This window comes from Bos indicus x Bos taurus, chromosome 10 (genome assembly GCF_003369695.1).
Source record: "Bos indicus x Bos taurus breed Angus x Brahman F1 hybrid chromosome 10, Bos_hybrid_MaternalHap_v2.0, whole genome shotgun sequence".
Lineage (NCBI taxonomy): Eukaryota > Metazoa > Chordata > Mammalia > Artiodactyla > Bovidae > Bos > Bos indicus x Bos taurus.
Window position 1 is genome coordinate 12,976,559 of NC_040085.1, and position 118,754 is coordinate 13,095,312.

The 118,754-nt window shown below is 37.6% G+C and overlaps 1 protein-coding gene across 3 annotated transcripts; it reads left to right on the plus strand.

The window, feature by feature from the left end:
- The first annotated feature begins 566 nt into the window (after nt 1–566).
- On the plus strand, nt 567–107,783 carry ARIH1 (ariadne RBR E3 ubiquitin protein ligase 1). Of its 3 annotated transcripts, XM_027553150.1 has the most exons (15): nt 581–1,267; nt 30,149–30,216; nt 48,270–48,337; nt 66,537–66,681; nt 73,934–74,026; nt 74,532–74,587; nt 82,878–82,944; nt 84,235–84,341; nt 87,060–87,102; nt 87,628–87,699; nt 90,429–90,559; nt 93,979–94,036; nt 99,383–99,643; nt 100,696–100,808; nt 101,772–105,110. In XM_027553150.1, exons 1-15 carry the CDS (start codon nt 1,237–1,239, stop codon nt 101,854–101,856), a joined length of 1,398 nt encoding a protein of 465 aa, XP_027408951.1. In that variant the 5' UTR covers nt 581–1,236; the 3' UTR covers nt 101,857–105,110. The 3 variants fall into 3 exon arrangements, with proteins under 3 accessions (XP_027408950.1, XP_027408949.1, XP_027408951.1); XM_027553149.1 differs by lacking the exons at nt 30,149–30,216; nt 101,772–105,110 and adding an exon at nt 105,939–107,783 and having other exon boundaries at nt 567–1,267; XM_027553148.1 differs by lacking the exon at nt 30,149–30,216 and having other exon boundaries at nt 570–1,267.
- The last annotated feature ends 10,971 nt before the right edge of the window (nt 107,784–118,754 follow it).

Here is a 118,754-nt window from a genome sequence, read left to right on the forward strand (position 1 = left end):
AATAGTGCTTGATAACCTGAGTTCAGGAAACGCTTCTTTTAAATGACGTCACTGTAGGCGACTTAAAAATCACAGCATGTCCGGAGAGTACACAATCTAATTACTTAAAACGGGGTTCACCAGCAACACAGCTTAGAGGTTCTGCATAAAACAGACTCCACTGAGTAGCCCAGGCTACAGGAACAGTAGCTCAACAGCCGAGGTATTCCTGGAATCACTCCCGGGCCGGCGGGAAGGGTCTCTCTGGCCCTGGGGGAAGGCCGCCTTCCCCAAAGGATTGCGCGAGGGGCTGGATCATCATGGCCTGCGGAAAAATCCACCACCTGGGCGGACCAGGCCCCCTCTCGCTCTCGGCGACCAACGGCCATAGGCTCCTCCAGTACTCTGTTCGCTGCTGAGGGCCCCAACAGCGACCACAGCCGGAACCCAGCATGCGATTCCCGGGGCGCCGCGCTCCCCGGGCAAACCTAGGCCGTGGGGTCTCCCCGCACTCCACGCAGGGGCGGCGGGGCGGGGCGCGATGACGTCAAGAGCAGTGACGCGACGACGCAGCGCGACGCGGTGACGCACGCCCCTTTGTTGGCTCAGTAGCGGTAGCAGCGGCCGTGGAGGTGGCGCTGGGGACTGTTTTCTCTCGGAGGCCTGAGCGGAGCCGCGTCTGACTGAGGCGGGCGGCAAGCGGCCCCCTCGCTCCCTCCCTCCCTCCTCCGCGCCCTCCCCGCCGCCGCTAGCCGCCAACCGCCAACCGCCGCGCCCGGGGAGGAGCCGCGGCCCGCGGGGCCGGAGCCAGGCCTGCGTCCGGACATCAGCCGGAGCCGGAGCGAGAGCCGGGGCCTCGGCGTCCCCGCCCTCTCCCCGCCTCAGGGCCAGCGTCCGCCGGGCCTCCGCGCGTCGCGCCATGGACTCGGACGAGGGCTACAACTACGAGTTCGACGAGGACGAAGAGTGCAGCGAGGAGGACAGCGGCGCCGAGGAGGAGGAGGACGAGGACGACGATGAGCCGGACGATGATAACCTGGATCTGGGCGAGGTGGAGCTGGTGGAGCCGGGGCTGGGCGTTGGCGGGGAGCGGGACGGACTGCTGTGCGGGGAGACGGGCGGCGGCGGCGGCAGCGCTCTGGGGCCCGGAGGTGGCGGCGGCGGTGGCGGCGGCGGCGGCGGGCCGGGGCATGAGCAGGAGGAGGATTACCGCTACGAGGTGCTCACGGCCGAGCAGATTCTGCAACACATGGTGGAATGTATCCGGGAGGTCAACGAGGTCATCCAGGTGAGTGTGGCCCCCGCGCCAGCTTGACCGAGCCGGACCCGGGAGCGGATTCGGGCGGTCGGCGCGGCCCCGAGGGGCAGGCCAGGGCCTGGTGCGCAGCCTAGCCTGATGCCTCCCGGTCCTGTCTTCTCTTCTGCTGGGGATAGAGCAGACATTCGCCGGGTGTGGGGAGGTGCGCTAGGGGCGGTGCTTTCCAGGTCCTGCTATGGCGGAGGCCTCCGGCCGCCTCAGACTTCTCTTGCGGGCAATTGCTGCGGGTCCCTGGGCCCGGTGTCCTTCTTCTGGTCTCAGGAGAGCTTACAGGGGCGGGGCGGAATGGGCGGTGGAGAAGATCTGGGCCCCTAAGACGGCTTCCCCGGCTTTCAGTCGCACTTGAGCACTTTTGGAAGGGGTTAGAGTAGGCCTGAGGGCTTGCTTGGTGTACAGTTGCCCCAAGTGGGCACCAGTTAATAAAGAAGTGGATCTGCTTGGCAGTCTTAAGTGCCTACTTAAAAGTGGGGGAAGGGAACTGTTTCTTGGGGGAGGTGCTGATGGATCTTCTTTTCTAATGTTGAGGCTTCTGCTTGTATCTTTTTAAAATGTTTGCTGTTCGTTTGGGTTCTAACTGCTACTCTTCTTAGTTGTAGCATACTTGAAGCTGTTGGCATAGTTGCTGCAACTTGCATACCCAGCCTTTGCAGCTCAAACAACAGCAAAGCGCAGTGTTATTGTGTAATATTGAACAAGACTCTTATTGTGAGTTAGCAAGTTAGAGACTTTCTGCTTCTGGAGTCCTTTCTCTGATAATTTGTATTTCATTGTCGGTAAGTAGGACTCGGTTTAAACTGATAACCGCATCTCATCTAATCTTCTTGTGGGTCATATTTTGCGATTTGATTTAGAAAATCAAAAGTTTCAGTTTATTTGGAGAAAAATGAGGGGGTCAGGGGTACGACTGCAGAATAAAAATGGAGTCTTGATTCAATATAACCCTTAGAAAACACTAGTTTCATGGAAGAAAACTGTATAGGTGAGCAGCAGGTTACGATTGCCTTCTGGTATGTGCTTTTTTTTTCCCCCTCTTAAAATTGGTTGACTAATATTCACTGGTAAATAAGCAGTATGTCACTGCGTGCATGATTAATAGATTTTTTTTATTAATAAATTTTTTACAGTATTTAGTAAAAACTTTCTTTTGAAAATGAAACCATATATTTAGGCCTGTTTGAAGACAGTGTTTTAAATAATAGTTTAAAAAAAAATGTGATACTTAGTGCTATTGCTAAACAGTGGAAATCTCAAACTTTTTCGTATAGATAATGTAGTCTGAAGAGGAAATTGAAGGGCTGTGAAAGGAAGATAAGTTTTGTAGCTCTTTCTGATCTACAGATACAATATTTAAGTTCTTAGGTCACTAAATGGAGAATTTTTTTTTTTTTTTGAGGAAAGTTGAGTTTACAGTGAAACCTTGAAGTCCCTTTTCGTTTATTTATTATATAAAGTATATAGTAAATCTGTATTGAATCTGATGCTTTCAGACCCATCACCTGGCTTATTTGCATGTTTAGTTACCTTTTAAAATTCATGGATGTTTATTATTTAGCTTCTTGTAGTGTGTTTTCATGTAAATCTCATACAGCCTTTTCAGCTCTTAGGTGTGTCCTCAATCACTGAGGCCAGACCCTACAGATTCTTTATGTCACTTCTGGAACAGAGATGTAGCTAATGCATGTGACATCATTTTTTCTTTGTTAGTTTAGAGGAAGAGGAATAAACATGGATAAACTAAACTAAGAACTACAAAATACTAGAGAATTTTTTTAAGTGTCCTACTTTAACCATGTTTTCATGCTGGATTTTGGAAACAACTCTTTTTTCCCTAGTTTACTACTTGTTAAGGGTGCTCTGAAGTAGGACTGCTGAAATGAGTATCTTTTCCTTTGTTGAAAGTTCATATTTAGAAAGATCAGTAGATCAAAGGATAGGATTTACCCCAGATCTTCTTTCTCGAAATGGTATACACTGGGCAAATGATGCACTAAACTAGGGTTTGGTTATGTTATAGATTATTTATGTTAATAGATTTAGACTCAAGTTATACAGGTAACACATTACATTGTAAGAAGAAAACTGATGAGGTGAGGGGAAAAAAAAAGATAATTATTTTGCCTGCTACTGAGAGAGATATACCACAATCTGAACTGTAATAATCGTTCCAGATGTGTGGATGAGCTGTACATGTTTTTAAAAAATGATAATTACAGAATAAAACTAAGTTCTTTTTATGTTTTCAGTAGGAAAAAAGCAGGTTGCAAAAACAGAGGGAAGGTCAACAACTTTCTCCTGTCAATAAGTAACTATTTTTCAAGTGCTTACACAATTACAGATCTAAACTAATTTAGTCAATCTGTTATTATGGGTCTTCCTTTTTATTGTCTAGTTTTCATCTTTTATAAACCTGACTAGGAATATTCTTACAGATAAATGTCTGGATGTTTTATTTTGTTAGGATAAATTGCTAAGCCAAACATTTGCTTATTTTTAACCATTTAATAAATATTAGCACACTGCTTTCAGCAAGGTTATACTAGTTTTCCCTCCATGGTACTTGATTGGTCATCATTTTTTAAACTTGTTTTATTTTTTTTTTAAACTACTGAGGTTGAATTTTTAAAGAGTTTTTTGGGCAGTGGTATTTCTTTCGTAAATTGCCCTTTGCTTTTGCTCATTTTACACCCTTTAGGGATGTTTATCTTTTTATTGATTTATGAGACCAGTTTATATTCATAAAACCTTGAAACATCAGTCGTACAGGTTTTTCAATTAAATCTAATGTTGGTTTAATATATAGTTAGTTTTAAGTAAATTAAAAACCGTTGTTTTATTAACCTAGTTCACATTGGGGAGCTTGCTGTTAATTCTAAAAAATTTAAATTCCCTTCTTTCTGGTATTACTTTTCAATATGAATCACGTATGTTAGTGAATTTGAAAATAAATGTGCAGGATAAAAAGATTGAATGTAAAAAAGTTTGCCAAGTTAATTGAGTCTTCCCTGGGGGAATTTGATTACTTTTTCTGGGCGACAACAGATTAATACTGTTATTTGTAGATATCTGCTGGTTAGTTCTAGTCTTCAATCAAGTTAACACTTTTTCTTTTAGAAAGCTCTTGGTTTTCTGGCTCTCTGTAACTTTTGTTTGTTTAATTTGATTTTCTTTTATTTAAATTCTTTGTGGCTACTTACCTTTTGAACTTTAAGATCAGGGGTTTTCGGTAACATATCTTAAGGGTAGAGTAGTGCTTAAAGTCCTTTATTTACCCAGCTATATTTAACTCACATTGTTAATATTAAGATGGTTAATAATATTACAATGGTTATCTAATATAGTTGTCTAAATATCTAAGTAATTTATTAAACTAACACTACATAACTGTGGAATTCAAAGATGTTTAAATTTGCTGTTTTTTGTTTCCACAGCATTCTTTAGCAAATGTTGATTGTGCCTTGTGTGTGTGCTGGTCACTATAGAGGACATGGTTCTTGCCTAAGAAGCATATAGAGGTGGGGAACATAGAGATTCTTGGGCTCAATTCCCAGAGATTGTTATCCCTTAGTCAAGTCTAAATTGGAGCCTAAGCATCTTATATTTTTAGCCAGTCCAGTGATAGTTCTGAATGGCTGGTATGTTCATAGTTCACCCAGTGTCATGATTTTGACTCACTCAGGGAGAATGAGTAAGAAGGGCAAGTAACCCTTAGGAATACCACATTTAAAGGATATGCTGAGGAAGAGGCACATGGAACTGTTGGATGTGAGTGATCGGAGAGGAAGCAAAAGAGAAGTGGGTGGGCTTCTTGCTGTTAGAAGATTTATTATTCTCAATAACCTGTTTTAAAAGACAACAAGTTTCCTGTTGGCTGTTGATATGAAATCTTTAATATTTTGCCCATTTTTTATTTAAAATATTTGAGGTACTTCTAAACTGAGGTTTCATGCATAAATTAGAGGCAGTATCAATGGCACCCCACTCCAGTACTCTTGCTTGGAAAATCCCATGGACGGAGGAGCCTGGTAGGCTGCAGTCCACGGGGTCTCGAAGAGTCGGACACGACTGAGCGACTTCACTTTAACTTTTCACTTTCATGCACTGGAGAAGGAAATGGCAACCCACTCCAGTGTTCTTGCCTGGAGAATCCCAGGGACGGGGGAGCCTGGTGGGCTGCCGTCTATGGGGTCGCACAGAGTCAGACACGACTGAAGCGACTTAGCAGTAGCATAGTCCAGTGTATTGTGTAATTTGTTCAGGAATCAGTTCTAGCCACTGCTTTTCCTACCTGGCAAGTTAATTTTTATGTCATAGAACCTTCAGTTTTTGTCTGTTTCTCCCCCTCCCTTTTTTTTTTAATCTGGGAACTTAGGACTGTTGAACTACTAGATTGGTCTTTTTTACATTAATGCTTAATTTTTCTAATAGCCTTTTTAAAAAACCTCAGTGAATTCAAGGTCCTCCTTGTTTCAATGAAATTGAACTCAAGTGGGCATATCAAGATAAATTTAGACTGGTTAACTGGGTTGGGTGGGGGGAGTGTGTGTGTGTGTGTGTGTGTGCGTGCGTGCGTGCGTGCGTGCGTGTGTGTGTGTGTGTGTGTGTGCGTGCGTGTGTGCGTGTGTGTGTGCGTGTGTGCGTGCGTGCGCGTGCGTGCGTGCGTGCGTGCGTGCGTGCGTGCGTGCGCTTTTTGAATCACTTATGGCATTAGTCATGAATCAGGAACTGTGGGGGTGGGATCCAGCAGTCTGTTTTAACAAGCATTCCAGGTGATGCTGATGCTAGCTAAAGTTTGAGAGCTACTGGTCTAGTTGAGATTTAACAGCAGTGTTTCTCCATGTGTAATGACTAGTGATGAATTATTATAGAGTGGGTTAATAATGGAAGGCAAATTGTTTAAGAAACTAATAAAAGGAAAATTTCGAGAGCCTGAACAATTACTAGGAGAGAGAGCTAGCTAGAGAGAGAGAGCCTACAAATAACAATTACTAGGCTACTCATGGAGGGGATTTGTTATCATTACTGTTATTCTTCAGATTAGAGTGGTCTATACTCAGTTATTTCAAACACGCAAGCCAAACCAGTGACACTCTCATATTTTAGGTTGGAACAGTTGGGTTTTCTTCACCCCTTCTCACCCCCTGGCTTTTTTATTTTTATTTTTTAAAAATAAAAATATTTGAGAGTGTTTCTTTATTTGATACACGGAAAGGGATATAAGGAATTGAATATTGTAAATGCAGTTGCTCAGTACTGTACAGAATGTTGAAGAAAATGTGAGACTTACTCTTAAGGAGCTTATGGTCTCTGAATTTCTACTCTTAAAGCTGTTAGATCAGTGCTAAATGGATTGTAATAGGTATTCATGGAAGAGATCCTGTGCGTTTTATCTGGAAGATGTCTAGGATTTAGGTGCATAGAAGAGATGGATAGGAAGCCATTCTAAGAAATTGAAATAAGAATGAGGAAGCTGTGTCCCCAGTGATGGTGAGGTCACCTCAGGTAAAACAGTTTGTTAATTATAAGTGATAATATTGTAAAAGCTGGGAGGTTTGATACTCTGAACAAAGATAGGCAGAAGTCATCAGATCAGATTACTTTCTTGTGGGTTTGTCCTGTGGCAGCTATATGTATTATTTTTAGCCCTGTATTTTCCTCAAAACGTTGTGGCTTAAAAACAGCAAACATTTTATTATCTCACACTTTCTGTGGGTCACGATTCTGACTTCAGCTTAGTTGTGTGCCTCTGTTTCAGGGTCTCTTATAAGGCTGCAACTCAACATACTGGCTAGATTGCAGTTATCAAGGTTTGACTAGAGGAGGATCCCCCTGTGAGCTCACTCATGTAACTCTTGCCAAGCCTCAGGAGTTTTCACTGGCTGTTCTTTGGCCAGTTGCCTGCCATGTGGGCTTCACTGAAAGGTGGCTTATAACACAGTAGCTTCTTTCCTTTGGGGTAGGGGGTTTCTGATAGAGAACCCCCCAGATGGAAGCCATGCTCTTTTGTAACATCATCTCAGAAGTGACATCCTATCACTTTGCCATACTCTACCTGTGTTAAGTGAGGAGCTAAAGAGGAAGGGATTACATAAAAGTGTGAAGATGAGGAGGTAGATCCTGGGGGCCATTTGAGAGCCTGCTTACCATGATACATAGAATCTGGCTCAGTTAAGAGGCGAATGAGAACTGTAGTATAATGCTTATCTCTCCAGTCCAACTGTACAATGGCAGTGTATAGTAATTTGGATTTTTTATTTTAGAATAACCATAAATTATTTGTGTTTGGCTTTGCAAAATATTATATCTTTAAATGATAAGTATTCCTAATTACCTTCAGTGGCTGAGATTCAAAGAATAGTTTGCAGCTTCTTGGAATTATTAATAACTGGCAGGAATCTGAGATTCTCCAGTCTGTTGGGTTTTTGTTTTTTTTTTTTAAACTCTTAACGACATTGTGGAATCACCTGGGAATTTTTTCATCACATTTTAAATTTTGAGATACTTGTAGAGTCAAATGCTGTAGCAAGAAACAATGCAGAGAGATCCCCTATACCCTTTACTGATTTTTCTATGATGATGACATCTTGCAGAACTAGTATATAGTATCATAATCAGTATATTGATACTGATGCAGTTTACTCATTCAGACTTCTTTACTTGAGGATTTAAAAAAATATATTGGAACTCATAACCCAAGGCTAAGCAAATGAATTTCTAGGAGTTTGGACCAGGCATTATCATTAACAGAAGTTTTCCCTGGTTTATTTTAATGTACAGCCAGGGTTGAAAGCAAAATTATTGTTGTTGTCCAGTATCTTTAATAATCCTCTCTTTGTAACATTCCAGTCTGCTTGCTGCTGCCAAGTCACTTCAGTCGTGTCCAACTCTGTGCGACCCCACAGACTGCAGCCTACCAGGCTTCTCCGTCCATGGGATTCTCCATGCAAGAACACTGGAGTGGGTTGCCATTTCCTTCTCCAATGCATGAAAGTGGAAAGTGAAAGTGAAGTCAGTCAGTCGTGTCTGACTCTTAGGGACCCCATGGACTGCAGCCTACCAGGCTCCTCCGTCCATGGGATTTTCCAGGCAAGAGTACTGGAGTGGGGTGCCATTGCCTTCTCCTCCAGTCTGCTTAATTATGAGTAAATGACAATAAACTAGTTTGTGATATAGCTCATTCTAACTCTTGATTTTTTGGGGGAAAAAAATGGAATTAAACTGTTTACACTTTAACTTTGGTCCATTGTTCCTAGGGTGGCCCTTTGATATTTTTAGTTTTTCTTTTTTTTTTTAATTTATTTATTGGCTGCACTGGGTCTTCATTGCTGCTCTCAGACTTTCTCTAGTTGCAGTACAGGAGCTTCTCATTGCAGTTGCATCTCTTGCTGCAGAGCTCAGACTCTAGGGTACAAGCACTTAGTTGCCAGGTGGCATATGGAATCTGCCCTGCATTGGCAAGCAGATTCTTAAACCACTGGACCACCAGGGAAGTCCTGTTGTTTTCTTAACAGTTTTTGTTTGGAAGCATGAAGGAAAAACTTTTTCTTGACGTTAATCAATCCTCTTTTCTTTGTCTCCTCTATGATAGTGAACCGGTATCTTTGATTATGCATGTTGCCTACTTCTCTAATTTTCAATTATACATTGTCTTTATTAGGTATAATATCACAGGCCCATAACCCTGTTAAGATCTTGGCTATTTATACAGTTCATCTTTTAATATTGATACTATATCAATATTAGGTTGAAACTGATATCAGTAACCTTTGGTTACTATGTAACCTTACAAATAGATTAATTATTCCCTTTAACTGATGGGATAAATAGAAGAATGAGTGGTTAGACTGACATTTGATGGTCACTTACTAGGTGAGAGAATAATCTGTAATCTGAGGCTGCTTCTAACCTGGGATCACTGAATCTTTTGGGACCCATGAGATGGTAGTGGCAGCCCTTGCCTTATTTTATTTTCAGTGTTTAAAAAAGCCTACTGTGTTTAAAACAAAGTAAATCAAAACTGCCCAAGCTAATTAAAATGTGGGTCAGTTTTGGATCTTCAGTTCCAAAAGAGTGGGCATGTTTTATAGCATCAGTAGATTTCTACAATCATGTATTTTAAGTTTCTGAAATGGAGCTGGACCCTACTGTGGTCCTTCCCCACCCACATTGTTTTGTCTGGAAAAACTTGAGCCGAAGAATAGGTTTAATCAGATAAGTGAGAAGATACAAAAACAAAGGAAAACAGTCCAACGAAACTGTTGTTCAGTTACTCAGATTCTTTGCAAGCCCATGGACTGCAGCACGGCACGCTTCCCTGTCCTTCACCATCTCCTGGAGCTTGCTCAGACTCGTGTTCATTGACTCAGAGATGGCATCCAACCATCTTGAATAATACTTCATTTCTTAATCTTGCTCTGTGGTAGATGTCAGTTGGAGTTCGAATTAAATTAGTGGGTAGTTTGGTATCTTAGAAGGCAGTTTTAAAGGGTCTTATTGAGCTAGCATCTGCTCTGGCAGATTAACTTTTCAGAGGCCCTACTTTTTCTCATTTTTAAAAATGAGAATACTAGTATTAAGGTCAAATACTGTATTGGGAGCTTTTTCATGTAATTTTTTTTCCTTAATGTAAACTTGCTGAATAGCATTTTTCCTTTTTTCTTATGTTCCATTTAAAAGAAGTGTCACAAGTGACCTTATACACTTAATACATTTTGGCAAAAAGTACAGAAGATAATGATGTATTAGGTAACATTTCCTTATTACTAAGACATTTGGTTAGACAATGCTAAGAATAGCTATAATCCCAGACACTTCTTCCCAGACTTGCTTTGCTATCTGCTTTGAAACTGTCATACTTCTAATTCACATATTAACTGATTACAATTATATATTATATCCTTTCTCAGTCACAATTGTATAGTTTTTTAGGGATTAAGTATATGCTAGAGATTGAGAAGTATTTTCTGATTTTCTTAGCAAGTATAAGTAAAAACCTCTTATGTGGACTCATTGAAATTTGTGACATTTTGGACAGGTCTCTGAAACCCATTTAAAAACAAATTTATTGCCTTTTCTCCCTAAGGCTGTTCTTCCTTTGATTGATTTACTAATCAGCCATTCTTGGAATTTGAAAGTCAGTGATTCTCTTTTGCCCCAGCATTTCCTGTATCCAATTAGCCCTGATCAAGTTACTCTGAAATTTGTTATTCCTCTCCTTTTAACTAAATAGGAAACACATTTTCTATTATATGTCTAGCCTAGATGCTTTAATATAGCGTTCGTGGCTTCCTCACCTTGATTTCTGGTAATTTTTTCATTCTTATTTGCTGTTGTTTCTAATTTTCCCATCATTCCCAACTGCACTACTTGTAATTTCTTACTATATAAATGCACATTTGTGTTTTCCTGTTTTTGTTCATGCTGATCCCTCTTTTTGTGGTTGCTCTTTCTCTTTTTTTTTAAAATTATGTTTTATTTTTGGTTGCGCTGGGTTTGGTTGCTCTGGGTCTTCGTTGCTCTCAGTAGTCGCGATGAGTAGGGGCTCCTGTTCGTTGCCATGCATGGGCTTGTCATTGCAGTGGCTTCTCTTGTTTCACAGGCTCTAGGTGCAGGGGCTTCAGTAGTTGCAGCTTGAGGGCTCTAGAGCGATGACTCGGTAGTTTTGGCACAGGGGCTTAGTTGCTCCAAGGCATGAGAGATCTTCCCGGACTGTATGTAGAACCCACGTCCCCTGTATTGGCTGCTGTTGCTGTTCAGTTGCTCAGTCGTGTCCAGCTCTTTGTGACCCTGTGGACTGTAGCCCACCAGGCTCTTTGTCCACAGGATTCTTCAGGCAAGAATACTGGGGTGGGTTGCCATTCCCTCCTTCAGGGGATTTTCCCAACCCCGGGGATTGAACCTGGATCTCCTATATTGCATTGGCAGGCAGATTCTTATCCACTATACCACCAGGGAAGTCTTTGTTCTCTTTTTGACTGCCTGATATCCTTCTACTTATACCCTGCTCAGATATTACATATCTCTTACCAGGTCCCTCTTCCCTACCATCACTGCTCTTTTACCTGTGTTTGCATAGCCCTTTATATGGATAATACAGGAGCCTGTAATATGGCCATCCCAATACCTAAGTCACTAGCTGGCTATGAGGGTTTTGAAGGTAAGAGGCCGAGTCTTCATCCATAGTGTATGTCACACTAATAGTCTGACATAGTAGAAACTCAGTGAATACATGTTCTTTGAAGTTGGTCCCTTGTTTCCTTGGTTTCCTTACCTGTAAACCAAAGAGAGCCGGACACAATTTTCTTCTGGCACTAATAAATTATTTTATAATTTCCAGATAATACCTCAGTAGTAGTGTAAGGTGACAAGAAAAAAGTGTTTGAATTCCAAGAATGCAAGCTTTTTAAAATCTCCGAATATACAGCGACTCTTTTAGATTTAACTTTATTTGCATGTAGTTCTCTGGCACTTTATATGAACTGAGAGTTACGTTAAAAATAACTGAGTCACTCTTGATGAAAGTGAAAGTGGAGAGTGAAAAAGTTGGCTTAAAGCTCAACATTCAGAAAACGAAGATCATGGCATCTGGTCCCATCACTTCGTGGGAAATAGATGGGGAAACCGTGGAAACAGTGTCAGACTTTATTTTTTTGGGCTCCAAAATCACTGCAGATGGTGACTGCAGCCATGAAATTAAAAGACGCTTACTCCTTGAAAGGAAAGTTCTGACCAACCTAGATAGCATATTCAAAAGCAGAGACGTTACTTTGCCAACAAAGGTCCGTCTAGTCAAGGCTATGGTTTTTCCTGTGGTCATGTATGGATGTGAGAGTTGGACTGTGAAGAAGGCTGAGCGCTGAAAAATTGATGCTTTTGAACTGTGGTGTTGGAGAAGACTCTTGAGAGTCCCTTGGACTGCAAGGAGATCCAACCAGTCCATTCTGAAGATCAGCCCTGGGATTTGTTTGGAAGGAATGATGCTAAAGCTGAAATTCCAGTACTTTGGCCACCTCACGCGAAGAGTTGACTCATTGGAAAAGACTCTGATGCTGGGAGGGATTGGGGGCAGGAGGAGAAGGGGACGACAGAGGATGAGATGGCTGGATGGCATCACCGACTCGACGGATGTGAGTTTGAGTGAACTCCGGGAGTTTGTGATGGACAGGGAGGCCTGGTGTGCTGCGATTCATGGGGTCGCAAAGAGTCGGACACGACTGAGCGACTGAACTGAACTGAACTGAATGCAGTAGCTCTCAAAGTATGGTCCATGAGAGGAAAGCTTTTTAGGACGTTATTTGTCTGTTAACATGCTGGGATTTGTACTGATAGTGCAGAAGCAATGGATTTGGTTACGTAAAACCGTGGGAACCTTAGCACAGATCAAGTCAGAGGCACTAATTACACTAGTGCTAGTCATTTTATTTTTCACTGCCACACATTCATTAAAAATGTTGATTTCACTTATTGTCCTGGGTGAAGCAGTAAAAATTATTAGTATTACTATATCGTATCCCTTAAGTACACAATTTCTTGAGTACACATGTCTTATATGGCACTTCTGCATACTCAAGTACAGAGGTTGTCTCAAAGAAAAACATTTGTGCGTTTGATTGGTTTCCGAGCTGAACAAGCTGCTTGATGGAACACCAATTTTACTTGGAAAAAATGGCAAACTGATTATTCAGACAAATAGCAAATAAACATATGGTAATTATTGCTCCAAATACACCTGTTATTTTAAAAAAAAACTGCTTATGGTATTTGTTGCCAGTGATAAATATTTAAAGTTTTTCAGTGCAAATTAGAATTTTGGAAAACATATCTACCACTGTGAGACTGAGACTGACAATATCCTGGTGATGATATCCTGTTTAATATATCAGCATTTGGAAGATCTGCTTTTAATATAATGAACCAGTATTTTTCAAATGACTAATTTTCCAGTGAGCAGTTGTGATATATCACAATCATACATTGGTAAATGATCCATTCAAAGTACAAGATAGACCATTGGATTTTAATATGACAAGAGTAAGAAAAGTTTTTTGATATGATTTCAGATTCTATTTTTCAGCTAGCCTTTAAGAAACTACCACCTTTTGAGTATTGGTGTAATATAAAAAGATATCCACAGTTATCTGAAAAGGCTATAAAAGTTCTCCTGCTTTTTCCAACTCTATATATCTTTGTGAGACTTTTTTTTTTTTTTTAAACAAAACAACATATTTGAGGATTGAATACAGAAGCAGATATGAAAATCCAACTGTTCTCTATTTACCCAGATGTTAAGGAGACTTAAGCAGTGCAGTTTTTCTGTCTGTTGTTTTAGAACATACAATTTATTTTAATAAAAATGGGCTTTATATTAACATAATGGGTTTTATTACTGTTATTTTTAATGAATTAATAGTTATTTAAAAAATTCTGTTTTGATATCTAATATAAATGCTGATAGTTATGATTCACATGAACAAAACTCTTTGGCGCCTTCAGTAATGTTAAAGTTTAAAAAGGGTTCTGAGGCCAAACAGATTGAGAGTTGCTGCTTTGATATTGTGAAATATTTCTGAATCACTAAGGAAACATAGTATTGGCTTGCAAACAGGAGATACGACTAACCAATATATGACTAACCCCGCTATGTGTTTACTTTAAATTAGTAATGGGTATATATGACAGGTTAGGAATTACTGCTGATTAGTCAGAAACATACATAAGCTATGTTAGATGCTGTGCTAATATGTAACAAATATTAGAAACGTGAATCATAAAATATGACTAGTTCCGTAAAGATTTTTGGAAATGGAATGGGATGCTCAATTTTTTCAAGGAATAGCTAGTAGAGATATCACCTGACATATTCCATTAATTTGTTTACGTTCTGACTTCTTACACTGAAATGAAAGCTCTGTGCGAGCAGTGGCTTTGTTTTATTCGTTGCTGTAGTCCCGGCGCCCAGAACAGTACCTGACACACCGAGTGCTAAGTTACTTCAGTCGTGTCCGACTCTGCGACCCAGTGGATTGTAGCTTGCCAGGCTCCTCTGTTCATGGGATTTTCCAGGGAAGAATCCTGGGAGTGGATTGGCATGCCTTTCTCCAGGGGATCCTCCCAACCCAGAGATCGAACTTGCGTTGCTTATATCTCTTGCATTGGCAGGCGGGTTCTTTACCCCTCTGCCACCTGAGAAGCCCACCTGACACATAGTAATCACTTAGTAAACATTTTTTGTGTAAACATTTTTATTTTACCCCTTGAATATTTTGCTATGTATATAATTGTAGGTTGGTAGTTTTCTTTCAGCACTTTAAAGATTCCATTGTTTTCTGGCTTCAATGGTTTGTGGTGGTAGGAGGAAGCGAAAATGAAAGTGAAGTTGCTCAGTCTTCTCCGACTCTTTGAGACCCCATGGACTGTAGCCTACCAGGCTTCTCCGTCCATGGGATTCTCCAGGCAAGAATACTGGAGTGGGTTACCATTTCCTTTTCCAGGGCATCTTCCCGATCCAGGGATCGAACCCAGGTCTCCCGCGTTGGAGGAAGACGCTTTAACCTCTGAGCCACCAGGGAAGCCCAGGAGGAAGCTAGTTCAGTTAAGTTCAGTCGCTCAGTCGTGTCCGACTCTTTGCGACCCCATGAATCGCAGCACGCCAGGCCTCCCTGTCCATCACCAACTCCTGGAGTTCACTCAGACTCACATCCGTCGAGTCAGTGATGCCATCCAGCCATCTCATCCTCTGTCGTCCCCTTCTCCTCCTGCCCCCAATCCCTCCCAGCATCAGAGTCTTTTCCAATGAGTCAACTCTTCGCGTGAGGTGGCCAAAGTACTGGAATTTCAGCTTTAGCATCATTCCTTCCAAACAAATCCCAGGGCTGATCTTCAGAATGGACTGGTTGGATCTCCTTGCAGTCCAAGGGACTCTCAAGAGTCTTCTCCAACACCACAGTTCAAAAGCATCAATTTTTCGGCGCTCAGCCTTCTTCACAGTCCAACTCTCACATCCATACATGACCACAGGAAAAACTATAGCCTTGACTAGACGGACCTTTGTTGGCAAAGTAACGTCTCTGCTTTTGAATATGCTATCTAGGTTGGTCAGAACTTTCCTTTCAAGGAGTAAGCGTCTTTTAATTTCATGGCTGCAGTCACCATCTGCAGTGATTTTGGAGCCCCCAAAAATAAAGTCTGACACTGTTTTCCCATCTATTTCCCATGAAGTGAGGGGACCGGATGCCATGATCTTCGTTTTCTGCATGTTGAGCTTTAAGCCAACTCTTTCACTCTCCTCTTTCACCTTCATCAAGAGGCTTTTTAGTTCCTCTTCACTTTCTGTCATAAGGGTGGTGTCATCTGCATATCTGAGGTTATTGATATTTCTCCCAGCAATCTTGATTCCAGCTTGTGCTTCTTCCAGCCCAGCGTTTCTCATGACGTACTCTGCATATAAGTTAAATAAGCAGGGTGACAATATACAGCCTTGACATACTCCATTTCCTATTTGGAACCAGTCTGTTGTTCCATGTCCCGTTCTAACTGTTGCTTCCTGACCTGCGTATAGGTTTCTCAAGAGGCAGATCATGTAGTCTGGTATTCCCATCTCTTTCAGAATTTTCCATCGTTTATTGTGATGCACACAGTCAAAGGCTTTGGCATAGTCAATAAAGCAGAAATAGATGTTTTTCTGGAACTCTCTTGCTTTTTCCATGATCCAGTGGATGTTGGCAATTTGATCTCTGGTTCCTCTGCCTTTTCTAAAACCAGCTTGAACATCTGGACATTCATGGTTCACATATTGCTGAAGCTTGGCTTGGAGAATTTTGAGCATTACTTTACTAGTGTGTGAGGTGAGTGCAATTGTGCGGTAGTTTGAGCATTCTTTGGCATTGCCTTTCTTCGAGATTGGAATGAAAACTGACCTTTTCCAGTCCTGTGGCCACTGCTGAGTTTTCCAAATGTGCTGGCATATTGAGTGCAGCACTTTCACAGCATCATCTTTCAGGATTTGAAACAGCTCAACTGGAATTCCATCACCTCCGCTAGCTTTGTTCGTAGTGATGCTTTCTAAGGCCCACTTGACTTCACATTCCAGGATGTCTGGCTCTAGGTGAGTGATCACACCATCGTGATTATCTGGGTCATGAAGATCTTTTTTGTACGGTTCTTCTGTGTATTCTTGCCACCTCTTCTTAATATCTTCTGCTTCTGTTAGGTCCATACCATTTCTGTCCTTTATCGAGCCCATCTTGGCATGAAATGTTCCCTTGGTATCTGATTTTCTTGAAGAGATCTCTAGTCTTCCCTATTCTGTTGTTTTCCTCTATTTCTTTGCATTGATCGCTGAGGAAGGCTTTCTTATCTCTTCTTGCTATTCTTTGGAACTCTGCATTCAGATGCTTATATCTTTCCTTTTCTCCTTTGCTTTTCACTTCTCTTCTTCTCACAGCTATTTGTAAGGCCTCCCTAGACAGCCATTTTGCTTTTTTGCATTTCTTTTCCATGGGGATGGTCTTGATCCCTGTTTCCTGTACAATGTCACCAACCTCCGCCCACAGTTCATCAGGCACTCTATCAGATCTAGTCCCTTTAATCTATTTCTCACTTCCACTGTATAATCATAAGGGATTTGATTTGGGTCATACCTGAATGGTCTAGTGGTTTTCTCCACTTTCTTCAATTTAAGTCTGAATTTGGCAATAAGGAGTTCATGATCTGAGCCACAGTGAGCTCCCAGTCTTGTTTTTGCTGACTGTATAGAGCTTCTCCATCTTTGGCTGCAAAGAATATAATCAACCTGATTTCGGTGTTGACCATCTGGTGATGTCCATATGTAGAGTCTTCTCGTGTGTTCTTGGAAGAGGGTGTTTGCTATGACCAGTGCTTTCTCTTGGCAAAACTCTTATTAGCCTTTGCCTTGCTTCATTCCGTATTCCAAGGCCAAATTTGCCTGTTACTCCAGGTGTTTCTTGACTTCCTGCTTTTGCATTCCAGTCCCCTATAATGAAAAGGACATCTTTTTTGGGTGTTAGTTCTAAAAGGTCTTGTCGGTCTTCATAGAACCGTTCAACTTCAGCTTCTTCAGCGTTACTGTTTGGGGCATAGACTTGGATTACTGTGATATTGAATGGTTTGCCTTGGAAATGAAGAGAGATCATTCTGTTGTTTTTGAGATTGCATCCAAGTACTGCATTTCAGATGGCTACTCCATTTCTTCTAAGGGATTCCTGCCCACAGTAGTAGATACAATGGTCATCTGAGTTAAATTCACCCATTCCAGTCCATTTTAGTTTGCTGATTGCTAGAATGTCGACATTCACTCTTGCCATCTCCTGTTTGACCACTTCCAATTTGCCGTGATTCATGAACCTGACATTCCAGGTTCCTATGTAATATTGCTCTTTATAGCATCGGACCTTTCTTCTATCACCAGTCACATCCACAACTGGGTATTGTTTTTGCTTTGGCTCCATCCCTTCATTCTTTCTGGAGTTATTTCTCCACTCATCTCCAGTAGCATATTGGGTACCTACTGACCTGGGGAGTTCCTCTCAGTATCCTCTCATTTTGCCTTTTCATACTGTTCATGGGGTTCTTAAGGCAAGAATATTGAAGTGGCTTGCCATTCCCTTCTCCAGTGGACCACATTCTGTCAGACCTCTCCCCCATGACCCACCCATCTTGGGTGGTCCCACAGAGCATGGCTTAGTTTCATTGAGTTAGACAAGGCTGTGGTCCTAGTGTGATTAGATTGGCTAGTTTTCTGTGATTATGGTTTCAGCGTGTCTGCCTTCTGATGCCCTCTTGCAACACCTACCGTCTTCCTTGGGTTTCTCTTACCTTGGACGTGGGGTATCTCTTCACGGCTGCTCCAGCAAAGCACAGCCCCTGCTCCTTACCTTGGATGAGGGGTATCTCCTCACCACTGCCCTTCCTGACTTTGAACGTGGAGTAGCTCCTCTAGGCCCTCCTGCGCCCGAGCAGCTACCTCTCCTTGGACTTGGGGTGCTCCTCCCGGCCGCCGCCCCTGCCCTCGGGTGGAGGGTAGCTCCTTCCGGCTGCTGCCCCTGACCTTGCGTGCGGCTTGGGTTGGGGGTAGCTCCTCCCGGTCACCGCCCCTGACCTCGGACGTGGGGTAGCTCCTCTTGGCCGCTGCCCCTTGGGCATGGGGTCCTCCTGGCTTCTGCCCCTGATCTTGGACATGGGGTAGTTCCTCTCGGCTGCGCTTGTGTGCCATCGCAGCCGCCTGCACTTAATCTGGGTGTTTGTAATATTTGTAATATTTCTGACTTTGTGTCTAGTTGTGGTTTTCTCTATGTTTTGGAGAAGGAAATGGCAACCCACTCCAGTATTCTTGTCTGGAAGACCCCATGGACGGAGAAGCTTGGTAGGCTACAGTCCATGGGGTCGCAAAGAGTTGGACACGACTGAGCGACTTCACTTTCTTTCACTTTGTTTATTTTGCTTTGTGTTTTCAGAACCTTTTGAATCTTTGGGGGTGATGTCCTAGGGGTTTTGGAAATTCTGTTTTGCCTTTATCCTGTTTCCTCAAGTTGCACATATATTAGAGCTTTTTATTATGTTCCATATGTGTTCGATGCTCTTTTGTGTATCTTATATCCTTTTTTCTCTGTGCTTCAGTGTGATTGATTTCTATTGATCTGTTGTCTGAGTCTCTACATCTGTCTTCTCCTTTGTCTGATTTGCTATTAAACACCCCTCAATTATTTCAGGTACTATATTCTGGAGTTGCCATTTAATTCTTTTTTACTGATGCTGATTTTCTAGTGATATTTTTCTTTTTCATTTGTGTTACATCTTCTGCATTATATTCTCCAGCATATTAAGAATTTATTACTAAAGGTTTTGTCAGCTAACTCCCAACATCTGAATTATCTGTTAGTCTCTACCATACTATTTTGTTTTCAGTCACGTGTTCTTGTCATTTGACATATTTTGATTACATGCCAGTACCTCTATATAAAGTATTTAGAGATTCTGAATGATGATGGATTCCTCCAGAGAGGATTTTTATTTTTCCTTCTGCTTGACAGTGAGAGTAGTGAGTGGTTGTCTTAATCCAGTAAGGTTGAGTTCTAGCCCTGTTCAGTTCTAGTCTCTCTTAGGTGCCATTGGCTTTTTTTTTTCTTCAACTAAGAATTGATGTTTTTCATCAGTCCCTCTCCTAAGGGCTCCCAAACTTTATTTCCTTCCCAGACTGCTGGAAGCACCAATCTATGTTTCAGAGGCTCTAGATTTTTAGTCTTGGCCCTGTGTGATCCCAGGATTCAGTAAATGTTCTGGGTGGAAGACCAGCCATTCCTCTACTCATTGAGATACCCCTTCAAGTCTCAGTATTAGTTTCATTTAGTTCTAATAAGTTAACGCAAAGTTAGTGACTCTGAACAACAAAAATTCATTATTTTACAGTTGAGAAAGTCAAAAGTTCAAAGTGAATCTCACTGGGCTAAAATCAAGGAGTTGGCAGGCTGTGTTCCTTCTGGAGGTCCTAGGGGAGAATCTATTCCCTTGACTGTTTCACTATTAGAGGCTGCTTACATTCCTTGACTTACGGCTTCCTAACTCTAACCTTCAAAGTCAGAAAAGCATAGCATCTTCGGTTCTTTTCTCCACTTTTGCCTCCTCCTTCTTTTAAAAAGACCCTTTGATTACATTGGGTTGACCTGAAAAATCTCTAAGGCAGCTAATTGGCAGCTTTAGTTACCTCTGCAACAGTAATTCCTCTCTGCCACGTATTATAAATTCATGGGTTCCAAATATTAGGATATGAACATCTCAGGGTGGGGGAACCACTTTTCTGCCTGTCAGTAGCACCCCTCTGTGGTAGATTATCAGTATTCTGCTTTGCTCCCAGAATTCTCAAGTGCCTCCAGGGAAACCACTGAAGTTGTAAAATTATCACCTTCTCTAGTTTTTGTTGCCTTCACAGCTCTCTGCTGTTTTCAGACATGATTTTGGGACATTATCCAGCTTTTCTGGTTCTGGATGGGGATGGTTGTATACATCTTAACTATATTCTACCTGAAAATGGAATACTAAATACTTTTAAAAATCAGTCAATATCCTTAGTCTATCAGATCTGTCTTGGAGATTTTTGAAGCATGCTTTCCATGGGTGCATACAGCCACATTGTGGGCTTTTGAACTTCAATTCCAGCTAGCAAGTATGACAATTTAAAGATTGGAGTAAAGGAATGTCTGAGATTTGGGAAAATAACAGGATAGAGGGGAAAAAAGATCTAATTTACTCATTTTTATGTAAGGAAAGATTTGTAAACATAGAAGTGGTAATAATCACTGATATTTATGAACTATGCTAGGTGTTTTCATTCATGTTTATTAGTTTATTACAAAGTCCCAAGAAAGTAGCATTATCTCTATTATATAGATGAGTAAATTGAAGGTAGAGAAGCTGAGAAATTATTTTCTCAGGGAATCTCAGAGTTTCTCTATTACAGACTGGTGGAGGACTGGTGGGTCTTTTTGACTTAAGATAAAAATTCTTTCTGCTATACCAAACTTTTTCAGACCTTAGTTGGACTTTATGACTGAGTCAAATCCTCATACCTTTTTTTTTTTTTTTTTTTTTTGCTATGCTGAAAAGTTTATAGTACTAAAAGAATCTTTCATTTTAGCTAATTGACTAATTTTAAATGTCTCTTGTATTAGTTATCTATTGCTGCATAACACATTACCTAGCACTAGGGGTTTAAAACAGCAAACATTTATTATAGTTTTAGGTTGCTTAGCCGGAGAAGGCAATGGCACCCCACTCCAGTACTCTTGCCTGGAAAATCCCATGGATGGAGGAGCCTGGTGGGCTGCAGTCCATGGGGTCGTGAAGAGTCAGACACGACTGAAGCGACTTAGCAGCAGCAGCAGGTTGCTTAGCAGGGTGATTCTGGGTCAGGGTCTCTGATTAGGTTGTAGTCGTCCTGTCAGCCTAGGATGCCTTTATCTTAAAGCTTGGTTTGTGTTGAAGAACTGCTTTCAAGAGGACTCACGTAGTTGTTTGGTAGAAGACTAGTTCTTTATCACATGGGCCTCTTCACTGGGCTACTTTAGTGTCCTCGCTACAAGTTAGTTGACTTCCAACTAGACCAAGTGGTCCAAGGAACCTAGACAGATACAGTAAATGTTTTCATGGTTTAGCCTTATTTTGTGATTTCTGCATTGTCCTATTGGTTATACAGGGCTTCCCTGGTGACTCAGTAGTAAAGAATCTGCCTACCAAGCAAGAGACCTGGGTTCAATCCCTGGGTCCAAAAGATCTCCCAGAGAAAGAAATGGCAGCTCACTCCAATGTTTCTGCCTTGGAAATCCCATGGACATAGGAGCCTGGTGGGCTGCAGTCCATGGGGTCACAGAAGTGTTATGACATGCTGCTGCTGCTAAGCCGCTTCAGTCGTGTCCGACTCTGTGCGACCCCAGAAACGGCAGCCCACCAGGCTCCCCTGTCCCTGGGATTCTCCAGGCAAGAACACTGGAGTGGGTTGCCATTTCCTTCTCCAGTCACGACATGACTTAGTGAGTAAACAACAGCAGTTGGTTACACAGTCAAACCTGTTCACTGTGGGAGGGAACTGCACATATCCCAGAGGGCAAAGATCACTGGGGGCCATCTTGGAGGCTGGCCTACCACACAGACTATGTGAAAAAGAAGGGAAAGATACAGAACTGTGGTTATGACACTTTATTAGTTTCAGGATCATGAGATTAAAAAAATTTTTTTTACATTATGCTTAATAAATAACAAAAAGGGAACTCGAAAGCTCCCCAAACTGGGTGTATATATAAAGCTCTTAAGTACATAATAATTACTTTGTCTATTTAATTCATATTTCTTATCTTATAAAACTCATACCTTATCTAAGACTAGAGTCTGACCCATCTACATTACTGTGTAACCTTAGACTAACTTGGTTTATAGTTTGAACCTGCCCTTGCAGAAGGAAAGGTTTGGACATAATTTCTAAAGCTCCTTTCTAGGTATAAAATTCAGGTGACAAAAGGTAATTAGTGTGAATGCTTTCAAGATAGGGAGCTGAAAGACCAAAGCCTCCTTTCCATCTGATCTAATGGCCCTGTCTATCTTGAAATTGGTCCTCTTGGATTTTATAACACTGTTCCTAAAAACATTATACATCTTCCTGTCATCATGTTCTGCCAAATCTGTGCTAAACTTTTACGTTCATGTGCTTCCCCTTGGTGTGCTTTGGCAGTGGGTGTACAAAGATGATTGGAGAACACTTTCCTTTCCAGGGCTCCTAGTCTAGGAAGGGCAAACACATAAATCAATCCTTGACTGTAAAGGCAGTAACTAGGACCTATAATGCCTGCTTTTATCCACATGTAGCTTAATCTCAGTTATATCCTGTTTCTTGATTTGTTCTGGTCTGGTTTTTCATAGTTGAGTATCTTGGTTTATTGCCATTACCCAGAAATCCCACCCCTACCAGTTTGTCTTTTGAGATGTTATTTTTACACCAGGTCAACCCTGATGTGTTTTCACTTTTGTTGTAGTTAGACCACTCTTTGCTGTTTGGTTAAGGAAAGCCTTGCCTTCCGAAGACACTATCTGGTTTTTAGGAAAGAAGGAAAGTAGTCCTTTGGATAAGTCTTGCTAGAAGATATTAGAAGTTATTAGAAGGTTCTCATTGGCAACATCAGAAAAATTAAAAGAATGAAAAGAGTGATATTGATGGAAAATGGGGCCTTATCAGTGTGGTGTGATTACCACAGATTTTTTTAGGAAATGCTGAATGTCTCCTTTTTTTTCTGAGTGGTCATCCTGTTCAATTTTATGACAGTGTCAAAAATGTTCATACTTGGTCTGTTTATGGCCTGAGAAAGTACACCGTATCTTTACCAATCTTGATAGGCAGTAGGAATGGGACAGGAAATGGTGCTTATGAGGAACCTACTAAGCCTAGGGCTTCTTGAGCCTAGAGGGTTCCATTAACTAGGTTACCAGAGGATGCAGATTAGGATAAAAGATTCTTAGCCTGATAGATCAGACTTCTCATAATTTGACCTTTATCTACTTTATCCATCATTTCTTCACACTCATCTTGACACAACAAAATAATAGTCCCTGTGAAATGATAGTCCCTGTGAAATTCTCCTTTGTGACTTTGTCTTTTTTCCTTTCAGATGATTTTCCCCTAATAAACTCATTAATACTTCAAGACTCACCTTAAACATCATTTCATCTTTGAATCTTTCTCTTTGAGTGGGTCTCAGAATTTTGTATATATAATACTATTATTTAAAAAATAATTTGTTATTCTCTTGCTAATGGATTTTGAAAATCCTGATCAGTGTTACCTTTGGTATTCTCAATGACTCCCACATTTCCTGCAACATGGCTAATAAACATGGATTTGAAGAGTCAAAATTAAATGTGAATGAGTTTTATTATTGATAAAAAAATAAGTCTTGGTACTACTCCTGTGTTTTTCCTTTATGAATGGTTCACATTCCTCTTCTGTTGACTTCGTCAAATTAAATCTTCTCTCATTCTCTAATATATTTTCCATTTTTTTTGTTTTGAACCAGTTGTTAAGGGAATATTAGTCATCACAACAGTTCTCTGAAGTAGATGGTATTTTTACTATTTTATGGATAAGGAAACTGAGACTTAGAGGAATTAAGTAGCTTGCCCAGGCTTTCATGGGGTCAAAACTCAGTATTTTAGATCATTAAATAGAAATAAAACATATATGACTGCTCTTGTCTTATGTGTTGGGTATTTTCTGTTTGTCTCTCCAGATCTGCTCTTTGTCTTTCCAACTCTGTATGCCCCAGGAGACTAACTTGTATAGTCAGTGGACTGTTTTATGACTTTAGTGCTGTTGCTTATGAATCCAAATAAATAATAAACCAGTGTGCGGATAGAGGCAGAAGTCTACTATGTACCCCATTTAAACTTTGCATCTTACATATGTACCATCTTCAAGAAAATTTCAAGCCAAAATTGGTATTTACTACTTTCCATTCCAATTTAAGCATTTAAGCATTAAAAACAAAGTTTTTTTAATGCTTAATGTTAAAACAAAGTTTTAACATTAAAAATTGATGTATGTTGTAGAATGCACACATGTATAATGTAAAATTTGTGATTTATATATGGAATGACAAACTGAGGCCAGTAGTCCTCAAAGTCTGCGTTCCCCTGACAGACACATTAAAGAGGTTCTAGGTGAATAGCATGGTGAAATTGTTATCAATGCACTAGATAACAAATGCTTCATATATTTAAAGGGATATTAGCTGATTTGACTTATTTTGTTCAAAAATGAGAAAATGTTTCTTTTGTGAAGTTCTTAGAGGACCGTATTACTGATAACACACCATTTAAAGTTAAATCTATATCTTTCAACCTTCTGTTCTTATAAAACAAAAACTTAGAGTGAGCCTCATTGTTATTTGCTGCTGCTGCTGCTGCTGCTAAGTCGCTTCACTCGTGCCCGACTCTGTGCGACCCCATAGACGGCAGTCCACCAGTCTCCCCGGTCCCTGGGATTCTCCAGACAAGAACACTGGAGTGGGTTGCTATTTCCTTCCCCAATGCATGAAAGTGAAAAGTGAAAGTGAAGTTGCTCAGTTGTATCTGACTCTTAGCGACCCAATGGACTGCAGCCTACCAGGCTCCTCCGTCCATGGGATTTTCCAGGCAAGAGGACTGGAGTGGGGTGCCATTGCCTTCTCCGCATTGTTATTTAATATGAAAGTAATGCTCCTTTGAAAAGAAAATATGTATGTGTATGTATATATAATTTTACTTACCAGTCTGACTTTTTAAATATTATCATTACATTTCATTGGCCCTAAACATTTTCTTTGTTTTGTATTAATATAATCATCTCAACTCACATTGCATTAATATAGTTATCCTGGGTCCTCAGAATATATGAGTATCTGTAGCTTGATTTATAATGTGTATTCCACTCAACTATAAAGCCAAAAGGGTGAGAATAGCACTTTAAAATTTATAAAAATCCTGTAGTCATCCTTAGGAATGAAAGTGTAATAAATAAACAGTAGTTAAAGAATGAAGGATGATAATAAACTTGTCAACTATTTGATATCAAAGTCAACACAATTTTTGATTCATGTAGAGTAAGGTTAATAGGAATGAAAAAGATCTTAAAGATCTTATGCTGGCCAGCAACTTACCAAGTGTACTGTCTCCCTGTTAAGTGGTCCCTGAGCCTGTTCTTAAATGTCTACCATGACTTAAACCCCCACAGCTGTTCTAGAAGTAAGCGCATTTCATATTTGAACAGCTCTGATTTTGAATTTTTCCATATGTTAATATCTGTTTATTTGTAGCTTTTTTCTTGAACCTACCTGATTCTAACCCTTCCTCATGATAGCCTTTCTGTAATTTTTAAAGAGTTATTTAACATATTGGAAATTACCAATGCATTAAACTATATCTAGGCTAATATTTGTGTGTGTGTGCAGAATCTAGAATAAAGCTTCTACTTCACTTTTTAAAAAAATTTTATTTATGTTTTAATTGAAGGATAAATGCTTTACAGAATTTTGTTGTTTTCTGTCAAACCTCAGCATGAATCAGCCGTAGGTATACATGTATCCCCTCCCTTTTGAACCCCCTCCCATCTCTCTCCCCATCCCACTTCTCTAGGTTGATACAGAGCCCCTGCTTGAGTTTCCTGAGCCATACAGCAAATTCCTATTGGGTATCTATTTTACAGATGGTAATGTAAGTTTCCATATTACTCTTTGCATATATCTCACCCTCTCCTCTCCTCTCTCCATGTCTGTAAGTCTGTTCTCTATGTCTGTTTCCCGTTTGCTACCCTGTAAACAGATTGTTCAGTACCATTTTTCTAGATTCCATATATATGCCTTAGAGTATGATATTTATCTTTCTCTTGCTGACTTCACTCTGTATAATAGATTCTAGGTTCATCCACCTCATTAGAACTGATTCAGCTGTGTTCCTTTTTATGACTGAGTAATATTCCATTGCGTATATGTACCACAACTTCTTTATCCATTCATCTGTCAATGGACATCTAGGTTGCTTCCATGTTCTAGCTGTTGTAAAGAGTACTGCAGTGAACAGTGGGATGCATGGGTCTTTTTCAGTTTTGGTTTCCTCGGGGTATATGCCTAGGAGAGGGATTGCTGGGTCATATGGTGGTTTTATTCCTCGTTTTTTAAGGAATCTCCATATCATCTTCCATAGTGGCTGTATCAATTTACATTCCCACGAACAGTGCAAGAGCATTTCTTTTTCTCCACACCCTCTCCAGCATGTATTGTTTGTAGACTTTTTGATGAGGCCCTTCTGACCGGTGTGAGGTGATATCTCATTGTAGTTTTGATTTGCATTTCTCTGATAATGAGCGATGTTGAGCATCTTTTCATGTGTTTGTTAGCCATCTGTATGTCTTCTTTGGAGAAATGTCTGTTTAGATCTTTTCCCCACTTTTTAATTGGGTTGTTTGTTTTTCTGGTATTGAGTTGTATGAGCTGCTTATATATTTTGGGAATTAATCCTTTGTCAGTTGTTTCATTTGCTATTATTTTCTCCAATTCTGAGGATTGTCTTTTCACCTTGCTTATAGTTTGCTTTGCTGTGCCTCACTTTTTATGGATTGTTAAAGATTGTTATGAACTGGTATTTTGGATTCAGACTTGTCTGTGTCTGCTCAAAGTTACAGAAAGTAGGATACTGATGCAGCACTTACGCATCCTGTTCTGTTAAATAAATGCCAGGCAAAGCAGAAGCAGATGTTTCTTCATACCCTCATTGCAGACATTGGCAAGTTTTGCATAACAAGTGAATAGCTAAGTCATCCTGCTGTTACTCTTTTATTGATAGTCACTGTTGATGTTATATATTCTTTTTTTTTTATTCTTGCCTTTAAGGGAAAAGAAGCAAAATCTCATTCAGAAAAATGAAGCAGCCATACTTAGGTTTAGAACAGAGACATCAGTTTGCATTTTGACCTGTTCAGTGACTGTCTTCCAGCAAAGAATAGACAATTCTTCAAAATTATACACATTTTGCTAATTAGAAATCTCTTGGAGAATCTCACTGCCATTCATTTTCAGCTAGCATCAGTTATTTTGGGAAAGTGTGTCTGGATATTTCAACTCTTGTTTAAACAGAATGTGGCCTTCCCTCATGGCTCAGTGGTAAAGAATCCTCTTGCCAATGCAGGAGACGTGGATTTGATCCCTGAGTCAGGAAGATCTCCTGGAGAAGGAAATGGCAACCCACTCCAACATTCTTGCTTGGAAAATCCCATGGACAGAGGAGTCTGGTGGGCTGCAGTCCATGGGGTCACAAAAGAGTCAGACATAACTGAGCAACTAAATGACAACTACTATGGTTTTTCCTCTGACTCTGCATTTATATAAATAAAAGCAGTTGTTGGACAGTATTAACTGGTTGACTCTGATTAAAATGTTTTCTACTGCCTTTTTTTACGCTTCTGAATCAGTTTAAGTGAAGACTATTATGAAATTGTGATGGAAATTTCTTATCTTTGTTAATCAGGCTTTTCTTCATTCTGTGTAACCAAAGCAAAATACAGAAATAAGTTGCATACTGGGGCCAATATGACTGAACTGTATAGCCTCTGATAAAAAAAAATTTTTTTAAACAGCTTTAGTATTCTAAGACTGTCGATATATTTGTTAAGGATTAGACTGTCATCTTTTTGTTTGTGCATATATTTTCTTGGCTCAAAATTCAAAAAGTACAAAAGATAAAAAAGAAAATTTCCTGCCTTAATATCTTAACTACCTGATTCCCTCCCTCAGAGCTAATCACTACTCTTATTATCTTTATTCTTAGTACTTTTCTCTTAGAAATAGAACCCCCACAATTCTCCTAACCTGATTTTTATCCTCCTTTTAAGATCCTAAATATGATTATTTTATGGATTCCAAAAATAATGCTTCGGTTTAATTGAGAACAGTATATAAGTTGAGTACTTGATTGATTTTTACCTAATATTTTCTTAGCTACACTGTTCTGGGGGACTACAGATACTGGACAGTTGTTTAAGGTGGTTTGTATAAATAAATTATAATACAGTGACATGTCCAGCAGTAGAATTACAGGAATCAAAAAGGAATGTTTAGTGCTATTTTCTGGAAAGTACCGACAGGTAGAAGTGGGTCTGAAGCTGGGTTTTGAAAAATGAATAGTAACTTAGGCAAATGGGATTGGAGATGGAATTCCAGACAGAGGAGCAAGAGCAATAGAATGTACAAAAGGTAGAAGCTGTTAATGGTCTAAATTGTTGAATGAACAATTAGGATTGGGAAGTAGTGTGGTCAGAGCTGGACCTAGACAGGTTATGCATTTTGTGAAAGGTTTTAGCATAGTGCTAAATGAGATGGGGCCAGTTGAAACAACTGTAAACTCTTAATATAGGATTAGTGTTGAGAAGTACCACTTTGTTGGCAGTATAGGGAGTAAATGAGAACAGGGTGACATTAGGAAGCAGGGAGAGTAATGAGAAATGTATTATAATCTGGGCAAGAAATACACGATGAGGTTGTGAAAGCAGGAATGGAGAGGTAGGAGAGGTATTCAGGTATTAGGAGGTAGCATCAGTGAGAATTGAATTATTTTATTAGGAGACAAAATAGTTTAGTGGTTAAGACTTTGACATTGTATAGAACTTAGTTCCAGCTATTTTTTTTTTAACCTTTTATCAGCTGTGTGACTTTATATCAATTATATAATTTTAATCAGTTTCTTTTGCTCATCTATTATAATGTAGTTGAAGCTTTAAGCAGTCTGCATTTCACTTTCTGAATTAATAGTTCCTTTCCATTCTCCCAGTAAAGCAGGCTTATTTGATGTTCATGGCAAGCTCTCAGCTTGTTAATCTTCCTAGATAAGTAAAACTAAATGAGGAAATTAACCAGTTGCATAGGACTCATCATACTATATGATGCCATTTATATGAAGTGTCCAGAATAGGCAAGTCCTTGGAGACAAAAAACAGGCTGGATGGGGAAAGAGGAAAACAGGGAGTGACTGCTAGTGAGTATGGGGTTTGTTTTGGGGGTGATGAAATGTTCTAAAATTGATGGTTAACACATCTATGTGTCACAACTCTGAATGTAATCAAAACCACTGAATCACATACTTTGAATTTTATGGTGTATGGATTCGAGGTAACAGGAAAACTCCACATCGCTTTAAAAAATACTGTTGATAGTTTTGTTTGTAAGTGTTTTACTTTATCTTAGAAATTGGCCTAAATGGCACTAACACATTGTTTTAAGCCACCCAAGTAATCTAGATGTGGTGTGAGCAAACATTTTTACATAGTCACGAAAGTACACAATAATAAAATGCTGAAATATGACTTTCATTCAATGATTCCCACTAATAAACTCGAATCACACAGGCCTTGGCACTACATTAGAAATTGTTGTGTGTAATAATTGCCATTTTAATATTTCATAGAAAGTCTTTGGATGTGATAGCTTCTTGTGTGTTAAAGAGCAACCTCTATTTGAAGAAATTGTGTGGTGTGATTACAGAAATACCTGCTATATTGGTAACTGCTGATGGTATTAAAAATACTGATTATTTTGCCTTTGGCAATGGTACTATTTCTACTTGAAAGGGAATAATATGGAAGTCAAGAATAGTTTATTTAGTATGTGTATGGGAGAGTTGCAGATATGAAGTTTAGGTATTTTACTATAGAATGTAGGTATGTTTTCTGGTTCCTCCCTCTCCTGTATATACTTTGATTTTAATTTTTAATCAAGTCTGTCTATCTGGCCTTTGCCGCTGTGGCCCATTGATCTGTCCATCTGTCTGTTACAGTGCATATTGGGTACTTCCAGACGTATGAATTCAGTGATGCAAAGGACAGGAGGGCTGCAGCAGCAAAGGTAGGACAGAATCATTCCAAAGACAAGTTATTAAAGGATTATTAACATATGTATATGTGAGCACATATTGATAGCAGCATCTAGTTATTTAAGGGCATACAATTTATCCTATAAATCGATATGGAAAGCCTGTTCTGACATGACAAATTTGACATATCTGTTTATAAAGGGCACAGTTTTACTGTTTTTTAAGCCAGAAGTTTACTTGGTATTCAGGCAACAAAGTAAATTGATGTTTGCCACTATCTTTTTAAAAATGATGAATAATAGAAATGATTAAATGGAAGATATTTATGATGCTTGCTTGATTCATGAACCTGGTTGATTTTCAGAATCTATGACAACAGAAAATCCCATTTGTAAAACTGGGAGAAGAAGCAGGAAAAATAGATTGATCTGGCCATGCATATATATTTATGTATTAATGTTATATATCTGATCCTATTTTGATGAAAATAATTAAATCCTGGTGGTTCTTTTAACTTATGTAAGGAACCTTAAGGATTTTTACTTAAATATTGGTACCATTTACTCATATTTGTATCCGTTTACTTGCTAAATGATCACACTTGTAATAGCTCTTCCTGGCTTTTTTTGAGTAAATGTTGGATTAAAATGAGAGAGCAACAGCACTTTTATACTTAATCCTAAGAGGTAAATCACAGCCAAGTTATAAGAACTTAGGCAGTACAGTGCAAACATTTGAAGAAAAAGACGTGAAAGGCTTATATATTGTGTAATATGGTAAAGTGTTGGATTGCTTATTTATTACTCTAGTATTGGTTGTAAAGTGAGATTTTATAGGGATAACTGAATGATACAGATATTTGCATCATTTTCTTTGCTGTTGTGCTTCCAAAAGACAGGGGTGGTTTTTCTAGCAGGTAATTATAGTGTTTCTCAAGGCTTCCTGAGTGAAAAGGCAGATAAAAGTTGGCATTTGGATTTCAGTGAAGATTACGAGATGTTCAAAATGACTTTAAAATGAAGATCTTAGATATCGGTAGCGTAAATTCTGGCCCCAAAAGTTAATAGTTATAATAAACTCTCTATGCTATATTGAAGAGATCTAGTATACTGTCACTTGAATGTGAAAATGTATTTTGAAGTGCCGTTTCTTGGTGTACTGTAGTAGAGAGAGATCTTTAATCAGTAGTGTTGAGGTGTTTCGGTGTATTTTAAGATCTTCCCCACACACACCAGGATTTTTTGATCTTAGAAACCTTTTTGGTTAACTTTTTAAAATTTTCATACCTTCTTTCAAATGTTTTTTAGGTATTTCGTGGTGTAAAATAAATCACAAATTATTATCTTTTTGTGTGGCATGAATATTAGTCATGAATATATAGTTTCTTCAGAATTGTCAGACCTAGTAGTCCAACTCAGTATAAAGAAAAATAGTTATGAATTTCAGAGACCTAAGTATGTTCTAATGTTGACTGCCACTATTGCCATTTCAAAAGTAACTTCTGCTTTTTGGTTTTCACTTTTTTAAAAATGTATGTTGGTAGCACCTTTACAAAATCTAGGTAATCTATGTCTTTATGAAAAGGAATTCTTAGTAAGGGGGTGAAGAGGAAACTGTTGAACTGTATCTAAATCATTGCTAAGATTTGATTTTTTTAAAGTTGTGCTTGTTTATGCTTTTGTCAATAAACTTTAATCTATAACTGACAACTGTTAAGAATCCTAAAATTTCCATTAGTCTGATAAATTATTATTTGGTTGTTTTAACATTTTTTTTAAATTGCCATTTCATATCCTTTGTGCCTTTTCTTATTGAGTTCTTAATAGGATAGTTTTTGTAGTTCTTTTCTCCCATCTGTAATTTGTGGTTTAAAGTAATACATATGATGACAGATAAAAAACTAAGATAAAATTATATAAAAATGATTTCAGAGAGGGTGCCTGTAAGAGTGCTGAATCTTCAGCTTTCACAAGGAATGTGGTAATATCTAAAATGGAAAGATAGTAACTATATGAGCATAAGCATATTATTTAGGATAAATTTAAAAACAAGGAGAAACAGCTAAAAGAATTGTAAATGGTTGCCTCAAAGGATTGGAAATAAATAGCATCTGGGATATGGCCAAGATGGTTGTTAAGCTTTGAGGTTACCATTACCTTCTAAAACTGTGTACATACTCTAAAAAAAAAATCAAGTGATTCAATGCAGTCCCATCATTAAAGGTCCACATTTAGTGATACTTCATTCTTTAAAATCCTCTCTGCAGATATATGTAAAAATGTTCTTAGTCCAAGCCTTCATGAAGGAAGATTCCAGTTGTATGTATCACATGGTTCTTATTTAATTCTTAACCGTTGAGCTGTGTATTTTGAGGATAATTAGCAAGAGAATGTACTGGAGATGTACATGACCTGTTACAGCTTACTTGTAAAACTTCCTTTAAATGATACAAGAGTATATATTATATATTTTTGTCTATTTTAGGATCATTTGCATTTATGATCTTTAAAGACATTTACAATCTCTTTATTTTCAAGTAAAATTTTTCATAAAAAAGCATTTGTAAGATGCTTTAAAAATTTGCTTAAAACTTTCACAACTCAAAGTATAAGCCCTATGATTTTCAAATAATCGCACATCTAAAATATTCTACAAAATTTTGTGTACCATATATACATGTATAGGTTATGAATAAGAAGTAATCAGTCAGTTGCTAATCAAAATCCTGTCACTTACCAATAGCTGTTTTGAGTTGCTGTGTTGGGAACAGAAGGATATTGGTTAAAAGAAATCGCTTAAAGCACTAGGTCAGATACTATTTAAAAAAAACAAAACAGTAGTAGCCGGGAATGTGCATGTGTGTGTTTTTCTAAGTGCCTCCACATGGAGAAATAACTACATACAAGACTGCTTAATGAGAACCTACTGTGTAGCATGGAGAACTCCACCCAGTGCTGTGTAGTGATCTAAATGAGAAGAAAATCCAAGAGGACGGATATGTGTATATGTATGGCTGATTCACTTTGCTGTATAGCAGAAATTGACACAGCAGAGTAAAGCAACTATACAGCAATTTGAAAAACCAAGACTTAACAATATTCAGTTTGCGTTGTAGAACTAATTTTTGTGTGCCATCTTTAGATAGTTTGAAGATGGCTGTTAGTGTGAGAAGTGACAGTACATTGAAGTCACTCAGATGTTTTGTTTCTGTGTTTGCTGGAACACTTTTAGTATGTGCCACATAGGTATGTGGAATGCTAATACTTTGGGCTTGACCATTGGAATCCAGAGGAGAGAATATGAGTAGATGACTCAGGGTTGCTAAATAATCTTAATTATTTCTCACAGTTTCAGAGCTATGAAAAAAATATTAAAATAGGATAAGGTGGTTTATATATAATCTTCATTTGTGGTTTAGATTAGCTCCATTATGCCAAGATAGTTTGGAATTGGAGTTACCTGGTTCTTGGCCTTGCCTTTTAGATTTTTTCCCCCTTGTAATGAGAATTTTTAAGATCTGTTCTCCTAGCAGCTTTCAGATATACAATATGAAATTAACTGCAGTCATCATGTTGTACGTTATATCCCTGTGATTTATTTCATTTTTTGAAAACTTCATTCTTTTATTTTTGGTGTCGATGGGTCTTCGTAAGTGTGTGCAAGCTTCCTCTAGTTGGGGTGAGCAGGCTCAGAAGTTGTGGCTCCTGGGCTTAGTTGCTCTGCTGCATGTGGAATCTTCCTGGACCAGGGATTGAATTCATGTCCCCTGCACTGCCAGATGGATTCTTATCCACTGTACCACCAGGGAAATCCTAGTTTTTTCCCTGCTCCTAATGGCAGTTAGGAGACTGAGGTCCACCAAAATCTTGTTTGAATGGGGCCTCATGTAGTGGTGAAGATTTAAAAGAGTTAAAAGATCTAAAAAGTTTTAAAAGATTTAAAAGAGTTAAAAGATTTAAAAGATTGTTGTGTAACTTGGCTATTGTTCAGCTACATGTGAAACTAGATAGTGCTATTTAAAGTCATGAATTGGTTTTTCTGTTGTAAAAAAGAAGTTTTACATATTGTTTCTACTGTTCATGTAAATAATATCCCTTCCACCCAACCCGTTTGGTTTGCATTTGGATTTTTACAGAAAAATTTAAGTGATTATACACAGTTTAGTATCCTTCCATTTATAGAAACATTTGTCTTATTCTGACTAAACTCTTGACATTCTCTAGAGGTGAAATCTTTGACTCTTCAAATTTGAGATGACGTAGAAGTAATTCCCTTCATAAAATGCCTATACAAGGGCAAGTGAAGAAGAGCAAATTTCAAATTTGAAATGTTATTGATGGGTGGTTGGCTGGGTGCATTCAGTAACAACTTTTGGTACATCAAGATTAAGTTTATAGTTCAGAGGCTTACCTCAGAAAACTTTCAAGTAAAGTATCATGGATCTACAGAATTAAAATAGTTAGTCAAAACTTGTTAGTGTTAAATTTTTTAAAAATAATATCAAAGGGTAGTGAGTAGAGTATGAACTTCTTACTGAAATAATCTCCAGGAAGCACTTCAGTGGAAAAGTATCTCAAGAACATTACCCTCAACATTCCTGCACACCCCCCGCCTTTTTTTTTACCTTCCTTCTCCTGATAGTTGCTTAGAAGTAAATATTCAAAATTGGAAACTTTGAGGATTAGTGTTGTAAATTTTTTTCCTATTTATATAGTGTTTAAGCCATCTGAGAATTCTGTAATGGTCTTCCTCATCCTCCTAATCTCCGTAATTAGGAGGATGGAGTAGAAAGCCAAAAACTTTATTTCTAAGACTGTTTTGCATTTAGGGTTTTTTAGATGTGAAATAGTTGCTGCCAGTTATTTAATAGATACATATTTGAGAGGTGTGAAGGAAGTTCATCTTTCTTCCCTTTTCTGCCCCCCATTCCTCCCTGCTGCTTTTTTCTGGGTTGTGAAAATTTGATATTTTTCTGCAGTAGCAGAAATGCAGCATCGCATTATCCATTCTTCACCTTTCTATGTTATCAAGAGGCATTTGTAGCAGAGGCGGTAGGGAGGCTCTTGTGTGCATCCCCTTGTTTCATGGTTATCTGGAGGCAGTTGTTGTGGTGACTCTTTGATCCCTTGGATCACAGTTAGCTGCCATTCTTGAATTTAGTAGCTCTATTGGTAGCTCAGTCAATAAAGAATCTGCCTGCAATGCTGGAAACCCAGCTTCAATCCCTGGGTTTGGAAGATCCCTTGGAGAAGGACATGGCAAGCCATTCCAGTATCCTTGCTTGGAGAATCTTGTGGACTCAGGAGCCTGGTGGGCTACAGTCTGTAGGGTCCCAAAGAGTCAGACAGCAGTGAAGCAACTGAGCACACACATGCACGTTGCTGGCTTAAGGGCAGAGAGTCCCTTGTGCTTCAGTTGTCTCGTGTTCTGGTGTCATTCTTGGAGACGGTCATAGCCTTACAGCCCCATTCTTCCAGTCCTTGCAACTATTAAGTACCCAGTTGCTCTTATTAACTCTCCCTTTCCTCAAAATACCTAGTGCTTTCTCTTCTGGCACCTAACCCTGATTGATGAAAGTCAAGAGTGTCTTGGTGACAGGATCCTACTCTTTAATTTTGTATATCGTACAGTGTGAGCTTTTGATACCTAGAGAATTTATTGTATGTATTTATTGTATGTCATTAACTGTTAATTGTATTGCAGTCTTTTATTGACTCTTGGTATAAAGTTCTCAGCATTCTTACATACTTTTAAAGGGAAGATGTTTATACCTGAATTATACATGATAATTTCTTAGAAGGAAATCAGGTATTTAATTAAATCTGAGAATTTGGAAATGAAACTTTTTACAGTTAGTGTGACCAGCTCAGAATGTTGCTTCCTTACATAGTTTGTACCAGTGCTTCTCAAATTTTAATGTGCATACAATGTGGATTGGGATTTAGGATTCTGCATTCCTAACTAATTCTTGGGTGATTATGATTTTGTGGGACGCATTTTTGAAGTACTGGGTTGGCCAAAAAATTTGGATTGGTTCTGTAAATTAAGGGACATGTTATCACCCTATTCCTAAACCAGTCCCTGGGGATATAATTCTTAGGGATAGTTTTCTAAACTTTTAAAATTGCACATTCAGTATGTCATAGAAATTTACTTAAAAAAAAAAACAACCCCACAAAAATGGAATATTGTGCATTGCTCAGAAACTTGCTTTTTTCAGTCAGTGGTATCTCAGTAATATCCTTCCATTATAGTGTTCACAGGTCTATTTTGTTTTTTAAATTGCTGCATAATATTTTAAGTATGGATATAGCATAATTTATAGGCAGTCTTTTGGGAGAATGTAGGTTATCTTTGCTTTATTGCTGTTACAAATAACGTGCATGTCTACTTTCTTATTCTTACCCTTTTACACTTGAAGATTTCTTTTGGGTAGGTTCCTAAAAGTAAAATTTCTAGATGCATTTTAAGTTTTGATCAGTTCTGCTAAACTGTTGTTACAGAGGTTTTAAGAGAGTTGTCATCTCACTAACATGTTGTGGGCCGTTTCCCCACATCTTTGTTTCCAAATATTATAATTTTTTTTTTAAGATCTTGGCCATTGTGCTAAATTAAAAACAGCCTGTACCTATATTACGGAGAAGGCGATGGCACCCCACTCCACTACTCTTGCCTGGAAAATCCCATGGACGGAGGAGCCTGGTGGGCTGCAGTCTATGGGATCGCAGAGTTGGACACGACTGAGCGACTTCACTTTCACTTTCCACTTTCATGCATTGGAGAAGGAAATGGCAACCCACTCCAGTGTTCTTGCCTGGAGAATCCCAGGGACGGGGGAGCCTGGTGGGCTGCCATCTGTGGGGTCGCACAGAGTTGGACACGACTGAAGCGACTTAGCAGCAGCAGCAGCAGCAGCAGTACCTGTATTAAGGAGATCAAATATTTCCTTTTGGGCCAGTTATATTCTTTGAATTCATAAACTGCCTATTTTTGTTGGATTATTTGTCTTTTATGGACATACGTGTTTATTTACCTTTTATTGTAGGTGTTGCAAATATTTCTATAAAGAAGTTTTTGTACTTTATGGCTTTTGGGTTCCTATATTGCTTTAAAAGGCACATTAATAGCTTGTAAAAATTTAAATTGGCAGTAGCTGTCTTAAGGACATCTGACTCTTTGCTACCTCATGGACTGTAGCCTACCAGGCTCCTCAGTCCATGGGATTTTTCAGTCAAGAGTACTGGAATGGGTTGCCATTTCTTTCTCCAGGGGATCTTCCCGACCCAGGGATCGAACCCAGGTCTACTGCATCGCAGGCAGACACTTCACCGTTTGAGCCACCCGGGAAGCCCTCTTAAGGAGGTCAGATTAAGGTGAATAGAAACATAGAAGCATGAGCCCATTCTCGTGTAGGAAAATTGTCAGACTGAGTTTTGAAATGGAATCTACAACCTGTTCTATTTTAGATCAAATTTTGAGAGAAAGCTAGCCTTTGTGGGGTCTTTTCTGTGTATGATAATTGGGTTATTATTTTTTTTAATTTTTTTGTTGTTTCATCTTAGACTGCTGTTTTATATTATAAAACCCTTTCATCTAATATTTAGCTTTCCCCTAAAATAAGGATTATCTATTGAGACTTTTCAAAAATAGTTGCTTCTCCATAGTACTAATCCTAGGAATGGCATTCAATAGCTTGGTTGATCTGCCAGGAGATTCTGTCATACTCTAGAGTGTGGGCATGTCTGCATGTATGCATACATCTAGAACTGTGGTTCTCCACCTTGGCTGCATGTTGGAATGCCAGGAAGCTTTCAGTAAATGGTAATGCCAAGATTTTTCCCTTTTGCACCCAGTCCCCTCCTCCACCTCTCCTCCCTTACTTTGCTTCTGATGTATTTAGCCTTGGATGTGGCTTGCACATCAGTTTTTTAAAGTGCTTCATATTCTAATGGACTACCATAGTTGAGGACCATTTGATCAAAGAATAGAGGATGATAGTGCATAAAGTCAGCTGGGACAGTTGTCATATGAGACCCACTTTTTAAAGATCCAGAAATGGAACTTTGGACATACTTTTAAAGCAAGCGCTACTGCTATAACTGTAGAATGTAATTTTCTTCAAATTACTGAAACACTAAGCCACTGTGTTCATATGGGACACAGTGTTCATAAGTTCATACACTTCAGAGCCCTCATAGTGGGAAATTGTTCAGGGTATTAATCCCTAATTCTGGCTGCATACTACTCTTGTCTGGGGGAACTGCAGGTTATATTATAGTTGGATGAAAAGTACACGTGTCCATTTCCCATTCAAGACAGTTGAAACCACATTGCTGGTGCTCAAGTCATGTATTGATATTTTTACATTTCCAGAGGAGATCCTAATATGTAGCCAGAATGGGGAAACCATTGTTTTAGAGCTTGTAACTAGAGATCATGTGAAATTTTGGATTGCCTTATTGTCCTAAAGGTTAAGTATATTGCTGCAAGTATTAATTTTCTAATTATGGTGATTTTGCTCATTAACTGATTTTGTTTGGCTTGTTTGTATCTTCTTATTTTTTTTTTAAGAAACACCAATAAAAATTGGTGCTTTTGAACTGTGGTGTTGGAGAAGACTCTTGAGAGTCCCTTGGACAGCAAGGAGGTCCAACCAGTTCACCCTAAAAGAGATCAGTCCTGAGTATTCATTGGAAGGACTGATGTTGAAGCTGGAACTCTAATACTTTGGCCACCTGATGCGAAGAGCTGACTCATTTGAAAAGTCCCTGATGCTGAGAAAGATTGAAGGCAGGAGGAGAGGGGGACGACAGAGGATGAGATGGTTGGGTGGCATCATTGACTCAATGGACATGAGCTTGGGTAAACTCCGGGAGTTGGTGAGGGACAGGGAGGCCTGGTGTGCTGCAGTCCATGGGGTCGCAAAGAGTTGGACACGACTGAGGGAGTGAACTGAACTGAGTGACCACCAAGTCTATCCACGTTGCTGCAAGTGTCAAAAATTCATTCCTTTTGTGCCTGAGTAATATTCCATTGCATGTATATACACCACATCTGCATCCATTCTTCTGTTGATGGATGCTTAGGTTGCTTCCATATCTTGCCAGTTTCACACACTGCTACTGTGACCATTGCAGTGCATGTATGTTTTTGAATTAGTGGGTATAAAAATACCCAGGAGTGTGATTGATGGGTTGTAAGGTATCATTGCACTTTTAATAGAATTCCATTATGGGTACTCTAGTACAAGTTAATTACTTTTATAATTTATTTATATTTTAAATTTATATTTGAATTTGCATACACTAAATTTATACTTTTCAGTTCAGTCTCTCAGTCCTGTCCAACTCTTTGGGACCCCATGGATTGTAGCAGTCCTGGCTTCCCTGTCCATCACCATCAAGTTGGTGATGCCATCCAGCTGTCTCATCCTCTGTCATTCCCTTCTCCTGCCCTCAATCTTTCCCAGCATCAGGGTCTTTTCCAATGAGTCAGTTCTTCACAACAGGTGGCCAAAGTATTGGAGGTTTAGCTTCAGTCCTTCCAATGAATATTCAGGACTGATTTCCTTTAGGATTGACTGATTTGTTCTCCTTGAAGTCCAAAGGACTCTCAAGAGTCTTCTCCAACACCACAGTTCAAAAGCATCAATTCTTAGGCACTCAGCTTTCTTTATGGTCCAACTCTCACATCTGTACATGACTACCAGAAAAACCATAGCTTTGACTAGAGGGACATTTGTTGGTAAAGTAATGTCTCTGCTTTTTAATATGCTGTCCAGGTTGGTCATAACTTTTCCAAGGAGCAAGCTTCTTTTAATTTCATGGCTGCAGTCACCATCTGCAGTGATTTTGGAGCCCAAGAAAATAAAGTCTCACTGTTTGCATTGTTTCCCATCAATTTGCCAGAAAATGATGGGACCAGATGCCATGGTCTTAGTTTTTTTGAATGTTGAGTTTTAAGCCAGCTTTTTCACTCTCATCTTTCACTTTCAGCAAGAGGCTCTTAGTTTCTCTTAGCTTTCTGCCATAAGGGTGGTATCATCTGGATATCTGAGGTTATTGATATAAGACAATGTACATCCTTGACGTACTCCTTTCTCAGTTTGGAACCAGTCCATTGTCCCATGTCCGGTTCTAATTCTTGCTTCTTGAGCTGCATACAGATTTTTCAGGAGGCAAGTAGAGTGGTCTGGTATTCCCATCTCTTAAAGAAATTTCCAGTTTGTTGTAATCCACGCAGTTAAAGGCTTTGGCATAGTCACTTTTAGATATATAATTCCATGAGTTTTGACAAATGCCTAGAGAATATAAATTCCATCTCAGCCAGCTTATAGAACAGTTCCATTATTACCCTCTAAAAGGCTCCATTCTTATATCCTGTTTGTCCAAATCATACCACCCCCCAACCGCTGGCAACTAGAAGATTTGTATACCATCTCTGTATTTTGCCTTTTCTACCTTGTCATAAAAATGGAATCTTGCAATAATGTTTAGCCATTTGAGTATAGCTCCTTTCACTTAGAATTTGCATTTGAGATTCATCTGTACTGTTGTAACAATAGTTCTTTGTTGATGAGTAGTATTCCATCCAGTGGATGTACCACCATTTGTTTATACATTCCCTAGTTGTAAAACGTTTAGAGTGTTCTCAGTTTTTACCAGGTATGAATAAAGCTATTATATACGTGTGTGTGTGTGTGTGTGTGTGTTTGTATGTATATATATAAATCTGGAGAGGAAATGGCAACCCACTCCAATACTTGCCTGGAAAATCCTGTGGACAGAGGGGCCTCGCAGGCTGTAGACTGTGGGTCGCATAGGGTTGGACACGACTGAGCGACTGTCACACACACACACAGACATCTTCATACAGGATTTTGGGTGAACATACGTTTTTGTTTCACTTGGGTAAATTCCCAATAGTCAGATTTTGGGGTTAAATATTATGTTTAGCTTTATAAGAAACTGAAACTTTTCCTGGTGGGCTGTATTTTTGGCTGTGCTGGGTCTTAGTTGCAGCATGCAGGATTTTCTAGTTGCGGCATGTGAATGAACTCGTAGTTGTTGCATGTGGGATCTAGTTCCCTCATCAGGGATTGGACCTGGGTCCCCTGCATTAGGAGTGCAGAGTCTTAGCCACTGGACCAGCAGAGCAGTCCCTTGTTTAGCCCTTGCTTGCATTCCGTTCATGTTTACTACAGCTTTTGGTTTCATTTATTTTCTCTTGTTTTTCTGTCTTCAGTTTTATTGACTTCTTTTTATTAATTCTTCTGCTTGTGTGAGGTGTAGTTTGTGCTTTAAAAAAAAATTTTTATCTTTCTTCATTTCTAATGTAAGCATTTAACACAATGAATTTCTTCCTAAACAGCATTAGCTACATTTCACAAATTTTGATGTTTTGTATTTTCATAGTCCTCAGTTCAAGATGTTTTCTAATTTTCTTCAAGACTTCCTTGTTGACCCTTGGATTACTTAATAGAAGATGGTTTATTTTCTGAATCGTCTGTTCAGTGGATTACTGAGAGAGGAGTTTTGAAATCTCTAAGTATAATTGGGTGGATTTGTCTGTTTTGCTTTCATTTCTGTCAGTTTTTGCCTCATTTATTTTGGGACTTTATTGTTAGGTGCATGTTTTCTTGGTAACTTGACCTTTCCACTGAGATTTCTCTTTATCACTGGTAAACTTTCTTGTTTTGAAGTTTACTTTGTCTGAGAAAAACAGCTGCTGCAGCTTGTGCTTGATTTGTGTTTTGCATAATACATCTTTTTAAAAAATTTTTATTTTTAGTCTCTGTATATCATTATATTGGAAAATGGGTTGTTATATAAACAATATATAGTTTTGCCTTAAAAAAAATTAAACTTTCTGTCTCTTTTATTTTCATTTAGCAGCACAAAGATTTCTTTTTTTAATTAAAGCATAATTGACATACGACATCAGTTTCAGGTATATAACATAATAATTTGGTATTTGTGTAGTTATCTCTGTCTTTTGTGGATTGCTGGTAAAGTGTCTGCCTACAATGCAGGAGGCCTGGGTTCAATCCCTGGGTCAGGAAGATTCTCTGGAGAAGGAAATGGCAACCCACTCCAGAACTCTTGCCTGGAGAATCCCATGGACAGAGGAGCATAGTAGACTCCTACAGCCCATGGGGTTGCAAAGAGTTGGACACGACTGAGCGACTTCACTCTCTCTCTCTCTCTGTCTTTTAAGTGTTGTTTTTTTGTTTTTGTTTTTTCCCCATTTTTAACATTTAATGTAATTATTGATGTGGTTGAATTTGGTGGTTTAAATTATTTTTCTCTTTTGTCCTCCTTTTCTGCTTTCTTTTGGATTGAAATTTTAAAAATATTCGACTTTATATATGTATTGGTGCTTTTATCTCTCTCTTTTTAAGTTGTTCCTCTAGGCGTTATATACAAATATTTCACTTCACAGTCTACTTAGAGTTAATATTTTCCCACTTCAAGTGAAACATAGAAACCTTATAGCTATATAGATAATGTTTGTATTTGTCCTTTTGTATTGTAGTTGTCATACATGTTACATCGGTATACATTTAACCTTTCCCCTCACCATAACATGTTATAAATTTTGGTTTCAGCAGTACTGCATATTTTCAGAAACATAAGAGGAGAAAAATAGACTATGATATTTACTCATTTACCATTTCTGTTGCTCTTCCTTCTTTGCTGAAATTCTAGGTTACCCTCTGCTACCATTCCCTTTCTATTTGGAGAACTTCTTTAGCAGTTCCTTTAGAGCAGGTCTGCTGGCAGTGAGTTCTCTTGGTTTTCTTCTGTCTGAGAATATCCTTTGCTTCAATCCTGAACTATACTTTTCATTGAATATAGAATTTTAGGCTGGTAGCTTTTGATATTATCCCACAGGGCCCCAAGACTTCATACACACCCATACACACACTCACTCACTCACTCACTCTTGTTATTGACATATCTTTGAGTTCACTGACTGCTCTCTCATCTCCTCTGTGCTCTTGAGCCCATCCAGTGATCTTAGAGTTTTTTAGTCCTAAAATTTTCCATTTGGTTCTTCTTCTTTCTTTCTTTCTTTCTTTTTTTTTTTTTTTTAATAATTTGAGCTTCTGTCCTAAGAATTTCTTTCATTCACTTTAAGGTGTTCACCCTTACCTAATGCGTCATATTTTTAACAGCTGCTTCAAAAGTCTTTGATAATTCTAATATCTGGGTCATCTTGGGGTCAGACTCAAGTAATTGTCTTCTCCCTTGATAGTTGATCAGATTTTTGTTATTCTTAATTTGTTTCTGTAGTTCTGTATTCTCTCCTGCATGTGAGATTCTGTGTCTTCTTAAAATCGTTTCAAAAATGCTGCTGCTGCTGCTAAGTCGCTTCAGTTGTATCCAACTCTGTGCGACCCCGTAGACGGAAGCCCACCAGATTCCCCCATTCCTGGGATTCTCCAGGCAAGAACACTGGAGTGGGTTGCCATTTCCTTTTCCAATTCAAAAATGCTAAGGATCTTTTATTTGTTTTAGTAAACAAGTCAACCCAGTTAGGTTCTACCCAGAGTTCTTTCTCACCTTATGTACAGGTTGATTCCATTAGCTGTTCAGTTTTCTAAATCTTTGCTATGTTCACTTTGCCCCTCCCATTCCCACTAGGTTGATCTAGGATTTGGGCAGTGGTTTATATCATAGTTCTGTTCTGAAAACTTCCTATTCTTCTTTGGCTGTTCCACACATGTATTGCTTGCATTTGAGCCTAGGACTTGGTTCATCATAGAAGTTGGTTCATCATAGAATTAGGAATCTGCTTCTGCATCTCTCTCCTTACAGTGATTTCCTCTGTCTCCCAGGGGACCTTTTCTTTATTCCTCTAGCTGAATGTATGGAGTTCTCTCAGTTTCGGTTTTCTGCCTGTCATGCCTTGAGGTGAAGTGGCAAGAGATAAAAAGAAAATAATAAGGATTCTCGCACACTTTTCACAACAGTTCTTCCTTGTTCCTCTGTTCAGAGCAGTGGGTTTTCCCTGGTAGTTTTCTGTGGTCTGCAGTAATGTATTTTCATGGCTGGGACTGGTCTCAGGCCAAGGCTGGGAGAAATAAATAAAGGAAAATGAAAAGTATTCTCTCTGACTTCTTCAGGGGCATTTGCCCTAGTACTCTGACCAAGAAGGTGCGCTTGGCTCAGTTTTTACCGAGCATGCCTATTACACAGTTTTGCCTATTTGGCCCACCCTTGTGTCCAAGCAGGAAATAAAGGAGATAAAACAAACAGGATACTCATTACCATCTTATTTGTTGTTCTTCCCTGTTCTCCCCAATCTACCTGCTGTTATTTGTCAGAGGACTCTTGTTGGTTGTATTTTGTGCAGAGTTTTTAGTTGTAATTGGTGGGAGGGAGATGCCAGGACCAAAAGTCAGATTGCTCTGTTTTTAAATAAAAATAACCATGATTAATGTGTAACTTTTATTTGACTAAAGGTACCCATTTTTAAGTGTATAGTTTGAGTTTTGATAAAGATTTTCCCTCATCATTACCAACCATCACATTTTTCAGTCCCTCAAATGCCCTTGTGCCTTATAGCTTTCTGTCACCCCCTCCTCATCCTGCCTTGAATTACCCTGTTTTGGAGGATATAAAAGATATTTAAACATATGTAAGTAATATTTTTAATAGTCCTTTGCATTCTCCCACATAGAATAAATGAAGGAATATTAGATCCAGATTGTCCTAGGCTAGAATTTCCAACTATTGTACTTAATTAGAGGTATGATGGAGAAGGCGATGGCACCCCACTCCAGTACTCTTGCCTGGAAAATCCCATGGACGGAGGAGTCTGGTGGGCTGCAGTCCATGGGGTCGAAAAAAGTCGGGCACGACTGAGCGACTTCCCTTTCACTTTTCCCTTTCATGCATTGGAGAAGGAAATGGCAACCCACTCCAGTGTTCTTGCCTGGAGAATCCCAGGGACGAGGGAGCCTGGTGGGCTGCCGGCTGTGGGGTTGCACAGAGTCGGACATGACTGAAGCGACTTAGCAGCAGCAGAGGTATGATATTGGATAGTTTTTGTATACGCCTGGAGCCTAGTCTTAGTTCTCTCATATTTAAAATGGGAAGTAGGAATGTTTCCCTTACAGAGAGCTTTGAGGATTAAATGGGGCATATAAAGTACTGTGTTGTATATGTGTGCTCAGTCTCTTAAGTCATATCTGACTGTTTTTGACCCTGTGGACTGTAGCCCACCAGGCTTCTCTGTCCCTGAGATTTTCTAGGCAAGAATACTGGAATGGGTTGCCATTTCCTCTCCAGGGGTTCTTCCCTACCCAGGGATCGAACCCACATCTCTTATGTCTCCTGCATTGGCCGGCAGATTCTTTACCACTGGCACCAACTGGGAAGTTCTTACACAGGGTTTGGAATATAGTAGATGTACAATAAACGTTATTTTTCCATCACCTTTCCTTATATTCAATGCACATAAATGACTTGAGCCAGCTGCACTGAGATAGTGATCCAAATATATTTATTTAGTATTGTGAAATATTCTCTTCCCTGAAGTGTAGATCACTGGTAGAATATAGCTATTTTGGCATTATGATGTGGTTTAGCCAAATTTTCCAGTAGTATCCTTCTGGGGAAAATTTTCTGGCATGTACCTCAATAAAGTATTATTATTTTTTTAGGTCTTTATTGAATTTGTTACAGAATTGCTTCTGTTTTGTTTTTTGGCTTTTTGGCCAAGAGGCACGTGGAATCTTAGGATGGAACCTGCATCCACTGCATTGGAAAGCGAAGTCTTAACCATTGTACAGCCAGGGAACTCCGTGTAATTTGGTTTGTTGGCCCTGAGGCCTGTGGTATCTTAGCTCCCCAGCCAGGAATTGAACTTGCTTCCCCAGCACTGGAAGGTGAAGTCTTAACCACTGGACTGCCAGGGAGGTCCCTCTGTACACTACTAAACACACACTTAAACCTACACAGAAATTTTTGAACAGCCAAAACCAGAAAGATTGCCATGTTTTCTTCATCCTGGAGGACCACTGGTCTAATGTTCTGAATCCCTTTGTCAACAAGCACATTTGGGGGTGGAACCTAGGAATCTGTTTTTTAACAGAACATTCCATAGTTATTTTTGAAGAATCAATAAAACAGGTTTGGAAACTCTGGATGAGACCAGTTTATGATGTGGGATCTCAAACACAGAAAAGGCACTTAGCAACATTAGGTCAAAGAAGGCATTTCCCCACCTCTCCCATATTTCTGTTTGCAAGTTGAGACTTAACAGTTCCTGAAAAATTTTCCCCAGTGGCAGAGAATGTATAGTGTTTTGGATGTCCCAAAGTTATAGTTGCAAAATCCCAATGAGTACTACTAAATTTTCCCAATTGATGGGATTATTGCTCTTATTTTAAATATGACTGAATTACTATTTCAGTTACAGGCAAGTGAAAGTTGCTCAGTCCTTTCTAATGGAAATCAGAATTGTGGCTTCCATTAAGAAAAAATGAAAGTCACTCGGTTGTGTCCGACTCTTTGTGACGCCATGGACTATACGGTCCATGGAATTCTCCAGGCTAGAATACTGAAGTGAGTAGCTGTTCCCTTCTCCAAGGGATCTTTCCAACCCAGGGATTGAACCCAGATCCTCCCGCATTGCAGGTGGATTCTTTACCAGCTGAGTCACAAGGGAAGCCCACAATCCTATTGTAAAAGAGCTGGATATGTGATAATATCTGTATTCTGTACAAATATTATAATTTAGGGTGAGCTAATAGGTTTCTTTTCACCTATTCTTATAGACTGACAGTGTTTTTCTCAAATGGTGTGTTGAAGGAAGATTCTTAAGTCTGAGTCTAAGAAGTAAGGAATACCTAGATGAATTAGCAAAATGTGCTTGGAGCAGAGGGTTGGGACTTACCATATCTGCATCTTTGGCTTTTTTGCCAAAGGTGAGTCGGACACAGCTTAGCAACTAAACAACAGCAGCAATGTGGATGTCTATGAATTTTTGTGACAAATGATATTACTAAGAATAATTGATAGGGATTTCTTTCATGACATTTTTATACAGGATTGCTTTTAAACTAAATCAGTAGATGTGTGTTATTAATTGAGCCATCTCCAACTCTTTGCGACCCCATGGACTGCAGCTCGCCATGCTCCTCTGTTCATGGAATTCTCCAGGCAAGAATACTGAAGTGGGTTGCCATTCCCTTCTCCAGGGCATCTTGCAGATCCAGGGATCAAACCCAGGTCTCCTGCACTGCAGGTGGATTCTTTGCCGTCTGAGCCACCAGGGAAGCCCAAACACTTACTGTGCCCGGGACATTGCTGTCTAACCATGGTTTATATGCAGAGACCATTTTTGAAATGTTACTTGATATAATAAAATCATGCATTAAGTACAGATGAGCAGACTCAGGTTTGAGTTTCACTTTTGGCATTGTAACTAGCTTTAGTGTCTTTGAATAAGTTGGGCTTCTTTCATCTCCTGGGCCCCATCATCTTACTGAGGTAAAACTCTGTTCACTAGTTTCATGGCAAGCGGGAGGCTCTTTGACATCACTGCATGATGATGGGGCACTAAACTTTGGACTCTGTGGTTTCCTGTGAGAAATGAAATGGTGGTTACAGATGATGCTCTATAAATTATTTCATAGTACAGGTATTTTGTCTTTTTCATTAAGTATGGGACTTTTGAATTAAAAATGGTTTGGACTGATTAGAGCTATTCAGTACATAAGATATTAGAAACTTTATTGATTTACAATGTGTTGATCTGGCAGTCTGTTAAATCTAATTGCAAAAAAGTTCACTTTATTAGTGCCTGATTTAATACAGTAGTTTTTCATTTAATTTCTTCTTGGCTTATTGTGAATTCTGCTTTAGAATCTCATAGAAGCGTGACATTAGTGTGACAAACTATTTGTAAATAGTCTTGATCTTAAAATTTTGTATTTTCTTAGGGGAATAAAGAAATACCTTAGGAAAGGTAATTTGGGTGGGGTGTTATAGAAGAGTAAATTCAACCTAAAAAATTCACTAAATGTCAGTAAGTGCTATTACCTTAAAATGACTTTTTTCCCCCCCTTCTTTAGAATCCAGCAACTATCACAAGAATACTCCTTAGCCACTTCAATTGGGATAAAGAGAAGCTAATGGAAAGGTAAGGAACTATATTGTGAGCTTTATACTTAGAAGTAATTATGGAAAGCCTGTTGAACTGAATTTATGAGACACAAGTAAGGGATTGATTTATATACTTACCAAACTCGTGTATGAGTAGTATTTGCTTTGATATATTCCCATGTATGAGTAGTATTTGCTTTGATATATTCCCCATCTGTAAGTTTTGCAATAAACCTAGTGTTAAGGGAACTCAGGCTTGTTTCTTCTTTTACTTTGGAGGTGAGGTGTGGTGACTCTGCCTCAATATCTTCTATAATACATCCCCTTGAGTACTGAGAACTAAAAGTAGGTGTTTTTTTGTTTTTTAAGGACTTGATACAGCCTTAGAACACATGAATAAGATCTTCCTTTAATTACTTAAAACTTTCTTCCCCATAAACTTTTAAATCTACTGTAGGCACAATAATGACATTTCTTCAGTAAATATAAAGAAGTTGCTCAGGGTATCCTTACCAGCAAAACAGCTGTTTGGAGTGATTCTCTGGTTTCAGTGCAGGACTAAATCCCATTGGGCATTTTCTCGCTGGAAATGTTTCTGGTTCTAAAGGCAAGAAATTACAAGGACTGGAGAATGATAGTAATACTGCCGTCTTGATCTTTTTGTCTTTCTTAGATTAGAAATTTGAAGCACTTGGTAATAGGATGAGAGCCGTTATTTATTCTATCAGTCTAAAATTAGCAGTTCTAATTTTAAATGATTTTAAAATTGCATACAGTTTTTGTTACAACCTGAGAATCCAAGTATTATGAGAAATAAATGGAAAATATTTCCTGTGTGACTTTAAAATCAAAAACGCTTTGCAAAACAGATGTTAATTAATACCAAGAATATTATGAAGTTTCTCACATCTTGCACCCCGATACAATTTAATAGTAACAACAATAATTGTTAATTATTGAGCCCTCTGTGCCAGGCATTATTTCATTTTATCTTGGTGATAGCTTTATGGAGCTACAAATTATTATCCCCACTTAATAGTTGTAGAACCTAAGACTTAGAGCTTGATATATTTGTATGAGTTTTGTAACACAAGGAGTTAGCACTTAAACTCAGATTTGTTGGACTCCAAGGCTTATGTTCTTAGACACATACTGTAGAACTTTCCCAGGTGCTTGAAGAATAAAATGCTCCTTGACTAGTGTGGTGGTTTTTTTCCCCCCTATTTTTGTATGGATCTGACCTTTTTTGAAAAAAATCAGTGGTACTTTTAATTTTGGTCAAGTTTGTTTTCAAACTTACTTTATGACACCTCTGTTAGGAAAAAGGTAGGTTTCATTGTTTACATCTGATACTCCTCTGCTGAACTAGACTTATTTTATCAGTATATCCTAAAGGCATTCTCAAATTTGCCCTGCAGCATTGCTGACACTGTTGAAAGCATTCTTCAATTAAATACTATACTTAAGTGTGACGAGTATGAATTGAAATAGGTGACTTCTGAAAACTTCTAGTATGTGTGAACATTTCAGTTTCTCCTTGTAATTCCAGTTTTTGTTTTGTATATTCTGGAGATATATTACTGGGTGCTTGTAAATCTTTTGTGTTTTTAAATCAGTGTGCAATACCTTTTGTCTCACATAATGTTTCACATTATATCCTATGTTGTCTGATGGTAGCACTGCTATACTTTATTTTGTAATTACTAATAAGTTTAGATTTAGTTACTGATTTCCTTGATTTGTGCTTTATATTTATTATGTTTTCTGTTGGGTTATTTGGCTTGACCAAGTTTCCTTTCCCTTTGTTCCCCCCTAATAATTTCAGAGTTATATATTTTATTTCAGTTTTTTAAGTGATCACCTTTATAGTTTGTATATGTATACTTAACTATAAGTTTATAACAGTATACTATTTATATTCATGTCCTACATAAGACAAAAACTGTAGCATAATTTTCTTCTCTGTCCTCCTCTCTTCTCTCAGTTGGATAAGTTGATATATTTGAAGTTCTCATTTAATGTTAAGCATTTTTACTATTAGTATATTTAACTTTTTTTGTTTTTTGGCTAAATTTTTTTTTTTGGCATCCCACTGTTTACTCCATATTTACTTTTTTTTCCTCCCTCGAGAGTAATACATTCTTTAGTGCTCTATGAGAAATTTTTTTTTTTAAATTTTAATTGGAAGATAATTACTTTACAATATGGTGATGGCCTCTGCCATACATCAACATGAATAGGATGTACGCATACATGTGTCCCCTTCCTCAAGAAAAATTCTTAATAGTTTGAAATTGTGGAGTAAGTTTGGAAAATATAGCTAATTGCACACTTCAAGTCTGAGGACTCATGTTTTTAGTTTGGGAAATTCTTAGCTATTATTTGTTTAATATTACCTTTTCTCCATTCTCTTGTTGCTTTCTAGAATTCCTGTTGGTTATATGTTGAGACTTCTGGATCTCTTTTCCACCTTTTTAAAAAATGCTTCTTCTGTACTTGTCTCTTTACTTTGGTCTGTGAAAGTTCTTCAGGTTTACCTTTAATTCACTAACTTGCTTTTCTTATTGCATCAGCTGTTTAGCCATCTTGAATTGTTTAACAGTATCCAACTTACTCATTTTAATAACTTTATTCTTGTTTTGTGGGTGCTGTCTCTCTAGGCTGGTGTCAATAAATAAACTTAGAGTTTAAAATATGTATTGGTATTTTGTGTATCCTTCAGAGTATATTATTTTCAAATTGGTCACATTCTGGGCTATAATACATTCCAAGAAAAATTGATATGTTGCTTCCATTTTCACACTTGCAAAAAACTCAGAATCCAAAATTGAAATTATTAAAAGTTAGAACTAAATAATGGCAGGTCAGATGTGGAATGTGGCTGAAGAGGTACAGTGAAATTTATAGTCAGTATCTATTAAAAAAGATAAATAGGGAGAAAACAAACTGAACCTTTGAAACAGGAAGTTAGAAAAGTATATAAAATAAACTCAGAGAGTAGAATAGTTATTTAAGATAGAAACAGCATTAGTGAACTAGGGAACAGAAATAAACATCTTTGAAATGGGTAAAGGGAAATAAGAGAATGAGAAACAAGACCTAGATACCTGTTACCTGAAATACATAAAGAATTCTTGGAACTCAGTAGTAGGATAAAGACCCAATTTTAAAGTGGGCAAAAATCTTAATACTTAGCTTATCAGAGAAGATATACAGACGTCAAGTAAGCATATGAAGAGATATTTAACATCACATATCATCATTAGGGTACTGCTCATTAAAATGGGATTGTCAAAATTACCACCACACACCTTGGTTAGCGTGACCAAAATCCAGAAAACACCACCAAGTACTGATGAGGATGTGGAAAAGCAGGAATTCTCATTCATTGCTGTTGGGAATGCAAAATGGTCCAGCCACCTTGCCTCCAGTTTGGAAGTTTCTTATCATATAATCCAGTCACGCATCTTAATAGTTAGCCAAATGAGTTGAAAACTTGTGCCCACCAAAACCTGTACATGGGTATTCATAGCATCTGTATTCATAATTGCTAAAACTTGGAAGCAACCGAGATACTCTGCAGTCGGTGAATGGATGAACAAACTGTGGCACATCCAGGCAATGGAATATATCGTTGCTAAAACGAAGTGAGCTATCAAGCCATGAAAAGACATGAAGGAACCTTAAATGAGTATTGGTAAGTGAAAGAAACCAGTCTGAAAAAGTTGCATACTGTTTGATCCCAAGTGTATGACATTCTGGAAAAAGCAAGATTATGTAAATAATGAAAAGATGTTGCCAGAAGGTAGAGGGATACAAAAAAAAATCTTTTGGGCAGTGAAAGTGTTCTTTATGAAACTGTTAGGATAAGTATATGTCAACTATACATTTATCTAAATGCATTGACTGTATAACACCAAACCTGACACCTAATGTAAACTATGGGTGACAGTGATGTGTCAATGTAGGTTCATTGCATCAAATGTACCACTCTTATGTGAGATATTGATGGAAGGGGAGGTTGTGTGTGTGTGTAGTGGCAGGGGTTATACAGGAAACCTCTGTACTTTCAACTTTGAGCTTAAAATTGCTCTTTGAAAGGTAAAGTTTATTTTGAAAAAGAGGGAGATAAATCATTGTAAATCATTGGCAAATGTGATTGGGGTAAGAGGAAGAGGCACAAATAAACAACATTGGAAATAATGTATAATTATGGTTAGGAAAACCTATTTCAAAAGTTTTAATTAATACTGTGTATACCACCACGGGGCTTCCCTGGTCTCAGGTGGTAAAGAATCTGCCTGCAACGCTGGAGACCCATGTTCCATCCCTGTGTCGGGAAGATCCCCTGGAGAAGGGAATGGCAACCCACTCCAGTATTCTTACCTGGAAAATCCAATGGACTGAGGAGCCTGGTGCATTACAGTCCATGTGGTCTCAAAGAGTTGGACACGACTGAGCGACTACACACTTACACCACTTATACCATTACGTTTGAAAGGAAATTAGCCATCTTCCAAAGAAAAAAGTAGGAAGACAACTGCAGGAAAATGTAAATACACTAGAAGATCCCTCTCCTTTCCCAAAAAGCACCAGATGATTTTATGTTCAAGTTCTATCTTAAACCTTTAAGGAGCTACTGGTTCCTAATGAAAATTATTTTAGAATGTAAAAAAAGATAAGGCATCATTATTTCATGTTAGCCAAATCAGAATAAATCTGGTTATGATATTTGACAAAGACAGCATAAAAAAACTACCTTTGTTATGAACATAGCTTTTGATTTCATGAATAAAAAATAATTGAAATAATAATGGTCTAGTAGAATTTCTCCTAAGAATGCAAGAATGGTTCACCTTTAGGAAAAAACTTGTCTGTAGCATTTACTACTTTTAACAGGTTGATGAAGAGAAGCCAGAAGGTAATTATAAATGTCAGCAATGTATTAATAATATTGTGTATTTACCCCTGAGTCAGAAAAAAAATAATTTTTTGCAAACTAATAAGGTAATTGCTTAGATTAATAAAGGATATCAACTAATAACCTATAGCAAAGCTATACATAATTTTGAAATATTAGAAATGTGCCAGTTAAAATCAAACAAGGTTATTGACGGTCACCACCATTTAAATGTACTGGGAGTTCTAATACATAAAATAATACATGGAAAATTAAATAAGTGGCATGAAGATTGTTTTGGGGATGGGAGGATTATGGATTTTTAAAAATTCTTTATGCTTTTTTGTATTCTGTGAATTTCCCTTAAAATAGCAGAAAAGTTTATAACAAAATAATTACTTAATTCAGAAAATAAACATTTACTTGTAATGAAAGCACTTTTCTGTAAAAAAAAAAAAAAAAAAAGACTTCTCTGGTGGTCCGGTGGTTAAGACTCTGTACTTCCAGTGCTAGAGGCGTGAATTTGATCTCTGATCGAGGACCTAAGATCACATGTGCTGCACAGCATGACCCAAAGAAAATAAAACATTAAAAATAATTCTTTTAAAAAAGAAATTCATATAAGAGAAATTCTGTGAAGACAATATAATTGTTACCCAGGAGACTCAAGACAGTTAGTTGGTAAGCTATTAAAGTACATAGAAATTACCTAAGAATTTTTGTAAATGTCAATTCCCCGGGCCCTTTTCCATTCTTACCTCTCCTCTCACCCCATTAATATCCTTGAAGAATGAAAAGAAACACGGAATTATAAGGAGGCTTAGCTTCAGTGACACTGTGCGTCTCCCAGTTCTTAAGTATAAAAGTGAAAGTTACTTGTATGATAATTTTATAATATTTAGGATCCCAGGAATTGCAAGCAAAGACAGATAATATGGCCAGTGAATTTTGTTTACATAGCATTAAAAAAAAATCTTGTTTTCCAGTTGGTGACACAAAATGAATTCAAGTATTATTTCTATTCATTTTGACATACTTAAAGATGATTCTTACCTTAGTAAAAATTGTGAAGTTTTAAATTTCTTTCTCTCTCTTTTCCATATACTAAGCCTATCAATATTTCTTGTGTTTATTAGTGAGCCATAGTCCCTGTCCTGGAGGAGGGAATCCATAGTCCAGCAATAGCAATATAGGTATAAATAGATTCTTAACAATAATTCTTCTTACTTGCCTCCTGGACTTCTAGTCCATAGCTTAAACAGATCTGTCCTGACCCTAAACATGAGTGATTTATTCTTTTGAAAAATAAATTTTGGTGAAGGTGGGGAGGGGCTGGTAGACAAGGGACCATTTTAACTTTCTGGTCTCTTTTGTCTCTTATAACAGCTTTCCAGACTTTTGCCATTTTCTTTCTTACCCAGCATTCTGCTTTTTAACTCTGCAGATATCTTTATTTTCTGTTTTACAAATTAAATAGAATTTTCTCTATTGACTAGGCTTCTTCCCATGATCCTCCAGGTGAACAAATCAGAGAATCAGAAGTATAGCAATAACAAGTCTGTCTTTCTTTAAGGCCAACCTTTCCATCTGGGCTTTGATTCTATCATAATTTTTGTGGGATGTTGCTTTCATTATTTAATTTGTTATCTTGAACTGTCTCCTTTTCTGGTATATCAATTAGGGTTTTTATTTGTAAGCAAACTGAGAAGTTAAGTGGAAAAGACATTACATATTGAGAATCAGCCGTGAAGTCTGAGTTCAGGAAAATGCCGAACTTTTTTAATGGAAGAGCTGTTCCTGGTGCTATTGGACACAGGCATCACAGCTTGTAGCATCAAATATTGAGCGTGTGACACCACGACTAGTAATTCTGCTATTGCAGTCTTTGAAAATTGAGTATCTCCTTACCTCTGATAGAGTAAATTTCTCGTTGAAGAACACTTGTGTCCGACTCTTCACGACCCATGTACTACAGTCCACCAGGCTCCTCTGTCCACGGGATACTGGAGTGGTTTGTCATTTCCTACTTGAGGGTATCTTCCCAACCCATGGATCGAGCTAGAGTTCCTTATGTAGAAAATACCTCACTAGTTTTTCATTCCTAGCACTTAACACAATTCCTGACATATATAGTGTTTAGTAAATACTTTAAATTCAGCCCTTTCTAGCTTTTGTTTTTCTACAGTAGAACTTTTATTTTAATGTATGATATGCATATAAATCAGATTTCAGTTTGTCAGGAGTTTGAGACAAATCCACCTACCACCACCACCCTGTGCCAGATTAAACTCCTTTACAGTTAGTAGCAAGTAACAAGTTGGTATCTTCTTTTCTGCAGCTCAGATTTCTTTTCTTATAGGTATGTTTTGTTAAATTTTAATACTCACTGTAGTCAGTAATATATAAGGTGAATGTTAGTTAATAAGTTAACTGGCCTGTCTGAAGTGAGGAGCAGTACAGGTGGCTGATGACTACTTTTAATGGACAGGTGTGATCAAAGAATCTTAATAAAAATGGATATCAGTCTTTTCCACCCTATGTTGCAAATAGCTTTCCACTTTTCATTCTGAAGCATTAACACCCATTGAGTAATTAAGTATGGGGGTTAGCCCTTGTATGTTATTGTGATAGTATGTAGCTTTCCTTAACCACATTAATAATAGTATATTGCTTCACAGATAACTGCTAGAATGTGAAAGTAAAGTTGGTTTGTCAGATGGCAGACTTTTGTGATAGCATTCATCACTGTTCTACAGTATAGCAGTTTTTCCTCTTCAAACAACTCAGGTGTTAGTGGGGAGCAGTGTATAGAAAGCAGCAAATGTATTATCTTATTATTGCTATTGTGGTTAAGAATTTATTGATGAGATAGCATTTGATTGGACTTAGAAGGTCAGGGGAATGTAAAAACCTGGGTATTACAGGTTCAGAAAATAGTTTTGGTATGGGGGGTGTTTAAGGAACGTGTGTTGAATGGTAATTGAGATTTACATGAAGAATAGAGAGGAAATGATTGGATGTGTTTAGTGGAAAGTACATTTTGGAAGACCTTGAATGCTTAGCAAATAAAATTTGACTTTTCCACTGTTTAGTGGAAAGCCCTTAAAAGTTTTATGGAGAAATTTAATATAAAAGCATTATTATAGAAAAAAAACTAACAGTATGAGCTGATTGAAGGCAAGAAGACCAAGTGGAAGACTGTTTCAATAATACAGATAAAAATTGGCTTGACTTAGGTTGGGTGAGTATTGATGAAAGAGATGTGAAGGAGTTTAACAGAAAATAAAGGAGACTGGAAAACTTCTGGGACTCATTCCATCCACTAAATATAATAACAAAGAACATCTGATAATTAGTAAAATAAGAAATAGAGGGTTAAAACCCAAGAGAACATGGAAATCTAGACAGATGAGCCAAGTACCCCGGTCTGCTGTGCCCTAGAGGCATATGCTGATCCAGAAGAGGTAGCCAGGAGACTGAGAGCTGTGGTTTTTGTTCGCCTTTGGTTAGTGAGAAAAAAGTTGGAGTTCTCATCTCACCAAGAATGAGGATTAGGTAAACTAGCTCTCCTAAAGACTGAAGATAGTATTCAGGTCATCTGAGTGGCCCAGAAAACCTCAAGCCTTGAAGTTGAATTAAGATGGTTCCAAACTGTTAATGTACCCAGACACCTGACAGAACCAAGTATAAATTTTTTCTAGGGAAAAGCAGCAAGGCCTCAAACTACTTCCTCAAATTATTTTTTATAATTAAAGTATACTAACTTGAGATTCTAGGTATTAGAATTAGTCACACTAAATTAGTAAACTAAAACAGGTATGCTTTTATCAGGGAATTAGAATGTATGAGCTGTCATACAGATTCAGAAGGGAAAAAAAAGCTTATTAAAATAAGCAAAATTAATTCAGTGAATTAGTTTAACAGCTAAACAGATTTAGTGTACTATTAGATTGGTGCAAAAGTAATTGAAGTTTTGGATCCTGAATTTTAAATCATTGTAACTAGGCTCAAACACATGTTCGTATTAATTAATCAAAATAGGAACTGTTATAATCAACACGTTTTTGCCAATGAGAAATAAGTTTGTTTATTCCTGTAGCATAAAACTCCATGTGTTAGGAGTTGACAAACTCTTGGAAAGCGTTTTCTGCCTCCTGCTGGTTATGGAACATTTTCCCTGCAAAAACTTGTTGAGGTGCTTGAGGAATGGTGGTTGGTTGGTAAGAGGTCACGTAAATACGGCTGAGGCAAAACTTGTGGCGCAGTTCGTTCTGTTTTGAAGCCTTGGCTGTACGGCGTGCAGTCAGGCATTCCCATGGAGAAGAGTTGGGCCCCTTCTGTTGACCAGTGCTAGCTGCAGGCATTGCAGTTTTAAGTGCATCTCATTGATTTGCTGAGCATACATCTCAGATGTAATGGTTTCACCGGGATTCAGAAAGCTGTAGTGGATCAGACTGGCAGCAGACCATTGAGCAGTGACCATGATCTATTTTTGGTTCAAGTTTGGCTTTGGGAAGTGTTTTGCGGCTTCTTCACTGTTTAGCCACTGATCTAGTTGTCACCTGTTGTATAAAATCCATTTTTCATCGCACTTTGCAATCAGATCAAGAAATGGTTTGTTGTTGTGTAGAATAAGAGAAGGCACTGCAAAATGATGATTTATAGTCAGCTTATGAGGCATCCACTTACCATACTTTTTCACCTTTCCAGTTTGCTTCAAATGCCAAATGACCATAAAATGATTGATGATGAGTTCTTTGGCAACTTATCCCGTAGTTTTAAGAGGATCAGCATTGATGATGGCTCTCTCAGTTGGTCATTGTCACCTTCCGATGGCCAGCCACTGTACTCCTTATTTCCAAGGCTTTCGTTTCCTTTGCATAACTGCTTGAACCACCACAGCACTGTACATTCCTTAGCAGTTCCTGGGCCAGATGCGTTGTTGATATTGTGAGTTGTTTCTACTGCTTTATGACCAATTTTGAACTTGAATAAAATCACTCGAAATTTCTTTTTGTCTAACATTATTTCTACAGTGTAAAATACATATAAATAGCAAGCAATAAGTCATTAGCAAAAAACATAAAGCAAGAACTGTGCATTAAAATGGTGTATAACATAACCACATTTATTTAAGAATGTATTCCAGTATCAAATTGCAGATTTCAGCAGTGCAAAATGCAATTACTTTTGCACCAACCTAATAGGAAATCAAAACACTATTCAGAATTATGCACACACACTGATGGATGGAAAATACACAAGAGAAGAAACATAAAACATACAAGAAGGTCTCCATTGAGTTTAGAAAAAGAGGAGAAAATGGGGCAGAGGTGATATTTGAAGCTTTAATGACCAATTTTTATAGATTGGTAAGAGATTTTAACTGTTCCCATGCAAAATAATATTCATTGGAAGGACTGATGTTGAAGCTGAAACTCCAGTACTTTGGCCACCTGATGCAAAGAGCTGACTCATTGGAAAAGACCATGATGCTGGGAAAGGTTCAAGGCGGGAGGAGAAGGGGACAACAGAGGATGAGATGGTTGGATGGCATCACCGACTCAATGGACACGAGTCTGAGTAAACTCTGGGAGTTGGTGATGGACAGGGAGGCATGGCGTGCTGCAGTTCATGGGGCTGCAGAGTCGGACACAACTGAGTGACTTAATTGAACTGACTGATGCATAATACAATGCTGTTTTTATTGATTCTAAGATGTAGTTTTTCACACCTTAGATATTTGTCTGAAATCTAAATGCATCTTTCAGTTGATGGCACCTTACAGTCCAACAAGATTGATAATTTGACTTATGTGAAAATTTTCCCATTTCACTTTCTGGTAAGATCATTAATTTTGGTGCCAAAGCATTTTATTAAATATGGTAAAAAGAAATCTACATTTTAAAACATCGTAGTAAACCTGTAAACATAAACAGACAATCATAAAAGCAATAAGATACAAGAAGGATTATTTACAAAAAGTGAAACTATGTGTGTATATATATAATGTATGTAGAGGGAAAAATAGAAATTGAAAGTATATATTCTTCCAGAGGATAGCTGATTTCCCAGTCCTAAAAGTGAAAGTGATGTTAGGATGATCCCTCAGTAGATGAAAGAAAATAAGTGCTAATCTAGAATACTATTTAGAATACTATAATCATGGAAATGTGTTCAGAAACGGTGCTATCCTTTAAAATTAATATTAAAGTGGCTCTGTGTTGTACCTAGCATTTGTATTTTTTAAGCCAACATTTCAGATTCTATCCATGTTTATTAAAGTTTCAAATATTCATAAATGCTATTTAAGCAACTATTAGAATGTTAAGGGAAAATAATTGTAGACAGCTGCCTAATTTGTGCTAAAACATGTATAAATACATGTAAAGTGCATGTATAAGAATAGTAATGAGCTAAGCTTTCATCTTAAGTCTCAAGATGATGAGCTAGATATGTCAAATAGAAAAAGAACAAAATAAATTCAGAGAGAATATGTACAAGAAGAAATACTGGGGGAGACTTTAATGAAATGGAAAAGAAACATACAGTAAAAGGGATCAAGAAGACAAAAGATGAGATTAGTCAAGAAAAGAAAGCACAAATAACCAATATCAGTAATGAATGTCCCTTTGAATCCTAAGATACTTAAAAAAAAGATACTGTTAATAACTAGGTTGAAATTTTACATGAAATGGATAAATTCTTAGGAATTTGCTTTTACAAAAATTTACATAAGAAAGATAAAACTCTTACGGGGTTATAACTGTGAAGTGAAACTTTGAATCAAGTCCAAGTCCAGATTGGATACACTGGGAACTTGGACCAACATTTAATGAGACAGAAATTCTAACCTTATAATACATAACTTTATATTCTTTTAGAAAACAGAAAAAGAGTTTTCTCCCCCTTCTTGAAGCTATCACAACGTTGATACTAAAGCTCAAAGGAAAATTACACGTCAGTTTCTATCATATACATAGATGCCAAGGGAAACAAAAACCCCAAATATTTGCAAATTGAATCCTGCAGTACATAAAAAGAATTAATAATCCAGCATGGCCAAGATTTATCCCAGAAATGCTAGGTTGGTTTAACTTGAAACAGTTAAATATGGTCACTGGAACAAATAAATGAGAATAATATTTCAGTAGATGCAGAGGAGCAGTTGCTGAAAATTACCAATTATTCATGATTTTAAAAAAGAAACACCATTAGCAAAGTAGGCACAAAAGGAAACTTAATCTAAAAATCTATAAAAGCATCTGTAGGAGATATAGTTCATGATGAAATGTCGAAAATATTTCCCTTTTATATGGAGTTCAAGACATGGGTGTCTGTTATCTTTGCTCATATTCAACATATACTGAAGGAGATCCTAGCCAGTAGTATACCAATAATAATAAAGTATAATGGTTGTAAGGCAGATACTAGACAGTTAATCACTGATATGAATGGTATATATTGTAAATCCAAAGGAAGCTACAGATAAGTTGTTAAATGATTTTAGAATTATAAAAATTTATTTTTCAATTAGCAGCAATACAATTGCATATCTTTGACCCAATAATTCCACTCCCAGGTATACAGAGAAAAATAAGTATGTCTAAATTGAAGGTTATATATAAGTGTGTTCATAGCATTGTTACCCATACGAGCACAAGCTACAAACAACTCAGGTGTCTATAGGTAGGTAACTGTGGTATATTTATATAATTCAGGAATGAAAAGTAAAATAGTGCAACAACTGACTACATAGATGAATCTTAAAAACATATTTAGTGAAAGGAAAACAAATGCAACAGAATACCTGGCCTCAATATGGTTCTGTTTATATGAAATTCAAAAACAGGCAAAAATAAGTTACATTGTTTGAGGGTGGATATTTAGGTGGTAAAATGGAGTAGTGATTATCTCTTGGGGGGAGAGCTTGTTACTGAAAAAGAGGTGTTTGGAGGGTTTGTAAAGTACTAGCAGTGTTCTAGCTCCTGATCTGGGTTGTATGATTCCCCCACCGCCCCCCACCCCTATCGCCTTATTCCCTGAATTCTTATCAAATTTACTGTGATAAGTGGCTTTTAAGAAAAACTCATAACGACAAAATTATTGACATGGCAAACAATGATGCCAGTCATTTGGAATTCAAGAAGACATACTAGCCAGCTATATATATACTTCTATAACCAGACTTAGTTTTTAAGCTGTAATTGTTCCTGCCTTGAAATTTAATTCATATTACTTGGTATATTTCTCATATTCAAGGAAAATGAAAAATTAAGATCTAAATATTTTGGAGAGTTGACTGATTAAGTGCCAGTTTGCTTAACTATATTTCTGAAAACATACTGAATGACTTCCCTGGTGGTCCAGTGGCTAAGAATCCCCGCTTCCAGTGCAAGAGGGCACAGGTTTGATGCCTGGTTGGGGAACTCAGATCCCACACACCACACACATAAATCTCTACTGAAGACCCTCTCATGTTGCTCTTCTAACTTATTTTGCTGCACTGCACAGCTTGCAGAATCCTACTTTCCCAACCAGGAATCTAATGATGCTCCAGCATTGAGAGCATGATGTCCTAACCCCTAGACCATCAGGGAATCCCCAGCCCTTCTAACAATCTTTATCTAGAAAAATCTAGGCCTTGTGAGAGATGGAGTGGGGATACTGTAATCATCATGCCCTTGCCCCACTGAAGAAAATCTGGACTGAAGGAAAAGAGCAATACTGCCATTCTGTTTTTCTTTTCATCAATATGATTTTGTCAAAAGGATAGTTAGATTTTGTAGGAAAGGAAGATAGTATTGTTTTATGATAATCTTTGCACCTGTGTACTGGAGTCAGTGAAGCAGAGAGAAATATGTGTGTTAACTCATTAAGCAAGGTACTTGAACTAAATTGCCTTACATTGAATTAGTCTCTCTTCATCTTGGTCTGTTTTGACCAGCAAGGATGTACGTAAAAGCCAGCAAACTGAAGGAACTTTCAAATATGTAGTGACCCAGGTATACAAAGTCTGAGAAGTTAAGAATCCACATATATTCTTAGGCGTGAAATTGAAGTCGCTCAGTCATGTCCGACTCTTTGCAACCCCATGAACTGTAGCCTACCAGGCATCTCAGTCCATGGGATTTTCCAGGCAAGAGTACTGGAGTGGGTTGTCATTTCCTCTCCAGGGGATCTTCCCGACCCAGGGATCGAACCCAAGTCTCCTGCATTGTAGGCAGACGCTTTACTCTCTAGTAGTCCTTATAAAACTGTCATAATTAGTAGGTTGAAAAAAAGCTTCTTTGTTCTTTTTAAGAAGATTAAAGTAAGCAATAGACTTTGAGATAAGGGATCAAAGATAAACTGATGAAATAACAGAACAAGATAAAAGGAAGCTGACAGAACTAAGGGGGGAAAAAAAGGGACAAGCAGTAATCTTGCAGAAGTTACCTCGTTATTGACCATAGACATAGTAATATGTCTTTTGTTACCTGAACGTTACTGACGGGAGACCTTTCAGGTATTCACTTGCATAACAACTTGCGGGCCACAGGTGTTTCTGCAAAAATCCCCTGGTCAATAATGTATTGAAAGCATGTTGGCAATAGCCAGAAATAGAGCAGGTACTATGGAAAATGAAGACATGTAAGAGAAGAAAAGGACAAAGAAGGAATTAGTAGATGGTAGGCAAGGAAGACAGATGAACAAAGATTGGGTGTAAATCCAGCAGATCTTAATAGCTAAAAGCTCTTGAAATAATTATTACCTGAATTGGCATTTTGAAAGAGAAAGTTAAATGCTAAGATCAACCCTATAGAACTATACTTCAAGAATGAAGAAACCTTGAATATATGTCAGTTGAAAATGATTTGAATTATAAAATGAGAATTATTTTTACTAAAGACTTCAGTAACAACAGGTACCAGAAGAAATGGAGGTTGTCATGAGTAGTAGTGTGGCTAAAATGAGCATTTGAATACAATTAAACATTTTACGGACTTCCCTGGTGGTTCAGTGGTTAAGAATCCAGCTTGTAACGCAGGGGACATGGATTTGATCCCTGGTCACATGCCACAGAGAACTAAGCCCTTGAGCTGCAACTACTGACCTCTTGCACCGCGGTGAAAGATCCTGCATGACACAACAAAAGATCCACGTGCCAAAACTAAGGCCTGAGGCAGGCCGATAAATTTTTTAAAACACAACATTTTAATTATGTCTAAGTAATTAGGGCTGTCAGGCTTAGGAAATAGAAAGCAATTTTTACTATTCTTGAAAGAAAAGCTATACAATGTGAAAACAATGTAATTAGTGGAAAAATTATGTAAAATGGTAATCAACTGGGAAGAGTTCCGGGAAGTTCCAACCTAGAGTTAAGTGTAGGGTATTATATAAGGACAATCAATGTATTATATACAATTGGCAAAATTGGTTTAAATACCCATTTTAAGGTATGTTCTATAACAATAAATTAGACTTCAGTATCTTTCCAAATAACCATAGCAAAGTCTTCGGTGGACAGAGCATGTGATGAATAAAAATAAAAACAAATTTTAAAGTGTTACATTTCTGTAAAATGGAACTTAAATGAACAAAATTTCTTGGCCTGCCTGCTATGACCAGCAATATGAGTTGATTTTTCAGTTCTCCATTCTGTTTACCTGGGCTGTATTTGAAGGTTATTTGCCTTGTAGAATGGACTGAAAACTATAAACTATAATATATTGCTATCTTTAAGAAATATTCCTAAATAAAGAAATTCAGATTTATTATTATCTCTTTGTTCTCTAAAAAGAAATTGAACTCTTACAGATAATAGGGCTACTACAGTAATAAAATAGTCCTCATGGGGTTTACATTCTAGTAGGAAAAACATAAAATAGTGATTACAGGAATGGCAATCCACTCCAGTATTCTTGCCTGGAGAATTCCATCGACAGAGGAGCCTGGTGAGCTATATAGCTCACAGAGTCACAAAGAGTTGGACACAACTAAGCTACTTTCACTTTATCTTTCACAGGAAAAACATAAACAGTGATTACAGGGTTAGTAATATGATTTGTTACACAGGAGTACAAAATACTGTGAGGATGTAATACAAGGGAGCCTTACCTAATATGAAGAGGAGGAACTGTCAAAGAAGATTTGTTTAAGGAGATGAGGTTTAAATTGATACCTTTAAGGTAGAAGGAAGTATTTCAGTAGTTGAAACACCCTTCAGTAGTGGCTAGCCATTTGGCTTAAAATTAAATGGAACCCCTGCTTTCTTCTTACTGCACGAAAATAATTTCCACGTAAATCAACAGTTTTAATGGAAACAGTTTAAAGGAAAGGCCTAAATCATGAATGAACTTCTATAGTCTTTGCATATAGAGATAATTTTTAAGAAGTTTATGAAATCCATAAATCACAACAGTGTTGCATGGTAAATTCGCCCACAGAAAAATTAAAAGTGGCAGTTAAACACCATTAAACAATATTTAGAGGCAAGTTGGAAACTGGGAAGAAAGCAGTCCATAAAACAAAGGATTACTCTTCATTTACTCGCTGAACTCATAAACTAATAGCAGTATCTTCACGAAAAATATATTCAGTTTCACTGATAAAGAAATACAAGTCTAGATATATTCCCCCCATCAGATGGGGCAGTATTTTAATCTAGGATTGTCTGTATGTGGAACATCTCTAAATATCTTTCAGTATAAGGTTGGTTAAGTATATTATAGTATATACCTACAGAGAAATATTATGCAACAGTGAAAATAATGTAACCCCATACTCATGGACAAAGGTGGTGTTACATATTGTTTAGTGAAGAAAGCAGGTAATAAGCCTGGAATATGAGATGATATCAGATGTGCACGTCTCTTTGTATTTGCATAGAATGCTACCTAGACTGTTCACCGAAGTATTAGTTGTTAATTTTCAAGTTTTTGATAACTGGAGTTTGTGTTTTCTTGTGTCCACAAATTTTTTTTTTTTAATTAAAAAACAAGGGGTTAATTGGAATACTTATTCATATTTAGTGTTTTCTTCATATGTTTCAACTTTTCAGATAAAACTTATATCTTAGGTGTTTTCAAAGATAACTTGTGAAGAAAAACATTTGATTTTTCTGCTCTATATATTTTGATTAGCTGAATCATCAAGAGACAACTTCATATGCGTTCCCCTTTTATATTAATAATATGTTGACATTTTGATTGATGACATGACCATTTCATTGAAACATAATTGTAGTCAAAGCATTTATAAAAGGATATTTATTTGTCTTTAGAGAGTGGTGGTGGTTCTCATGAGTGATGTTCTGGAGATGCAGTAAATGCTTTGATACAATGCCTGAACAAGACTTTCATGAAAACTATTGGGAACTCTTTTGAGTATCGATAATTTTTTAACTGGAGAACCTCTTGTTTATATATAAAGAACATTGAAGTTATTTAAGCCTGTACTTAAGTTAAAAAGTAAATTGATCAGATTCCATGTTAACATTTTTGCTGATTAAATTGAAAGTTTTTTCTTTAATCTGTTGCTTTTCCATTTAGAATATTAAGATATTTCAGGAGACCAAAGACCATGTCTTACTGGATTAATGGGAAACATTGTGCTAAGTATTTACCCCTATCTTCTGTCAAGAAGTTTACAGTTGAGTTGTAACTCTCGAGCTACTACTTGCCATACTATGCTGTTGATATCTTAGTGAACTACTTCTGTAAATATAGATACATACTTTATATGAAAAAATGAATATATAGATTATTTGATATAAAAACTTTTAAAGATATACTTTTTTGTTTCCTCCTTCTTCCCCTACCCTAATAAATTAAAAATTATTTTCAAAGAATATTTAGAAAGCAAGTCTTTTGTAGAAAGAGACACATGTAGTAGTTTAATTTTTAAATGAGTTGTGGGATAAAGTATGCTTTGTAGGTAGTTTACTCACTAATGTATTTAAACTGGTAGAACTAAAATTATTAATAAAATTAATTCATTGGTGTAAAATATAGCCTAGCCTATTAAAACACACTTTTCATAAGGTACCGTTAGAGATAATACAACTTTTATCCATAGATTTTAGTTGTAGTTCTGTTAATATACTAATATCTTAACTTCTCAGGATAAAAACAAAGTAAAAAATGTTAAAATAGCAAAAATTTGATCTGCTTACCTGTACATATACTTCTGTTTGCTACAGTTTGTAGCCATACAACACATTTTCTCTGAGCAAGAAGGAATATGGTCTTGGTTTAGTTCACTTCTTTGCTTTTCCCTATAGAAAATCAGGTTTTTGAGAGCTCTAACAGTGTGCTGTTGCAGGGCTCTCATCCTTTCTGTTTAAATAATGCAGGTACTTTGATGGAAACCTGGAGAAGCTCTTTGCTGAGTGTCATGTAATTAATCCAAGTAAAAAGTCTCGAACACGCCAGATGAATACAAGGTCATCAGCACAGGATATGCCTTGTCAGATCTGCTACTTGAACTACCCTAACTCGGTGAGTATCTGGTAGTTTAAGGCCAGCACTGCTGACTCTACTTCAGAGGATAAATTGACATTTCGTTATTTCAACAAAGGCAGTTCTGGGAGTCTGGGATTGTAGCAAAGCAGTAACCTATCCATATATTAAGAATAAAGAAGAGTAAGAGCTTGTCTCTCAGCCCCTCCCCATCCTCATTTGCTTTTTAAAGCTGCAACTTGTCCAAGTTGTCACTATACACCTGAATCTTTTTGCTTTACCTCTATGGGAGAATTGTGTTAATAGGTAGGCAGCAAATAGAATTATTTTTATCCAAATTAAAGTAGATTTAAAACTTAAGTTTTTAGAATATCCAAAACACTTAACAAAATGTCTTTAATGCTATTTCACTAGGGAGCTTTCAGGACTCTTCTTAACAAAAGATTTTCACACATACAGAGCCATTCCAACAGCTATTCTTTAGTACGTGTATCCCTCCTAAAACCTATTGTATTTAGAGGATTTACTTTGACTTATCTAGTGAAGAAATGTTATGCTTAAATAAACACAATCTTCTTGTGAAAGCACTTTATTAGTAACCATAGGAAAATTACATTTATGGCCAAAAAAATGTATTTAATTACTCAGAATTCACCTCTTAAGATGTTTAAAGATATCTAAGGCTAATTTAATTTTACAACAATTATAACCATCTTGTTTATATTCTCTATTGTAATAGTTAAGCAGGTTTTTATAGTAATTAGTATATACCAGAACTTTGTCACCAGTATTATATATTTTAACATATTGAAGGTTTTTTGTTATTAATCTTAGAATTTGACATGTGTACCTTTGAACGTTCTCATTTGAAGGAAATTAATTTGTTTGCACATACAAGCACTTAGAAGAGTATTAAAAGAAAGTTAATTAATATGCTCTTAGAGAACTGGAAAATCAGAGTTAAAATAATTTAGTAGGAGCATTTCCCTGGTGGTCCAGTGCTTAAGACTCCTCATTCCCAGTGCAGGGGGCACAGGTTTGATCCCTGGTCAGGGAACTAAGTTTCTATATGCCACATGGTGTGGCCTAAAAAATAAATCAACTGATTAAAATTTTCAGTCAAAAAAATTTAGTAGCTAAAATACTAAATTGAATTTCCAGATTCTTAAGTCATTCTTATTTTATTTTCGAATTAAAAAAATTTTTTTTGGCCTTGCCATGCGGCGTGCAGGATCTTAGTTTCCCGACCAGGGATCAAATCCTTGTCCCCTACAGTGGAAACATGGTATTTCAACCTCTGGAGTGCCAGGGGAAGTACCCCATATTCTCAGTCACAGCTGTAACACTAGCTTTTTGGCTTTGGGTAATAAATGATTTAATCTGGCTGAGTCTCATTTTTTTTTAACCTTTCAAATAAATTGAATAAGATATTGTTTCAGATCTCTGTCAGCCTGAAACTATATTCATTTCCCTTTACTTAAATCACAGTCCTAACTTAAGTATTTAAAAAGAACAATCAGCACTGCTATTAAAAATACATTAGTTTTGTGTTTTGACCATTTTATTATCTTTCTTTAACAGTTTCTCTTTGCCAGTTGACATTTGTATAGTGTATGTAGTTTATAAATGGTTCTATGAGGTAATACTAAGACTCAAAAAGTTTGTTCCGGATTATGTATGATTTCTTATTCCTTGGCATTTCCCTTCCTGCTCTCTTATAGCCAGCTCCTCTTTAGTATAAACCTTAAATATAAGTACTGAAGCTAGCTGCTCACAAATAACCGCTATAACTTTCTCAATGCCCTTGAACAAATTAGAATTGAAAATCATAAGTAGATATTTGCAGTGTGGATTGTGCTATACTTAATAACTGATAGTGGAGGAAACAGCCTTCATTTATTCAGCAGACTCGACACTATTCTAAATGTTAGAAACAGTGGAGAATAAAGGCATAATTTACAGGTTAACTGGGCAAATAAGTAAAATGACATAGAAAAAATGGTAAGAGCTTTGGTAGGGCATGGTACTGAGGCATGGTACTGAGGGAACACATTGGAGAGACACCTAACCCAGTTTTGGATCAGGGAGACTTCCCACTGACATTGACATTTGAATTAACCTCTGAAGTTGTGGTAGGTAGGGCAACAGGGGGTATAGCAATACAGAAACCAAAGGAAGAAAATGCAATACCAAGAGTGGTAAACAGTGCTAGAGCTTCAGAGAGAGTAATTGAAAGGTTGAGTTTGGAATTAGCAACAAGAAGTTGACTGATGATCCTGAAAAGTAATTTTAAGTATTATGGTAAGATGGGAAACCAAACTACATGAGCTAAAGAGTCATGGACTTGAAGGTGGGAAAGGAAGTGGAGGCAATAAACATAAATTACTCTTTCAAAGGAAGTTTGGCTATGTAAGTGACAGGACAAGAAAGTAAACAGTAGCATTGGTTGGAAAGTAGGTTAAAAGTGTTATGGAAACTGTACCAGGTGTTAGGAAAAAGTAAGCACAGTGAAACTAGGACTTCTTTTCTCACAGTTCTTGGGCTAATAAAGGATAATTTTAACCTTTTCAATTTTGCAAGTGAATGTCACCTGAGATTCTTTATTCAGGCTTTATTAATTGGATGAATGCTTTCTTTACTTAAATTATTTACCTGACTCCCATGTATCAATTTCCACTATTCTTCAAACACTGATAACTTGTGTTTTATTATTGTTTATCTTCAATACCTTTATCCTTCTAGAAAGCAACTTTGCTTTATATAGTGCCACATGAAAACAGGTTTTTAAGTAAATGTTTCTGACAGTTTAGTTTATAAAATTGATACTTTGGGGCTATTTTGGGTGGTCTCTTCTTTAAAAACAATTTCCTGAGATTTTGGAACACTCTTTTTAAGTTCAGAGATTCCTCCTCTGTCCCCCTACCCCCTTGTGTTGTGTCCAGTTCAGGAATTTCTTAGCCTTGGCAACAGTTACTTTATATAATAATATTATTTTCAATCAAAGCTTAAGATTTAGCTCTATTAGAAAATATAGCTTGAGCTATCATCTTTTTTATGAAGTAAATCATTTTATACTTTCTAAGAATAAGGTATAGATAAAAGCAAAATTGAAGACTGTGAGAGTTGCCACCCTCTTTTTGGTTTACCTTTGGACATGTATGTGTGATTTATTTTTTTAATTTATGTTGTTTAGTCTTGTTACCTGTTTAATTTAAAAAGTTATTGGAAAGGGGGAAAAAAAAAAACAACTTTGTTTTTGTCTTTTTATGTTATCCTAAAAGAGCCCTGGTGTAAAAGTCCCCCAAAGTAGACGTGTTACCTATAGAGATCACCGCGTAACCATTGTGACCTTTAACCTATCAGTCTTTGTAAAAAAGAGGAAAGCACATGAGGGTGTGTTTGTGTTTTTAGGTTATGAATAAAACATTTTAGAATTACTGATACGATTTTATTATATTTGTAGAATGCCCCCTCAAATATCAAAAATCAAATACTCTCCTTTAGTAATCTGACAATAGGTTAGTGCCAGATCTCCTTCACTGTTGTGAGTAGTAGTAAGAATAGATTCTTTTTATTTCTCAGATCTTTTGTTTTTGGATTAGAATATTGATTTCCCAAATATCTATCTTCACTTATTTTGTGACTCAGGTAGAATCATTGTCACTCTCTGAATAGTAACATTTTAACCTTGATATTTTCCATATTATTTGGTCTGTAAAACCAGTATCAGGACTCTGAACTTTTTCTTTCCCAGTTACTTTCCAAGTATATTTTACATAGTTAGTATGCTATAATATTGTATCTTATTTGCATTTATAGTTCATAAGCAACATCAGAAATTTTGTAAGCATATTTCAAATAACAGCTAATTAGAAAATGTTGTAGAATTTAAAATGCCACTTTAATAAGAGCCACAAAATGAATAAAAGAGCTAAGAATAAACTTGGCAAGAAATATGAAAGACCTATATGAAGGAAAGGGGAGATAAATAAATGACAAGTATTTGGAAAGATAGAATATTAATAAAATGAAGCAAAGAGTAGATTGATGAGGGTAGAGAGAAGCTAGTCTTACCAAATTCAGAAATAGGCAGTGCAGTAAAGCAGAATAGAGTTGAGTATTGTTTAGTTGCTCAGTCGTGTCCGACTCTTTGCCACTCCATGGACTGTAGCCTGCCAAGCTCCTCTGTCCATGGGATTTCCCAGGCAAGAACTGGAGTGGTTTACCATTTCTTTCTCCAGGGGATCTTCATGACCCAGGGATCAAACTTGGATCTCTTGAATTGGCAGGCGGATTCTTTATCAGTGAGCCACCAGAGAAGCCAGAGTCGAGTATATTTGTGGAGAATTTAATACACAACAGAGAGGGTATTTCCTTTAAGGAGGATTATTTAATAAATGGTATTGGAACAACTCTGTAACCATCTGGAAACTTAGATTTCTGCCTTACTCCTTATATCAAAATTAATTTAGGACTCTTCTGATGGTCCAGTAGTTAAGAATCTGCCTGCCAGTTTAGGGGACACGGATTTGATCCCTGGTCTGGTAAGATTCCACATGCCACAGGGAACTGGCATAGGCGGCTAAGCCTATGAACTGTAACTACTGGAGCTCTCGCACCCTAGAACCTGTGTTCCAAACAAGAGAAGCCACTGCGTTGAAAAGTCCGTGTACTGCAACTAAAGAGTAGCCCTGTCTTGCTGCAACTAGAGATGCCTGTGCTCAGCGACAAAGACCCAGTGCAGCTCCCCCCCCAAAAAAACACAACTTTTTTTTTCCAGGTTTAAAAATTTATTTGCACATATTGAAACAAAATAATCTTTTAACTAGTTTTTCCTTTGTATGTCTTGCTTTCGTTTTTAATTTATTTTTTTTTATTGAAGGATGATTGTTCTACGGAATTTTGTTGTTTTCTGTCAAACCTCAACGTGAATCAGCCACAGATATACATATATCCCCTTGCATTTGAATCTCCCTCCCATCTCCTGCCCCATCTCCCCCCTCTAGATTGATACAGAGCCCCTGTTTGAGTTTCCTGAGCCTTACAGCAGATTCCTGTTAGCTCTGTTTTACATGTGGTAATATAAGTTTCCATGTTACTCTTGCATACATCTCTCCCTCTCCTCCCCTCTCCCCATGTCCATAAGTCTGTCACAACTTTTTTCAACTTAAGAAGAAACTAATTTAGAGGCCATGGATTCTAAAGCTGATACATTTTGCTGTATATGAATGAAGAGCTTCTGCACAGCAGCAAAATGTATTGAAACTGGGAGAAAATATTTTCCATACTTATAAACAGTCAATTTTCTAAATAAGTAAAAACAAAAAAAAAACCAGTAAAACATTTAGAAAAAATGCCCAGAGGAAAATTTGGCAAAAAAGGTGAAGAAAATACACAGAAAAAGAAATATACAGCCTTAAATCTTGTTTCAAATTTTTAAGCTTCACTCAAAAGGAGAAATTAAAATCAAAACTCTTGGTAGTTAGTTCATTTTCACCTGTTACTGGCAAAAATCAAGGAGTTTTAAGTGTTTGGGCATGGGTGTGAGAAGGTTTTCTTCAGTAGTGTAAATTGCAACAACCTCTTTGCAATAATCAAAATGTATACTGTTAGAATTTCACTTGTACAAATTTTTCCTGATATACATTCATTTGATCGCACAGATAATAAAAAGAAAACCAAGATACAGAAGAAGGTTTGTGGTACTTCTACCATATATTGGAAATAGTGATTACTTCTGGGTAGAGAAGTAGAGGACAAGGTAGAGAAAGATGGAGATAAGACTTTTTTTTTTTTTTTAACATAAACTCATATTGTTAAATAATTGTCTTTAACTATAGCCTATATTATATTAATTTAAAAAGAATTAGGTGGTAAATATAGTAAAATATTTTTAAAGTAAAATATGATAACCATGTTTGTCTTTTGAAGTGTAGTCTTCTACACTCTTAATATTACTTAAAGTACCTGCTTTTAATATCCCATTATAGAATATAATAAGGTTCATTTAACCAGCCATCAAATTGAAAGTATTTCAAATCATGTAAGTAGTATAACATTAGGCCAAAATGTTACTATTATTATTCTTACTATTAAAGTATTACTACTATTCTGAAGAATAGTAGTATTTTGGTTTCCATAAGGTTTTATTTTCTAGGTTAGGTATATTCCAGTGCAGCTCCGAGAACTGTGGTATCCGTGTGACATTTTAGAAATAACACCATTGGGAGCTCCCTGGTAGTCCAGTGGTTAAGACTTGGTGCTTTCATTGCTGTGGGGCTGCGTTCACTTCCTGGTCGGGGAACTAAGATCCTGCAAACCAAGCAAGCAGTATGGCCAAAAAATAATAATAAAGTAGCAGCTTTATTGAGATGTAATTCACATACCATACAACTTGCTTATTTAAAATGGTCTTAAGCATAGTCACAGAGTTGTGTAGCCATCACCACAATTCATTTTCAAACATTTTAATAATCCCCCAAGGACCTTGTGTAGTCACTTCCCATTCCTCTCAAGCTTGTTAGCCTTAGGCAACCACAATCTACAAGTGAAAGCAAACAACATGTGGTTATTTGGTGACTGGTTTATTTTACTAGCATGTTTGCAAGGTTTGTCCACATTATAGTGCGTGCTTTACTGCTTTGATGGCTGAGTAATTTTCTGTTACATGGATATTCCACATTTTGCTTATTTATCAGTTGATGGACATTGGATTTGTTTCCAGTTTGGAATTATTGTGGCTAATGCTGCTGTGAACATTTGTGTACAAGTTTTTATGTGGGTATATACCTAGCAGTGGAGTTGCTGAATCATTTGGTAATAACTTTTAATTTCTTGAGAAACTGCCAATGTTTTCCAAAATTCCTGTACGTTCCCACTAGCAGTGTTTGAGGGTTCTGATTTCTCCATATCCTTGTCAGCACTTTTATTGTGTCTTTTTGATTATAACTGTCCTAGTGGGTGTGAAGTGGTGTTTCATTGTGACTTTGATTTACCTTTCCTGATGATTAAGGATATTGAGCATCTTTTCATTTGCTTATTGGTACAAACTTGTGTGCCTTTCCTAAAAATTATAAATATCTAATGTAGAATCATCTCTCGTTGTTTTCTGTTCAGTGAATGTGTGTATAGATTTTGCCCCATAGAAATTCATTTTAGGAGCCCATTTAGTCCTGTCAAATTGGACATTTTAGCCACTATGAGAAACATGATCTGATTGATTCTTATTGAGTCACTATAGTGATTCTTCTGATAATTTCTTTTGAAAGTCCATATATTATTTTTGTTGCAGTATTTCACTGGCCTTGAATGTGGACATAAGTTTTGTATGCAGTGCTGGAGTGAATATTTAACTACCAAAATAATGGAAGAAGGCATGGGACAGGTAAAGATGCCAATTTGTTCTTGAGATTTTGTTGAATTTCTTTTAAGTGTTTAGACTGTTACACAAATATAAACAGGTAAAGCATTCTGAGTTGTGAATTACATTTGGCTCTTTTTTCTAGGTTAAAACAACTAAAAGATAATTGAGGTTTTTTTTTTCCTATTTACAATGAGATATTCCAGTTAAAAATCCAGTGCAGGTAATGTTTTCTTAGCAGGCATTAACATTTGTATTTATCCAGGCTAAACTTGTTGAGAATTTTTGTTGTGTATCTCTTGCCTTTGCCAGTTAAGTTTAATATTGAAAAACCAGTTGTTTGGGTTAGCAATTTTAGTTGCTTTATAGTGACAGATACTCACATACAGGTTTCTTTTAAAAGAAAGGAAATGATTAGGGTCCTATAAATGTTAAGGTATCCTCAGAACCTAGCAAATTCCTGGCAGTGGTAAACATTTAGTAAATATTTGTTGAATGAAGACGTAGTTTAAATTTCAATCTTTTCCAGACTATTTCGTGTCCTGCTCATGGTTGTGATATCTTAGTGGATGACAACACAGTTATGTAAGTACTTTTGATAGATTCTGCATGTTGAATATATATTAGCTGATTAAGCCAAATTAATTTTTGCTCAACACCACACTGGAGGTGAACATTTAAAGTCTGGAGAGACATTCTAACGTACATTCCTTTGTAGTACACAAGCCTGTTTGTAGCCTGGTTAAATGCCCAGTCAGTATTTTGTTAAGTTGGCAATGCGTGATAGCTAGATTTCAGCGAACTTTGCAGTTGGAGGATAGGTTATGTCAGTGTATCAGTTGATCTTCTGAGAAGCAGAGCCAGGACATAGTTAGAACGTGCTTTATTACGGATAGCATCTATGTAGGATAAATAGGAATAGGAGGAGTGGACAGACATGATACAGTTCTGACACCTGTTGAGAAAGAAGGAAGAAGAATTCAGTAGGAAGTGACTAAGACTGTGTGCAGCTGTGAGAGTCTCTGTCAGCCCTATCGGGAACCCCAGTGCATAGATTTCCCACACAGGATGCTTCAGGCAGCAGAAATGGCCAGGCCCTGGCACCAGTGTTACGCTTAGTCTCTCACTGGGAGCTAAGCAGGGCGGGTGTGGCCTCATCTGGAACACTGCTACGAATCTCAAAGGCACTGCAGCTGGAGGCTGTTGGCTAACTACTGGCCTTGTGAAAGGTTCCCTTTTGAAGGAGAGAAAGAAACTTGAAGAAAGAGGTGTAATTAGCTCCTGTACATGGGATAAAATCCGGAGTCGCTTAATTCCTGAGTCAGTGCTGTTTTTATAACCTCAGGCAGCCTAATTGATTTTAGTCTAGGAAGATAAATAGACCGAGGGCCTGAATGATCCACAGACAAATTTTATAATTAGTCCTGGATAATTGCCCGTATAGAAAGGTATGTCTGCATTTAAGCACTGGGATTTGAGAGTAATAAGAGTGAAAGCAGCCATGGGTTTTAGTGAGCAAATTCTTAACTTAATGAAGCCATAAATTGACTTAACCAGCACAGTTTATAAAGCCACTGATTCCACTTGATTAATTCCAACCTACTTTGGTTTACTAAAATACCTTTACTCTTGTCAGCTTGTCTTTCAGTAAATCTTATTTCCATTAACCATGTATGGTCTTAAAGTACCACCATCCTTCCAGTTGTCTTTATCTTGTCCTCTGATACTTTTAATTCTTTGTATTCTTTCATCAGTACAGGTCACTGTATCTTTTCATTTCTTCCACAAACATTTACTGGGAGCCTGTTTTATTAGCACATAAACACAGGAGAACAAATTAAGATACATTTCCTTTCCCCAAGAGGTTCCTAATAATAAATACATAGTTTACATTTGATGCATGCATGTTTGCCAAATCCTTTCAGTTGTGTCTGACTTTTTATGACCCTATGGACTGTACCCCTCCAGGCTCTTCTGTCCATAGGGTTTCCCAGGCAAGAATACTGGAATAGGTTGCCATCCCCTTCTCCAGGGGATCTTCCCAACCCGGGAATTGAACCCCTGTCTGTTGTGTCTCCTGCATTAGCAGGCAGGTTCTTTACCACCACTGCCACCTGAGAAGCCCATTTTATGTGTAAATGTATGTATAAAGTACAGTTACAGGGAAACACATTACCTAAAGAATTAGGGCATCTTAGGGAGAGATACCAAGGATTAAAAATTTTGTGTGGAGAGTAATAGTCCATGAACTTCTCTTTTATGTATTCTGTCATGGCTAAAGCACAAAGTAGCAGATTACTAGAGATGAGGATGAAAAGAGTTTGACAGTTTGAGTTTTGTCATAAAAGGTTATTAGGACTGATGAGATTTGCATTTTCTCATCAAATGCAAAGGAGGATAGTGTAGAGTGGGGAGGCATTTGGGCAGTGAGATGTGGTTAGAAGATTATTGTTTATCATGCCTGGTTAAATAAATAAATGTAAATCAACATTAGATATTCTGACATTAATCATCTTTCTATGTTTGTTATTTGGCTGCACCTTAGTTGTGGCACGTGGGATCTTGGTTGCGTGAGGCAGGATCTTTCGCTGTGGCACTTGGACTCCCTACTTGTGTGTGGCACAGGCTTAGTTGCTCCATGGCATGTGAGATCTTAGTTCCCTTACCAGGGATCGTCCCCTGTGTTGAAGGCTGATTCTTAACCGCTGGACCACCAGGGAAGCCCCTTAATTATTTTTTAATTTTTAAAAAAATATTTATTTAGGTATTTGGCTGTGCTGGGTCTTAGTTGCAGCACGTGGGGTCTAGTTCCCTAACCAGGGATCAAACCTATGTCACCTCCATTAGAAACACGGGGTCTTAAGCCACTGGACCACTGGGGACGTCCCATTGGTTTTTAAATGATGTAAACTTCTCATAACAGAACATTCACCTTTTTAACTGAAGTATGCAGTTCTGTGGCTTTTTGAATACTTATGTGATGTTGTGTAACCATCACCACTATCTAATTCCAGAACATTTTCATCAGCCCCAAAAGAAATCCCATATCCACTAAACAGTTACTCTTGACTCCCTCCTTTCCCTAGACTCTGACAACTACTCACCTTTGCTGTCTGCATGGATTTGCTTACTCTGGACATTTCATTTAAATGCAGTCATACAGTGTATGACCTTTTGTGAATGGCTTCCTTCACTTAACATAATGTGTTCAAAGTTCATTCATGTTGCAGCATGTATAAGGACATCATTCCTTTTTATGGCTAACTAATGTTCCATTATACGGATATTCCATATTTTATTTCTCCATGAGTTCTTGGACATTTGAGTTATTTTTGCTTTTTGTAGAAATCTTTGTTACTATTTGAATATTTGTGTGCAAGGTTTATATTGAACACCTGTTTTTAATTCTCTTGAATGTATATACCTTGGAGTGGAATTAATTGTTGAGTCATATGGTAATTTTGTGTTTGGCTTTTTGAGGAACAGCCTTGTGCACTAATTACTTTTATCCCTCAGTTTCAACATGTGCAAAATCTGAAGGTTTACTCATTTGAAAAGTACTTACTAAATACTTTCCACAGGCCAGGCAGTGTATTGGACATAAGAGATCCTTTCATGGAGCTTATTGTTTGGTTGAGAATAGGGAATTAGGGAGGCAGATATTAAAGAATGATTATATGATAGCTGGGTGATGAAAATTATGACACATTCTGTAAAGAAGTGTATAATTTGCCATGAAAACTGAAGGGGAGTGGTCTACATCTAGACTGATATGAATTGTAGGAAGGGCCTCCTTGAGTGAGTAACAGTACATCTTAACTGAGTGAAATAATAATGATGGTGATGAATTCAGCTTCATCTAATATTTATTGAGTGCTTACTATTTGCCAGGCACTGTGCTAGTCTCCCAGCTCTATTTCTGCTATCCATTTTATAGATTAGTAAACTGAAAAATGGGCTTCCCAGGTAGCTCAGGGGTAAGAGTCCACCTGTCAAGCAGGAGATTCGGATTCGATCCCTGGGTTGGGAAGATCCTCTGGAGAAGAAAATGGCAGCCCACTCCAGTATTCTTGCCTGGATAATCCCATGGTCAGAGGAGCCTGGCAGGCTATAGTGCATGGGGTATCAAAGGGTTGGACATGACTTAGCGACTAAAATAACAACAAAATTGAAGAGTGGAAGTCAAAGGACATACCCTCACTTCGTAAGTTGAGAAGCCAGTATTCTAACGTATAGCCTCTAACGTAGGCTGTCCCACTTCAGAGCCCCACTAGGATAATCTTTTGTTTGCTTTCCAAGGGAGGTAGCCCCAAGCAGAAGCCTTTGAGGAAGGGTGTGCTGTGCTTCAGTTCAGTTCAGTTCAGTTTCTCAGTCGTGTCCGACTCTTTGCGACCCTGTGAATCACAGCATGCCAGGCCTCCCTGTCCATCACCAACTCCCGGAGTTCAAACTCATGTCCATCGAGTCGGTGATGCCATCCAGCCATCTCATCCTCTGTTGTCCCCTTCTCCTCCTGCCCCCAATCCCTCCCAGCATCAGAGTCTTTTCCAATGAGTCAACTCTTTGCATGAGGTGGTCAAAGTATTGGAGTTTCAGCTTCAGCATCAGTCCTTCCAATGAACACCCAGGACTGATCTCCTTTAGGATGGACTGGTTGGATCTCCTTGCAGTCCAAGGGACTCTCAAGAGTCTTCTCCAACACCACAGTTCAAAGGCATCAATTCTTTGGCACTCAGCTTTCTTCACAGTCCAACTCTTACATCCATACATGACCACTGGAAAAACCATAGCCTTGATTAGACGGACCTTTGTTGGCAAAGTAATGTCTCTGCTTTTGAATATGCTGTCTAGGTTGGTCATAACTTTCCTTCCAAGGAGTAAGCGTCTTTTAATTTCATGGCTGCAGTCACCATATACAGTGATTTTGGAGCCCCCCAAAATAAAGTCTGATACTGTTTCTACTGTTTTCCCATCTATTTGCCATGAAGTGTTGGGACCAGATGCCATGATCTTCGTTTTCTGAATTTTGAGTTTTGAGCCAACTTTTTCACTCTCCTCTTTCACTTTCATCAAGAGGCTTTTTAGTTCCTCTTCACTTTCTGCCATAAGGGTGGTGTCATCTGCATATCTGAGGTTATTGATATTTCTCCCAGCAATCTTGATTCCAGCTTGTGCTTCTTCCAGCCCAGCGTTTCTCATGATGTACTCTGCATATAAGTTAAATAAGCAGGGTGACAATATACAGCCTTGACATACTCCTTTTCCTATTTGGAACCAGTCTGTGTTCCATGTCCTGTTCTAACTATTGCTTCCTGACCTGCATACAGATTTCTCAAGAGGCAGATCAGATGGTCTGGTATTCCCATCTCGTGAAGAATTTTCCACAGTTTATTGTAATCCACACAGTCAAAGGGTTTGGCATAGTCAATAAAGCAGAAATAGATGTTTTTCTGGAACTCTCTTGCTTATTCCATGATCCAGCGGATGTTGGCAATTTGATCTCTGGTTCCTCTGCCTTTTCTAAAACCAGCTTGAACATCTGGACGTTCACGGTTCACGTATTGCTGAAGCCTGGCTTGGAGAATTTTGAGCATTACTTTACTAGCGTGTGAGATGAGTGCAATTGTGCGGTAGTTTGAGCATTCTTTGGCATTGCCTTTCTTTGGGATTGGAATGAAAACTGACCTTTTCCAGTCCTGTGGCCACTGCTGAGTTTTCCAAATTTGCTGGCATATGAGTGCAGCACTTTCACAGCATCATCTTTCAGGATTTGAAATAGCTCAACTGGAATTCCATCACCTCCACTAGCTTTGTTCGTAGTGATGCTTTCTAAGGCCCACTTGACTTCACATTCCAGGTTGTCTGGCTCTAGGTGAGTGATCATACCATCATGATTATTGGTCGTGAAGATCTTTTTTGTACAGTTCTTCTGTGTATTCTTGCCACCTCTTCTTAATATCTTCTGCTTCTGTTAGGTCCATACCATTTCTGTCCTTTATCAAGCCCATCTTTGCATGAAATATTCCCTTGGTATCTCTGATTTTCTTGAAGAGATCTCTAGTCTTTCCCATTCTGTTGTTTTCCTCTACTTCTTTGCATTGATTGCTGAGGAAGGCTTTCTTATCTCTCCTTGCTATTCTTTGGAACTCTGCATTCAGATGCTCATATCTTTCCCTTTCTCCTTTGCTTTTTGCTTCTCTTCTTTTAACAGCTATTTGTAAGACCTCCCCAGACAGCCATTTTGCTTTTTTGTATTTCTTTTCCATGGGGATGGTCTTGATCCCTGTCTCCTGTACAATGTCATGAACCTCCGCCCAAAGTTCATCAGGCACTCTATCGGATCTAGTCCCTTAAATCTATTTCTCACTTCCACTGTATAATCATAAGGGATTTGATTTGGGTCATACCTGAATGGTCTAGTGGTTTTCTCCACTTTCTTCAATTTAAGTCTGAATTTGGCAATAAGGAGCTCATGATCTGAGCCACAGTGAGCTCCCAGTCTTGTTTTTGCTGACTGTATAGAGCTTCTCCATCTTTGGCTGCAAAGAATATAATCAACCTGATTTCGGTGTTGACCATCTGGTGATGTCCAGGTGTAGAGTCTTCTCGTATGTTGTTGGAAGAGGGTGTTTATTATGACCAGTGTGTTCTCTTGGCAAAACTCTATTAGCCTTTGCCTTGCTTCATTCCGTATTCCAATTTGCCTGTTACTCCAGGTGTTTCTTGACTTCCTGCTTTTGCATTCCAGTCCCCTATAATGAAAAGGACATCTTTTTTGTGTGTTAGTTCTAAAAGGTCTTGTCGGTCTTCATAGAACCGTTCAATTTCAGCTTCAGCGTTACTGGTTGGGGCATAGGCTTGGATTACCGTGATATTGAATGGTTTGCCTTGGATACAAAGAGAGATCAATCTTTCGTTTTTGAGACTGTATCCAAGTACTACATTTCGGACTCTTTTGCTGACCATGATGGCTACTCCATTTCTTCTAAGGGATTCCTGCCCACAGTAGTAGATATAATGGTCATCTGAGTTAAATTCACCCATTCCAGTCCATTTTAGTTCACCGATTCCTAGAATGTCAACGTTCACTCTTGCCATCTCCTTTTGACCACTTCCCATTTACCTTGATTCATGGACCTGACATTCCAGGTTCCTATGCAATATTGCTCTTTACAGCATCGGACCTTGCTTCTCTCACCAGTCACATCCACACCTGTGTATTGTTTTTGCTTTGGCTCCATCCCTTCATTCTTTCTGGAGTTATTTCTCCACTGATCTCCAGTAGCATATTGGGCACCTGCCGACCTGGGGAGTTCCCCTTTCAGTATCCTATCATTTTGCCTTTTCATACTGTTCATGGGGTTCTCAAGGCAAGAATGCTGAAGTGGCTTGCCATTCCCTTCTCCAGTGGACCACATTCTGTCAGACCTCTCCGCCATGACCCGCCCGTCTTGGGTGGCCCTTCACCGCATGGCTTAGTTTCATTGAGTTAGACAAAAAGCTGTGGTCTGTGTGATCAGATTGGCTAGTTTTCTGTGATTATTCTTTCGGTGTGTCTGCCCTCTGATCCCCTCTCGCAACACCTGCTGTCTTACTTGGGTTTCTCTTACCTTGGACGTGGGGTATCTCTTCACAGCTGCTCCAGTAAAGCGCAGCCACTGCTCCTTACCTTGGACGAGGGGTCTCTCCTCACGGCTGCCCCTCCTGACCTTGGACATGGAGTAGCTCCTCTCGGCCCTCCTGTGCCTGCGCAGCCGCCGCTCCTTGGACATGGGGTTGCTCTTCTCTGACGCCTCCCCTGACCTCTGGTGTGCTGTGCTTAGTTGTTGCTACGTCTGTCTCTTTGCAACCCCCTGGACTGTAGCCAGCCAGGCTCCTCTGTCCATGGGGATTCTCCAGACAAGAAAACTGAAGTGGGTTGCCATGGCCTTCTCCATGGGATCTTCCCAACCCAGGGATCAAACTGAGGTCTCTTGCATTGCAGGCAGTTTCTTTACTGTCTCAGTCACCAGGGAGGCCCTGAGGAAGGGTGGTGCTTACTATTTTGAAAGAATACAGATGCGAGAGGAGTACACTGAGGAGTGCACAGGACTGGGTGGGGATCTTTTGTAAGGGCAGTGTGATAAGAGAAGTGAGTGGTATAAGAAACTCAAGATGATATTGGACTTTACATTTTTTTGGTACTGTTCTTAATAGCTTCTTTGGTGGTTACTTTCTTTGCTTTAATACCGTTTTCCTATAATACCCACAGGCATGTTTAACTAGTGAAAATTAAACTTGAAGGTTCTTCACTTTCATGAGTTCCTGTGAGTTTAAGAAATTCTTGTGACTTACAGTATTCTAGGTGAATAAGGAATGCCAGATTGCAATTAGTAAGCATTTCTAATAAATTACCAGAAGATTTCAGAAGAAGAAGGCTATCAGAATTATATGTGGCAAAACCTATATCCATCTCTGAACATTCCTGTCAAGATTGTTTTATTTCACACACTGATTTTAGGGGAGGAGATCTTAGGAAAGGTGGCCAAGAATTGCTGTCTTAAGGCAAGATATGAGAGTCAGAAGACTCTGAAAGGGGCCCAAATTTGGCGATAGTTGGTAAGTCATTAGACTACAACACAAATACCAGTTGGGTAAAAATGGAATATTTAGAGTATAAGAACCAGGGGGAAACATCTACCAAAATAAAATTATAGAAACTTTGAGATTATTGTTTTGATTCCTAGAGTTATATATGTTGACAGTTTATATATATATTTTAGTACTTTCAATTTAAGGCAGTTTCATACCAGAGCATTGAAATTTTATTTTATGAATGTGGAAAATACCCTTAGCTGAAAACCTCCTAATAAACTATTTTTATTCTCACTTTCAGGCGCCTGATCACAGATTCAAAAGTTAAATTAAAGTATCAGCATTTAATAACAAATAGCTTTGTAGAGGTAAGTGATTCTCATAAGTTTTCATTCTTTAAATAAAAGAAATTCTGCTTATTAATAGAAGTACTCAGTTTGTCTTACATAAGAAACACCTTTATGATAACTTCAGTTACTATCTTTTTATGAAGCATACCAAAATACTTTATTCTCAAAAGAATCTGACAAATCAATAAATAGATGTCTTTTCATAGGTCTTAAGCTTTGATAAAATTATTTTTATAGTCTTTATCCTTAGCAGAGAACTGTAGCTGATTCTTAGTGATGTCATGTTTCATCACGTTTGATACATTAGCCCTGCTATATCTCTACTTGTTTTACCTTCCTTGCATTACGAGTAAACTTGGTTAAAAATGAATTGTTTAGTGGTTTTTGTATGTTGTATCAAGTATGGCTTAACAGAAAAGAAATTGTCAAAGCACGGCGAGTCTGCTTTTTGTAAATAAAGGTTTATTTGAACACGCCCATGTGGTCTGTGACTGCTTTTGTGCTGCAGTGGCAGAGTTGAGTAGTTGCTAAAGAATGGCCCATGAAGCCAAATATATCTACTATCGGGCTCCATTTGAAAGAAGTTTGCCAGCCCCTGTGTAAGAGCATGAGTGTAACTTGGTATTTCACTTCTAGAAAGTAATATTAATTTTTATTAGCAGTTAAACTGAAGGTCTTCTAGAAATAGCAGTTGTAAAGAATACACATTTTTAAAAATGGTCAATAAACTTGAATTCTCATGGAGTGTTCCTTGAGCAATGTTTTGTCCCATAATAAAAATATATCAAAAGTTATATTTCTTTTGAAGAACTAAAATGCAACCATTGCTGTGGCTTAGGAACTGGTTTTTGTTTTTAGAAGAACTTTTTATGGCCAAAGAGAGGAATTCCATGTGTATTCTTTAGCTTGTTTCATATAGCATATGAACTCCTTCCCTGAGTAGAAGCATTACCTTATTTTTTTGCATCTTATAAAATTGCCCTGAAATAGAACCATACACAAATTGATGTGTGTTAATGATCACATAATGGTGATTATTTATTTTAAAGTTTCCCAGTGGGATTTTGAAGATAGAACAAGAGATAGTTTATAATTCCAGGTATTCAAGTGATCTATAATCTTAGAAAAACAGTACATCCAGAAGCATTGCTGTAAAAGACTATTGATAGCAGGGTTTTAAATGCTTGTTACACCATCCGCACTTTATGATAGTGAGGAAGTAGTATACATAATTGCATGGTGTGCTGGGAAATCTTGCATCATGATTTAATTTGCTGTCATTTTTTAATTTTCTAACTTGTATTTCAGTGCAATCGACTGTTAAAGTGGTGTCCTGCCCCAGACTGCCACCACGTTGTTAAAGTTCAGTATCCTGATGCTAAACCTGTTCGCTGCAAATGTGGGCGCCAGTTTTGGTAAGCAGGTGATTTCCTGAATTGGAGTAGTACACATAGCTTTTCTATTTATTTTTGGTTAGTGAAATAGAAAATTTTCTTTACCTCAGGTAGGTTGGTGATAACTGATTTTAAATAGCATATATTTCTTTAAAATAAAACTTAGCTTAAAAAGTCTCATATCTTAAGATAATTTTCCTCTTTCTATGTTGCTGTAAGTTTTGGATTTATTTTCTTATGGGAAAAAAAAGTGCAGTTATAATCACTTTTCCTTGTATCCTCCATTGGCACATATATAGGAACAAACCTAAAGATCTGGGACAAGAACTTAGTTCTCATTTCTGATTAACAGCTTATTTTGTCACATTGTTTTTTGTTTCCTTATGGCTCATGATTTGTATTCAGATTATCTCTTAGGAAATACAGAGTTAGGAGTTTTTAATTTCCTTTGTTCTGATGAGTTTAATCTTGGTCCTAAAAATATGTAGATAAATTTGGAAAGCTAAAACTTGGTTGATTAGATGTTGATTAAATCTTTTAGTTGTTGATTAAATCTTTTTTAACTAAGAGTTTTCTCTGGGGCTTCTGGCCCCAGCTTTCTTGGTAACCTGGATTCTTGAAGTACCATAGCCTTTGAATTCTAGGTTCAACTTAGCAGGGAATTTCCATTACCACACATTAGAGACCATTCCTTTATGGATCTTTTAGAAATGAGAAGCTGTTAAAGCCAAGGGGCTCTATAGGTAGCAAATACACATTTTATTGGTTTTCCATATCATTCTTTTTTTGTTGTTTGTTTCTGTTTTGGTCATGGGTACGCATTTTGTGGGATCGTAGTTCCCTGACCAGGGTTTGAACCCAGGCCCTTGGCAGTGAGAGGATGGAGTCCTAACCACTAGCCCTCTAGGGAAATTGCTCTGTATCATTCTTTTTTTCCTCCAAACAGCAATAGATTTAGTCTTAGCATCATTAATACTAAATATTTCCCAAAAGAATAGGTAAAACTCACAGAGATTAAGTTTGTGTAAAGTACATGCTATTTTGGTAAAGGTTATACATTATCATTTCAGAATTTACTCTGTAGACATAGTGTGGAGTCTAATTCCTTCCCTGCTTTCAAATATATTTTGTGTATGAAGTATTTCAAATACAGGTTTAGTATAGAGAATAACAGCAATACTTAAACACTTATAAAGTTACAACCGACCTTAATGAAAATCAGTTTGTTTTTGTCAAGAAATAAAACATGAAAGATATATTTGAAGCTTCTTGATGTTCATTTCTCTATTCCATTCCCCGTCTTCTAGAACTAACCATTATCGTGGCTTCATTTAAACTGAGAGCACTTTATTCTTCTAATTTGCAAAGGATTTGGGGCATTCCCAAAGTACTTGATTAATTAATCAGCCATTCCACGCTTATGTTTTTCACAAGCATTTGTTTTTATTCTTAGTAGTATTGTTAGTCACTCAGTTGTGTCTGATTCTTTGCGACCCCATGTACTTTAGCCTGCCATGCTCCTCTGTCTATGGGATTTTAAGGCAAGAATGCTGGAGGGGGTTGCCATTTCCTTCTCCAGGGGATCTTGCTGATTCAGGGATAGAACCAGGGTCTCCAGCATTGCAGGCAGACTCTTTACCATCTGAGCCACGAGGGAGTGTTTATTCTTAATTTATACTTTTTAAACCATGCTCCTAGAAAGCAGAAAGGAATTAGCAGTTAATGTAGCAGAATATGTAGTCATCATCTTTTGTTTTATACCTTGTTTGGTACACTTTACTAGGCTGAGGTTCATTTGTTTGGATCTTGCAAAAATATGTGACCTGTTTGTTTCCCACATATTGCTTACTGTGCATTAGTACTAAAGTATAGAATTACCATACGAAGTCAGACTAACTCTTCATTTGGAATGTTAAATATTTAATATATACCTATGAAGCATTCTTTATGGGGAACCCCACCAGGGCTTCCCTGGTGGCTTAGAGGTTAAAGCATCTGCCTCCAATGCGGGAGACCCGGGTTCGATCCCTGGGTCGGGAATATCCCTGGAGAAGGAAATGGTAACCCACTCCAGTATTCTTGCCTGGAGAATCCCTGGACGGAGAAGCCTGGTAGGCTACAGTCCACAGGGTCGCAGAGTCGGACGTGACTGAGCGACTTCACTTTCACTTTCTATGAAGCATTGTAAGTTCAGATTATTGAACATGATTTCATTTTAGTTCAGTTAGACAGTGGTTGCAGCAAGGAATTACACATATTAAAAACTATCAGAAAATACAACTCTAAACTGATTGTACTGTCTTAACAGTTTGTTCTGGAGAAGGGCATGGTAACCCCCTCCAGTATTCTAGCCTGAAGAATCCCCATGGACAGAGGAGCCTGGTGGGCTACAGTCCACGGGGTCGCAAAGAGTCGGACACGACTAAGTGACTAAGCACACAGCATACAACAGTTTGGTAGCTATTTAGACAGTCATTTATTCTGTAATTGTCATGATAAAATGTCTTCATCCTTCAGGTCATTTCTTCATTTCACACACACACACTCAGTGTGTGCTGGCCCTAGTACTACAGGCTAAGTAAATTACTTCAGAGTAAAATAGACATGGTTCCTTTCCTTGTATTTGCCAGTCACTAGAAACTGGTGAAAGTACTGAGGTTCTGTAAAGCGTGAAGTTGTTTGTTTGTTTACTCACAGTAGGTAGGACTTAATTCTTTTAACTCTTGTGTCACTTAACAGCTTTAACTGTGGAGAAAATTGGCATGACCCTGTTAAATGTAAGGTGAGTTTGCCTGGCATTTTCATTTTTAAATAAGGTAGTAGAGTACTTCTAAGACTTGATGACTTTAAGTCACAGCCCACATTTTGTTATTTATTCATTAGTAGTTGGAACATGGTATTTTGTCCTTTTTATTTCAGGTGATTTTTGCAAATATTCTGGGAACATTGCTTAGGAATAAAGTTATCTCCTGATTATGAGGATAATGAGGGTTAAGGTCCTTCCCTTGGAAAGCTGTATAATTAGCTAAGGGGAAGGACACACCTTGCAGCTGGGCTGCTTGTTGAATTCTAGGTTCCTCACTTCCCTGCAGCTAGAGAAAGTCCTCCTTTGGTTGATTTTTTTCTTTTTTTTTTAATGTACCTGGACTGTAAATGAGAATCACAGGATTTCTTGGTTTAAAAAGAAGTAAATCCAGTGACAGTCCTATCCTTTGGCTTTTACATTTAAGCTTGACTATATTATGTTGATGTAATTTGCTATCCTTAAGTCTTCTGTTGTGCTCTAACAGTTCTTGTTTTCAAACAGTGGTTGAAGAAGTGGATTAAAAAGTGTGATGATGACAGTGAAACCTCTAATTGGATTGCAGCCAACACAAAGGTTGGTATCTTCCTTCAGTAAACACTTGGTATTGAAACTGATAAGAACAGGTGTATCAACTTCAGAAGCAGTAAGTTTACATACTAAAGGGCCTTCTTTTCCCTTTCATTTGATTAGTTTGCTTTTTGTTTTCAGAATGATTGCCTATTAATAATTTTCCTTTGTTTTACTGTTTGAGTTTGTTTTATTGAGTACTCTACTGTAGTATGTGTAGTACTCTGCTTTAGTTTTCTTCCATCAGAAAAGTAGTGGTTGCTTAATCAGTTTTCTACCCTGGGGTTTGATAATATCTTTTCATGTAAATTCTTGGCTGCCTTCTAGTATACCAATAATAGAGTTTACTGCATCTAGCCTTTTTTTTTTTTAACTAGGCTATATTTCTGCCCCTTAAAATCTCCAGGGTTTAACTTTTAAGGAGTTATTCTTTAGGGCAGTATTGAGTCAGAGTAAATGAGTAATTTAATTATGTAATTGAACTGGGCTTAACAAATTTAACGTTTTTAACATGTTGAACTTCCAAAATATAATTTACTAAAAGACTTGATTCCTGAGAAATGGAAGCTTAAGGATAACACGAATATCCTTGGTTTTGGGGGGTTTATTTATTGAATTCATTGGTCGTGATACTAGTTTCAAAGTTCAGTATCTTTATGACATAAACCACATCTTAAACCCTAGAGGAATGTCATACAAATGCAAATAAACTTGAACACCCTTCTTTTCTATCCCTAAGTGGTAAGCATTTGAATCCAAACTGTGTACCCAGCCAATTTTTTGTAGGAAATTGTATAAACATCCAATCTTATGTCCTGTCTGAATAGGAAGTGGCTTTTAGTGGTAACTAATAGTGTTATTCATGGGCTGTTTATTTTTATTGTTGTCTTTCACATATGATGATGATGCTTTGAAGAATATTGAGTTGTTTGACCAGAGTTAGTTATAACTTTGCGGTCTTCCATCACTCAATTATGGGATAATGATAAGAATAAGGATTGCTTAAATGACAGCCAGCACGTGATTCTATAACACTGATACCTGGCTCTACCCTAAAAGATTAAAACATGTTTACATTTCTGTCTCCCAGAAAGCATTGGCAATAAAACAGTCCTGTTGCATAAAAGAAATACCCACATCTTTGGGGAATGTAGTTTTGAAATTAGCATTTCTATGTCTCTGAAACCAGCATGATAAACATACCTTATGGCACTTAAGAAAACCTTACTATAATATCAGAAAGTGGTTGCTTTTTTATTAAAAAAATTTTTTTTCTGTTATTTAAGCATTCTTCTTCAAAAATTGAAGATTTCTCCACCAGAAATGTTCATTAAAGTCCTAGATCCTTAAATATGCTGTCAGATTAGTATTTAGAATAGAGCAGTTGTATTTTCCCTAAGTAGTTTGATTATAAACTACCCTCTCCTGCATCTGGAAAAATCCCTACATACTCTAAATCTCCAAGATATTTAAAATAGGGAGTATAGGTTTGAATATGCTTGACTTTGTTTAGAGGGTAGATTATTAAGTAAGAATGACAATTTGTAATAATAGATTTATCAGTTGGAAGTTTTGAGATGAAACTGAGGGTTTTTCCCTCTGGAGACATTTCAGAAGCTTATTTTTGTTACTAGCACCTTAGATTTGCAGGTTGTTGTTATATTAAGAAATCAATACTGTTTAGTTAATTATAGCCAAGAAATATAGAATGAAACATATTTTAGGCCTGAAATTTGCTTCTTTGGGAAGATGATAGTATTTTTTATGTGAGTAACTTCAAAAATCTGATGGTATTGACCTCTTTTGAAATACTATAGTTTGTGGACAGTAAAATCTGTTCACTTTAGCTGAATTGTACAAATATTATGTTGGGTGATACTTTCCTCCCTTTATGGGAGTAATAGACATCAACACAAAAACATACAGCAAAAATCCAAGCTTTACATCTTATTCATAGTTTTATTAAAAATAATGAGTAAGTTTCATTCTCTAAATTTTTCAAGAGGAAGAACATTAGATGTGCCCACAAGGGTAGTAACTTTGGCTAATTAGCAACCAAGAAAATGATACAGACTTGAGCAAGGGGATGTAATCTCTGCAGCACTGTTGTCAAGGAACCACAATGAAAAGATTTTAACAAGGGTATTTGGCAGAAGAAAGTTGGGAAATTCAGTAGCCACAAAAAGAATGATCAGTTTTACTTGCCTGACTCTTAAGGCCAAATTGCTTGGGTTTGAATCCTAACTATCGTTTGCTACTTGTATAGCCTTGGATTCGTTTCTTTAACATTTTCTCTTAGTTTATTCATCTGATGAATGGAAATCGGAGTAAGACCACTATAAGGATTATGAGTTAATGCATATAGAACACTGAGAACAATGTATGGGATACAGGAAGTATTCAATAATTATTTCCAGATAGCACTGGAACAGTATGTTTACAGGAACAAAATGTTTAGCCTCTCATAAAACTATTATTACTGTGTGTATGGTTAAAAGTACTTAAAATGTTTTTGTCCCCCAACCCCACTAAAACAAATCCTTAAATTGTCATGCATCTTAAAAACCCGTAATAATAACTCATTTTCAATAGTACTTAAGTGTTTGACACTGTTCTAAGTGCTTTACATGTATCAATCACAATAAATCACAGAATCAATTTAAAAATAAACCAAATCTAGAGCTGGCTTCTCCTCAGTGTAGCATTGACACCAACTTTATAGTTTCTCTTCATAGGAATGTCCCAAATGCCATGTCACAATTGAGAAGGATGGCGGTTGTAATCACATGGTCTGTCGTAACCAGAACTGTAAAGCAGAGTTTTGCTGGGTGTGTCTTGGCCCTTGGGAACCACATGGATCTGCCTGGTAGGTTGGGGAAACGAAGGGAAGAACATGTTCACATAACTGTGTGATGTATCTGCCGCATATTATGAATAAGGTTTCTGCCTCATGAAAATCACCCTCTAACTTGGGACTAGATAAATGAATACAGGGTGTGATCAGTATTAGAAGTGTATGCAAGATATCCAAAGAGAGTTTAATAAGATTTATTTCACAGATCAGGTAACAACTGAGTTGAACTTTAAGAAAGACTAAGAGTTCCATTTGTTCAAAAAGTGGTAGGAAAAACATTCAGAGCAAAAGGAGTAGCATGAACAAAGGTAGAAGAATGTGATAGTACATGACTTACTCAGCGTTGTCTAATACGTCTCTCTAGACAATAAAGACACTTGGCAGAACCCAATCCACAGTTGTGTTTTAGTTATCCTGCATGCCATTCGACAAAAAAATCTGTCCAAACTTTAAGAACTGGAAAATTACCCAGTGCAATCCAGAGTTTTAGCATTCATTGAAACATAAGAACAGGCCTGCATTTCTTTTTGGCAAAAATCACCTGGAATTGGTTGGTTGCTTTTTAGATGGAGCCTTTACTGCAGTTTAATGTTTTCCCTAAGACCAAAGCTTATTGGCATTTGCATGTCTTACGATGGCACATTTGGTAGTGATACATACCTTTGTTCCCTGCATGTTTCTTATCATGCATGCAGGGAAAATGCAAGTTAGATTAAAGATATCTTGTTGCATTTTTCTCAAAACAAGAAAAATGGGAGCTAGCGCATCTCCTGGTAAATGTGGAAATATTTCTGGGTGTTACAATAATGCAGATTGCCGTTTTGACTAGTTTATGTTATTTGCATTTGTCTCCTGTTGGTGTTTGAGTTTGTGGCCCCTCATAAATTGTGGGGAATAGGAAAAGAGAAAGTAGACTGGGACCTGAAGTAGTTTGGACAATTATCAGAAGTATTTTTACTGAGAATAACAACGTTATGTCTGTAGTTTAGATGACATGCTCTGTATTAGGTGTTTTCCATACTTTATCTGGACATTGTGGCTGCTTTGTAGAGAGTGGGTGGGAGGGGAAAAATTGCAAGCTCAAGACAAGATGAGGAGAATCTGAACTTAAGACAATGGCAAACATTCCCTTTTAGTTTCTTTGGAATTTTCATTTATTTCATTAATTAGAGGAATAGAGCGATTGTCTTGAATTGATTCTAAACTAGTTTAGGTAAAAACTAATTGGTTAGGTGAAAAAAAAAAAGTGATTTTACTACTGTCAGAGCCAAGGAAAGATATTTGGGGTTTAGGAATGCAAACTGAAGATTAGAGTGTTCCCAGAAACTAAATTCATATGAGTGTATATATACAAGTTTAGTGAAGAAGAGAGGGAATGGGGGACAAGTATTAAAGAGACTTTTGTGTGTATGTAAGGAAGTCTCTGATCACAACTCAAATTTTAAATGAACTGGATTGAAAAATGAAAGGGATACAAAACAAATGATGACTACGGAAGAATGAAGAATGGCTGGGTCCGGGGGTTATCAGAAATGTTGCCTGTATCTTGCCTTTTCCCGTGGCTAATATTGCAGATGAATCCTTGCTGTGCTTTCTTGTTTAAATCTGAAAATATCTTAGAATCTTCAAAATAACATTCCAGATAGCACTGTCAGTAATCTCAGTTGGAAATATAGATGAGCCCTCCTTGCTTTCTTGGCCTTAAAATTCTTAATGTTGACAGAGTAAAGCCCAGAGTGAGTTGAGGCTTAAAAATATCTAACAAATATCAAAAGGAAAGTTTTTGAGGATATATCAGTTAGGAAGAAAATGTGTTAATCGTTGACCAGTAGATAGCGAGAAGAGGCATCTTTAGGCTTATTTGTGAGTAGAATAATTATTGGTAAGAGAGGATTATTAATCCATCTGGGGGACTGGTAATGTCTCTTGACTCAGGTGAATTGTGGTCTGGGTTACTTTAAAAACTTTGAGATGAAATCAGTGATCACTGTTGGTTGTTTCTGAGTACTGTGGAAAATAGAAAGGAACCTAAGATTGGGAGCAGACAGTGTAATTCAAATTTTCAGAATTTCTCATTCCACAAATTGCATATGAACCATAGTTTGTTAGTTTGTTTAGTTTTTCTCTTATGTGAAATTCCAGAATCAAATGGTATTGTTAGGATGATGAATTATGGAATGTTTGGTAGATTTCAGCAAGGTATTTCATTGTGGACAGAGGTTTGTAGCCTAGGCTGTGAACTACAGATGGAGATGTTTGGGAGTACAGGTAATAGATTTGTGTCTTCCTAGTGGAATGCTTTAAGGTTTGCTGAAAGGCTTTGTCCACATCTTTTTTATTCACATAAACTATATACTGCTTTTCTGTTCAATTGTATTGATGATTTTCTTGAATTAATATAAAAAATTTTGTATACAATATTTTGGGGTTATATCAAAGAGAGATATTGAATATATAAACCATTTTAATCCTAAAGAATTTGACAGGCTGGAATACTAAATTCAGTTTAATGAGATTTATATTAAATTCAAAATTCTTCTAAAAAGGTCATCATTAGAAAGATTCTGAAGATATGTATTCACTAGTTAAGAGCATGGGTCTCAGTTGGCAGAAGGGCATCAGATTAATTTCCACCTCTGAAACTCTTCTTTTGTGATCTTAATATGTTGCTTATCTTCTCAAAATTGGATTCTTCATATGCTCAGTGAGGATAATGATACATATTTCATAAGGTAATTGAGGGGATTAAATGTGATAGTACAGTTAAAATCCTTAGTAAGTGGATGGAATATAGTGTATGTCAGTTGTTCTCAAAATGTAGGCTCCCATAAAATAAAACAGGTAATCAGGAAGGAGAAGTGCCTGTCTTACACATCTCCACTCTGAGCTGACTTCTCTGGGGAGATTTCCCCTTGCTCCTCATTTTGTATATTGAGTTTTCAGGGATTCTCATAAACTGTTCAGAGCATATAAAGCATATAGCACAGCACTTGTCACATAACAGTCTGTCAACAGTTGGTTCTTTTTGGTGTATACAAGTGAGGATAACAAGGTGAGTAATCTGGAAAAATTGAAAATATTTGGCTAAATAACAGACTGTGTAGGAGATGAGATAGTCTCTTTCTTCAAAATATGAATTAGAAGTTCAAACTACAGTTGGTAAATGAAAAAATAACAATGTTTTCCAATGATTATCAGTAAACTTAATGAGTGGACTGCCTCAGGGGGTGGGAAACTGCTTTTTACTAATAGAGAACAGACATACTCTTGGAAAGGATTCAAACACCTAGGGGCTTTTTTTCTTCACCTCATTTTATCTTTGTAAAGGAGAATATTGGCTCTATATAATTGCTAAATCCAGGCTAAAATTCTGTGATTTGTTCCCTTTTCATTGATTTATGGCTTTATGGAATCCTCTTTACTTACTTCAGGTACAACTGTAACCGCTATAATGAGGATGATGCAAAGGCAGCAAGAGACGCACAGGAGGTAAGTACATTTATTTTCAGGTAACGGTTGAACAGGAGTGTGCATTATCTGTTGATTAGGGAATAATTTAGCAAAAGAGTTCAATTCTGAAAGATTTGTTAAAGGATATTCCAATAAATACTGTATATCTGTATACATGTAGAAAGGGAATCTTATGCAAAATACATATTAGGAGTATTCCTATTTATAGATTTGTTTGCATTAAAAAAAAAAAAAAAAACAGTCTAGTAATATAGCATACCTCTAGGTATCAGTAGTCTTCCATAGCAAGGTGTTCCCTGCCCAGCAAAGAGTCTAAAGGACAGTATTTGTTAAATGGCACTGCTGCTATTTATATCCAGCCTCACTTCTTTTTAATTAATTACTTCATTGTTCAAGAAGCTCTAATGATTTTAGGTAACTTGGAATGAACTGTCTCAGGAGGTAGGGATTTCCCTATTACTGAATAAGGAAATAACCCACTTTTATAGAAGAAGAGATTCAAACCCTTGGTGTGGATTAGATTCAGTAACACTTTGAGTTCCTTTCAGGCTAGTAATTCTGCCTTAATAGTAGAATTCTAGAATTTAGTCATCCCTTACATTCATACATTCTGTATTGAAAGTCCCCATTTCTCTTCCCAGAATCTTTTAAAAAGACTTGTCTTGCCAAGATGCAAGCCAGAACATGACCTGTTTGTTATTATTTCACTTTTCAAAGGCTCCTTTAAAATTTATTTAAATTACTGTAAATACAAAAGAATATATTTACATAACCTAGGCTGTCATATTTCAGATGTTTACAATATTTGTGATCGTTTTAAAGGGGGAAAAAACCCACAGGTTATAATGTTGGTTTACATTATATTCATTATAATATTACTATATTAACTGTGTTTAAAGTAAAACCAGCTGGACTATTTTAAGCAGCTATACAACCAAACGAAAAAACCCACAACCAGTGAAACTCAAAAAAACTAATTATACAAATAAGTTATTTGTTGAAATTGAATTACTGTTGATAGACTAAGACCCAGAATTTTTGAATTTAGTAGTATTATACTACTATAAGTACCACGTGATAATTTGTTCTCCCATCAGTTTTCTATATATCAACTATTGCCTTTTCATCCCTACAGTGCATCAAAATTTGATTTGATCAGAATTTATTATTAATGTATTTCCTGTCACTTATTCTCAACTCTGGTGCAGTTAAAGTAGTATGGCTTGATGCCATTTTTAGCCATTTTACAAATGTAAGACCTGAAAGCGTTGTCATAAGTTTATTCAGGTGGTCGAGTGTTTGTGTTTTCTTCAGGTTATTATCAGATTTTTAATATTTAAAAATTTCCATGGTCTGTTTAAACGAGATCATTTGGAACCCCTACTCCAGTTCCCTCTAGTATCCTCAGACTATAATTTGAGAACCATCACCCATGTAACCTTTGTATAAAAAACTCTGCAATGAGAGTGATGCCTTTCCCACCCTCCATTTTGAATTGAGTCCTCTCTTTCATTTTTATTCAGCTAAGTTTGTCATTGCATCTCCTTCTGTTTCAGGTTTGTTTTTAAATCTTAGCTCCCCCCGCCTCCCTTTCTGGCTTTCTGCTTTTGTCCTAAAGTTTTCTTCTAATTATGATAATATTTTTTTCAATCCATAAAGAAATGCTGTTTTTCTCTTATGTAGCATTATATTTTTCCTAATTACCATGGTGGGCTTTTAGTTTTTGTGTGCTAAGTTGCTTCAGTAGTGTCCAACTCTTTGCTAAACCATGGACTGTAGCCTGCCAGGCTCCTCTGTTCATGGGGTTCCCCAAGCAAGAATACTGGAGTGGATTGCCAATTCCTTCTCCAGGGGATCTTCCCGACCCATAGATCGAATTTGGGTCTCTTATGTCTTCTGCATTGGCAGGCAGGTTCTTTAGTAGTCTGGCTAAATCTAGCCAGAATTTGCTGACAATGGAAAGTGTATGGGTTATCCTTGACCTTAACTGGTAAGTGTTTGGGTGCTGGTAGCATTCCTTTCTGAGATCTGCAGGGAGGGTGGATTATTGGACATAGCTTCTTAGCCCTTTTAATGTATAGATTGTAGACATTAGATTGCATTATTTTTCTAGGTCATATATTGGACTAAACTAGAATCTTCTGATCCTGTGAGTGTACAGGGAAAGGGGTTTGTATGAGTTGACTGTATTTGTTTATTTAGTAGGAGCCATACCTCCCAGAATGGAGCACACCATGGCATACACACCTAGCTTATTCTTTCCTCACTTCCTCTACGTCCATACTCTGGCCTAGTGTTTTCTGGCAATTGTAGTTCTTTTTTTTTAAACAGTGGTTCATAGCAGCTTTATTTGTTATAGTCCCAAACTGGAAACATCTAAAACTTTCCTTAATTGGTGAATGATTAAACAAACCATGGTAATCCATACTGTGAAATATTATTCAGTGATAACAAAAAATGAACTGTTTATCCACATAGCAATTTAGATGTCACAGGCACTGTGCTGAGTGAAAAAGCCAGTGTCTACAGATAGCATTCTGTGATCTCTGTCACATGATTCTATTTATGTTATATTGTTGTTGCTAAGTTGTGTCCGACTCTTTGTGACCCCATGGACTGCGGTTCGCAAGGCTTCCCTGTCCTTCAGTATTCCATTCCCTGTGTTTGCTAAGACTCATGTCTGTTGAGTTGGTGGTACTATGCAACCATCTCACCCTCTCTTGCCCGCTTCTCAGCAGTTGTAGTTCGTTTGTTTGTTTTCCATTTTTAGGCAGTTGTAGTTCTTAAAAAAGTACTATAAGGTTGGCACACAGTACAGAAAGAACATATATGGTACTTTTTTCTTTTCTTTTTTCTTTTCTGTGACCACACTATGCGGCTTGCGGAATGTTAGTTTTCCAACTAGGGATTGAACCCGGGTCCCTGGCTGTCAGATCAGAGTCCTGACCACCAGATTGCCAGGGAATTCCCTAAATTTTCTTATCTACTAACCCAGAGTCAGTATACCTCTGTGAGTGGTCAGGTAGTAACTGTTTTCAGCTTTGCAGACTATCCAGTCTGTTAGAATTGCTCAGTTCCATCCTTCTCCTGTGATGCTTGCTGACTCAGCCATAGACTTAAAGGAGTGGATGTGGCAGCATTTCAGATTAACTTTGAAAACAAAAATAGGCAGCAGCTGGATTGCCTATCCGTCTTCTAAGCAGTCATGTTATTGTGTGTTTTTCCAAAGCGTTTTCAGGACATTGCATTTCTCAGTCCAGATTCTGGGATTTGATTTAAAAATGGGTATTATTTGCAGTGGTAGTGTGGGTGGTTTGGTTTTTTTCATATGAATTTTAAAATTATCTTAATGATGCAAGCTGTTTGAGAACTCTTAGTCATATTAAGTCCTATAACATACATTTTAATTCATGATTTAGGTTTTCCATTTCATCTTGGGAATTCTTGAAAATATTAGTGCTTTGTATGGAGGTAAAATGCCAAGTAGATTATTCTTTGCATGTTCTATTTTTAGAAATAATTGGCATAATTTTATTATGTATAATCATATCTAATAACAATATTATTTTTATCTAATAATGAATAGATATAATTGTCATAGTATTTTTAGATATGATTGGCATAATTTTCCACTGTGTAAGCATTGATTACCTACCTGACTGCTGAAATAATATGACTTGTGTAGGTTTTTTTAGGTGTTTCCATGTTGTAAGATACTGGATCATGTGATTGGCTAGTTATGTGGTTCAGAATTAGTGTTTCTGAGCAAGAGACCAAGCATAAGGCCTCGTAGTATCTGTACTGTTTGTAAGCCATAGGCATGAGGAGAGGAAGAGGAGAATGGTGTTTAAAGAAAAGAAATCCATGTGTGTGGTAAGAAATCCTTCTATAGTAGTTACATTCAACAATCATTTTTTAGATATTAAGTACTAGAGTTATAACAAGATTGCTTTTTTTAATCTTGTTGTGTCTAGTATTTAATATGAAGAAAATGATATTTTTGGCTGCTTGTGGAATCTTGCTCAAACTCATGTCCATTGAGTTGGTGATGCCATCCAACCATCTCATCCTCTGTCGTCCCCTTCTCCTCCTGCCTTCGATCTTTCCCAGCATCAGGGTCTTTTCCAGTGAGTCACTTCACATCAGGTGGCCAAAGTATTGGAGTTTCAGTGAAGCCTGGCATGCTGCAGTCCAAAGGGTTGCAAAGAGTCAGACATGACTGAGCGACTGAACTGAACTGAACTGTGAAATCTTAGTTCCCTGACCAGGGATCAAACCCATTCTCCCCTTCACCGGGAGCTCAAAGTCTTGACCACTGGACAAGTCCCAAGATTACTTTTTTAAAAGTGTATCTCCTTAACATCTACAGTGTAATAAGAGAGACCCATGTGAATTATTTTTGCAGTATGATAAACAATATAAAACAAATTTAGACCTGATATCATATTTTTAAATACTTCATCATATTTTTTAATACTTCATGTACTTTAAAAGATTTTTCATAAAACTGTAGTAGTATTTGTATATTATGTTATTTTATAACTATGCTATATATTTATTATATATTTTTGAAGCAGTATTTTGTTAATATGTGTTCCAGTGTCCCCATTTATCTCATAAACTTTCTTTTATAATTGGTTCAAATGAGGATCCATATAGGTCCACAAGTTGGATGTGATGTTATAATCTGTAGGTCCTTTCATGTTTTGGGGCTTTTTGTTTTTTTCCTTCTTCTTTTGCTATTTATTTGTTGAGGAAACTTAAATCATTTTTGTGCTGTAGCATTTTTCTTATTCTGGATTTCCCAACTGCAAATCCCTGGTTAGGTTCTTCTATCCCTCAACTTGCTGAAACTGGTGCTAATTCTAGATACTCGCATTCAGACGATTTGGTGAGGGATGTGGAAAGAACACAGAACACTTAACTGGTGTTAAATGTACTGTGTAGTTTCTGTTGCATTATATTAGGAGTTATATGATGTCTGGTTGCCTCTCTTTTGTTTTTTACTTTATAATATTGATGCACCTTATTGCACACTGCAGAACAGAGCTATCCAGTAGAATATTCATAATGATGGAAATGTTCTTAATACCACCGTCTGATTTGGTAGACACTGACTGCAATACTAAGAAACTGAAATTTTACTTTTAATGGCCATATGTGACTGCTGGCTGCTATATTGGAAAGTACAGCTATAGGACAGTCAAAAAATATTAAGTAACAGAGGTAGCAATAGATGTCTCTCTGTTCTTGATTTTAGCCTAAATTCCTATTCCGTTTCATCAGTAAATATGATATCAGGTTTTGTGTGCCTATAATAAATTTGTTATAATTATGTGACCTTAATTTTTTTTAATGGGACAGAGATCTAGGGCAGCCCTGCAGAGGTACCTGTTCTACTGTAATCGCTATATGAACCACATGCAGAGTCTCCGCTTTGAGCACAAACTATATGCTCAGGTGAAACAGAAAATGGAAGAGATGCAACAGCACAACATGTCCTGGATTGAGGTGCAGTTCCTGAAGAAAGCAGTTGATGTCCTCTGCCAGTGTCGTGCCACACTCATGTACACTTATGTCTTCGCTTTCTACCTCAAAAAGAATAACCAGTCCATTATCTTTGAGGTAGGAATAGTTACTGAGTGGGTAAAAAAACCACCTGTGTGTCATAGGACTACTTATCTTTTATAGATAAGAGTTTTAAAGGTTACTCTTTGCCCCCGAATGTGGATCAAAAGTTTATCGTTTATTAGGAAGGTACAAAAAATTCAGATATCTTGCTGTAAACTACATTCAAATTGATGTGGTTTAGCCAGCTAGTGATTAAGTGTGCAGGCTCTGCAATTAGTCCTGAATTTGAATCTTGACTTCATCACTTTTTAGCTCTGTTGACTTGAAGCAAGTTATTTAACCTCTTCTATATCTCTGTTTTAGAATGGGGATAATACTTTTCTAGAAATGTTAAGATGTTTAAGTGAGACAATCCATGTATAATGCTTATGTAACACCAGGAACATCTTAAGTTCTTTTCAAAAGTCTGTTCAGGTAAAACTCATAACATGGTATTAGAAGTAAATATGGAGCTTGTCTTTTGTGGAGAAGTAGTGACTAAAAGGGGGCTTTCAGCAGTAAAGTTTTTTCAAGTAGAGATGCTCATTTAAAATTTATACATGCAGTATTGATGTGGATAGATGGCTAGATAGTAACAGTGACTAGCAGATGGGAATTTAGATGGGTAAATGTACAGAACTAGCTATACTAGTAACGGTTGGATAACAAAATTTTAATCTTTCATACAGTGTTTTCTGATAAGATTAGGTATCTAGCTAGATATAAAGAATAATGCATTTCTGTTTGTTTCTCAGGCTTTAACATAATAGTTTTCAGAGCTAGATTTCCAAAAACATTTTCTTAAGTACTTTCAAATTATACTTGGTATTCTTCCAGAGGTAATGGATAAATCTTTGGTTCTTTTCATAGTTAAAAAGTTCTCCTAAGAGAAAAAAAAGAGAAAACAAGTTGTTAGAGGTGGAAGTAATGAAGGACTTTAGAGGTACAATTGACCACCTGTGAAAATTGGTGTTGAGTACAGTCTATTAAGGAAGTAGCTAAGATAGTTTATCTCTTAGCTTTCTTTTGAAGGCAGAATTTACTATATATTCTCCTTCCTATTGCAGAATAACCAAGCAGATCTAGAGAATGCCACAGAGGTGCTCTCGGGTTACCTCGAACGAGATATTTCCCAAGACTCTCTGCAGGATATAAAGCAGAAAGTACAAGATAAGTACAGGTAAGTTTATTTTTAGTTGTTGAGCAAAAATGTCTGCCACTGGTGGTGTGGTATGCCGTAGTGGTGAAGTTAAATGATGGTGAAACTTGGGTTTAGCATATTCAATAACTGAACTGCTGCCATGTTTCTCACAGATCGCTTCTGTCCTTTGGGCATAGGGAGGAAATCAGCCAGTGCTGGCTGATCCTGCTTCTTCCATGTGGCTTTATCTATGTAGTTATTGCCCTGACAGGAAGAAGGAGCCCAAAAAGGGCAAGTGACTATTAGGATGAGGGGTGAGAATAACATGCTGGCCCTGGCCTAGGGATCCTGGTGGATCGTGGCTCTTGGCAAGTGAGCTACCCAGACTTTTTAAAGATTTTTTTCTAAGATTTGATTTTCCAAGGAGAGATTTACTTTGTCCTAGGGATAGATGATACTTTAAGAGATGTCACCTCTTAAGTAAAAGATGCAAAATGTTTGCTTTCTCACGTAGAGCTCTTTCTCCAAAAGTTGTTTGCTGGAAAAAGTTGTTTTCTCTTTAATAGTAGTGGAAATCTCTGGGAATTTGCAAGACTTGAAAATTTAATCCTGAGTAATATGTTCACTTCCCTTAGCCAATTATAGCTACCGCTAGTACTTTAAGATTTTAGTTGTGAATACCCCCTGAAATTACTTCTTCCTAAAACTGTTTACTTACCTGTAGAATGATGAGATTGAATCAGATAATTTCTAAGGCCTGTTTATTGCTCTGGAATTAATTTCCCCAAACTAGAAACTCCGAAAAATACCTTTTGAAAATTAGAAATAGTCATGTCTTTACATCTAGACCTAAAAATATGCCTTTTAAAAACAGGTTCTATGTCTGGATAAACTATAGGGAGCCCTAAAAAACAAGTAAATGCCTCTTAAAAAAAAAAATTTACTGGAGGCTGACAACAGGTGTTTGTTTTTTTTTTTCTCTCTCTTTCTCTTTGATTACAGATACTGTGAGAGTCGACGAAGGGTTTTGTTACAGCATGTGCATGAAGGCTATGAAAAAGATCTGTGGGAGTACATTGAGGACTGAGAATGGCCCTGCATAAAATGAACTCTGAAAACTTTACCATCTAGAGTGCTCATGCAATTAAAACAAACAAAACAAACACAAACAAGGAGGCACTAAGCCTATTCTGACACCGCTGGTCTGTAGTACCAGAATTCTGTTTTGTTAACGGAAAGTTTAAGTAAATTATATTGTAATAAAAAAAAAAGGTAGATAAACCATTGTACAACAGTATTCTAGGCCGCCAACAAAAGTGTGACAGACACACTAAAAGCCCTCCAACTTTAACTTGTAACGTAGCTTCATTCTCCAAGCTGACTCCTTTTTTTTTTCATTTTCTTTTTCCTGAGTGTAGTACAGTTAAAATTTAAAACTGCTCCTTGACACTGCTTTTCATGTCCAAACCAGCCATTTTGTTGTACTTTGGTAAAGGACCTCTCCCGTTTCTCCCCGACACATACAGATATACCCACACACACAGACTGTCTCTCTCTCATACCCCAAGGTCATGAGTGAATAATGATTAGTTCCTTGTAAAGAAAATTCTTGGGGCGGGGAAGAGGGTAGGCAGAAAGAGGAATTAAAAAAAAACAAAAAAAACTTTGTATATGACTTTTAAAACAAGAGGACAACACAGTATTTTTCAAAATTGTATATAGTGCATATGCATGGACAAAGCAAGCGTGGCACGTGTTTGCATAATGTTTAATTACAAAAAATATTTATTCTTTAAAAATCTTCAAGATTATGTCTATTTGCTGTGCATTTTCTTTCAGTTTGCTTTATCTTTCCAGGGCTGAGGGTTGGGATAAAAGGTGTGTTGGTTTAGCACCTCTGGAAGACCTAACTAGAGTTCTTTGATTTCCCTTTCCTGAAATTACTTTGCCCTCTCTGGTTTTGATGTATTTGTTGCTGGCCCTGGGTCTCATGCCCAGAATTGCCAGCTCCTGGTCGAGCACAGAGAGGTCAAGCTCTGACTAAATGCCGTGGCCTGATAAGGGCTGCAACAGGGAGCTTTGTTGCTGCCATTGAAGAATGACCCAGTCTCCAACCTCATCCCTCTCAGCAGCCTCATACATCTACGTAAGCCTTTGTGGGCCCGTGTCATACACACAGCTGAAGGCTTCCTAGGCTTCCTGTCACATCCAGAGGACACATTTCAAAAATTTGTCCCTTTAATTGCTGCTTTGAGCCTTTTAAGATTTTAGTTATGGCTCTTCTCTCACCCCTTCTTTATGTTAGGGTGTCAAATAGGACGTTTTTGCTTTAAATATAAATATAAATAAATAGCCATTCACTTAGATTCAGATTGTGAATTAAAAATGGCAGATACTGAAATTGCTTGTGTGTGTTGCTGTGGGTTCAGTTTGAAGGCAAACATCCTAGAACTTGATATTCCCATCTAGTGCATTTAAATAGAAATCTTTGCTTCTTTTCTATTTGTCAACAGATAGGAGAATTAATAAGGCGTTTTAGCTGTGATGTCCATTTTTATGAAATTTCTACTAAGAGCTATGTTAAAAGTAAAGGATGGTGGTGGTTTTATTAACTATGTATCTGTTTAGGCCATTCTGGCTGTGGTATTTTTCATCCCTAAATCTGTCAGTTTTATACAGGAGTACAGAGTGAACTAGGCAACTAGATGAGGTCTTAATACTAAATACCACTTCTGGCTGAAGGACCTCTTTGTCTTCCTCTAAATGTCTTGCGCCTAGGGAGTGTTTACCTTTTGTGAGGCAGCTCTGTCTGCTCTTGCACCGTACATCTTACTACTCCATTGGGAAGTAGTTTCACTTTCCTCTGGCCTTTTGCCTAAGTTAGGCTTTGCTAAATCAACCCTACTTTTCCTTTTAGAAAAGGTTGTTACATGAGATGTACTTGCAACTGTTCTTTTCCCATCAGAAATCAGTGAATGTTTGCTGAGTATATTATGCTGCTTCCTTAAACCACTTGTCGCTCTAGGATCAACTTTATCTATACCTTTTATCCTCCCCTCCCTTGCCACCTCAGGTGCAAATCTGAACTCAGTGTCTGCTTCTTCCTTATTCTCTTCTCCTTCCTTTTCCCTGTCAAACATTTGATTTTATTTTAAATGACTGCATCAATCTTAAAAGACATTTATCAAAACTAAGGATTTTTTTTTTTAAGAAAGCTTGAATAAGTTCCTTTCCTTGGTAACTTTGAAAAGCAGCCAGAGTTGCTATCTAGATATATGTGGCCCCCTTAAAATGTTTTGTGTATATGTGGTGTTTTAAGAAATATCTTACATGGTTAACTACAGTATCTAGATTTCAGTGTCATAAACCCTTTTTACACGCTCCCCTTACAAGAGGTATCCAGAAACAGTGTGTGCACTTCATAATAACAGCCCCCACCCATGGAAGAACAGTGCTTTTTAGAGCTGTTTTCTAGTTTCAGTGTTGGCATATTACCTGAGGGTATTGCAGTTGTGGGTGCATTCCCTAATATGTATGGATCAAGATGAATTGGCCTTTTCCATTTCAAGCTTTTAACAACTATCTCCATATCTGACAGAATTCCCATCAGTTAATCACTTTCATTGTCAGTAAGTAACTTCAGTGATCTCAGCTGGGCTAGGTCTTAAGCCAAATGATATGATGGCTTCCCTGTTTCACCTAAGTCTTTCTGGCAGAGGGCTCTATTCATGGTCAGCACCAGGGTCTCCCTTGTCTTTTTGAGGTCTTCTGAAAACTGCATGCATCATTTGAACAATTCATTGAGCAGTAGATGGACTTAAATAATTTACAATAAAATTGTTGATCCAAAGCGCAGGACTACAAACCACAGTGGTAAAATTGAGTAGCATATATCATTAGACTCTAAATTCTATGTAATCCGCTGCAACCCAGATTGTATGTTTTATGTGTGTTTAAATAAATACATTAAATACACGTGTATACATACACACAAATATAGCAGATCCAAGACTGACTGACTTGATTTGAAATGGTTGAATCTGCAGTGTAAAATGTGGATCAGCCATGATTAGGAACTGAAATTTAGCATAAGAGAGAAAAGGACTTGATGTACAAAAATCCCGGTATAGAGCACTTGGGGGATGGGAGGGGGTGGGTTGGTGAGACAATCAGATCGGTAAATTGATTAAATGCTCCTAACCCTGTAATTTTGTGCGTAGAGCACACTGTGCTGTGGAAATAACTGTTCTTAGATTTTCATTGTAACTGGACTGTTCAGGTTGCCCAGAGGGAAAGAACATTCCTAATTCTAATAAAATAAACTTTTATTTTGTTATTCCATTAGTTACTTATGTTTATTTTTATATTAAGAAAAAGACATTGGTGGCCTAAGAGTCACCTATATTATGTGCCTTATTCACTGTTCCTACTTAACATAAAATGTCAAGATTTGGTTCAGTTTCTTTGCAGGGAACTGTGAATGAGACTCTCCCCAACAATCAACTTGGTTAATGAAGCCTTCAGAGCATTTTCTGGAAGCTTTCCAAGTTCTGTGTCTTGAACATTGAATTTAGGTTGCTATTCGTTTTATAAGAGTGATATTAGATGCCCAGTAGATCTTTGTCAGTTTATAGACATAAATTTAAAAGTCATTCTCAAACTTGAAACTCCGTCACATTACTTCCACTTGGTTCACTTTTAGAAGCTGATATCTCCTACCAAAATGAGGGGAGAGTTGTCTTAAAGAAGGTCCCAAGTTGAGATCTTTGTCATTAATATTCAAGGCCAGAATTTAGGACAGTTTAATTTGGTCTTATTTGGATTTATAATTACCAGAGTTCATTTATCACTTAATATCTTCAGAACACTTTAACTTGTATCATTATCTAAAAGAAAGATAAGGTTACTCAACAAGATTAAGCAACTAGTCCAAGATCTCACAGTTTCTCCTCTCGAACTTAAGCTTTATTCTTTCTGAGCAGCATCATGCTACCTCTTTGTATCATATTTTGTTAATCTGGTTTCAGAATGACGTGGCATTTGATACGAAAGGTGGTTCTTATCTAATCTGTAGTGTACTGAACCTATCAAAGACTGTATAAATACCTGTTCCTGTTCCTGTTAGAGGAAGGCTATATGCTACATCTGATCTTTAATTTGCTCTTGCAGGATTTGCAACTAATGTGGCTCTCTGTTTTGCCTCATCATAAAAATCAGCCATGGATAGAAGAATAACCCTTCCCATCTTGGTGACTGGGACTGGCATCATGAGAAGACTATCACACATAGAGTTGAGAGTTAGAGTGTTCAGCATCATTTGATTTGATAAACAGTGGCCAAGTAATTTGCAGTTGTAGGTCAAATTATTTGTTAAATGAATTTTCAGTGTGAAACTTTTTGCATTGTCCATTGGAACTTGTTAGAGAATTTGTTTTATAACTGAAAATGCACAGAAAAGCATGTTTCTATTTGTTTCTCAGCATTTCTCCTGTGGAACCTGTGAAACTTTTCAGAAAATAAGTAGTGAGAATTAGGGGGAGACCTTGACTCATTTAGAAACAGGAAAAAGTGTGAACCCCTCATATTTTTTCAGAGTTCTTTGGGGATAAAGTTGGTGTGTTTCTGGTTCATTTTAAGGAATTTGTTTCTCCACTTAAATACCCAGGATGAAATAGCTAACTCGGAAATGTTCAACCAGAAATAATGAAATAATGCCTACTGCAGGAGCAGAGGCAACTGTGGTTGATCTTTTAGCAGTAGCTTTTAGAGTAGCGAAAATAATAGATTCTTTTGAAAAACAATTTTTAGACTATGATTAAACTATAGATAATGTTTGTTTAGGGCCATTTTCAGAGTGGAAGCCAATTAGAATAAAAATCAGTCACACATTGATAACGTAGCAGCTCTAACAATGGCAAAAGCACAACTTATTACCACAGTAATCCATGGGTCTCAAGTGATACCAACACAAGAGTCAAACTCAGATGTCTACAAGAACCAGGTAAATATTTTAATAGGCTGCCCTGGGCTAAGAGGGCTCTGCGAGGAGCCTCTCAATTTTGAAATGTTGGTTATTAAAATATTCTTAAATGTGGGTCAGAGAAGAGCTGCACATGGGCCTATCGTTTTCCAACTTGTGTTGCAACTGGAAGTCATTGTTCGTTTTACACATTGAAATCACAGATGCTTCAACAGGACAAGCCAAAAAAAAAAAAACAAACTACGCTTGAGTCCCACCCCATAGAAATTATGATTTAATTGCTTTGGGTTGTGTCCTGAGCAGTATTAATTTTTAAAGCCACACCCAACTCTGATGCCTGTGCAGTGCCGTCTAAGACTCATAGGCAGGGTTGAGTCCATTGATGTGTAGATACTTACATAGATGCCAAGAGGAGTATAGCTGAGCACTCTATAGTCAGATGGGACAATAGGGCTTGTGGCAAATTCACAGGCTCAGAAAAGGGCCATGCTGTATGCCCTAGCTGAGTGGCTTTTGTGGAATGCTGCCTCCTAAGTGTCCAGTGTGAAGTCCCCGATTTGTTATTTTTGTTGTTACTGGTTTTTTGATAAGTGGTACACCTTGGAGAAAATAAATTCACAAAACCAAAAGTACTGTAGAACTGACAACCTGAATAGAATATTCACATCAACTGGCACTACGTTTTCTTAGTAAGAAAAAGAACCCTGTCTGGAAGTAGAGTGAACAAAGGATATTGGTTAAGCTATCTGTTTCAAGTCAATGCACAATTTCATTTAATCAGTTAAATTTAGAGCACTTGAAAGTCACAGGCTTCTTCTTGGCCATTACTTTTTCATTCTTTTGATCAACTTGTATGTTTTAAGACAGTGTATTTTCTCTTATTGTTATTCCAAGTGTGGTTGGTGCAGTAGAAAGAATATCTATTTCTCAGCCACTGTTTTACCTTTGTAAGATGGGGATACTGGTGGCTCAGACAGTAAAGAATCTGCCTGCAATGTAGGAGACCTGAGTTTGATCCCTGGGTGGGGAAGATCTCCTGGAGAAGGGAATGGCAACCCACTCCACTATTCTTGCCTGGAGAATCCCATGGACAGAGGCGCCTGGCAGGCTACAGTCCATGGGGTTGCAGAGTCAGACATGAGCAACTAACACATTTGCTTTCAATAGGAGCTATAATTTGAGTGCTTCTTGCCAGATGTATCTTATAGGCAGCTCTAAAACAAAGTAGGCATTGCTATCCTATTTTATGAGAAGAAAGGTGTCGAGATTAGTAATTCAAACTTTAAGCATTTATGGTGGTGTCGTGCTTGTCTGATTCCATGTGTTCATTCCCTCATAATTTTTTTATAGGAATGTTGTGAGGATCAAAGAAAATCAATGGGAAAACAAAGCCTAGTTACAACTAATGAGCACACTAGTACTAATTGAGGCAAAAAATAAGGATGCAAAGTTGTCTCATAGACTCCCAAAGCAGAATGAGATTGGATCCAGGAACTAGAAAGCCATTTTGGACTCCTAAAACTGGCATTGTCTGTATAGTCTACATCATTCTAAAGGCTTCTGCTTTTCCTCTCCACGACCACCGTAGCTCTAGGTTTTACATGTTAACTATCCCAGACACATGTATAGAAAACCCAACAGACCCTTGGGACATTATGATTGGTACAAATGTGACTTTGGGGGGGGCTTACCCCTGTGGATGAAGAAGCAGATCTTAGAATGTTTTGCTGGCTGTCCATCACAAGTATCCTCAACAACACCAAAATGCCCTGAAAGTTTTCTTTTTAAATAAATGTAAAGAGTTTGTATATGATAGATACTCATGTCTAACTTATTTTGTGTTTACTAAATGCTTCATGTCCGTGTTTTTGAAACTCCAAATCATATGAGATAGTTACCATCTCCATTTTATAAATAAGAAGATAGAAGCTCAAAGAAGGTGGGTTCTCTCTCTCAGGCCATCTGTTTGTAAGTGGCCGAATGAAGATTGAAACCTTAGTTCCTTCAGTCAGCACCCGCAGTGTTGGGAACTGTTTTACCACGGTGAACAAAGCAGTCTGTCTGAAGCACTTAATCCTGATTCTATGGGTTGCTCAAAGTCACCTAGCCAGTTAATGGCAGGTCTGCAGGCACATTTTGACTACTAAATTCACTTCATCACTAGCTGTTTCCCAAACAACTTTGCCAAAAGTAATTGCTAAATTTATACAGACTAGTTAAGGGACTTCCAACCTCAGGAGACTCAACGACCAATTCTTTCTGACTTCTCTCTATTCAAAACATATCTTTTTGTTGCTAACCTCAGATACTCTAAGAAGGACTCAAAGTATGCCGTTTTCTCTCATTTCAGAGCCACCCTCACATTTTAATGAGAGTTTAAAAGCAAGCCTCTTATTTTTCAGCCCTCTCCAGAAAGCACATCTCTTACCTATTTTGAGCTGATGATGTGGCTTCTTATGCACAAAGTAACATTTCTTGATTTGATGTCTTATTTAGCTCCAGTATATCCCTCCTCAGGATTCCACCTATCTAAAAGTTTGGTATTTACTTTTCAAGCTGCCTGCTTTTGGCCATGGAATATTCAAGTTTCTTTTAGAGTGGGAATTTGGAAGGTGATTATAGAGAATTCTCTATGGTAGATCGTTAATTGTCTGGAAAGCTGTCTAGGCTGAAAACTTGCTTCTATAGATTTTAGATTTCTTTCTGATGGTTAAAATTGTTTTCTGTATGCTTAACACCAAAGCAGTGCCTGAGAAACTACGTCAGTGCATGTCCAATGACAATTTCTTTGAATTGTGAATCAGGATCTGATTCTCTGTAATCAGTTGGCCAAATGGGGTTCCTAAGGAATGAGGAAGAGAACACACAGTCTCAAGTTTTCTGAGGAACCCTATCCGAAAACATCACTACTTCCTGAGTTCCCCAACTTCCTCTTGTAGGGAGACTCCTATGTGTACTCCCACCTGTGTAGGTCACGGCCTTTTCTCAGGGAGTGCCACATAAAATGATTACCAGAATTTAGGAACACCTCTTGTGGATCTACTTGGCAGTAAACATTCTAATAGAATGCTTGAAAATTGTAAGTTCTTGCACCTGCTCTCGAGTCATTTATAACCTAACCAACTGGTCTTCCTGATATGAACAGAGTTGTTTGCTTGTTAATAAATTCCTACCGTATGATCCTGACTTGTGGTTTGTTTGTCCATAACTAGGGCAAATACTAAAGTGTTCTCTAACAAAGGAGGAAGCATCATGTGCATCTCCCCCTGCTTTGAATAGGAAATAAATTTGAATCCCCAAATCATGTGACTGATTTAGAGTATTGTAAAGGTCATGACAGCAAATATCAGAGAGTGGGTTTAATGAGTAATAGTGTTCTATATGCCTTTGAAAGATTTTTATTCCGTTGTTTTAACTACCTTGCAATAGGGTAGGTTATGTGTTACAGCACCTATTCGTGTTAAAACACCTTACTACACATCAGTGCCTTAAAATAGTCAAATGGTGGTTCACTAACCAATGGCAATACATTGTTGGTTCCACAAAATTGCTTCACAGATTACAAATGCTACTTCTTAGGTGCACTGAATTGTGTGCCCTTTAAGATAAATGCTATAATCAAGGGCCTAGCCCTGAACAAATTAGAGCCCAAAGGTTGCACTGAGGAGAACAAATCAGATAGGTTGGTAAAGGGTTGGGAACAGATGCTCTTGGAGTAGGTATCCTTAACCCACCTTAGTTTAAGTTGATCTGTAGAAATGACTTTATTATAAAATGTGCACTGTTAAGTGTTCACATTAATGTTTCAACAGTTGTATACATCTGTGAGATAACCCTCCTCAAAGAAGATACAGAATGTTCGCATTAACCCAGAAAGTTCTCTTGTGCATCTTTAAAATTATCCCTGTTCCTCTTTACTCCAGTGATCATTTGCTGATTTTTCTAACTATAGATTTATTTTGCCACTTTTGAACTTTATGTAAGTGAATCATGTATACTCTTGAATCTGGCTCTTTCACTTAAAATGCTTTAAAGACTTCTCCATATTGTATGTATTGTTAAATTATTCTTTATTGCTGGGTAGAATTTCATTCTAAAATGTACCAGTTTGTTTATCCATTCTGCTTTTAGGCTGTTTCGTTTGGGGCAATTATGAATAAGGCTGCTATGTATATTCTTAAGTTATATTTTTTTGTGGGTACATTTTTATTCTCTTGGATAAATACCTAACCATAGAAAATTGCTGAGTCATATGACAAGTTTTTAAGAAGCTGCCTTCCTGTTTTCCAGAGTGGTTTATCGTTTGGGGCTCTCATCAGTAATGTATGAGTTCCAGTTGCTTCACATGTTTGTCAGCATTTACTGTTGTCTGTTTTTTTTATATTAATTTTCTTGGTGTGAAAGAACTCTGATTTTAATTTACATTGCATTTCCCTGATAATTAGTGACATTGAGCACTTTTCATATGCTTAATTTACATTTGTATATCTTCCATTCTTTAAGGAAATACCTTTCATGTGTTTCCTATTTTAGAATTGAATTGTCTTTTTATTGTGGTTATTCTGTGAAATCTGGATACACGGTCTTTGATGGGTATATGTGCTGTGATTTTTTTATTTTTTGTAGATTATGGTTTGTTCACTTTCTTACTGGCATCTTTTAATGAGCAGAAGTTTTTATTTTCATAAAGTTTACCTTATCAAGTTTTTCTTTTGTGATTTTATGACCCCCCAAGCTCACAGAGAATGTATTTTCTTCTAGAAGTTTTATGGTTTGGGTTACATCTACCTGTAATCCACCTCACTGATTTCAGGTTTTACATTTATGGTATGGAGTTTTACATTTAGGTATATGATGTGTCTCAGTTATTTGTACAGAACATGTTTATCTCAACATAGATATCCAGTTGTTCCAGCAACATTTGTTAAGAAAGATTTTCCTTCACCCATTAGATTGACTTAGCATCTTGGTTGAAAATCAGTTTACCATATGTGTGTTAGTTATTTCTAGACTCTCTGTTCTGTTCCCCACAGAATACTTTATTCCTCACAATACTTCATTAATACTGCTTTTCATATTTTCCAGCAAGTCTCACGTTCCACCTGGTACTGCTGCTGCTGTCCTGTCACTAAGTCGTGTCTGACTCTCTGCGACCCCCTGGCCTCCAGTGTGCCAGGTTTCCCTGTCTTTACTGTCACCTTGAGTTTGCTCAAACTCATGTCCTTTGAGTCGGTATAAATTCCCTTTAATCTGAAAAACTTCGTTGTAGCATTTGTTCCATTGCAGTTTTTCTAGAGATGAATTCTCTTGGCTTTTATCTGTCAGAGATTATATTTTACATTTATTTTTGAAGGTTATTTTAGTTGAATACAGAATTCTATGTTGACCTTTTATTTCTATTTTCAGTTCTTTAAATTTGTCCTCAGTTCTCATTTGTTTCTGGTGAGAAGTTGTCCATCATTTTTATGTGTTTGCCTGAGTATACTGTGTTTTTTCCCTTTGATGGTTTTATCTGCTCTTTATCTTTGGTTTTCAGCAGGTTGGTTATATGTCTAGGTATGTTTTTCTTTGTATGGGGTTTACTGAACTTGTTGAATCTGTATTGATGTCTTCCATTAATAATGAGTATTTCTTGTGGCTATTAGCTCTTCAGTCATTTCTTTTGTTCCGTACTCCCTCAACCTATCCTCTCCTTCTGGGAGTCCAGTTACATGTATATTAGGTTATTTGATTTTATCTTGCAGATCTCAGGTGGTTTCCCCTCATTGTTTTCCCTTTTTGTTTTTAGCTGTCATCAGGTTCCCTGATGCTTTTCTGTTAAACCCATCTGATGAAATCTTTATTTCTGATACAGTACTTTTTACTTTTAGCATTTCATTATATTTGTTTAGTTACCATGTTTCTGCTTTTTCATTTTTCATGTATATTGTCCATATTTTCCGCTAGATTTTTTAAAGCATTTTCATCACAGTTATTTCAAAAATCCTGTCTATGGATTCTGACATGTTGGCCTCCACTAGATTTTTTTTTAGCATTTTGCTTTTAGCCAGAGTTACTTTTAAAGATCCCAACTGATAATTCAACTGGGTCATTTCTGAGTCATTTCTCATTCTGCTGCTCTTAAACCTTTCTCTGTTACCATGGATCTTACTTTCTTGCTTTTGCACATGTCTTAATGTTTGATTGTATGCAAGGCATTTTGTATACAAAACAGGAGAGACTGAAGTATTACTTACCTTCAAAGTGGGGCATGCCCATTTTTCTTTCAGCCACTTGAGTAGTGACTCAGTCAATCTAATGTTTATTTGAACTAGATCTGGGCTCTTTTGCAGCTTTAGCTTGATTCAGCTCACCATTAGCTTCAAATATTTTGAATGCAGAATCAGAACTTTCTCTTCAGTAGGGCCTACTGAAAATAGGTTTTGGGCATGGGCAAGATCCCAGATATCTGACTTTGCTTCATAGCTAAGGTGTCAACTTCTGGAAAAGTGCGTGATCTTTCCTTTCTAGTGGGAATTGTAGATAAACCAGCCGCTAACTTGGTCAGTGGGATAAGTGGCTGGGAAGGTATTTCTCTCAGTTCTTTTTTGTTTGTTTGTTTTCTTTTAGTTGATTATTTTTAGCTGCACTGGGTCTTCATTGCTGTATGCAGGCTTTTCTCAAGTTTAGGTAGGCAGGGGCTACTCTCTAGTTGTGGTGTACAGGCTTCTTATTGGGGTTGCTGCTTTTGTTGCAGAGCACGGGCTCTATCTAACTGGGTGGGGTCAGTAGTTTCGGCACACGGGTTTGGTTGCCCCATGGCATTTGGAATCTTCTCAGACCAGGGGTCAAACCCGTGTCCCCTGCATTGGTAGGTGGATTCTTAACCACAGGACCACCAGTGAAGTCCCTTAAGTTTTACTGTGTGCCCCACCCTTTGTCTTTTCCAGAGGAGTGCCTGCAATACCTGGGGGTTGGGTCTCCCATCTCTCCTGCCTCCTGTCTCCCTCTTAGCCTTCAAGAGTATCTCTGAGTATCTCTGGTGGATTTCTTAGCATTTCTGTGTTGCCCCCTCATTTTATGAGAATCTTGCAGTTGGGAAAGGCTCCACTTACCTCAAGGGCAGGAGTGATCTCTCTCAACTTTTCTACTATACATACCCTGTCCCACTTCTGGTCTATCACCTCCCTATACTTTTTTTTAAGATCCAAGAGGTAAGATTGGTAGGTTTGTGCAGCTCTCTTTGTGAATTTGAGTCCTCTAGATTCTATTGTCATGCCAGCCTCAATGGGACTGTTAGATTTTTTGTTAAATTCAACTGCCGTCTCTTTATTCCCCTATGGTGGATTTATCTTCCTGGCATAGGAATATAAGCAACCATGTATCTCCTCTCTCCTGTGAAGGACTTAGCAGGTTGCTTCACTTAGATTTATGTCCTCAGCTCTCCGATGAGTTAAGAATATGTTTGATTTTCAAGATAATCTAGCCTTTGTTTGCTAGGGTGGGAGATATATGGCTCTTGTGGTTTGTACATCCAAATGAATGAAATCCAGGAATGGGAGCTTTAAAAAATGGTTTCATCTACATATTTTTAAAATAGTTTTTAAAATTAAAACTACATGGATAATAAAAAGCTAAATTTTACAGAATGGTGAACAATGAAAAGGGAATTACTTTCCCGTTATAGTCCTCCCTCTCTACACCCTCTACAGACACAAACATCATTACATTTCATGTGATAATTTCTCAAAATTATATTTTCAAAAAGTATGCATATCCCTCCCCTTTTTAAATTTTGGCTTCACCACATGACATGTGGAATGTCACTTCCCTGACCAGGGATAGAACCTGCACCCCCTGCAGTGAATGCTTGGAGTCTTAAACCACTGAACTGCCACGAAAGTTCCCCCTGGCCCCCGCTTTTTAAAACACAAATAGAACCACACTGTATCTTCTACATTTTGCTTCCCCCCCCCCCCCCCCCCATTTAACTATTTCACCATCTTAAAGTTCTTTACAGGCTGCATAGTATACCTTTTTTGTTTGTTTCCTGCCACTCTGTACTGCATGCTAGATCCTAGTTCCCCAACCAGAGATCAAACCTGTATCTCCTGTGTTGGAAGTGTGGCGTCCTAACCACTGGACTACCAGGGAAATACTGGGAATGGCGTGTTTACAACGCTTCAGGAAGCTCCTGGAACTTCAGGTTACTTCAAGGTGTTGCCCGTGCTGAAGTTAGTGGTATGGGTTTGGGGAAGACTGAATACCGCAAAAGAGGTATGGGGTGCTGGAGATTTAGTTGTCTGGCAGGTAGTGTCAGAACAAAGTTGGTTTGTAGACCCCACCAGAGTGGGGATATTGAAGTATGTAAAATGTAGAAACTCAATTGCAACTCTTTTATACATATATTGGGGGTGTTAAAAAGTTACTGATGCCTGATTCTTCTCTTGCCTCATCAACTCTATCATGGGAAAAAAAAGATAAATTCCATTTTGTTTGTAATGCCTTACCCATCTATATGACTTTAATGATCCTGGTAAACAAGATTACATCCAAGGAGGTTTTCTAAGGGAAATGAAGACTTTCATGTTACATAAGAAGCATTATCTATGTGATTCTGGGATATTCCTTTGAAAATGTTACATGTTTTGAAATTTTTCTCATCTATCTAATTAGCATATTAGATTTAGTTATTGACATTTGAGAAACCAAGGTTCTTTCTCATGAAAAAGGCCCTTGCACAGAAAGTGCTCTTCTAATCTCTGGGGTCAAAGGAGAGATTCTTAAACATGTAATAATGACTTCTTACTTAATAACAAAGTCACACAAAAAAGTTATTTACTTTTCATGGGGCCCCTTTCCGGGAGATTTTATATATTGGGAAGTATGCGTATGGGTTTTCCACCAACATCTTCCCTGAGGCTCCCCATGTCAGTAACTGTGCTGTGCACTCCATTGCTTTGAAAGTTAGAAATGCAGTCATCTTTCTGAGACATCTATATCCCTTTCCCTGATTCCCCCATATCCAATTCTACACCACAGGAAATTGTTTACCTCACAAAATTCTTCAAAATACATTTACCTTTTCTCCATTTCTTTTTCCCATCACTCCAGTCTAGGTGAACTGTTTTATTTCTTTTGCAGTATCCTTTAGTCAGCTCTAGATTATCAATTCTTGTTCTCTCAATTCATTCTCTACTCATTGGCTAATATAAACTCATTAAACGTTAATTCTGGCTATATCACTCATTGCTCAAAACTCTCTAGTGCCTTCCCAATGCCCTTAGAATGAAATCCCTCACATGGCCTCTGTGGATCTGCACCACTAGTCTCTCCTGTTGTTGTTTAGTCACTGAGTAGGTCATGACTAAGTTGTGTCCAGCATGGCACCCCACTCCGGTACTCTTGCCTGGAAAATCCCATGGACCGAGGAGCCTGGTAGGCTGCAGTCCATGGGGTCGCTAAGAGTCAGACACGACTGAGCGACTTCACTTTCACTTTTCACTTTCATGCATTGGGGAAGGAAATGGCAACCCACTCCAGTGTTCTTGCCTGGAGAATCCCAGGGACGGGGGAGCCGTCTATGGGGTCGCACAGAGTCGGACACAACTGAAGCGACTTAGCAGCAGCTCTTTGTGACCCCCATGGACTGCAGCATGACAGACTCCTCTGTCCTCCACTATTTCCCAGAGTTTGCTTAAATTCATGTCCATTGAGTCAGTGATGCTATCTAACCATCTCATCCTCTGCTGACCCCTTCTTTTTCCTTCAATCTTTCTCAGCATCAGGGTCTTTTCCAATGACTTGGCTCTTTGTATCAGGTGGCCAAAGTATATTGTCACCCTACTTGTTTAACTTATATGCATAATCTCAGTTCAGTGCAGATATATGCATAATACATCAGGTGAAATGCCAGGCTGGATGAATCACAAGCTGGGATCATGGTTGCTGGGAGAACTATCAACAACCTCAGATATGTAGATGATACCACTCTAATGGCAGAAAGTGAAGAGGATCTAAAAAGCCTCTTGATGCGGGTGTAAGAGGAGAATGAAAAAGCTGGCTTGAAATCAACATTCAAAAAACTAAGAGCATGGCATCCAGTCCTGTTTCTTAATGGCAAATAGAAGGGGAAAAGTGGAAGCAGTGACAGATTTTTTCTTGGGCTCCAAAATCACTGCGGAGGTGATTGCAGCCATGAAATTAGGTCTTTCCTACCTCTCCACCAATTGGAACCAACTCCTCCCCCTTCCTCTTTCCATCTGTGCTGGTCTTCCTGTGCTACAAACTAGCCAAGCTTCTTCCATCCTCAGGGCCTTTGCACAAGCTTTTCCTTTGCCTTAGAATTCTTCCCTGGCCTACCCACTTCCTCATCCCTCTTGCCCAAGTTAATGCCTTATCCTTTAGGCTTCATTTTAAACATATCTTACCCAGGGAAACTTCCCTGTCTAAACAAATCTACAATGGATCTCCCTGTTATTTGCTTTCACTGTTTCTCCTCAGCATTTATCCCAATTCTAATTATACAGTTACGTTGCTGTTTTAGGTTTTTTTTTATCTTTTGGCTGTGCTGCACTGCCACACTACACATGGGATCTCAATTCCTCAACCAGGGATCGAACCTGTGTCCCCTGCATTGGCAGCGCAGTCTTTACTACTGGACCATGATGGAAGTCCCTTATGTTGTTCCTTTAATTTTCTCTATTATTGGAATATCCATTTCATATAAAATTTAAATTGTAACAGGGTATAAAGTCTCTTCCTTCCCTGTCTCTCTGCTACGGATTTCTCCTCCTTACAAGTACTTAGTTTTAGCATTTTGAATATCCTTTCAGAAATATTTTGAGTATATAAGCAATGATGTACATAATATTCCTCTTTATTTTTGCCTTCTCTTTTATTAACACAGATCTTATGTACATTTTTCCACACTTAGTTTTTATCTGTTACTAATATATTGTGGCAGTCTTTTATATCACTGTGTAAATAGTTTATTTTTCATGTACCATATGGTATGGGCACATCATAATTTAACTTCAATTATTAGGCATTTAGGTTGTTTTCATGCTTTGGTTATTACAAAAAATGCTGCATTGAATAACTTTGTATTTAAGGCCATTTCCCACATTTATACTTATAGTATATATTCCTAGAATTAAAATAAAGAAATTAAAGGTTATGCGCATTTTTAATTTGGGAAGTAATTCTCAAACTGCTGTCAACGGAGGCTGTAACAATTCACATTCTCTCTAGCTGCAGAGGAAGAATGCATGTTTACTCATAACTCAGTGAAAATTTTGTTCTTTGCCAATGTAAGAGGTAGAAAGTATCTCTTGGAACCTTTAATTTGCATGTTTTCTCTTCCTTGCAAAGTTATATTTTCATATGTTTAAGACGCATTTGTATTTCTTCTTTAGTGAACTGTTTCTTCATAAACTTTGCTTATGTTATTATTTAATGTGTGACTTCCTCACTACACTCTAAGGCAAGGGTCCCCAACCTCTGGGATCTAATGTCTGATAATCTACGGTACAGCTGATGTAATAATTGAAGTACACAATAAATGTAATGCTCTTGAATCATCCCCAAACTATCCCCCCTACACTGGTTGTGTGGAAAAAAATGTCTTCCATGAAACAGATCCTTGGTGCCAAAAAGGCTGGAGACTAGTGCTCTAAGGTCAGGGATCCCCTGTATTTTGCTCATCACATAGGTCTTAGTACTGGAATGAATGAAGCTCAAAGAAATGACTGGCTCATGTTAAGCAGTAGTCAAATTTAGAACTCATGTTTGACTCCACAGCCCACGTATTTTCACAATCACCCCGTGGAAGGACAAAGCATTTAATTCACCACACCAGGGGCTAGAAAGGTAAAACGGCCCAAGTGTGCTGGGAAGCCAGGACTATGGCAGAATGGTGAACAAATGCTACCTACGGTAGCAGCCAATTTTCAGACCTGTTTTACCATCAAGCAGGACTGCACACCTATTGTCGGATCTTTATTTACTCCGAGGCCAGATTTCTG

What these genes read in the sequence shown, in the direction of transcription:
- ARIH1 (XM_027553148.1), top strand. Translation starts at nt 899, where the DNA reads ATGGACTCGGACGAGGGCTACAACTACGAGTTCGACGAGGACGAAGAG. An exon ending in GTGGATGACAACACAGTTAT is followed by an intron (nt 74,588 to 82,877) that starts GTAAGTACTTTT and finishes TCTCACTTTCAG; the next exon opens with GCGCCTGATCACAGATTCAA. An exon ending in GAACCACATGGATCTGCCTG is followed by an intron (nt 90,560 to 93,978) that starts GTAGGTTGGGGA and finishes TACTTACTTCAG; the next exon opens with GTACAACTGTAACCGCTATA.